The sequence below is a fragment of the Chiroxiphia lanceolata genome, chromosome 16, assembly GCF_009829145.1.
Source record: "Chiroxiphia lanceolata isolate bChiLan1 chromosome 16, bChiLan1.pri, whole genome shotgun sequence".
Taxonomy (NCBI): Eukaryota; Metazoa; Chordata; class Aves; order Passeriformes; family Pipridae; genus Chiroxiphia; species Chiroxiphia lanceolata.
In genome coordinates this window covers 8,394,959-8,535,561 of record NC_045652.1, presented here as the reverse complement: position 1 = coordinate 8,535,561, position 140,603 = coordinate 8,394,959, and the positions used below count along the sequence as shown (strand labels likewise).

Below are 140,603 nucleotides of genomic sequence, written 5' to 3'. Positions count from 1 at the left end.
AGTGGGGACAGCAGACCCCCAGAGTCCCTTTGGGCTGGCTGTGCCCAGAGCCCATCACTGTGGGGAGGGTTGGGGGGGAGCCACACTGAGAGCTGCTGCACGGTGCCGAGCTCTGCTCCGGGCTCCAGGCTCCCTCTCCCCAGTTTCTTCTCCCTGTTCCTCCTGTGTCCCCTGCTCAGAGGAGCTGGGAGCTCACCATGGCTGGGGATAGGTATGCCTCAAGCCAAACAACTGTCTTTTTTCCCTGCAAGTGGTATGAGATGTTTCAAAAGAAAGGTTAAAACCTTCCCTTGAGAAAGTGTTTGAAGACCTGGGCCCTACTGTGGCTAAAAATATTGCTAATGGGGAGCTCTATGAAAGCTGTCACCTCCAATTAATATCTTCATTTCCAGGTAAAAAGAACTGAACATGCATGACCTGAAAGTCAGGACCAAAGTTAATAGGGGCTTTGTTTTGCAACCCCCCTGTCTTTCTCCTCAGGCTCCAGGGTCCCTTCTTAAAAATCAACTATCTCTCCTTGCCAGTGTCTTCTGTTTCACAGTAATCAAATAAAATTCAGAAAACAACAGGAGTTTTCACCTCCTTAATTAAATTCTAGTGGATCTGGTGAGGTCAGGGCTTGATGGAAGCTGGGATGTGCCCTTTCCCTTGACATGGACGATCCCAGAATTTGTGTGGTTGGGAGGCACTCCAGCTCTCCAGGCTGAACTTTTTATTTTTCCATGCTCCTTGTCCCACAACCCCTCACTGCCTTGTTAGCTTGAATTTCTCCCTTCTGACTTGCTATATGGTGCAGGCAGTGGGAAGCTGGCAGCAGCAGGACTTTCCCACAACTCTCCTGCTCATCACTTGCAAGTGGTTGATTTCTGGGGGTCCTTTTATGACACTGATTTTTTTAGGAGCCAAACATCTTCTTTTGTAGTGCATGAAAGCTGGGCTAAGTGTGGACAGTGTGTGATGCAGCCTGGTAGTGAACCAAAATAGTCTCTTTGTGACAAGTGCCTTTACCCTCCTATACCCCGTTTCTGAGCTGTACAGACAATATTGTCCCCAGCCATGGCATGGCAGCAGGGAGAGATGGACCTACCTGCACCTTTGACCTTTTGATTCCTTTTATTCCTACTATGATTATTCTTTATTTTCTGAGATATGCTGCTGGATGTTGGGGTATGGGAGGTGGTTGTCACAGCTGGATGTCACCAGCAGTGATGGTGCTGCCCAGACACAGCTTGGTGAGGATTTTCCTCCTTGGTGACTATCTTGACTGCTCCGATGCCTGGCTGGGCTGAGTTGTCCTTTCCTCTATTAATTTGGTAAGATTTTTTTCTCCTGAAAATGACTGGGAGGATAAGGGCTGCACAGCTGAATCATGAGCTTTTTCTTGTGCATTTCCCTTGGGTTTAATTGCCTGAGTAGCGGCTCAGCTCCTGCCCTGCGGCCAGGATGGTGCAGAGTGGTTCCCTTTGACAGAGAACAAAAATATCTCAGGACCAAAAAACAGGCTTCCAGCAGCTCAGACAGTACATTATAGACATTTACTGGCTGCAGCAGCGAGGCTCATCATAAAAATAAGCCCCTGGGATAAATTATGTTGCCCATCTGTGTGATGGGGTTAGTGTTAAACTCCCCAGCTTTAGTGCATCCCGAATGTGCACGGCTGGGATAGATGGAGCAGTGGGGCACGGGGAAGGCATGCAGGATCTGGCTGTGTAGGTCCCAGTGGATGTTGGCTTAATTGAGATATTCCTGCTGTTCTGCAAAAGGGTTTTCCCATCCCACCTTGCACCAGCTGCTCTCTGCTGCTGCCAGGGAATGAGAGGGACACTGGGAGCCAGCAGGGACAAACCTGCTGGGAAATGTATCTCTTTCTGGGCAGCCAAAGGGCTCGGCTGAGGCAGCCATCAAGAGGCATGAGTCAAGCTGGATTTATACACCGTGGGAGCTGCTGGTGTGTGATGGCACCTTAACTAATTGCAAAAGCTCAGTGAGACTTCCAGCAGCACCAGTTCGCCTCAGAGAGGCTCACTGCTGCCAGGGGCTCCTCCAGCCTGGGGGAGCCTGGGATGGGACTGGCTCAGGAGAGAAGCTGTCCCATGTCAGGGCCCATTTTGCTGTTGATTGCTCCTTATTGGTACCCCAAAATCTCCCCCTCTTTTGTGGCCAAGGATTTACAGGCTTCCTGAGAAAACTGCCTTGGTGAGGTGTGGGCCAGTATCCCTGTCCCCCTTTGGCACAGGGCTCTGCAGAACAGCTGCCTAAAATATGGTGGTTATGTTTTTTATTAACCACTTTTGCTTTGCTGGGGCTCAGTGATTTGGCTGGAAACTTTCATTCCTGGGTGCAAATTGCCAGAGCTGCCGCTGATCAGAGGCAAAGCGCAGATCTGACAGGAGTGCAATTCCCGCTGTGGTCCCAGCTTGGAAAGCCGGTCAGCCTTGAAGGACACAGGTGACGTGAGAGAAAAAGGAACCGCAGCTGGCACCGTGCGTGTGAACCCCTGGAGTTGGCCAGGGAGGATGGGGCTGTTCTGGGCTGATGCTGAAAGAGCTGATGCTGCTCAGCAATGCCTGGCTGCTGTCCCCGAGCAAGGTCCTGGGCACTGAGCTCCTGCTGCGCTTGCAAAATGTAGCTGTATTTGGGAATCTGCAAAAAAGTCTAGTCCGGCTCTTGGGGTTACCATGGCAACTAGATATTTGCTCATTTGTATTTCTTGAAAATTATACTGGGCTGCTGATTGCCTCATTTGTGAAGCTCTTTGTCAGGAGGCCGATAGATCCCTGTTTGTCAAGGGCTGTATGGAAGCGGACGGTGCTGTTATTGAGCAGATTTCTGAATGGGAGCTTTGCTGGAGTGTGGGTGTGTTATAGCAGCATCCCTCCTGCAGACCCCCAGTAACGTACCCCCTGGCCTAGGAGGTGGGTGCTTGCTCTGCTCATCCCCTTTGACATCCATTTATACTCTGCAGTTGCTTGGGATAACAAAATCTGAGTGACTCGTCATGGGAGACCGGCTAAGGATGGGACAGGGGAAGGCTTGAGGGGAAACTCTTCTTGCATGGAGAGGACTCAAATAACATATCTGGCTGTGCTGAAGAATCTGCCATGGGGTAGGAAGGCAAGAGGTTTAGCCGGAAGTTAATTTGAGGAATTCCTGTCTCCCCATGTGTTCAGGAGAAGAGGTGAGAGCTCCATAGCTGGAGGGGCCACAGGAGCAGCACTCATTAGCCAAGACAGGAGGGCTGTGATCCTGATCACAGGGGAATAACCACCATCCTCTGCTTTGGGAAAATGACAGCTCAGATTAAATGCTTACTGGGTTTTGGTGTTGCAAAATTTGGCACTCTCTGTGGAGGACCCGGAAAGGACAGTGCTGCAGGGCTGGCTGGAACTTTCAGAGGTGGCTGTAGGAGAGGATAGGGAAGGCTTGTTTTTTTATCCTGAAGACAGAATTAATTTGATTTGAATGCTGTTTAGACTCTATGACCCACAACCCAGCAGCTGTTTAAGAGCTCAGCATTCCTTATCAAGTATTTGTTTAATGGAAAAAAGCCACTTGCCACTAACTGCTCTTGTGTCTTGTTGAAATAATTAAATTAGGAGGCAGAACATCATGGCAGGTCTGTAGGTAGAAGTTTTGTGCAGCTTTTCCCCATGAGGATGTAACACCTCCGTGGGCTCCCACTCTGCTCAGTAGTGCTGGCACAGGTGCCCGTGTGGAGCACGGGAACTGCTGGACCTCATTCCCCCCATCACAGCCAGCTGCTTCCATCCTCCCACCACCAGCCATGGGCTGCACTCAGCAGGCACCAAACATGAAGATCACAGGCAGACGTAGGGGAAGAAAACAGCAGAAGTATGGGTTAAAGCAATTAAATGTGGTATTTCATCAGTGTGGAGGGCAAGTGCTTACAAGAAAGGGCCATGGCCTTTATTAATCTCCAAAGCGTTGTATGAAGTCATGGCCCCAAATAAATGATGAATGCAAATGATGAATGTATTAAGCCAGTATGGATGGTGACCCCGGGTCACGAAAGTGATTATAATTTGGTAATAGCAATAAGATTTCTAGTGAAATCTTAAATGCCAGCTTTGTAACCTGCCCTTTTTCCTGCATTGACTCCATCAAGAAATCTGTGGTAGCTGGCTGGGGGGCTGCATGCCACTTTGCACATGATCCCTCAGGTCCCCCATGTACACCTGGCCTGACTGGGATGTCAGTGTTTGTTGTTACCCAGGGCCCCATAACCACACAGGGGAGGCAGAGTTGTTGCCCGTAACAAAAACACAAACCAACAGAGTGCCGGTTTATGCGGTGCTTTATTCGGGGCCCGGGAACCTGAGGACTAGCGTCCCAAGTCAGGATTCCAAAGACCCTCATTTTTCATACAGCTTTTATACTCTCACACAAACATGTCTACGTGCAATTTCTACATGAAAGCAGTTACACTTAGTTACAAACACAAACTCATATTTCATACTGATAACAATTGGAAATCACCTACTCTAATCATAAATCTGCTTAAGTTGTCTTACCCCTAGAAACTGTTTTACAGACTCTTACCATACCTAAGGTAACAAATCATTATATACATGCTTGGTTAAATCTTTTGATTATTGTTCCTACCTCTTCAGTACATTCCATTCTCACAAACAAGGTTGCTAACCTACTACTTTGGAGTGTTGTTTTCTAGGCCTACTCTCCTACTAAGCCTTAGCCATTCTACTACTAAATTTGAATTATTCTGCAATAGAGTGGCTCCTGCTCTGGCAGTAATGCAGTTAGGGCACCGAAAATCCTTGCTTGGATTTGACATTTTTGGGTCTATTCTATGTCTACAATAAATTCATCCGTCATTGCACATTGCCCTGGTCCCTTGAGTGCTCCCTGCTGCAGAGATGTCCCTTGCAGGGACTGAGCTCCCAAAGCATGCTGGTGTGCTGGTGGGTTTGGTCCCTTCCAGTCCTACCCCCAGGATGTGACTTTTGGGGAAGGACTGGCAAGTTTTTGGGGAAGGACTAGCAAGTTTGTGGCTTTGGGTGGAGTGATGATGAAGAATGCTGCAGTTCTTCCACTCCTGGTTTTAGCATACAGACATACAAGGCACAAAATGCCTGTCAGGGTGGGGTTTTTAACTCCAAAATGCCAGTACAGGCTCTCACTGCTCATATAGTCTGGTAGCTGCAGCCGCTGAATCCTCTCTCCCATTACTTTCTCATTTTTTCTGGTTTAAACTGAGGAAACCCAAAAAAAGCTGCTGTTTTGTTGAGAGTTCAGAGCAGTGAATGGCCCATTTTTCTTCTTGGATGAGTCACGGATCCTCCTTTGAAAGATCTCATTATTAATATGCCATTTGTGGGATATGTCTGAATTTTCCAGCAGTGTCAGTAGCCTTGTCAGTGCTCACTAAGGGAAGCTACACAATGAATGACATATGTCAAATGTCTGCACCCTGATGCAACAGATTTAGTGTCTGTGTACTTTTAAAGGACATATTGCTTTCATGCTTGACACTTTTTCCTTATTAGAAATTTGTTAAAATTCTCATAAGCAGGAGAGGGGGATCCCTCCTGAGATGGTTTGTCTCATAAAAGAGAAGTGGAAAAGGAGAAGGGAGGTATTTTTAGATATACAGATTGGTCACAGAATAGGGTTTCATGTCAGGGAGGGCAACCATCACCCTGCCTCTGGGCTGCCAGGGCAGTGCATCTCAAAGCCCTGCTCTTTGCTTTTTGCACAGACCTCACTAAACTGTTGGAGAAAAATGAACCCTGCAAAGTGACAAATGCCCCCTGCAAGGGTTGCCCCAAGGTTACTCCCTGGTCAGCCTTGCCTGGCTGGCACAGGGATCACCTGCCTGCACTGCCTGAAAGGGCAACATGAGCTCTGCTCACCCACGGGGGACAGCAGCACCCATAGGGACAGTGCACACATGCTGGCCCTTGGGCAGTGTCCAGCCCTGAGAGATGCTTGGACAACATTTTCTTGGACAAGTAAAAGGAGGGGAAAGGATGTGACTGCATGGGAGCTGCAGACACGGTGTCTGCCCCTGTGGCTTGGGGAGCACTGTAATGGAAACTCGTCAGATCTGTGGGAAATCAAGCAGAAAACACTAAACCAAGTATTCTCAGTATGTTTCCTGTTGGTCATTATTTATGGTTGGTCCAAATCCCAGATTCCTTGATTTGTAATAACTGGCTCTGGGCTTTTAGCTTGCCTTGCTCTAGGTACTTGTGCCAGAGAATGGCAGCTAGAGCAGAAGTGCCCTCACAGAGCAGAGGACAGAGAGCAGTTGGGCTTAATGAGCAGCTGGCACGAGGCAAGTTTTCCATGCTAAGGAAAATGTTTGATGCGTTTTCTTTAAACAAAGAGCCCTTAGGAAATATTTGCCATTGAAGCTGGCTCCTCTGGGTTGCCAGATGTGGTGGGTGCCCTATGGGAAGGTGTTGCCAGCTTGGGGCAGCTCTTGTAACAGGCAAGGAGGCTGTGACATGGTGGCCTTTGCAGGCAAGGTCACTTCGCTGCCCCTAATTAATGCTGTCACTAATTAACTTTTATCCCAGGTTCTTCTCCACCCAGATTTCTTGTATTGGTGGCAGGGGGCTGGTCACTGCAGAAACCCAAGCCAGAGTGTGCCCACAGAGCTCAGCAGCCACAGAATTATTGCCCTGCCCCATTTCTACCTGCCCTGGCTGCAGAATTGCATGTTGGGCTTGCCACGCCCAGAGAAATGAAGGGGTTTTTTCTCCTTAATTTGGCACAAAATTATTTCAGAGCTGGGGTAGTTTCCCTGCTGCGGGCTTTCCGGATCTGCCGGATGGGCCCCCGGGGCACTGAAAACGCTCAGCCCTGACTTCGTCCTTAATGCACTGCAGATGTGATTATCCTAACGCAGTGCAGCTCCTGGTGCGCCACAACGCCCCGTCGCCGATGGGCTTCTCGATACAAATCGGCTTCCTCTGGGTGCAGGTCCCCACGTCACACAGGGCAGGGCGGCACCGCCACCCCGAGCCTTTCCTGCGCCTGCAAATGCTGAGAGCTGCTCTGAGAGTCCCAATGTCCCCGCAGCTCTCCGCCCCTCTTAGTGGCTCCTGTTTTCAGAGGGATTAGAGAGCAGAGCTTTGCATCAGGCTTGTTGAAAGAAAACCTCAGGTTCTTCTGTTTGCAAAGCGCTGGGATTGAAGGAGGGATGGTTGCAATCCCAGGCTGTGGCAACAGCCTGGCGGGATCCCATGGGAAGTGAACCTTGGAAGGGGCTGGCAGGTTAGTGTTCAGCTGGTTCCTGAGGGTGCACCCCAAAGGGCTCAAAGAGTCAGCAAGAAATAGGGGCAGGGTAGGATAAAAAAGCAAGTGGAGGGAATCGTGTGCTGAATTTATCATCTTGGGAAAGGCAAACACCAAGACTAAGCGTTTTCTCTGAATTTCTCTGCTCTAGCTCTGATGGTGCACTTGAACAAGAAGTTGGCGTGCACTGAGGGCACTAGGAGCTGCACTGTGTGGGGGCAGGGGAAGGAAGAGTCATTCCAGATGCACAGTTTGACAAAGGATGCTGTTAACTCATTTTTTTTTTCTCCCCTAAACAACACTCCGAAGCTGAAGAACAGGTCCTTCCACTGACTCCCGGCAAACGCCTGGATGCCCACCCCAGCATCCGCTCAGGGCCGGAGGGATGACCAGGTGTGTGTGAGATGATTCCTGCCGTGTCCTCCGTGGGCAGCAATGCTCGGCGGGGACCAGCTGGTGGGGTAGCACCAGGGGGGCTGCAAGAGGCAGCAGCATCGTCCCTGCCCCACGTGGCCAGAGCTGCAGCCCCACGGCCGCGAGTCGCCGTGTGCGACAGCAGACGGGGCAGGAGGATGCCCCTCCGACGTGCTTCGCCGCTGGATTGAAACCTCTCACGTTTGCAGGGAGCGAGGGAGCTTTTCCAGCGGCACATCCGTGGGAGCGTGCTGCCATCTCTTGGCTATGCAAATCAGGAGGCACAGCCGAGTTACAGTGGGTCCCACTGCAACTCTCATTGCCTGGGAAAATGTCCCTTATGCATTACTTTTCTGTTCTGTGTGTTTTTACCACTACTCCCACTACCGTGTACTATTCCCTCTACCTTGTGAAGCGACCCTGGGTGCGAGGGGAAAGCCCTGACCGATGCTCAACACTGCCTGAGGTGTCATCATTGTGGCACCTGAGAGCCCAAGCTGAGCATCCAAGAGAGCACACCGTGTAGTGGGACACCAGCAGCCCTTTCTTCCAAACAACATAATCAATCAAGTGGTTATTTTTAGTGCTTCAACCCAACAGAGATAAAGACTTCCTGCAAATTTAAAAATTAATGACTGAAAGCAGTGGAAAGTCTCAGGCTTATGTGTTTGCTTCAGTGGCACACTGCAATATCTGGAGCCACATAATTAGCACTTTCCTGGACTTAAAAATGGAGTTTACAACCAGCAAACAAGTGAGAATTCTACTTTATGTACAGTCTTTGTCTGTGTGTGTGGCCCAGAATTGAATGGTGACTACTATGACTAGGCACAACAGGTTTCAGAAATGAACTTCAGAAAATAGAATATCTGATCCCTCTCTGGTGAGTACCATCCAGAGCTAAGCATGACTTACTCCATCCATCCATCCCCACAAAATCCACCAGTGTGATTTTTCTCAAAGCAAACAGGTTATGGTCTGACAGCTCCAGGCTACCAGCAGCTGTAGAGATTATTTGTTGGAATGGCAGCCTTTTTTTTTCATATGTGTGAGACCAAACAGCTCATCTGTAGTCCTTTGTCTTCGAAAAGGAAAAGAGAAAATAGAAGTTATTGGAAAAATATAAGTGAATGCTCATGGCTGCTGAGGCTGGATGCAGGAAATGCGATCTGACAGCTCACTTCCCACGCCAGGATGGAGTTGAGCTGCCACCTACGCTGCAGTGGTATGTTCTGAACCCCAGTGGGGTTGCTTTGTGCTGTGTGATCTCTTTTCCAGTCCAAAAGCAGCCACCACCAGCCCTTGGTTCAGCTCCACCGATTATTTGGCTGCAGCTGCATGGTGTTGGGCTGAAATACCTCCCGGGGGCTCACCCTGAGTCAAACTCTCTTTTGGGGCGAATGCTTTTGGGAGAACAGCCCTGCCACAATAGCCCTGTTAGCTGTCATGAGCATGTGCTCTATAGGTTGCCCCTGTCCTTTCTATGGTGATAAAGCCAATGTTTGAAAAAAAGAAAGAATTGCCTGGGGAGATTAGTGGGTCAAAGTGTGCCAGGTATTTTGTTGATGCAGATGTGATCCATTTGAACGTGATGTCTCTGGCAGTGATGTAAGCTGCTATCCCAATAAATCACTTTTCCAATATTGAAAAATAAATTTCAGTGATGTTGCACTGAAAGAAGGGGGAGGCAGGGACGTGACGGGGACCTGCTCTGAGCTAATAGCCCGTCGCTGAGAACATGAATGTCGAACTGGCACATTTCAGGCTGTTTTTCTTGCCTCTGCCCAAATCAACAGTGGTGAGTCATCACGGCAGACGGTATCAGCTGCCATGGTGCTCGCAGTGGTTCACAGTGCAGGCTGCCGAAACCTGCTGCTTTCCTCTGCTGCTGACAGGAGTGGGACTGATCCCAGCCACCTCAACACCAAAACAGTGATTGCTTGACGGAAATGTGGTTTCGGAAGCCAGAGACCCTACATTTTATTTTCAATACCAAGAGAAGCAGTGCCCTGCTCCCACAGTGGGGTGGGAGACTGGAAGATTTGGCAGAGTCTGCCCAAGTGGATGCTGGGAAAGAGGGGATGTGATGGGCAGCCCAATGTTCCTGCCTGGCAAATCCCACAGAGGCAGCCCCTGAAGGTCTGAGTGTCGTGGAACCGTTGTGGTAGTGTTATGGGAACTCTGAAGCAGGAAGCAAAGCAAAGGTCTGGTTTGAGCCTCCCCCCCCCCTGAACTTTTGGCCACCCCTCTGCCACCACGGCACTGCCAGAGCATCCCTGTGGATACAAGACCAGTGTTTTCCTTCCCTACCCCAGCTCAGTGAGGATCCAAGCAAAGCACAGTCAGGCCCAGCTGGGCTATGCCCAACACCTTTTTGGCTCTGCAGCTCAGTGCCTGTCTCACAGAGACCAGGACATTGGATGAGGAGAGGGGAGTGTGGCACCGCAGTGTCCTGGCCCATATGAACTCAAGATACCTCCTGGTATGTCCCCAAATCCATGGCTGGGACACCCTGCATGCACTCACTTGCACAGAGCTGGTGGAAGGTTTGTGGGGTCCAACTGCTCCCTTATGCAGAGTCCCCATCCCCCAAGGTATTATAAAGACATGTAGATGTGGCACTTTGGGATAGGATTTAGTGGTGGACTTGGCAATGCCAGGTTAACAGTTGGACTAAATAATCTTACAGGTCTTTTCCAATCTAAATGATTCTATGATTCCATGATCAGTGCCCAGAGCTCACCATAGCCCTGCAGGTAGGAGGCAGTGCTCAGCCAAATACACCACTGCTCACCCCAAAACTCCAAGCTGGTGACTGCAGGAGGGGCAGTACAGTGCTTGGCAGGGAAGAGTGGGCACCCTGAGGCAGTGCCAGGGCTGCAGGCACCGTGCAAGCACATACCTGCACATGCACACAACCAGTGACTAGGGAACACCTGGATTTCTCGAGGACATGGATGTCACAGAGCAGCTTTTGCTGAGCAGCCTGATGCAATTTAGAAAGGATGCAGAAAAACCTCAGTACTTGTCATTTTCCAGGCTTGATCAGCTTGGCTTAGCAAAAGGTCAGTCCGTGGCTGGAGCTGACTGACAGTCCTTGGGGATACAGATATGACCCATAACACCAGCAAAACCAGCAAATGATGGAACTTGCTGGCAGGACCTGGGAAGACCGAGTTCAGTTTGCTGCAGAGAGAAGTATTTTCAAGGGCAGTAGATGCCCTTTTGCCTTGGAAGTCTTTGTCACCACAGATCCTCTGCCTCTTGCTTTGGAATGCAAATGCGGTTGAAGTTAAAGGAGTAGAGCTGAAAGCTCCTGCCTCTCCCCAGCCTGGGCTGTTCCATTCGGGTTTTGGGATGTGCAGCTTCCCTGCACACACAGTAGTGGGATGGGAAAAGCGTGAGTCTGCATAATCATTGCTGTCAACGCATCAACCTGACCGATGGCATTCCCCCTCCACATCAACCTCACAGATATTAATCAACCGAGCAGATTAGACTAATTGGATTTCTGCATCTAAAACTGATGCTGATGTCCACTTATTGGAAATCACTTCAGAGCTCAGGCAGTTAAATAGGAAGGTGTTTCCCATTTGTTGGTCAAAGGAGATAAGGATACACAATAAGAGGAGGCAGAGGAGACCGTGCAACAAAGGCTGAATTAACAAGGAGTTTGGTATGCTTTTGGTCTGAGGGTTGCAACAGCCTCAGGAATTTGCTAATTAGCTGTGTCAGATCATTATCTTGCCAGCCAGTGAGGGAAATAGTAATTCAGTTTGGGCACACTTTTTTTTTTTTTTTCTGCTACTTGGAAGCATATTTGGCACCAGTATCTCCATGTGCTGTTGTGATGCTGCCCAGGCTGCAGGTCACTGATCCCTCAGGATCTGTGGGGCACAGGGGCTCAAGCACACCCAGTCCTTGGGGTGACACTGCATGTAGCCTCACTCATTGCTGCTGCAGGAAAGCAAAGCAGGCCAAAACATGGGACTTGGTTTGTTTTGGTTTGGTTTTTTTGTTTGTTTTTTTTTGGAGGGGGCTTACTTGTTTGGGTTTTTTTGAGGGGGTGTTTTTCGTTGTAGGTTTGTTTGTTTGTTTTTGGTTGGTGGGTTTTGTTTGTTGGTTTTTTTTTTATCCAGAAGGCCTCTAAACTACATCTCAAGGATGGGGCCCTTTAGAAAGGAATTCAATCTTTAACTGCTTTCACATGGAGGACCACATGTTTTGGTTAAGATTGAATCAGTGTAAGAGTACATCTTTGATTTTCTGAAGAGGAAACCGTGATAGATAAAGACTATGAGTCCCAATCTCTCTTTTTAGGTGTGGCAGGGGGATGCCCAAAGAAGGCTGTGGCCCCCTGGGGAGCCTGTGCTGGAGCAGGTTTGCTGTCAGGACTAGTGACCCTGCAGGGTACCCACACTGGAGCAGTCTGTTCCTGAAGAACTGCACCCTGTGAGGGACTCATGCTGTAGCAGTTCATGGAGAACTGCAGCCATGGGAAGGACTCACACTGGACAAGTTCCTGTGGGAGCTTCCTGTCCTGTGTGGGAGTGACCTCATGCTGGAGCAAGGGAAGAGTGTGAATAGTCCTTCCCCTCAAGAAGGAGCAGGAGGACGTGCTCCAGACACTGGAGATCCCTTCACGTCCTGTGATGCCTGGTGAGGCAGGCTATGTCCCTGCAGCCCGTGGGGACCCAGGTGGAAATTGTTGCAGACACGACTAAAGCAAGAACCTCTGGCTGCAACCAAGCTGGGAACAAGGGGAGGAGTTCAGTGTGATGTTAAACCCCATAACCTGGCCCAAAGAGACCAAGGTGGACATCCTGCATTCCTTTCCCTGACATACAGCATGGGGAGTGCTTAGCTGAAGAAGCTGAAACAATTGCTTTTGAATACATTCCAAAACTAATTTAATATACGACGTCTGCTGGGACTAGGTGAGTCAGAGAGCTGTGATGGGACTCTGAATGTGCTACAATTTATTTGTACTGAAGTTTAAATAAGATTGATGGAGCTATAAAGACGTTATTGAAGAGACTTTCTGGTGGAGCCTAGGGGGAAAATGAAGCATAGCAACAGGCTTTTGATTCTGTAGGATCCTCCCACCTCCCTGTGGGGTTCTGATGGTGGTAGGTCTTCTTCGTTGTCTGGGTTTGGGTCTGCAGGGAGCTGTGGGTGGCTGTAGGCTGTTGACAATGCCTGAGGTCTGTGAGAGTCACCACAGCTCTACAAGGAATTTTCCCAGGAGATGAGGGATGGCTTGTGGAGCTGGGTGTAGTAGAATCACAGAATCACAGAATTGTTAGTGTTGGAAGGGACCTCTGGAGATCATCTACTCCAACCCCCTGCCAAGGCAGGGTCACCTGGAGCAGGTGACACAGGAGCATGTCCAGATGGGTTTAGAATGTCTCCAAAGAGGGAGACTCCATGACCTCCCTGGGCTGCCTGTTCCAGTGCTCTGCTACCCTCAATGTGAAGAAGTTCTTCCTCATGTTGAGGGAAAACTTCTTGTATTTTGTTTTATGTCTATTGCTCCTTGTCCTGTCACTGGGCACAACCAAAAAGAGCCTGGCACCATTCTCTTGGCACCCGCCTTTGAGATACTTAGATGTATAAAGTTTAAATCAGTTAAATGTCAGACTAGATTTTCTGGTTTGATGGGACATTTTGTCAGAAACTGGCCTTGAGGAAAAAGGTTTGCAAACCTGGTGAGGTCTGAGGCCAGCACAGTGGGCATAACTTCTCGGCAGTGCCGATGCCTCTGCCCTGGAATGAACCCCAGCAGCAAACCCAGCCAGGCTGGAAACAGCAGACTGCCCATCTGCCACAAATGCTTTTGGAAGCAGAGCAAAAGAAGTTGGACGGATGGTACAATAAAACTAGAAAGGATGGTTGGCTTTGGTTTGCTTTTCAAATATTAAGAAGCTCTTTCAAGTGTCTTGGGCTTCGTTTATCACTCAGATATAGACCAGCACAGACAAGCACATTTTTGGGCCAAGATGTCTCTAAAGATCTTCCTTTATAATTCACAGCTGTGAGGTATCAAACTCTCAGCTTTTTTATGATGATTCATTCAAACTAAACCATAAAGAGGAGCAGCAAATACATGTGGAGCTATGGCAATCTGCAACCACAAGCTGGGCATCCATGGGGCCCTGGCAGATCTGCTTTGCCGGTGCTCAGCATGCTTGAGTGGCAGGGATGGCCCAGGAAGGGTAATGATGAGCCCGCTGCAAAATGTTTACAGACGTCCTATTTTGGCTAAACCCTCTCCATTCGGGTTTGTAGAAAGGTTTAGTGGCAACTGCTGCCTTGAGGTTTCCAATGCCTCACATGTGTGGCTGACACATACAGCATTTCCCGCTTGGAAATCTCTTTCCAAACACGCTGAAACCTCAGCTTCAGGGCAAGAGCAAGAAAGACCAGGGATGCATCAGGATTTCCAGCTGGCATATTTCTATCATTGCTGGATAAAAAGTGCTGAAACAGAAAGCTTTTGGGAAATTCAGAGCCTCCCTCTGCAACTGGGTGTGGGTGTGAGTCACCAATATGTTGACATGCACTCATTTTAGTAAAATCTGGTGTTTGTTTCACTGGTAGTGTTGATGCACAAAAGGCATTGAAATTAAGTGCTGCATGTTAAAGATCAATTAGGTTTTACTCCCACCGAAAAAGACATTGGTATTTGGAAGATGTGCACCTACATCCCCCTTACACTCAGTGGGAAATTTACAGCCCAGCTGCTAAGAGGCCATTTTTCTCTGCAGTGAAATTCAAACTTTGGTTTGTAGCTCTGCCCTTCCTCCACTTGAGTATGTTTTCATGTGCAGGAAGGAGAGTTCTGGAAAGAGCAAACAGGTCAGTGCCGGCTGGGAGCCACCTCTGCTCTTCAGACCTTGCTCCCTTCTCCAGGGACTTTTTCTCAGTAACCAAAGGAGCCAATTCACATCATTTGTGTGGGCTGCAGGTGGAAACTCATCACCTGCCATGAGAGCTGCACCCTGGGGTTGTTAACAACATCTTAAAGGGAGAAGGAAAAGCACCACCCCAGGCACCTTTAACACAAGTGGGACCTGCTGCAGAGGTTTGTAAGGCTGCTCTCAAGGGCTTAGTGCTGCTTTACTAGAAAAAGAGGTGAGACTGGAGAATGTGTGGTAAAAGTACTTGCCTGGGTTACCAGGAGCACTGAGTTACCCTTGTCCCAGTCCCCACAGACATCCCTATATGGGTGTCACAGGGCCTTGCTTGTTGCTGGGGTACTCCTTTGCTGGTTTGAGGCAGGGGGCTCTTGCTGATTACTTTTACTCAAGCAACTTTGTTTATCAGTTCCCTGTAACCCTGGGCCAGTGCTTTAAAAGAAAGTGGTATTTCCAGGAGTAAAACACATTTCTTTGATGCATTGTTTGAAGTCATCCTTAAATGTGGGGTGGCATCTGCCTGGACTTTCCTGTTCCTGTAGCTGGTGTTGCAAGGAGGTGAAGGAGACTGTTGCTCAATGCCTGTGACTAATCAACCCTCCCTGCTCCCAGTTTCTTGCCAGGAGCAGGCTCCCCCAGTCCCATCCCATCCCTGCTGGAACCCAGGGTGCCCAGCATGGGGCTCTGTGCGAGCAGACCTGGGCCAAAATACCCATGGGGAAACAGAGTTGGGGGGCTCTTTTCACCCTGATAATTTCTCTGATGTGGCTAAAGGGACTGGAGAGGGGCTGCAGGCATGGAGGAAGGGTGTGCTCAGGAAATATCTTGTGGCCAAAAGAGAGGAGGGGTGGACGAAGGGGAGTGATTCTTGCACTGGATCAGGTCCTGGTGGTTTGAGCTGTGCCTCCCCAAAAAAAAGGTGTAGTGGCCCAATTTGGGCAGGACTGAGCTGGTGGAGAGAGGAGGCTCTGCTCTTGAGATGAGGGCAATGTGCTGGGCCCAAACAGGTAAAATGCAGGGCTCCTTCCTCCCATTTCTCTCTCTTATGGACCTAGAAATTCAAACACTGCTGCATAAAGTATATGGGCACCTTCTCCTGTGTTTTGGTTTCTGTTCTCTGCCATCTCTGTATGAGGACAGATGCAAACTGGGTTTGGTACAGACTAGCTACAAAAGGGATTTCAGCAGCTGAGAACAACAGACTGGAGAGACAGAGGGAGGCGTATGCTCTGCCTCGTGTTTGCAGCAGAGTAGTAAATGTCATTTGTCATTTCCAATGGTGTGCATGATTTTGTCAGTTTAATCAAATTGCTCCTTTTAACACTAGATTTGCCCAGGGGCTGCTTTCCATTCCTTCCTCTGGAAAGGATTCAACACGGGCAGAGAAGGGGCCATCCTGATGTCCTTCCCCAAGGACCAGGGACATGCTGCTGGGGGCTGTGCCCAGCTTTGGGCGCAGGTTGGGGCTGGACACATGGGAGCAGTGCTGATCCCTGCCCCGATGCTGGTCCCTGGGGAGGCCTGGAGGAATTCACCTGGTCATCCACGGAGTCTGCAGGCAACGACAGGGAGGGCAGCAATAAGGAACTTGACGTCACCGGCTACGGCTGCTGGCGCTGTCTCGCCTGCCGGGGACTATTTTTAGCATTATCTCAAAAGTGCCTCCTGGCCGGGTTTAGTTGCTTAGCAGCCGCCGCGCTGGCGTGATGAGGATGGGAGCAGGCGTTGTGAATGCACACGTGCGGAGATTTCCTGGCGGGTCCCTCCCAGTCACAGCCCGCAAATCACGCAGCTCTCAGACCTGCGGGGCCGGAGGTTTCTGCCCCAGCAGCTGATGTCCCCTGCGTGCAGAGGTGACAAACCCCTTGTCCTGCGCTCACCCCTCTGGCACAGCAGAGCCTTTCCCTCTGGGTTTGCTGTGTCTGGGAACAGGCATCAGAAGAAGGGCTTGGGCTCAAAATACGCCTCTGTGGAAGTCCCCAGCACACAGCCAAGGAAACGCGGTGCACTAAACCTTGGCGGGTGCTTTGTTTACTCTTTGGTGAGCCGTTTTACTTTCAGATGATCTGTTTTCTCTGACATATACAGGATTGCATGTGTCTAAAGCTGCCTACCAGGATTGTAGGCAGCAGGATTGGTGTGTGAGAGGGGAATTATGTTTGTTGTAAAATCAGTGATACCCTCAATCATAATCAGGGCTCTCAGAAGACAAAGGGAGTTATTTTCTCAAATTCAAAAGTTTGGTACTTAAATTATATCTGCTCAAATTGATTGTTGAGCTACAGATAGCTCTGTAAATACATTAAGCTGAAAAAAGATTTCTTTTAATTTTCCATGCCCTAACAGGCTCTTTTTTAAAGCGGGAAAATCCTGAAATGAGTTACTGCAGGTAAAAACACAATAAACAGGACTTTTAGGGACTGGTTTCCAAAATGGCAGGAGCCCAAGCTGATGCACAATTGTAAGCACATCCCAGCCACTGGCAAAGTGTTATCTGCACATAAGACCACTGCAGCCTTCCAACAGACAGAGTATTGCAGCTGCTGCTACAAAGTGGTTTTTTGAGACAGCAGGGATGGTTTTGCTCACTGGTGGTGTCGGGCAGTGCCTCACTGGGATGGTCACTGTGCCAAGGGACAGCCAGTGTGGCTCAGCCAGGTGCCTGCCCTGAGGAGCCTCCACAAATGGACAGACAGAGACTATGTGGCAAAAACAGGCTTTCGTGAATGGGCAGAAAGGAACATCCACCACTTTAATGCCATCCTTGACCATGGTCTGGCCCTCAGCTCTCTGGTTTTTTGAGCTGTTTTAGAACAAGAACCTCTTCAGCAGGGCCATAGGGCCATAGCTGGGGATAGCAGCACCTCATTAGCACCTTTAATCCCTTTCACATTCCAGGGTAGTGCAAACAGTATTCATCAAGAGGGATCAAAAGCTTGATGGAGCAAAACTGGAGATGGCACTAAGTGGGAAATTGAGCATAATCTGATAAACTTGAAAAATCAGGCTGAGGCTGTGTATGCATTTTGGGAATGTCCTATTACCTGTGTGCCCAAGACCCCCCAGGACATGCTGCAGCTCCTGTTCCTGCACTCAAATCCCCTCATCCTATGTGACTAGATATGTCTGGGAGTGTGTCCAAGCTGGAGAGTGGTGATGTGGAGCCACAGGGCTCTGAGCACAGGCAAAAGAGGTGCTGGGAAGGGGAAGGCAGCAGGGGGATGTAGGGAGGGCTGTGGGACTGGGAAGGTGCTTGATTTGGGCAGCTGAGAGAGGGAGTGGAGGTCTGTGATCTCCTCGCTAACCCGTTGCCTGGTTATCAAGGAGAGACGTGTCACTGCAAGGACAGATGCTGTTTCTGGAGGATGCTGTTTGTGAGACAGAAGGTCTCTGTCAGGCACTGGGACTGGAACGCTGATGGCAGGAGAGGGTTTCTGTTGTGTGTTGGAAGCTTGCCAGGAGGAGTCCTGCAGCACCCAAACCAGGGGTCAGATCCCTACTCAAGGGAAGTGACCTCTCAATGTCACCTCATTTTGTCTGGCATAGGTTATGCTGCTGTGTGTCTTACACCGAGGATCCCATTTGGAGCATCTTTATATCCCTCCCAAGCTGTGGGGTAGGGATAAGAGATGTGAGCATTAGCTCCCAGGATGAAAGCCCTGTGTTTATACCTGCACTATTACTGATTTAGTATAAAAGGCAGAAATCAAATATGAGTTCAGCCTTATCCACCAGCTTGGTCCCCAGATCATGGATTTTTAGAAAGCCATCCTACGTCCTTCATGTAACTGAGAGTTATAGGCTACCACTCCTGGTAGATGTCAGCCAAAAATTAAGTAGGGTGTGAGAATGGGACAGTCATGCATTTCCTGCAAGTGACAGTGACACCAAGGGCCATCCCAGTGGCTGCTTGCAAGCTGGCACAGAGCTCAAACAGTCTGAGGAAAAGTAAAAGTACTACAAATTAGAGGTGTTTTGGTCTGGTTATGGTTGGCACCCTGGAATAATCTTGAATCATTTAAAGATGAAATGGCAATTTCTGGGCTACTGAAAGCTCAGCATCTCAGGAAAATTGTTCCCTTAAAGAGTGTTTGAGTGATGGAGCAGTTCCTTCTCACTTTGTCATCTTTAACTGATGTACAGGACAGGATGTGGAGCCAGTTACTAAGTTGTTTTGCCTAACAAACCCTGGGAAAGGTGGATCTGGCAGACAACAGCAGCAACGACCTGAGAGTCCTGACCAAAGCAGTGAAATGCAGGTGCGTGTTTCTGCCACGGTCCCAAAAAGGCAATGGAGAATCGAGGGCTGCTGTGTCTCTGCTCCTAGTCCTCTGCAATTACAGCCAGCTTGTTTTCTCTGTCTGGCACGTGTCCTGGCTGAATCAACCCAGCCTGCGACCGACTGTCTGCACAGGCATGCCCCGAGGTGATGCTGGAAAGGTTATTCCTTGGCTTTTTCTCCTGTTAGTCACATTAGTGCTCATGCCCATATTGATTATTTTCTGACATTGTGCAATGCTAAAGCAGGTAAAGCCCCTCCACCCTCATGAGACATTGGGAGAACAGGTTTGTGTGTTTTTCTTCAAAAGACCTAAAACTACAAACCTGTGAGTTTGCCACCACAACCCCTTGCTGGGCCTTTTGAGTGTTTAATGAAACACTTTCCACATTCAGATTCCAGATGCCTCTTGCTCTGCCACCTGCTGCCAGCTACTGATGACCTGGGCTTTGCTGCAGCTGGGTCCAGGTTTTGGGTTTTTTTCTACATAGTGAAATAAATTTGAAAGAAGAAATAATGTTTAGGTGGTTTAGGACAGAGCTTTATCGTACTACTTGTTTGCATAATGCTCTTTACTTTGGCAAGCATGTCAGGAGTGGGAAAGGAAATGAGTGTCACCATTTGTCACACAATTGGTAATGTTGCATATAGAAAGGTAAATGCCAAGTGTACGTATGCCATTTTATAAATAAATGCTTCTGGCAAGGAAAGGCGTTTTCTACCCAGTTATGTGCCCTTTTGGATGTAAATGTTATGTATGTGTGGTAATATTTGGCCATCTGCTGATGACAGTAAGAACTGCACGGGCATGGCAGGAGGGAGCCCTTCCACACCGGCTTCTGCTGAAGCTGCGGCCAGGAGGGGGGACCCGGGGGACCCCAGCACTCCGAGAGGTGCTGGGATCTGCTCCTCAAGGTGTGAGGGGGCTGACAGCCTCATCCGGACTACTTGGCATCAAAAGAAAATTAATCCAGGTTTTTCACCGTCTTGGTCCGTAATAGTATCTGTGGGTGGCGACTAGCAGCTGACCCTGCTGGCCCGTGGCAAGCTTGTTGCGTTCAGTGGCTGGAGGTGTTTGCCTGATGTCTGTAACCTACAGGGTCATGGACCGTGCCTGGGAACAAAACCGGGGTACGACAGCTGGTGGGAAAGTTGGTATTATGCTTTACAAAAAAAGGTTGCGTAAGGGGACGTGATTTTGCAGCCTGCCGGTGGAAGGCACTCGGGTGAGCTTCCCATCAGAAGGAGCTCTCAGAAGCTGTAATCCCTGGCACCCCAGCAGGTACTGAGGTGGTGTTTTAGGTGGTGAAAAAGTGGGACTTGGCTTTTAAACCCACTGAAACATAGTGAGTCAGGGAAGGTTTCTAGAAGAGAGATAAAAAAATAGCACAGCCATTTTCTTTTGTTCTTTCCTAAACATGTTTGTTACATCTCTTTCTGCTCAATTAACCCTGAATTTCCTCAGCACAGCCAGAGTTTTGCCCTGCAAGCCCACTCTCAATAGAGAGAAGCAGCTGGCATTGTTATGCCACCAGTCCCACATGTATCCACACTGAGTCTGCAATGTGGGTCGTGAGCTGGGAGGACATGTCCCACAGCAAGAGCTAGAATTGGGTAAGAAAATGCATAGCAGGGATGTTGAATCAATGGAGTTCAATAGGAGTAGGGTCCCCAGGCTGGCCAGTGCTGAAAGCCTCCAGCATGTGGAGCAGTCCTCGGGGTGTGCTTGCTGCTGGTCTGGTCTTCTTGGGGGAGAAGGAGAAATTCTCATCTGCCAAAAGTTATCATCTGAACCCCCTAGTCCCTGGTTCAGCCTTAGGGTGATTCCACTGCTGCAATGAATTTGTGTCAGGTAGGGACTCTGATTGCATCTGTAAAAAATATGTATTTTTTTTTTTTTTACTTTCAGCTGTCATCACTGAAAATCACTTCAAAAATCACTTCTATATCTGACAGGCAGCATATTGACTTGCTTCTGCTCATTTACTTTCCAACTCAGTTTTTCATTTCACATTTGTCAATGTCTCACCAGAAGCCATTCAAGTCTGTGCTCTCTCTGTGACAGGGCACATCCTCACACTTGACAACTTTGAATATGTTTTGGACAAGAGGTATCTGCTGCAAGGCTTACACCTTGGCTTTTTATACAGACCTAAGCAATTTGCACAATCTGGATCCAGCTGCTGTTTCAAACAAATGCAGCCCAGACTGTATTGCGGAGCTCAAGCTCACTGTTGATGTTTTGCTGCAGCACTATGTTTTTGTTTCAGCTTAGAGTAAAAAATAAACTTGATATATACTGAAGGAACTGCTGGAGATGTCATACAGAAGAGCAAGGTACTTGTGCTAGAGGTATGGGGACAAAGTCCTTGTTAGGGGACCATATAGGGGAGACCCTGACTTCCAGGGAGTGGATGTTCCTTTGACCAAAAACCCTATGCAATTCCATCACCCTGCTAAGTGAAAAGCTTTTTGCTCTCCCTTACCACAGTCCTTAATTGTAAGTGAAAATCTTTCCACACATGGCTGAGATCTGTCTGTGGCCTGCAATAGCAATTGTATTCCAATTTCCTCTCTTATTTGATAGTTTAATAATATCCTGAGTAGCACTTAATGCTACTGTTACACTTACCACATCTGGTACAGAATGAATATTGATCCCTTACAAAGCTGGAGGTTGGGACATTCATGAATACTTTCTTTTATGCTGAGTTTGTTGTTGATTCGTTTAGTGTTCCCCTTTCAAATCTTCTGTTGCAATTAAAGAAAAAAAATGTTGAAAAGCAAAGGTAGGAGAAAAGGCATTAGTGTTCCCAACATACACCCTCTTGTGCTGTTTACCTGTAGCTCAACTGAAGCCAACTGAGGCATAGAACCCCTGCCACTGTGTCAGGTTGGGCCATGTTCATCTTTGTGCATTGAATCCCTTCATTTCAAGGAGAATATTTGACCTCTGAAGGGCCTGAACAACCCCCGGAGCCTGGTTGGTACCGCTGCACTCCGCGTGTTCGCCGTGCGGAATCGCTGAGCTGTATTTCAGGCTGTTGCTCCCTGCTCCAGAGCTGCCTGCACTGCAGCAACAGCAAAGGACACCCCGTGCTGGTGAGCTGCGAGGCCGAACCAAAGCAGACACAGAGTCATTCTTGCCACAAGACAAATGGTATTACTCACACAACGTGAGCAAGATCTATGCCAGGACTTATGAAGACTGTCAGGTTTGCTCACATGGATAAAAGGCATTAAGGAAATCCCCTCTGTTTTTTTGATGTGTTGCCTCTTCAGGGACTGGCTCTCCCTCTGAACGCATTCTGAGCTCTCCTCAAGTGCTATGTTTTTAATTGGCTTCCCAGGCAGGCACCCTGCACACCACAGTCTGTCTTGTTGGCAGCCTCTGAGATATTTTGCCATTGTTCTTTTTCATTTGGCACACAAGTGCCTGCACACAGTGTCCAGAGTAGCCAGGTCCAAGTCACTGATGACATCATGGTCTCGGGAAGAAAAACTTCCTCAGGGAGCAGGGGCAGCATGTGCAGCTTTGGGCTAACTATGACATGAATCCACTGTTTTGTGCAGAAAATGAAAAATATGCTCAGAAAGATCAAAGGGAGTAATAACATTGACTGCTAGCAGAGAATGTGCTGGCTGAGCCCAAAGTCAGTGTGGTTGTACTTTACACTGTCCCAGCAGTTACATCTGTAGGATGAGCCCAGTTCTCAGGAAATTCATCCTTAAGCCTTGGTGGCCCTTTCCCTCTCACAGGAGCAAACTGTGGTCCAGAATGGCCTGTCAGGATTCAGCAGCAGCTGATCTAAAGGAAGAGAGGGGTCCTTAGCACACCTCCTGTCTTGGGAACCCGTCGCTTCCAGACTGGAGCCTGCCAAGCCCCAGGTACTGACTGTGGTTTCCCTTTTTCTTATTTTTCTTTACTTTTTTTTTTTTTTAAGCTGACTTCTGGCAGCGAACTGTAAAGCCCTCTCTGCTAACACTGCTGCAAGAGGATTCCTAGGCTTCTCCTAGTTTCCAGGGAATACTGCAACAAGACATGGAGAGTCAGCAGGGAGGGAGGGAGGAGGAACATGGCTATTCAATGGTCCTGGGAGATTTGCATCTGTCAGCTAATGACTAGAGTAGGATAACAATGGAACTAGTTTTAAATCACCTAAACAATCAAAGAGCAATTACTTCCTTTAATTATAAGCAAGATGAAAGAAACAATAGGATTTAATTTCAATAATACCTCTACCAACTCAGCTCTGATTTTAATTTAATACAAAAGTGACAGAACTTCCTGCATTGAGATACTCTACCTGGAAATACCCTGTTTTATCTTCATCATTGACTCGATAAACCATGGTATGGATTTTGCTTAACACTCAGCACTCAACTGAAAAATAAACCAGGGCCCTACATGTTGTTTTTAAATTATAATCCCAAGTCTATATGGCAGTATCTGTTATCAGTGCCAAAGTTCACTGGGAGAACTGAATGATGATCTGCCCTTCTGGGTGTTATTTCTAAAAATATTTTTTAGATTCCTCCCAAGTACTGTAGTTCCTTTTCAGAGCACACAGTTATCACAGGCTTTCCCTGAAGACGCTGAGGACTCAGCAAGGAAGATGTGAGGGGAGCCTTCCAGTACTCCTGGGCTGGTGGAATTTATCAAAATCTGGATAAATGGGAAAAGAAATGAGAGCAAAAGTGACAGCTGGATTAGTTGACTGCAGGCAAGCTGGTGAGTGGCACAGCTGGAGAACAGTTTTGGCTTGCTGCTTCCTGCTTTTTTGCCTTTGTAGTTGCAGATTTTCTTTTTCTTTTTTTTTTTTTTTCTCCTAGTATTTTTAGCATTATTCCAGTTTGGTAGCATTTAACCTTGTTGCTGTAATAACTGCTGCAGAAATTGTCATGAGGGAGTTTATTCTGTCTTTGTGAGTATGTTTGCACTGCATGAAATAAAGAAGGCCTGAGGCAAGCTATTGAAGAACAAGGGAAAGACAAAATATTGACTCAACAATTCAGTGAGCATCATCTGCCCAGTGTGCTGAACAAGGCAGGAGTCCTACAAGAACAATCTCCCTTGGTCAAGTTATCAAGGAATATCTCAAAAGGCAGAGAGACGGGAGGACTGGAGACAGCTGCGTGGCCTAGAGTAAGCCTGATAATTTTTGAATACTTGACTTCACAGCATATGAATATATAAACCTCATATAAGTAGGCAAAGGAACTGATATACCCAGACATATATCAGTGATAGTGTAATTCCTGGTTTAATTTATTCTTGTCTTGGTGCTTGACGCTTTTATTTAAAGCAGCCCCTTCCGACGTCCTGAGTCACTTCAGAGAGGAGGACATGAAGATCCAGCTTTAGCTCCTCCAGGCAGCTCTCTCAGTCCCATGCCTGGGTTGTTGTCAAGGAGACATATCTCTGGCATACATCTTCTCTGTGGTTTCTCTTCTTAGTATGCTTTCCCATTGCTATGGAGACTATCACAAACTCATTTAGCAACTCCCAGTGCCCCACGAGGAATGTGTATTTCGTAACTCACTGCTCAGAACAAGGAGTGTTGTTAATTTTTGGCTGCTCACCTGCATGTCCAGCCTGGTTATGCCAGGGACTGTCTGTGCTGAGCCCTTCTGAAGTGACACAGCACAGCTCTAAGGGCAGGGCTACAGAAAGGTATCTTCAATGGGCACAGTTTGGAAGCTGAGGTAAACCTTGCATGTGGGAGGTAGCCCACTGCTTGCCCTGGCTACTTGGCACAGCTCTGCAAGTCCAAAACCCTCTTATTCTCCAGGTCTTCAGCTGGCATTCTGCTGAGTTCTTATGCCAATGCTGTCTCTGATAAAGAGACCATTTCAGATCAGGGAGTAAGTGTTTGCATGCTGTAGGTGAACTGAAGCTCTGGAGACCCTAAGGATTTCCCAAGAATTTATTTTGACAATACATTATTGCAGGAAAGACTATTAAAAGAGAAGTCTCCAAACAGCAAGAAGAACTGAACTTGGTGGGTTAAGAGCAGAAGCAGCCCATGAACTGGAGCATCAGGGCAGAGAACACAGGTATGGTGGTATTTCATGGGTACTACATGACAGCTCCACAGGCTGCCAGCATCCTGATGCTGCAGATGAAGATTGCATCCCCCTCAGGGCAGCTCCTGAGTTTGTGTCAGTCACGTGGTGGCACTTTGACTCCCAGAGAGCCCTGGGGGCAGCTGCACTGGAGACAGCAGGATCCCACCAGTAGAAATGGCACCAACAACCTGAAGAAACCTGACTGAGTGCTGGCACTGTGAATTCAGACCACTCTGGCCAGCAGAAGTGTAGGCTTTACTGAGAAAACCAAGACATTAGAGAAGTTATCATTTGGGGTTTACAACAGCTGGGAAAAGGAAAGCAACCACTGCTGGGCTGAAGGGCCAGCAGCAGCGGGTCTGAGCACACCAGAGTATCTTCCTTCCGAGACAGGAGGGAGAAGAATCCTTCCAAACTGGCCCAACAGGGACTCAGTACCATGGGAAAACTCCTTTCAAAGTGGATGCAAGTGGGCAGGCAAAAATAAACAGGGCAGCCTTTAAAATAATAAAGTTCCATGTTCAAGGTGGGAATTATAGCTCTGTGTGTCATGCTAAGATGGCAGCTGAGGCTGCAGTTCCCAGCTCCCTGCCCTATTTCCCCACTCCAGTGCACAATCTGACATATTAGCATAATCCTCAGTTCCAGTTTGCATTAATATGTCGGTCTATGCCCTGCAGTAACTCAGGAGCAGCTGTACTGTCATTTGGCTACTGAGGTTAGAAGGCCACAGCAGGGCTCTGAGAGGGAGAGAGTAACTCCGTGACCTTTGCTGAGTAAGTTGGAGCCCACCCCTGCCCAGAGATCTGTAAGTAGCCAAATAGTCTGCAAATCTCCACCTTAGTGCTACACAGAGCCATAAATATTCAGCAGGTACTAGGAGCACCTGAACCCAGCTAAATGTATCTACATATATAAATAAAATGAACTAATTAATCAATTCTGTAATTTTACAAAAATGTACATCAAATTTACATATTTTACTGAGGCTCATGATTTGTAATGAGGTAGGGTTTGGGGAACCCAAAGGAATCACACATACCCTGTCACTTATGCAAATCACTTTCTATTCACTGATTTATAAAATCAGTTAGTTACACACAAAACTGCTTAAAAATGCTAATGTGCATCTCCCTGGTGTGTACTGGGCTATTTCTGGCCCAGCACAATGAAGAGCTGGGCTGGTTTAGGAGGTGTACCCCAGAATTACCTCTGCATTATGGAGCCAACAGGCTGCAGCCGATGTACTGACAGGAAGTGGAGAAGGGAAAGAGGAGGGAAATGCATTAGAAAGCTACCCTGAGCAGTTGATTTCAGCATGTCTCACCAGTGATGAGCTGCTTTGTAATTTGCCTCAGTGCAATTTTTAATCTTGTGAAATTTAAAAGTTAAAGGATATATTTCATTCGAACTTAGATTTTTTTTTTTTCAACTCAAATCCCAGATTTAAACATTATGTTATGTTGATCCAGCTAGTGTCCATAGAAATCTATGTTTGTATGCACCATACTCGGGATTGCATTTCAGAGGGTTAGCTATGCCTGAATACCAATTAGCTGTGCAGCTCTGGTTCATATTGCTACATTTCTCAGTGTCACTTTTTTGTCTCATCATGGGTTTCTTCTGGGTGTTTATAGGCTTGGCTTGTTCTTCAGCTGTGTTGGTGAAAGTGTACAGCCAGGATTTATGGATTTTTGAACATGTCATTATGGGTTTGGTGGACTGGGTCTGCATGCTTGGAGCTAAATTCCATTTATCTGGAGAGTAGGTGTTTAACTAATGGGCACATCAGACATGGAATAAATGCAGGGCAGCTTCTAGTGTCAGTGTTTTACAAAAACATCTGAATGAATGAGCTGAGAGAGCAAAACATCGACTGTTTTTATATTCAGTGAACAGAAATAACAAGAAAAAGCACCATCATGAAGCACTATCTTTGTGCATTACTGATTATTTCAAAGCTAATTTTATTCGTTCTGAACGATCGCTGTATCTGTAAGACTGAGGAACAACGAGTCCAAGGAACTTGAATTAAGTAATTGCAAATCATAGGTTGAAAACAACCTAGTTAATATCTCGAATTAGAATTTAAAGGAACTTATGTGAAAGTAAACAGTAAATTTATGTCATTTGTTGTTTTTCCAGCTGAATGAAAGGCTGATCATGGTTGTCAAAAAGCTCGTGTGCATTGGCTGCACGAGCTGTGGGTATCGAGGGTGGTGGTGCTACAGGGAACTGGGTGAGAGTGTAGTGTAAATATGGTCTACAAAAACAACCAGAAAGAGAAGGAGAGAGATGTGCTCTGTTTAAGGGCTTGTTCTGCTTCAGATGATGGTGCTCCCACTGACTTCATGTTCTTGAACTCTTCTATAGCAGAATTATTACACTTAATGTTATGCTGTGCTCCAAGATGCCAGCCAGATCAAGGTCTTACTGGGCTAAACATAAGGAAATATCTAATTTCTGCCTGGGAAGATTTACAGTATACAGTGTTCTATAGAATAATATGTTTTTATGGGAGAAATCAGAACTACTGGGGAGTAAGGAGTATCATTTCTGTGTAAATGACCAAAAAAAAAAAAAATAAGGTTAAAGAACATGTCAATAGGGCACGATGAGATCTGCTGTCATTCTTTCATTTATTTTTGATTAAATCCTTGGAGCTTCCTCTGTAAACATGCCAAAACTGAATGAAGAAAACTTTATGAGGGCTGCAAAAGCAAAACTTGCAAATGGGAGAAAAAGTCAGAATTCAGGTTGACCAGGAACAATGTATGCTTTTATTGTACAAAGCCACATGCTATTTTTTCATCCTGGCCTGGAGATGAGTCAAAGCTGTGTATTGAAGGAAGCTGTGGTTTGTAAGGCTGTTGTTAGAGAAGCTACAAATTGTAGTGATTTACACAGGGCACTACAGGAAGATGATTTGGTGGTTACAATGCACGTGTGTTATTTGGGAAATCAGATTCTCTTTTACATAATGCTAGACAGCTCTCCCACACCAAGCTTTTCACAGGCTCCAATGAATACCGAGTCTTTGCACTGAATGTATCTGGCAGTAAAAGGCAATTTACTCTCCTTTGATTCAGCTTAGATTGTGTCATTGTTCAGGCACGGACACAGCCTTTCTCACAAAAATAACATGCAATAACAACAGTGCAGGTGAGATTTCAACCAAGTAGTGCCTGGGGCCTCAATTTTCCCCTTGGAGATTTTGAACCCTTCTGGGTTTGCTCTGGATAGTGCCAGTGACTGTGGCCACAGATGCCCGTTCCCCACAGTGCCAAGCAGAAGAGCCCTGGTTGAGCTGGAGCAGAGAAGCTGCTCCTGCTGCCCGAGGTTTCCCCAGCTGTATCCACATCACAAGTCTATCCAATGTGATTTGTTTTATGCTCATGAGTGTTTTTCCACCCTGTTATCATGTTACTATGCAAACATCCAGAGGTGTGAAAGGTTTTGTCTTTTTAGCTGGTTTCTTATGGAAGCAGAGATTACATGGTCCCTTGGCCAGCTGATGAGCCGTGGGTCCTCTAGAAATGACTTTTAGTCCAATTGCCAGCTTTGTGGTCCAACACCTCTCAACTTGTGAGCTTCCACAGAAATGTCCTTCAGAAGGGCTGTGAGAAAACCTGAATGGGACTTGAGAAATCAGTGCAGAACTGACAGATGATCTGGTTGTACATCACACATAAAATTAGTCCCATGGAAGATTGTGTGTGTCAGAGCAGTGAACTCTGAGGGATAAGGACCTGCTGCATAAATCTCTCACTCTGGGCTCATGGCCCCTCTCTTTCGTGCTCTAATATTAGGGTTTTTTCTCATAAAGGCTGGTTATTGAGCTGTCACATGAAGTGTGACTCAAGTGACATCTCTACTGATCTCATCAAAGTCTTTTCCAGAGGCTTCAAGGAAAGATGGAGAGATAAGGACTTGGAAATGTTGAGATCTGGAATACATTAAAAAACAGGTAGGAAAATAAGCCTAGAAAAAGCAATTAAAATTAGAGAAGATTAAAGGATAAATACCTTGGGGGAGTTTACTGTATGTTTCACTTCTATTTGTACTACACCTCTTAGACCAATTTTTCTTTTCATTTTCATAGCACTCTACTATCAGCACTAAGCACCAAACTGAGCTAAATTAACAAGTTGGATTCATTACACCATTCAAATTTCCCTGGGCTTATTATGCCTTAAAGGCTTGGTACTTTCCTGGCAGCCTCTTTCAAATTACCCTTTCAATAAACATGACATAAACTTGGGTCTGTAGAGCATGAAAATTTATGTGCGAGAGCAGTTATTTTAACAGGTGGAAATTCTCAGGTTCACCAGAAAGGTGAAGCATCAAGCGCACTATTAATTTTTCAGAAGGACTTCACAGTATAATAATCCTGTACTGTTGGCATCCCCGGTGAAAGACAAGTGCTTCTTGCTCCAACTGTGCCTTTCTCTGCAGTGCAGTGCAGCTCACGCCAGCTCCGCTCCCGCCTTGTGCAGCGTTTCATAATGTGCAAGTGCTCGCAAGCCCCGATTCAGCTTTTCACTCTTGCAGAATGCAGCGTTTGTCATTGGGCTTCTGCCCGGGCTCTCCAGAAATAATGCAAGCAGCACCACTCTCCCCACAGCTGCCAGTCCGCACAGCCAGCTCTTGCAGCAACGTGAAGTGATCTGCAGCCGCGCTGTTTGGTGTGCAGGTAACAGAGCATCTCGGGCAGGACCTCGGGCACGGCCCTGTCTCGCCGAGCAGAGGAGAGGGAGCTGCTGCTTGTAGCGCAGATTTTAGGTGGTGTGAGTAAAAGCACACTTGATTCTCAGCCAGCGCTGTCTACACATCAGACAGTCAACTGTTCCACGAAGTTTGATTTTTAGAGATGCTGAAACATTTTTGTAAGCGAGTTGCTACGATGCTGACAATTTAACTACGTAACACACTGCATGCAGGTTGTGACTTTCCACTAAGGCAACCCATGTGGATCCCAAAACTCAGAAAAGGATTGCTGCAGTTTCCGCTCTCCTGAAACCAGCATGGAAACTACTGCTTTGGGCTATCTCTCCTTTTTTACCCTGGATGAAATTTAACAGATGCAACATAACTGATTGTATTGACAAAAAAAGAAAAAAATTACTATTCTATAATTTTTCCTTAGACTTTCAAGACCTAAATATTTAAAGGTCTGTGACTGGTTTAGGTTATGTATTTGTCAGGTCAAAGTAACTGTAACGACTACTTGTTTAGAAACCAGTCACTTAAATGAAAGTTTGTATATTATGTATGACTGTTGCTGGTAATACGCAAATGATGTCTAGGACATTTAAGGAAGCATAGAGTTAATAAACAGAAAATGAAGAAACAGTTTATACACACAAACAAGGACTAATATAGCTCACGATGTAATAAGTCGATAATGACAGGATGATGTCTGTGACAGGAACTCAAATATTTACTCACATATTGTATATAATGCTACTTACCTAGGACATGTAAAATGCCTTAAAGATGTATTAGACATAAATTCAGTGGAGCAAAGATGCAAGTTCGAAGAAGGTTAATGTTTTGTATTTGTTGCACTGTTGTAGAGGAATACTGTTCAGTAAAAGATATCCTCTAAAAGACCTTGAGGAAACAGAGCAGATGGTTGCATGTGCTATCCCACTTAAATTTCAAGTGGCTTTATAAATACTCAGAAAAAATAAATTAGTGTTTTCCGTAGTCTTTAAAGTAAAGAAAAGAAGGTAAAAGATGATTTTTATTAGTATTCAAAGCAGAATTCCAAAATATAAGATGAACTTTTTCGCGCTAAAACAATTTTCAACACAAAACTGCAGAACGGTTCAATATGCCTTGCTATTAGGACTAATTGTACGTTGAATTTCTGTATTTATACACCCCATAGGGCAAGGAAAAATTCCAGTTTGGGATGAGACAAGGTATGCCTCAATAGGGACTGCACCATTTACTGGTGATGGACAGCATCCCTGCTGGGCAGTCCAACCCCCAGAGCTCCTCGTACCTGCCGACATTTTTAATGAAGAAAACAGTGGGAGTCCTGGGGGACCTCCTGTGCACGCGCTGGCGGCTGTGCCTGCGCCGCAAGTACAACATGTTCTGGACACCCTGGGCTCCCGATGCCTGCACAGATTGGCCATGCATCACATGTGCCTCGAGTCTGCTGTGTCCAGAAAATAGTCTGTGGGGCCATTCAACTGAAAATCTGCTCAGTTATTGATAAAAATGGGATTCTGCCATCAAAACAGTAGAATTGGCAAGTATAGGGAATACTATTGTAGGAATCCTATATAATTCTTACGAGGCATCCATCTGAAGTACACAGACTACAGGATCTTGGCGACTGGTACTTCTCTGCTCTAGTTAAATACTGTTTTGCTCCTTGGCTTCTGTCCTATTTCCAGAAGAGGAAGTAGCATGTCTTTCCCTCTTATGGTTGGTGATTGTTTTTCTCTCAATCTGTAGCTTTATTATGGATCACAGGGAGCCAAGGGCCACGAGTGACTTGCAATCCTGAGCACAAGCTGGTTTCTCTAGACATACTGTTTAGTAAGGAAATAAACTAGTGAGGGGTAAAAGATGCAATATGGTGCTTACTGCCTTATTTCAGCACATTAAATATATACAATCTGCACTTGATTCCAACTAAAAATAACACTCTGATTAATACAGCTTTCTTTGATATACTAAATAAAGAAACCATTACCATGAACTACAAAGCGGGGAAAGTGTGGTTCATAGTGTCTGTCAAAACAGCATTCTGTGCTAGGATGGATGTGGACAGGTTGATGGAGTGGACTGAGCACACACCCAGGAGTGAGACAGGACACAAATCTCTGTAAGTGTCATCGACTCTGAAATTTAGGGCAGGTCTTTTAAGTCCATATATTTCTATTTTGAGAGGGTCCAGATTTAAACACTTTATTTATTTTTTAGCAAGACTCAAGAATGTAGAGCTCCAACTGATGTCTGTGCTGGCCACTCAGTATCGAAAAATGAAGTCCCAAATTTGAGGACTGAAAATTAGAAGGCAGTTCCGAAAATCCAGGCCTCAGATTCCCTGGGCTTCTTAATTTCTAGCATGATATCTGAATGCCCTTATCCATCTTTGGCTGATTGAAATCTGCCACTGAGAAAATGCTATAGGAATAATTATTGCTCTATCTCACAAATCTTGATGAGCTTTTAAACTATTATCTATAATATCATTAAAATTTCACAATATAATCATCCTTGCAGAAACAAATCTAGTATATCTTTTATTTTGGCAGCTGTATAAGATTTTACAGATTTAAGGCAGTGCACAACAGTCATTTAGAAAGCTGAACATCACTGATCCATTTTACAAATGGAGACAACTGCACTCAGAAGAGGGATCTGCATTAGACCACACAGACTGCAGCAAATTCACCACTAGAATACAGGATTTCTGATACAAAATTTACTCTACTGAACACCAAATCAGTGGCTCCTAAACTCTTGCTATAAGCAGGCAGTTGGTTATAGTAGCTAACGTGCTTTCTTGCCTCCCCTTGCCAAATTAATTTGAAATGTAGTTAAAAATACGTTGCTAGTATTACCTTGTCCCTCAAGTGATTCACATTGTTACCGCTGGGACACTACTCAGTCATGAAACAAAAAGAATCACCTGGTGTGTCACTAGGGCAGAGGATCTGCTCGGCTTAGTTGGAAAGGGTCAGCAAATTTGCAACGGGTGTTGTTGCTCTACTTACAAAAAAAAAATTTTGTGGCATATTGTGTAATTCTGGATGTCCATGTCAATTATAAAGGCTGGAAAGAAAAGATCTGACATAGCTTACGGAATTGACTGGTTTTGCAAAATTAATTCACTCGAGATACACAAACACATATCAGTTGAAATGCAGCCTCGTGGGGCACGGGGTTATTGCACCAAAATGTCACTATGTCGTGATTAAGCCTTGTGTTGGCTTTTTTTTCCCTGATATTGATTTTGAAATGTCCACGTTTTGCACACATTGCTTACGGACTGTAAGCCAACAAGACAGTGTCAGCAGGATGATGACTGCCCAGCAGAGTCCAAGGGAGGCGGCAGTATGCCATCTGTCCTAGCGAAGTCTCCAACAGAACTGTAGTGTATTAAGCACAGGAGAATTTCAAAAGTCTCCTCAGGTCTTGCAGTGGTCTTAAACCTCAGATATTGTAATTAAAAAAAGAGTTTGATCTATTCAGGTCTCTCTGCTGAATATCTGACTCAACTATTATAATTTTTCATAAATAAGGGAATATTCTGCAGTCGGGAACTGGATTTGTCAAATTAGCTAATGTCAGCTTCCAGGGCTTGCAGGAAAGAGGTCTGTGGGGAAGAAGAAACTTAAGGGGTTCGCTTAGTGTTTAGTGTGGGACCAGTGCTGAACATCAGACCTCTTCCTGGCAGTCACGCATGGGCGATGTGGTGTCCTAATGGGGAAAAACATGGGGATGAATATCCCATTCAGGGGGATACAGCTCCCCGCAGACTCCACCAAGGCTTGGGGCAGCACAGCGGGAATGGGGGAGATGTCCACATCCTCTCCACAATGGGAGAGGCCAGCAGGCAAAGGTCCTCCCTCCAGACCCGCTCAGGGCCTGGGAGCCCTGGCTCCTCTCAGGGCTCAGGGACCCCAGGGCTCCCCTCAGCACCCAGGGGGCCCAGGATCCCCTCAGGACCCGGGGTCTGGGATACTCTGGGTTCCCTCACATCTGAGGGACTGGGAGCCCCCACCGCCCACCATGCCCTGGGGACCCCAGGCTTCTCGGGGCCCGGGACACCCATATCCGCAGGATGCGAGGACAGGCTTAAGATGTGCTGAGAGGTTTAGGTTGGACATTAGGAGGAATTTCTACACAGAACGGGTGATTAGACATTGGAATGGGCTGCCCAGGGAGGTGGTGGAATCACTGCCCCTGAAGGTGTTAGAGGAAAAACTGGACGGGCACTCAGTGCTACGGTGTGGTTGACACGGACATGGTGATGTTCGGTCCCAAGTTGGACTCGACGGCCTCAGGGGTCTTTTCCAACCTCATTTATTCTGTGCTTGCGTTCCCCCTTCACGCTGCCCTCACACCCCGCACCCGAAAGATTTCCACGGGAGGGCCGCGACCCCTCTCACCACCCGGGGAGGTGCCGGCGCAGGGGACCCCCTCGGGCGGGGATCCCGCGCCAGGCCCGGCGGAGGCGGAGCCGCGGCCCCGCGGCCCGTGCCCGCCCTCCCGGCGTGCCCCGCGGAGGGGCGGCTCATGTCCGCCATCCCGGCGTGCCGCGCGCCCGGGCAGCAGCCGGAGCAGCCGCGGCGGCCGCGTCCCCTCCCTGCGCTGTGAGACAGCAGCACCGCCCGCCGAGCGCCGCCGAGGAGCCGCCGCCCGCGCCTCTCTCCCCGCGTCCACCTCGCTCCCTGCCGCTCCTCCCGCCCCTGCCCCGCGCCGCTGCCCGGCCGGCCATGCCGTCTCGGGCAAGGTAATGAGCCGCAGAGCCCCGGGGTCTCGGCTGAGCGGCACCGGCAGCAGGCAGCACTACCACCCGCGGGGCTGGAATGACTGGCAACCCAGGTGGGCAGGGCCGGGGGCGCGGGGCTCGGGGCTGGGGGAGCGGGGCGGAGCGGGCGGCTCGGCCGGGCCCCGGCGCCGGGCCTGGGGGAGCGGGGCGGCGGCGGAGCCACTTCCTGGCGGCCGGGCCTAGCGCGGGCGGGCGGGACGGGGCAGGGACGGGGCTGTCAGCGCCCGGCGCGGGGGCAGCGCGCCCGCCTCCCCCCGGGGCCCCCCGGCTCCCGCGGCCTGCGGGGCCGGCGGTGGCTGCGGGCAGCGCTGCCCCCCCTGCGGCCGCGGGGCGAGGCCGGGGGCTGCGGTGCGGGGAGCGGGGGTGGGCTCGGGGCCGCTGTTTTCAGCCTGTTTTTTTTCAGCTGGCAGTCAACCAGGGGAGAGCTGAGGCTGCGGGAGTACTCGTAATATTTCGAGGGTTAACAATATAGTGCGGGTTTATTCTATATATTTTTTTTTTTTTTTTTGTCTGGGGAGGGCAGTCGATCTGTATAAGCTCTCACCCCAGCCTTCATACAACGTGTTTTGTGAGGCTTTAGGTGTGTTTATACCTGGCAGTTTTTAGTAAGTAAAATTCGAAGTCTGTTGGCTTCTTTAGGTATGTATAGAATGTATTTCAAATCTTGTGTTCTTCTAAAGTGTCTGATGCCAGTGTATTTGCTCTACTGCTCAGCCTTGCTATTTGAAGAGTCAAAGTTGTCATGTAGAAATTGTAAGTAAATTTGGTGTTTCTTAATTTATTTTTTAGTGTGTTTTAATGAGGCTTTTGTAGTGGTTTTGGAAGTTTAACACAACATGGGATCTTACTTATAAACTTTCCAGCAGAGAACAGAGTGGCACATGCTTGGCAATGTATTGACAGATGATCGTCCCAGTCTCATGCATTTTGGGCTGGGAAAATTGAGTGGATGGGGAGGTAGATCTTAAGAAACACAGATGTAATTTCAGCATTTACTGTGAAAGAAGCTTTCCTTTTGCTTGAAGAGTGCTAGAGGCTATTCAGTTCTTAATGGTGTGTGGGGCATGGTTATTTAAATTCTAATTTATTCTGTAATTGAACTACTTGGTCAAATAACTTACTATTTTTTCCTTACTTAAAAACTTATGAACCTCGTTAGCGATGTTTTCTTAAGGCATCTAGATTTTCTGTGGGAGAATTAAGAAGTCTGGTCTCTCACATATTCCTTAACTACTACCTCGCTTCAGGTATCTGGGCTGCAGTCTGGAATTCTGGGCCCTAACTTGTGACCTTCCCACCTGGAAGAAGTTGGATGTAACTTTGCAGTGGGTGGCTTCTATAAATGCATTCTGGTTGGATATATCAATTTGTCATGAGTTCTACCTTTTAGTCTAAAAAATACATCTTACTGGGGTTAGGAAGCTGATTTCATCCAATACAGTATTGCCTGCTGTAGGTTCAGTGGTGTTAGGGGTGAAACTGAGAGCATAGCTGCAGAAATGCCTTTTTTCTGGCAATAAGGATGGTTTAAGAAGTTAGACTGTTACCCCTGTGTCAGGCTCTGGTCCTTTCCCTGTGCTGTGGTCTGGTGCCACTTTAGCTCTCAAGTATGGCTGCTGTAAACTGAGCTGCTAAAATAATTATCCACAAAGCCACAGAAACAAAACTCTGAAAGCACTGGAGAAAGTGTGGTGGCCTAAGGGAGCCTCACAGCATGGACAGGGCCTTGTTCTGTTTCCATCACACCGTGTGACCAAGAGCTCCTGCTAGGAAATAGCTGACTCCTCCACACTGGTCCTGTCACTTTTCAGAATTTAACTTTATCCTTTCCTTTAAATATTACCATTTCTTTTATTCTGCCGAGGGAGCCCAGGAATCAGAAATGTTCACACAGTCCCAAACACAGCATGTTTTCCTCTGTGTGTTATACTCCAGTTTTTTACATCTCAAAAAGATGGCTTTGGTGATGGGAAACTTCTTGTGATTCTACACTACAGACTTAAAGGGCAGTGCAGAGATTAAATCAGTCTTTGTTGATTTGATGTTAACTAATTTTTAAAAGTTACTCATAATGCCCGGTTGAAAGGAAATCTGTTACCTAAAACTGACAATGTGTGTTTCTTTGATCATTTGGAATATGCTCTTGAACAAACCCCACAAGACAAATATACAAATATTCTTTCCTTCCCCTTTCCCTTCTGGTGACTCTTAGTTTCATTTACTTCAGGTGATGTTGCTGGTAAATGCTTTCTTGCAGGGTGTAGAAGAGGGGAGGGACATGGCCAAAGTAATGAAAGCTGTAGTAATTGTAATTGTTTCAAGTTCCTAAAGGCAAAAGAAGGAACTGCTGATGCATGGGTGTTGTGTCAGATGGATTGTGTTTTCAAATGCACATTTCTGTATGTACTAGATTGATTTTCATTACTAGGTCCAGATTCCTCTCAGGTTTTAGTGATGCTAATCACCACTGGGGCTTGGGGTGAAAATGGTGTGAAACAAAGTTTGAGTGTAAATCCTTCTTTAAGGGGCAGTAGTTTTTAATTAAAATTTGATTTTTTTTTAAAATTTGTGCCTCTGTGTCAGATGCATGTGGACTGGTTTTCCAACTGTGTATTGATAGAGCTCTGTATTACAGAGGAAGAAGTTGTCCTGAGATATAGGGGCATATTAGTTTGTGAACTCTGCGTACCAGGCTCTAAATTAATAGCAACACAAAAACTTTGTAGATAAATGTTGGATGTATGTGACAGAGAACGGTGAAGTTTTTTTTGAGAAGGCTTGATAAGATCTTGTTCCCCTTTTTCTTAATCTTTACAGCTGTCTAGACCTTTACTTCTTTCTTTTTTTTGTTTGTTTGTTGTTGTTGTTGTTTTTTGTTTAGCAGTTGCATTTTGCCTATTGCAACTTCTGGGGCAAAAAATAAAATCATGTCAGTGTGCAGGCCTTGTGTGTGAGCAGAGTTAATTTGTTAGAGTACTAGAGGCTTATTATGTACTGAAACAAGCAGTACAACCCTTTGATAGGAAATGCAGGAGTGCAGGGTAGCAGGTTAGCAAGTGCACTATGACATGCTTAGGTGAAAGTGAGAGAAGGAATATAGGATTTTAATGAACAGGACTTCTCTGTCTCTCCCATCATAAATGCAGTTAGCAGGGGAACATGTGGAAAAGTGTAAACCACCATCTTTCACATCTCAGCAAAGTTCCAGAAGTGTCCCATTAGGTTCAATACTGCATTTCATTCTTGAAAATGGCCTGTGTCCTCATGCAGTGTGAGTCAGTGGTATGAGTTACTGATCTCTGTCAGCATGGTGCTTGCCACACCAAGTTACTGCCTGGGCCCAGTGGGTCTAGACACGAGACAAGACACTAAAATATGGGTCTCCTTCCAGGTAGCTTATATCCTAAGCAGGAGAGCATATTGGCTGGAGCTTTGTGACTGAGGACAAGTACCCTGTCTTTAATTAAAGACAGATTGGGAGGTATTGGCAGACAGCAGAAAAACTCATCAGAGCAAATGGCCCAGGAAAGTGATGTTTAGAGCATGCTTCTTATGTGGCTGTGAAGGGCAGAGGCATGTCTTTTACAAAAAGCAAGCACTCACTGTGGATATTGTCTGATAATGCTGGATCTGTGGAGTGAATGTCGAGCAGGTGATAGTAGTGGGTGCTGTGTATGAGGGAAGTGGAGACAGAGACTCTCTTTCTTCTGTGTTTGCATGTACAGCAAGGTACACAGAAAACGTTTGTTAGAAATAGGCTGAAACCTTAGTTTGCACAGGTGAGAGACCTGAAAGTTGGCAACACAGAGGTGTTTGAGGATGTTGCTGAAATGACCTGAGAATGGGTGTGTAGAGTCCTGTAGGTCGAAAGTTGATAAGGTTTCTGTCTCTTCAGGGGTAATTGAGAGAGAGGAGAGAGCAAAGACTGAGAGATACAGATATGTACACAGGGAGGGAGAGAGAGAGAAAAAAATAGTCAGTGATGTTGAAGGCAATTTAGAGAACAAGATGCCAGTGGAAATGTTGGGAAGAGATTCAGTGGGCTGCCTGTGGGAGATGCTGAGCTGGAATGGGTTCTTTTGCAGCCATAATTCTCTATCTCCTTTCACATCTGAGTGAATATGTTGATAAGGTTGGGAGGGTGTGAGATCAAAGATCTTTTTTTGTTTTTTGGTAAAATGGAGGACCTGAAATTTGTAACGTGGAAACCTTTGTTTTTAATGTGAAAACAGAGGAGAGTGAGATGTGAGAAAGATGAAAGAAGATGAAAGTGTGCCGGTGGAAAGTAGAATAAACTTGGAGTACAGATAGTTTTCTGTACAAGAATAGCCATACTAGATCAGACCAATGATTTAGCTAGCATAATATCCTGTACCCAAAAATGGCTATCAGAAGATATCTATGGAAAAAGAAGAGGATGTGCCTATGATACTTTTCCCTGATGTTTCCTTCTAATGTCCATCACAGTACAGAATGAAACTGGTGAGCTACTGTGTAAGGATGGAGTGATGCAGAATCAAGAGGTGATTTGAAACACTACTGTGATTGCAGGTAGATGTCCAGCAGTGGAGATTGCAGAATTGCAGTAGGAGGACAGTTAATTAGTTGTTATTTCACTAGTAGAAAACACGGCCACTCTCTTGACACAGGAATAGAAACAAAAGTAGGCTTTGGAGTGGGCTCAGCCAGATTCAAGCTTGGCAAGGTGGACCAAATCATGAGAAAAGACCATGGCAAAAGGGAGGGTGTCATGGCTCTGCCTGCCAGTGGAAGAACAATTGGAAACTTGGTGAGAAGCTGTTAATTTGAGTGGATACAGTGACTCTTAAATTTTAAATATTTTTTTGATAATTTAAGTAATGAAGAATTTATCTCTGCTATAGCAAATAAAATTGGCAAATAGAGCAAATAAACAATTAAAATTGACCGACTTGAGCAATAATAGAGCTCACACAGTAGAGTTGTCTCAAAATAAAGCCTTCATGTAGGTCCTGTACTTGGAAATAAAATCAAATAGAATAATTAAGTGATTTTTGTCTCAAAATAATATCCATATGGCAGGGTTGTTCTGAAAAAGCTACATAAAAACAGGATACACCAGATTGTTTGTAACAGGCTTCTTGGACAAAAATTCTTAAGGCTTCCATATAACTAAAGAAACACGATTTATTTTTGATTGACCTATATTTTTAAAATCTTTTTTCTGGATAAAGATTTTTTTTTTTTTTAAACCAGTTGTTTTCATCCATGCTCTCTTCAGTCAAACAAATTGGCAAGTCAAATCATACCTTTGATGGAATGAGATCTAGATAGATTTTTGAAAAGCCTATGTTTCCTTTTGTAGGCCAATGGAAAAAAGTTAAGCAGCCTTTTTGGAGAGTGAGGGGAGACACAGTAGTGGCCATTTCTGCTTATTTGGGTGGGTGAACTATTTTCTTTTTCTGATGGATAAAGGCAGGTTTAAAATCACCCTGCAGAAAACCGAATGCAATCTCTTTTGTATAAGTGATATTGATAAAACAGTGTATGCAGCCAGTTGGTGCTGGTGCTGATGGGGTAATCTTCCACCCAGAACCAGGCACAGATGAAAACTGTCATGTGAGCTCTTGAAGTGCTTTGCTTAGTCTCCAGCAGTGAGCTTTTCAGGTGGAAATAAAACAGCACATAAAGTGCCAAATAAGCTTTGGAAGCTACAATATAAGGTAGTCCTAGTCGTGTTCATCCTTGCAATTTCTCATTCTGACTTTGTGTAATACCACATATATATTTTTATTTTTCCTTGTCTGTTGCTAACATTGCACATTGTGGTTCCATTAGTATATAATGTTTGTGAGGCCTGTGACAATGTCAATATATGTAACATAAATTTGTTGTTAGAGACGTTGTTTGAGAGATGATGCTGAGCTTTAGGTCTGTCAGTAACGTGCCATCTACATGGCACAATACAATTAAAGTGGAAATGCTGCCATGTGAGCAGGAGCAGTGCCCTCCTGAAATACAGGCATGAGCTGAGGTAGCCAGGAGTACAGTTTTTCCTATCACCTGGTGGAATGGATGCAGTGCACCCTAAAGGGCTGGAGGGAGGCAGAAGAAGTGATTGTTTCTAAGACTTTGTCAAGAACTTGTCCATAGAGCACCTGCCTTTGAGTTCTAAGTGGTTGTCTTTCAAAATCATATCTACATTCCTGACATGAAAAACAGTGTCTTTCAGAAATGGATTTGGAAATTCAGTGTCTCTTCCTATGGTGAGGATGCACAGCAGTGCCCTGTGCCACCCAGGTGATGGAGCACAGGTACAGGTAACAGGAACTGGGGCTGCAGCCACAGGTCTTGATGAGCCCATGCCACAAGTTCCCAGAGTGCTGGTGCAGGAGCCTACAGTACAGATCCTGAATGTGCTTCCCACCTGAGAAACAGTGTGTGTCACTGGGCAGCTGGAAATGCACAGGCCCATCAGATGGTGGGCTCTGCTTCTGGTGTGAATCTCATTGCAAGCTCCTTCGTGTTCAAAATCCTCCTTCCAAGCAATAAGGACCACAGCAGTTGGTGGGGTCACAGAACCTCATTCTCTGGAAATGGCATCTTTCTAGAAAGTATTTTTTTCTGCCTTGTAAAGGAAGGATAGAAACTGCTGGCTACCTAAGCTACACATTTATTGTAGTGGGAACTGTTGTCTCTTAAGCTGATACATAGGAGAACAAGGTCATATTTTTTAATAAAATTGGACTCACCTTTTGGTTGGTGATAAAGTGTGAGCAGGTTAGCTTGCAAATAGCTGTTCCCAAAGCCAAAATGAAGTGTGTGGGTTTTCCCAGGGAAACAATAGGCTTACGTATTTTACCACAGTGGAAGATTATACAAAGCGTTCAAAGGCTGTACTGTGGGAAGTGGGGTTAGCTGAGAACATGGGTAGTCCTCCAGTTGATTGGGAAGTGCAGAGCAGTGTTAAAAATTGTATGTTAAATCATCTTGCCTTCAGATGTAGGGATTTCAGGCTTAATGGTTGACAATTGGAGATGATTCAGTTTTACAGCACATTGCCTTAAAAAAGCGATGCCCTTTGGGAAGGTAAACTTAAGAACCCATCAGTGCTTAAATTTATCAACTGAAAATTTGTCACCCCATTTCATTGAAAGGCTAAAGTAATTGCCTAAAGTGAGCTGGGAGTTGCTGAGGTTTTAGGGAAGGGAGAAAATCTGGGGTCTCTGTAACTGTCTGTAAAATCTGCACATGGTGTAGACACATCTGAAGTTCTTACCATTGAAGGTACAGTGCTGTGCTTTGTTGTTTGACATAGCTTAGGTTAATGATGAAGGTCCAATTGTATAAGGATTTTTACAATCCTAGTTGACTGTCATGAACAAAGACTTTCAGTAAGGCTTTGCCTCTTGAGTAGCATAGCCTATTTTATAAATAGTCCAAGCAAGTGCTCGACAAAGCAGTAGATGTGATGGCACAGTGAATACTGAATGAGGAAAAGTGTCTTACTGTCTATATCTAAAAATGAATTTGCTTATAGTGCAAAAGGGAATAATATCTGCCAATGAAACCTAGTGTCAACTTGCACTGCGAGAATAGGGCAAAAGCACAATTTTCTTCTTGTTCCAGATTGATAATAAAATGTCTTAACATTCTCCAGAGAACAAAATGTGTGTCTGTGTCTTTAATTCCAGTTGGTTTTGAAAATATCAACCCTGATGGTCTGGGTCTTCAGTTGTACTGAGGCTGAGCCTTGTTTGACAGTAGCAAGCCTTCAGGACAGCTTAAGTAACAACTGCTTTTCAGAAAGTTTACCTGTGTTTTTCCCTTTTGGCCTCGAGATGTATTTGACTTCTTTTCCTTGAATTTATTTACCAGTTTGAATCAAGTTTCTCTCGAAGAGTCAAAATGAAAGACTTTTTCTGAAGAACGTAGTGTTCATCCTTACACAAACTGTAGTTAATTTACAGAAATGACCTGTCCTGCGTTTTTTAAAAATAATCAAATGAACTGTCCAAAGCTTAAAGTGAAAATAGTAGATCTTTAGAGTTTGGTTGGGGAAAACTCGCTGTAAATAATCTATTCAACTCAAATATACTTGAGTTGAAGAAAATTCTGCTAATTTTTCTTTTGGATGGGTGTTATTTGTTCTAGTGTCAAACCCCCAGCATTGCTTGTAAGAATGCATTTAAAATAGTTGGTTGAGTTTAGATTCTGAAGTCTCATGCACACAAGTTTATTTCATTAAAGTTCCTGTATTTTTGAAAATTAAACCACTTAGTATGTCCAGTGAGAGAGTTGGTTTCATCATTTAATCTTTTTCCTTCAAAATTTATTCTGGGCTATAAATCAGTTTTCTGATATGAGAGTGGTTTAAACTTAATGTGGATTTTAACTCACCTTTTATCTGCAAACATTTACTCTAAAGGATAACAGGTTTTAATTTACCTTTTTTCTCCAGTAAAGCCTCTTTCCTTGTTTTGCAGTTTTTATGTTGTAAAAACCCAACATGTGATTTCTGTGTTGATTATCAGTTACACACTAGCAACTCTTCCATCTAATAAGAGGGTTTGTAGCTCAGTAAGGCCCATGGCATATTATGTAAACGTTCATGTGTGGATTAGTGATGACTTTCACAGATGGTAGGCACTCTGTCATCTACTTGTGGTACATACCTGTACCTAGTTGTATTTTATTTGTCACCTCTGGGAAGTGATTTTTCCTTATATAGGCATCCAGCTGAAAAGAGGCTTGAGAATGTCCTGAGAAAAGGCACTGGCACACTAGGATGCATTTCCTTTGCATGTTGTTGTGATAATTAGTGAATTCTCATCCCAGTGTGAATGTAAGGTCACATTTTAAGAAGCAGGTCAGATGTACAACTTTTTTACATAGGAAAATACGTTTGGGATTGTCATTTAAATATGTTATATTTGTAAGTGAATGTGAATCCCACTCCTGTTATACCCCTACATAAAAAAAAATATTTTTCTCTTTGTAGAACTGACAGTGCATCAGCTGACCAGGACAATTTAAAATACTCTTCATCCAGAGATCGGGGCAGTTCTGCCTCCTATGGATTACAACCCTCAAATTCAGCTGTGGTGTCTCGGCAAAGACACGATGATATCAGAGTCCACACTGACATACAGAATGAAGAAAAAGGTATACAGTTGCTGTTTCATGTATGAATTGTGAGGGGACAATCAGGGAAAGGCAGTAAACTGGAAATGGTGGAGAATTTTTTGGTTTGTTGGTTTTTTGTTTTTTTTTTTTTTTCCCCTCCAAAAAAGGCAGAGAAGTGATTTGACTCATTGTCACAGTATCACTGTTTTGAGAGATTTGTCAGGGATAGAAGAAATGTTGTGGTTGATATGAATGCTGACAAAAATATGCAGTTGCATTAGGAGAGGAATGCAAGAGAAGACTTGATGTATTAAGAGAATAAGCACTTTTTTCTGAAGAATAGTATTCTGGATATATTTGGTCTACAGGCTGATTTCTTCCTGAATACTCTCTAGTGCTTCTGGTATTGGATTAAACAGGCTGCTAGTCTGATATATTGCCTATTGCAGCTTTACTGCACCAAACTAGAATCTTTGTTTGGTAATCAGATCTATATTTTATCGTTTATGGCAGTTTCTACTTCCATGTGCCTCGATCTGACTTCATATAAATCACGTGATGTGTGATTCACACATTTTTACTGGGTGTTTTTTATTATTTTTAGGATGGGAATACTATCTCTAAAAAATAACATTCAGAATCATATATGAAAAAGAAATCTATATTCTGATTTTTTTCTTTTTAATTGCCAAATACAGGTATCAAATAGGATTTCTTACTTGCAGAATCACTTCTTAGACTATATAAATCTTCAGGCAGGCCAGACTCAAAAAAATCTCCCAGGATTAGTAGTGTGGGAGTTTTTGTTCAGGAACCTAAAAAGTATTGGTACTCCTCCTACTTCTCTGCCCTGTAACTGTCTGTAAATAATTGCTGTATCTTAGGGGAAGTTACAGCTGGGTGCAAATTTATTTTTTTACAAGTAATAGGTACTGTTAGTAGGTGGCAGAAGCCTGTTTATCTGCATAGCTTGAGAACCTTAAGGTTGTTTAACTTTAATAGGGAAACTGCTTAGGGAGTATTTTCAGCGTGTCAGCTAACGTGGAACGTTGTACTGTGTTTAACACTGACACAGGAGGTTATTCTTATAAATTGAAGTGTGCTAGCATTTAAAGAATGTACTGGCAGTGTACTGAACTAGTAAGTTTTAGACAAATTCAGAAAGGTAGTTTGTGAAGTTACTGGGAAAGTGCCATTTGAAAAGAAAAATGCACCGACCTCTCCCTCCAGTGCTCTGTCTTGCAGGGCATGTCTCTGCTAGCTCAGCACTTTGGGCTATTTTGTTCAGGTGTGACTTGAAAAGAGATGATTAGGATATTCTTTACTATAAAACCAAATTCCAAGTATGTCTAGTTCATTTTTATTTTTGGAGAAATTTGTTAGCTTACAGATGCAGAGTAGTTTCTTTGTTAATAAGATTTTTCGATTCATGTGTTGGTGTCTGCTGGCATGGAATTTTCTTTTGAGATTTTCTGTCCTGGATTTCACACCCCCCCCTACCCACCTTACCCCAGCTTCTGGTGTTGATGACAAAAGTTAATTCCAAATTGATAGTTTCTGTGAGCTTTTCAGGTTTGAAAACCTCTAAGGATGGGAGGTTGTGCAGCCTCACTTAAGAGCCTGCTTAGTGCTTTACCACTCATTTTTTTTCTGATATTCAGATTTCCCTTTCTGCAACTTAGGACTGTTGACTCCTGTCCTTTTGCTCTGCATCTGTAAGATTAGTCTGGCTGTTGGTTTTTTTGTTATAAATAACCCTTGACATTAACTTTTCTCCTTTACCTTATAAAACAAGACAGGGTAGTTGGAAGATGTGAGTTTTTAAACTAAATAGAATGCTCTTGGGTATTTACTTACAGATGAGATGTTCTCCCTTGCTGCAACACTTTCTTCCCTTTTGATTTGTAACTATGATGTCCTCTAGTCCTTACTGTTAAAAAGATTTCCTATGTCTTGGTATCTGCATATTTGTGCTCAAATTAATAGCGGGGACATAACTGATCATATTCTTATTTGGCCTGAGATTTAACATATAAATATAGAATTAGTATATATTAGGATTTTTAAAAGCTTTTCAGACCAGAAGATAAGGGAAGAGTTAGAATATAGTATTCACAGCCTTATTGGCAAAAAACCTGATTGTCCTGCTGTTTTTTAATTAAATAAATTGTGATTTAGAGCAATATTATTACTAAAGATGTACCATTTACATGTTAAGTGGGAGAATATAGGTTTGTGTTTAATTCAGCTAAGGTGATGTCAAATGTGCTGTAGCAAATACTGCATACCTCTGCAGACAACCAGAAGAGCTTGGATTATTTTATATGCTAGAGGAAAAATGTGAAATAACTTTTAAGAACTCCAGTAGTATATGGTAGTTTCTCTGTTTTTGGTAGTTGATGTTTGTGGCCTGAATGCATGATCATCTGACATCTTAGATTAAACTCATTTCTTTGTTGATTTGAATTTTAGTGATACACTTCTGTTTAATGTTGAATGTATTAATTGCTGTTAGAAGTAATTTCCTTCATAGAACAGTATTGGTTTATTCTGACAACATAATGTTAAGGGGGCACATCTGGTAGTTTGTTTAAAAACTGAGTTGTAAAATTTAATGTTGTAAATCCAAATATACACAAACTATCTTTCCCATAATTGTAATTAATTAATTACAAGTGAGACTTTGCACAGGATTTTCTGTAATGGTAGGGTAGTCCTGTCTGTATAGAAATGCACAAATGTCTGCCAGTAGTTAACATCTGCTTTTTATCAAAAACTTTGCCTTCAAGAGATGTTCTTCACGACTGCTGAGGTCCAGATTCACCTTGATCTTTGAACTTATTTTTTATCCAACCTTTAGTCTCAGTGGGCTGCCTCTTTTTATGGGGAGCCATCTCTCCTTTTCCCCAGACTTTCTTTTATACATTGAAGCAGGTGGACTTGAGGAAATACCTTTCCTGAAAGGAAATCTTGCATATCTTTTGTTGTTCTGGGTTTAATATTATTAGTTCATTCTTCCCTGTCTCAGGTAGGGGCAAGGCACTTTAGAAAGCTGCCTTGGAAATGAGCTCTAATACACTGAGTGAAGTATTGGGAGGCTCAGGGGACAATTTCACTTCAACCTGCCCCTCAAAGTGGTGTGGTAGACTGGAAGAATTTTCAGTCTCAGCAGTTGAGTATGTATATTCTTGTAAGGGGTAAGAGTAGTTGAATTATTCAAAATGGCATTTTTAATTTTATGTTGTTACCAAAGATGTATGTCAAGTGGGAGAATGTAGGATTGACTTTAATTAAGGATAATGGCAGTATTAGTGTGTGAAAATATTGACCTTTGTATGTTGAGAGAGTTGTTCAGTCTGTACATGCAAATAATATTTGGCTTTTCAAAAGCTTTCTCATTTTTTGGACCGTTTTACTGAGCCTGTGTGGTGGGTTTATAGCAAAAACAGAATGGAGATTTGATGTGCATAATGAAGGAGCAAGTAAGTGAATGTATCTAGCCACATGTACTAGGAGTTTGACATGAAACTCTTTGTAAAATACAAGCTCAAAGTAATAATAAGAAAACATTAAATACAACAAAATTGGTGTTCAACTTCATTGCAGTAGAGGTTTTCTCATGGGCTTCAAAAAAAGACCGAGATTCTAAATATGTTGACCTGGAAACTTATAGGATGTAACAAAACACTGGTGCATGTGAAAGTGAAAAGGGAACCTAAAGAAGGTGGTAGAGGATAGGGCTGCTAATTTGTGTATGAATTGAATAGCTCATAACTCACTACCCTACTAAATATATGGTCTGAGAGCCTGTTCTAATGTCAGGTTGGTTTCTCCACAGGTGGCTACAGTGTCAATGGAGGATCTGGGGAAAATACTTATGGTCGGAAGTCGTTGGGGCAAGAGCTGAGAGTTAACAATGTGACCAATCCTGATTTTACCAGTGTTCCGCATGGGAATCGTGCTTTAGCCACAAAAGACATGAGGAAATCACAGGGTAAGGATATCACATATTTTCAGGAAGAGAGTATCTCTTTTGGCAACGTTTCTTGCGTTCAGAATATGAAAAGAAGTTCACTGTGATCAGGCACTCTATATGAAATTTATTTTTTTTGATTTATGATTAGATGATGTTGATGGAAACTGGCATCTGGTGTTTACTGTTCCCTGCATTGAGACTTCTTCCATAGGTTGGGCAGATCCCTCAACTATATGGCTCAGGCTCTCAATCTTTCAATTTCCTTTAAATGGCTTTTGAACCCTTATTTAGGTCAGCAAATCTGGCAGAGAGATCAAGAACTCTTAAGAAGGAGAACTTGCTCTTGGATTTGTTCAAAATTGGTGCCTGAGTAAAAAGTTGTTAATCAGTGAGTTGTTAATCAGTGTGGGAAGAGCAGCACTGGTGAGCTCAGCCATTACCTGTTGCCACTGGCCTGCAGGTCAGCGAGTCATCACATCACAGTACCAGCTGATTATTCAGGCCATGGGGACTCCTGAGCCTGCCACAGCTCCTGCTGCCTCTTGCTCAGCCCGGGGTTGGAGGCGGGGACGAACTGCAGGCATCAAAGGAATGTGGGCAAGGTCTTGGGAGATGCAGCGAGAACAAATTTGGAGTTGCAAGAGGGTGCAAGAATGCTGGGCTTGTGTTTGTGAGGAAGAAGGCTTGACTCTTCCCACTATCTGAGGTTTGAGTCATAATTTGAAAAAAAAAAAAATGAAGAAAGTTTTTCCAAGGACTTCCGAATGAAAATAGAAACTTAGTTATGAGTAAGCACTGTCACTGCATCACTTAGTATAAGTAGTAGTTAGGCCACTACTAAAAGCTGTAACTGCTTTATGCCAGGCACGTTATAAACATATATGCTGTTTCTTCCCAGGGATTTGTATTTCAGAAGAAAAAAAGGCAATAGTGTTCAGTGTGCTTTGCAGGTGGAAGAACGGAGGAGCAAGTGGTGATATGACTGTTTCAAAAACCTGATCTTTGGAATGGGTTAAACTCAGACTTTATGATCCCATTCTGATGTCTTGATATAGAAATTACTTAGTCTTTTTAGTGTCTTTTTATGTCCATGTAGAGGAAATAGAGAACTCTTTAAATAAACTTTTGGTGGTGGGCTCATGCATGAATTTTCTGCTAGTACTAAATAATAGTAAATTCAGACTTTTCTCCTAGGTACATGAGCACCTCTTTAATCCTTAAAAGGTTAAAATAGATAATTTTGGATGGCTGAAGTTACTACCTGGGTTTTGTAAATTCTCTGTCCTCTAGATGTCAGATTTCAAGAGTTTCTCCTTTTGAACTTGTCTGTCTTTATGATTGTTGTAGGTTTCAGCAAGTCACTTTGATTTTTCATAGCTTGTTTAAAATACAGTGGGATTATTTTTTAAATTCTTTGATATTTTCTTGTTTGTTAGCCTGTGGCTGAGACCTTGCTGATTTTTCACAAAGTGTAAAACACAGGCATTTGTTCAGTAGTGCTTTGGTTAGTGTAGCTTCAGTCATGCTCTTGGTTAGTGTTTTTTGTTTTGTGTTTTTTTTTTTTTTTAAATTGTGACTTAACAAATAGCTGATACTTATTCTCTTGGGGAGTAATGCCAATGTTCACTAGATATTAACTGAATAAAACCAAAACTGCTTTCTTAGAAAGTTTTGAACAGTGTGTCTTGTTCTAGTGGAGGTTAAATGTGTGTCTCGTACCAGTAATCTTGGTGGTGGTAGTTTCATTTATACAGTTCTGGTTTTCTGGGCAGGCAGCAGTCTTCCTGGTAGTCCTTTTCTTTCTTCTCTAGGGCTGTTCAAATTTTTTGGGTGGATAACTGCACTAGGTCCATCCTTCTGAAGTTTGGCTGTGTACTGACCATTGGCAGGCAAGCCTTGGACTGCAGCTGCTGGCTCAGCTCTGGGCAGAATACAAGGAGATGTTCCAATGTAAATGACCATCTAGCTGGGATTGTAGGTATTGCTCTGGCACCAGCACTCAGGAAGACCTCAGATACAGCTTCAGAAGGTGTCTTTGTTGATCATGATTCCTTGTATGTTTCTCACCAGAAACGCAGCTTTTTGTCATTACTGAAACCTGTGGTTTCTAGGTTAAGCAAGGGAAAAGAACCTTGAATTCTTTCTAAATGGCTGTGTATGCTTTAGTCTTCTGTGAAATCACTAACTTCTCAAAAGAAGTGCTCTTCATGCCTGTCAGATAACATCTCTGCATGTCTTGTGTAGTTGTGTTAGGTAGGAACAAAATGTAGATTTGATCCTTCAGACTCTTACTGCTATTTTAATGTTTGCTAAGCCTGCCTAATCCTTCAGAATGTCAGGTGTCTTCAAAATTAATTGCTTAAACTGATGCCTGGCAAGAAACAGATTATCAAAGCCTGTTTTGTTCATACTTTTATTTTTAAATTCAAAAAATAGAGACATGAAAATAAGGCTGAGAATATTTTTTGTGAGTATAAGACAGAAGCCATGCTCTCCTGTAGATGATGGCACAACCTGTAGGAGTTACTGGCCTGTGGGTGGGTTTATAGGACCTGTAATACACAAGGACACCAGTAGCTACTAACTACTACAGTAGTTACTACTGGTTTTCACCTGGAACAGCCAGTAGATGCTGCTGCTTTTTATTTTCTCAGATCAGTTTGCTTTCCCAGTTTGCTGTTGTTTTTCCAACTGGAGCTGCCAATACCTGTTGCCAATTCCTGCTTTCCCAGGATGTTCTCCACCATTACAGTCTGTTCTTCACCTTTGCAGACAACAAATTTGTTGTTGCAGTTTCTTGGTTTTGTGCTTATCGGGGATAGCTTGAGATGTCTTGTTCTTAGGTACCCAGCTGCCCTAGAAGGATGTTCCAGGTTCCCAGGCTGGCAGATGACCTCTTCTGTCAGTATTTTCCCATTATAACCTTCCCATTTTAACCAGGTTGCCTTTATGGCTGCTCCCATCAGATGACTGATACCTGATGACTGTAACATACCAGAGCAAAAAGCTGTCTGTAGCTGTCGTGGATTTTCTCATTAGTCATGTTGACTAAGAAAACCTCATCATGTTCCATGAATCCTCTGATTTTAACCACCATGAAACATCTAATGTTAAACATCTTGAAAGAAACTTTGTTTCCTTTTTGCAAAAGAGGGAAATGAATTATTTGTATGAATTCATAGGTAATCGGTACTAAATCAGGTAAGCTGTCACCTCACGTGGTATTGGGTGCTGTTGATCAACTTTAATGAAATGTTTTCTTAGGAAGATGTTAACTCTCCTACATTATGGTCTGCTTAAGCAAATAGCCCCTGCACCTCTGCACACTGTGGGCTTTTGTGCCTCAATAAAGGAAGAGTAGATCTATTTTCCTTTCCAAAGCAGAACCTTGCTACCCATCATCAAGCTACTCATAACCTGTCTTCTTGTACCAAAATAGTAGAGAAAATCTTGTTTCTTTGTAGTTATTGAACTTAACTCTGGTTCTTTGCTTCAAGAAGCAGCTTGTTTTATCCACAAGGTTCTCTTTAAATAGTATTTGTTGAATTGTTTTTGTTTATCTATTCAGTCAGATTTAACCTTGCCACACCCTTTTTTTTTTTTTTTTTTTAGTTCCATTTATGTAGAAGGGAACTAAATCCAGGTTTTTGTGTAGAAGTAAAACAGTTCTGCTTGGTTCTGCATGAGTTTCATGCGGGTATTGGGCTGTCCATGGGAAGAAATGAAATATTTTGGCAGCTTAGTTAGATTTTACATCTAATTTTCTTCTCAGTAAGTTAAAAATAAATCATGATTTATCTTTTTTTTCTCTAATTACTATTAATTGCTTACTAAGTTCAAAAGTACACATTTTGGACAATACAGGGTGTTATTGAAAAAAAAAAAATTGCTTTTTTCAGAGCGATCGTTGTCTTATTCTGACGAGTCTCGACTGTCAAATCTTCTTCGGAGGATTACTCGGGAAGACGACAGAGACCGAAGACTGGCTACTGTAAAGCAACTGAAAGAATTCATTCAGCAACCAGAAAACAAACTGGTCAGTAATTCCTCCTTTTCCATAGCACTGGAATTTCCGTGCACTCTTTCTGTAAAACTGTCTTTTTAAAAATCAGACTGTTGGGATATGTCTGCGAGGAATATCTTGGATACAAGGAATTTCATTCCACGAGAAAGGAGAGTGTATTCCTGGGTTGTCTTGTCTCGTTTCCTTAATTCAGGAAGTTTTTTTTGTTGCTTGATTACTTATGACGTGTTGCCTTAAACCAAACTCCTTGAATGTATGAACTGTAGGAGTAAACACAGCATGTGTGTGTGGTTTTTTGACCTGTCTTAGCAATGCCCTTTGGATCCCTCACCAAGGAAACTGAGGGAAAAGGAAGTAGAACGTGGTGTTGCCTTGTTTAAAAACTGCTTCTGTATTTTAAATTAAAAATATACAGGTATTTAGTCTTGTGAATAGCTTCATCTTAGTTACTCAGCTTTCTAACTAAACATCTTTGTATGTGGATTCCCTTTTATGGGAAGAGAACTAAATGTCTTTGTTTTCCTTACATCTTTAGGATTTTTAATGGTTCGTTGAAGTCTCTAATGTTCTCAAGGGTTTCCTAAGGATTTGGGGATGGGGGAGGGAAGTATCCCTCAGTGGCTATGCATTTTTAATATTACTTATTTTGAAATGAAGTGTTAAAGAGTATTTTGTCTGACACATCTCACCCGCTGTTTTGGAGAGCTTAGTACTTTCAAGTACTGAAAAAACAGGAAGTGATGGTTTAATACCCTACCATTCATTTACGGGCAGTGCTGTGATATTTCTTTTGTGGCATGTGTCTATTCATATTTATAAGAAATTGGTTCATTCTCTCATTATATATTAATTAACCACTCATGATTGTACTCTTTTCCAAAAGGCTTGATACTTAAATATATGAGACTATTCTAGCCTGTGCAACTAGGTGTAAGCAGCCCTTGTTCAAGCCAAACTAGTACTTCAGCTTTCCTCTGAAACAAAATCCTTGTCATTACAAGGATTTAGGGAGTAAATGCTTTCCACAGTTATTCTGTGGTTGGGTTTTATTAATTACTTCCATTCTCTGTGCATTTTTCCCCAGGTTTCTTTCTCATTTTGTAACTGCATTTTATTTTAGTATCTCAGAACATACTGGAATTGCCATTCTAATGTCTAACTCAGTGGTGACAAACTCTGTTAGTGGTCAGAATGTTAAAAGTTTGTCACCAAAAAACTTGTGTTTAAACTTCTCTGAGTTCACTAATGAAGATATGATCAGATGCCAAGCGATGTCCGTGATGTCAAATCTAAAACTTGTTAATGGACAGTGTTTAATCTAGAAGTAACTCCTGCAGTTCCTGACACTATTAAATGTGGTTTAACAGAGTTCTTTTCATTCTCAGAGTTGAAATGTCTGTTCAACAAAGTAGTATGTCAGTAGTCAGTTGTCATCTAATGGCATTGTGCTCCAGCTTCTAAATGATACTGATGCCTTCACTTGTCTCTTTTGCAGCCCCTTTTGCAGATACCAGACACATTTTTAGTATGTTGTTCTGAGAGGCCAAACATGTGGACCTCTCTCTGTTCCCCCATGCTCAAAAGCGTGGTGGTGTTCAAATCTTAAAAAAAAACCCCTGGATAACATCTACAATGTTAAAGATGAATGTCGTTAAGAAAAGAGAACAAACCTTTTTATTAACTTGTCGAGGAAACTTCTTGTTAATCTTACACAGTTGCACCTAATGTATGATTTTGCAATCAGCTAAGTGATGTGGTGTGGGTTTAGTGCACATTAGGAAAACAAGTATTTCTTGTTATGTTTACTGAGAAGCACTGGTTCATCAATCATGTTTCATCCCCAAAATAGTATTCCATTTCACTGAAATTCAGGATTGCCTAAGTGGAAACTTCAGATTATAGTATCTGTTCCATTAAACTTTCTGGTGATACAACTGATCATTAGTATAAGAGATTTGGTCTTCAGTACACACTATTCATGAGCTGTATGGTGAGTCTTACATTTGTTATGAAATGTTATCAGCAAGAACTAAACTTAGAACAAACCTTGATAGCAGGCTGCCAGTTTATTTTCATGGCTACTGTAAATAAATATTAAATATAACATCTAGGATAATATTACAGTATTGCTTAATATAGTTCATACTAGTCTGCAGTGGCCTTGGAAAGCATAATAGCATTCTATTGGCAAGCAGAATTGGCAGTGATGTGTTTAATGTGGGTGTAAACAGGACCTATTGTGGAGACAGTATTGGACCATTATTATGCTTATGCCTTTTATGTATCTTATATTATAGGTACTAGTTAAACAACTGGATAATATCCTGACTGCCATTCATGATGTACTCAATGAAAGGTAAGCTGGGAAAACTAAACAATATGAAGGCTTTAAAGAGGAAAAGTGACACCATTAGGTTTGGATTTCAGTATAGAAGTGGAATGGAGAAAGGGAAAGGTTGAAAGGAATTAATTCACTAATTTTGCATGGATGTGATATTGCAGGAACAGGTTGAAATTGGGGGACAGTTAAGACTCTCAGGCATATCAACAATACTGTTAGACTGTCTAGGGTACACTTCCCATGGAGAGAATGTGAATGCACCAGTGTGACTTTGATGTTATAGGTAAGGTGAAGTCTGTCTCAACTGTGTTTGATCAGCTGGGTGTAGCACTGCACTGCTGTAATTGTGTAGCTGCAAATTGAACTTCAGGTTTTTTACAAGCTGATTCATTTACATCCAGTGAAGAGCATATGTAGAGGGTGTGTGTGGGCTTTTTGGTGCTTAGGTCAGTGTTGTTACCCAGGGTCAGCTTCATGTTAAGAATTTTTTTCCTTGGATAGTGTGTTGCAAGTAGACCAGCACATTTGTTGCATACTTTTATTAAGTTGACTTATTCTGTTGAAATAATATTTAACAGAATTTTATTTTGACTTCATCACTGATGCTATTAAGTTGGAGAGAAGCAGCTTCATTCATGTATATATTTTTTTGCTTTAGAAAATTGCCTTAATTTGTTCGTGGTTTGTTCTTTTCTGCTGTTGTGTCTGGAGACCCCAAGTTTCTTTCCTTTTTTTTATTTCCCAAAAATACAGTAGCAAATTGCTTCAAGAACTGAGACAGGAAGGAGCTTGCTGTCTTGGCCTTCTTTGTGCTTCTCTGAGCTACGAGGCTGAGAAGATCTTTAAATGGATTTTTAGCAAATTCAGTTCATCCACAAAAGATGAAGTTAAACTTCTTTATTTGTGTGCAACCTACAAAGCACTAGAGACTGTAGGAGAAAAGAAAGCCTTTTCATCTTTAATGCAGGTAAAACACAAGTTAAAACAGGATTTTTAATGATTTTTCCAGTGCAATACTTGAATGAACTTTTTAAACTGGAAGGAACAATAAGTAGTGCTATATTGACATAATAAGTAAATGTAATTACGACTGGGAGGGAACTTTGACTGAATGGGATTATTTTGATTCTGATTACATTAGAAAGCACTTTGTAGGATGATATATACTTTGATGGAACTTTTTAATGTTTATAGCAGATCCAAGTAGAAGAATCCTGTTGAGACCAAAAATAGAACTCAAGTGGAATGGTACACAAAATGCAACCTTTTTATTGCTTTGTGTTACTTCCTATTTACAATTTCTGACTTGAATTGTGAATAGACCTTAAAGGGAGTAGGATATGTGCAGACAGAATGTGGTCCCTTCATTCAAGTTTTAGGGTCTGTTATTTTGGGTGTAGAACAGCTATGTCCAGGTCTGTGCTCTGATTTAATATTTACTTTACAGAGCAAAAAAGCTTCAGCAGGAGAGATAGGAACTTAAATCAATTAGTTGTTCTGTGGCTAAAGAAGTGAAGAAAACCGTGTCCCCAAGCTTTTGACCTGGGTCTGCCATATTTCAGGCAAATGCCCACTTGAAAGTGATTATTTCCATGCAGAATATGTGATGCTTTTCACATTTTGACTTCCTGCAGAAAGAGTATTGAGTTGTTTGTTGTTTGAATCAAAGTAGTTTGCTGTGTGTTCAACACTTGAGTAGATCTCACATACTGTTTTAATGAAGTGAAATGTCTAATGGCTTTGCTTTACTTTTTAGCTTGTAATGACCAGCCTACAGTCCATCCTAGAAAATGTTGATACTCCAGAGTTACTGTGCAAGTGTGTCAAGTGCATCCTGTTGGTGTCTCGATGCTACCCGCACATTTTCAGCACCAATTTTAGGGTAAGCCTACTTTGTGCTCTGTATTTTCTTTCATGAACAGAAATGTTGGTGCAGCAAATGGGCTAATTCATCTGTTTTCACAATTGCTTTCCAGGACACAGTGGACATACTGGTTGGGTGGCACATTGATCACACTCAGAAACCTTCACTGACGCAGCAGGTGTCTGGTGAGTTTGGCCAGAGTCGCTCATGTAGTTTGCTCTGGCTTGCAAATGGTGTGGGTTTCCTTACACAGGGCTGGTTCCACTAACATGGAATTTGACATAAAATCAAATTGAGTTTCTGGCTACGTAATGAGAGACTTTGTTCCTAGCTTTTTAGTAAATTTGCATTTACCGTTTTATGCTAAATCTGGAAAAATGGAATGCTTTAATCAGGGTCCATTTAAACATCAATAGTTTTGTGCAACTTGATGACAATTTTTAATGAATTTATAGGTCTTAATATATTCTCTGTGAAAGGTTATATTTTCTTCTAAGTATTTCTAGAAAATCTTTGTGGTAAAGACTGTACTGGCATTAAAAAATGGGGAAACTTTTCTATAGCAGTTGTCTTGGAAGTTATTCCTAGCAAGTCTGTTATGTTTCTTGTGCCATGGTCCTGGATTCTGTCTGTAACATTTAACTGCTATGGGGCAGGACTGAACCATAAAATTAATTTTTCAGAAGGACAAAAGAGGGAAATACCATTTATATTTATTTTAAAAACAAACTATGTTAAAATTTTCATGCAGATAACCTTCTTTTACCTGAGCAACTTTTCCCTCAGCAATATGCAACTAAAATTTAATGTTCCCCTGTATTAATTGGCCTGGTGTTTTTATACAGGATGGCTGCAGAGCTTGGAGCCCTTTTGGGTGGCTGATCTTACTTTTTCTACCACACTGTTGGGTCAGTTTTTGGAAGATATGGAAGCTTATGCTGAGGTAAACAGGACTTTGTGATACATATCAGAGTTAACTGTTAAGATTTTCCACAGCTGTGGTTCTTGTGGTGGTATTACTTTTGTAGAAAATAAAATTACATGGTTTTCCTGGGGAAAAGAGGACCAAATTATGGAGCATACTAAATGCATGTACAAAGACCATTCTGCACAAATCCTCCTGAGTTACTTAAGTGGTATCGTAGCCAGACTTTCAGCCGTTGTTGATTGAGAATCATGTTGTAATAAAAATAAAAACAATTGACCAAACAGGAGTGTCTTCATATTTAAAGAGCTGCAGTGAAGACATGGTCTTTCCTTGGTGTTTTCTTTAATTGTCCAACTTCAGAGTTTTTTCAGATGTAGTAACTCTTGGGGGGAGAGAGGGAATCTTAATGTTTCTGTAGACTAATGATATAAACCTGTCTTTTTTAAAATAAAGTAACAGATTATATTGTGCAGGAAATAATGTAGCAGGAACTGATGGAAAACTGAATTATATCCATTTAACGTTCCTTGTTTTAAGTTTGTAACCTTTACTTAGTTAACAGGGCATAGATTTTATCTGACGATGTCATTAAAGGAGGAGTTTTGGGTTTTGGGGGGAATGTTGCCTGTTAAGGTGTATGTGTTCCTATGTGTGTATGCCTGTAGCTAGATTATACTCTATTGTATATGTCAACATGCAGATTCCATAGGTAAAATTGTACTTTGAGCAGAATCCAAGCAGAATCAGTAATTTGATCAGTGTACTTACATGTACCCCAGGGCTTCTGATGGTGCAGCTTCGCAGGTCAGGATTCACAGACCAGTGCAGGAAGTCGCTGCTTATCAACTTGTCTGCTGTGAACTGGTCAATGTGTGTATTCTTAGTCACGGAAGAGTTTTAAGATAACATGTGTTAACTTGAGTCATGGGGGAGGTGGTTCCAGCTAGTGTGTCTTTATCTCACAGTGGGATAGACCAGGCTACATCTATACTAATGAGATCAGCACTTCTGGGAATGTTCCCAGGCACTGGTGCCAGCTGGCATGAAGTAGTCTGTTAGTAAACTCTTAGTCTCCAGATCAAGTCACTGCACGTAAACAGTGTGATGGGAATGGCCAGTCAAACATCAACTCCACTTTGTGGATGGGAATTTTTTGGAAGAGTGGTAAAAGTGCACAGACAACCGTTGTAACAGTGCAGCAATTTGGATGATCATGTTCCAGGGACCAGGAACTCCATGAGCCTCTGGTTTAATTCACAAGATGTAGTCAGAGTACTCTGTTTCAGTGGCTAAGGTAATGAGCAGCATCTCACTACTGCTCTGTGACTTGATGGTCATTGTGTGCTTATATCTCAGCTGTGTACATATGTGTAGTTGAGATATTGGAGAAATACATCCATAATCAGATAGCACAGTTTAATGTCTGGAAAATAGATGATGAAGTATTTTCAATCTCATGTTTCGATCTTTTATCCATGTGTAACAGTTAGTGATGTGCACTGATCCATGAAACTTGTGTGCTGTAGGACCTCAGCCATGTGGCTTCTGGGGAATCAGTAGATGAGGATATTCCTCCTCCCTCAGTGTCACTGCCCAAACTGGCTGCACTTCTTCGGGTGTTCAGTACCGTGGTGAGGAGCATTGGGGAGCGCTTCAGCCCCATTAGAGGACCACCAATTACAGAAGCTTATGTAACTGATGTAAGAACTCAAGTTTTTCTTTGTATTTCTTTGTTGCTGGCATGATTTATCACCATATAATGATGCTATTCATTGTTGGGTTTATTTAGGTTTTATGGATTTTACATGAATATGCATATTCTCAGCTTTGAGTAAATCTGTTTTCTCAAATATGCTACAATAATTTTATTAAATATTAAAGTATAGATTGTGATAGTGGCACATGGGAATCACATAGCAGAAATGAACTTTTTTAGGCTTTTTAACTTCATATGGCTAGGTTCATGCTTGTTATCTGTCTTTGAAACCATGTTGCCATTTATTCAGATAACTGTGCTGTAAAAACTTGAATTCAAGTTGTGAGTTTGATTTTATAAAATGTGAGGGTTTTATTCATACTGAAATTGTATCTCTCAATTCTGAGCAAACTCCTCTTGTTCTACAGTACAGGATGGTGTGAACTCATAATAAATATTATATAATATGCTAAGTAACTGCTATAGTTCTGTAACAGGGAGGAGGAGATAGATAAAAATACCTGTAGTCAAAATCTTGTTGTTGCTGTGTGAGCTTCACAGCTGGAATTTATGCCCTTGCAGAATTTTGTGAGGGACACAACTTCTTGGATAAATAAGTGTATGGATTTCCCAGTTAAAGACAAAACAGTTATGTAACTTCTGTCTTAATCTGTAGAGGATTCTTGTGACGAAACTAGTCTGTCTCAAGAAAATTCAAACTAGTCTAATTCTGTTGGAACTGAGCAGAATTGTGAATAATGAATTTAGGTCTCCTAGGTCTTCAGCTGAATTGGAAACCAAGCAATTGAAAGTTTGTTTTTTCTTACACTTCTGAAGTGTAATGCTGTCATGTGCATTATTCAGAATAGAATTGACCAAGCTGCAGAGTAGGTGGTGGGACAGGATATCAAAAGGATGTGAATACAATTAAATAGCATCTCTTTTTAATGGAGTTTAATTCAGTTATGGTTTTAATTTTCCAGGTTCTGTACAGAGTAATGAGATGTGTGACTGCAGCAAACCAAGTATTCTTTTCTGAAGCAGTACTTACAGCTGCCAATGAGTGTGTTGGGGTTTTACTTGGCAGCCTGGATCCAAGTATGACCATACACTGTGACATGGTCATCACATATGGATTAGATCAAATGGAAAATTGTCAGACTTGTGGCACTGATTATGTCATTTCAGTCCTGAATCTGTTGACACTGGTTTGTACATATTTTTATTATCGTGGGGGGTTTGCATTGAAAAACATTGTCTTCTAAGCTACCTTCCTTTTCTTTGGGTGTGTATTAGATAAATATTTTCAACTCCTCCTGATCATAAGCAAGAAGTTCCTGTTATAAATGCTGTTTTTCTGTATAGCTTGTGCTGCTGAGTTGTTTAGGCATTTGGCTTGTTGATGAAGTGGCATTTAGTCTTAGCCTGAGTATTCATGTTTTCTGGTGGGGTTGTTTTTTTGCTGTTGTTTTGGATGGTTTTTCTCTTGTTTTTCTTCTCATGTCTGGCTTGACTGTTGGACAATGCAGTTCTCTGGCCTTTGCAGTTGTTACCACCACCTGAATGATTTCAGAATCTTAGTGCTTAATATGTTCTGTTTATCTAATTATGCCATGACTTGGAAAGTCAGACTTCTTCAAAACAGCACTTAATGTGTAGGCTGCAAACTCTTAAATCTTACATTGATGTAAATTAATCACACACATCTCTCAACTGTGCTGTTAAAACCTGAAAATAACTGCAAATTTCCTGCTGGGAAACTTTTTTCTAGATATAGTGTATACAAACTAGAAAAACAGTATTTTAATGAATCTTTACCTAATTTTTTTTTTGTATTATCGAAGATATTTATGATTTTGTTTTTATCCCCAGATTGTTGAACAAATAAATACAAAACTACCATCATCATTTGTAGAGAAATTATTTATACCAGAGTCTAAACTACTTGTTCTTCGTTATCATAAAGAGAAAGAGGTAAGAGGAAGTGACTTCTGCAGGTGTATTACAACGGCCTTCATGAATTTCTGAGAATATGTTAAGCCGTAAAACTTTGTTCATCCTAAGTATATTTTTTAATCTAACTGTGTATCTGTGAAACTTCTGAAAAGACACATATAGCTAGTTCTTGGTTTTAGCTTTTAGATTTGATAAGGAATGGGTAAGTTTGCCATCATTCCTGATAGAGAAGTCTTTAGCTGTCCTGGCTTTGATACTCAGTGTGTTAGGTGGATGATCAAGAAAGTAATTAATAGATGCTCTAAGCAAGAGGTACTTAATTACAGAAAACTGAAAATAGGTGTGTGCACCAGACCAGGCTATTAAAGAAGAGCAATTTTAAATTCTGTGTTGCTGATCAGTATATTTTATGATTTTGTTCTAATTGTATTCCCAAGGTTGTTGCAGCAGCCCTTGCTGTATACCAAGCTGTATTGAGCCTGAAGAACATTCCTGTTTTGGAGACTGCTTACAGGTTGATTCTAGGAGAAATGACCTGTGCTCTAAATAGTCTTCTTCATAGTTTACACCTTCCCGAGGCCTGTTCTGAAATCCAGCATGACTCTTTCAAGAAGCTTATATCCAATGTGGATAATGCCAAGTTTGTTGTTATATTTGACCTCAGTGCTCTAAGTACTATTGGAAATGCTAAAAACTCATTAATTGGGGTGAGTAAAAACTCTACAGACAGTTGAGCGATAAGTGTAAAAAGTACTTTATTACTCAAAATATACCCTATTGTATTACACCAGTAGGGCACATGCAAATAATTAAAATGATCATATTTGTCTTCTAATTTGTTATAGAAAAACTTCCAATATTAGAACTTAAGTGAACCATACTCAGTGGATTGTATCTCTAGTTGGTGAATAAGAGAAAGCAGTTTCTAGGGAAGAGCATCTTACAAGGTTATTAATGGATCGATTCTAAGATTATCATAGTAATTGCTTTTGAAAATCAAGACAGATAAAAGCAGGTTGTGTGTCCTTTGGTAGTATATTGGCCATGTGAAAACACTTTTTCCAGATCTTTCCAAATAAAAACACGAACTGCTTTTAACAGACTGTTTAAAAAGGGGAAAGAAAATAGGTACAATTAAGGTCAGAAAATAATAGAGTTAAATTATTTCCCATGGGAAAAAGCAAAACTTTATTAATGGTATGGAAACTGCACTTAAAAATAGCTCCTATTTATTATGTTTCTTTGCTTATGTTGCAATTGTTTTCTAGATGTGGGCCCTTTCACCGACTGTGTTTGCACTGCTGAGTAAAAATCTGATGATTGTTCATGGGGACATAGCAGTTCACTTCCCTGCTGTCCAGTATGCAGTGCTCTATACATTGTATTCCCACTGTTCCAGGTATGAAGTTTAATGATTCATCAGTATTTTAAGAGCACTAGGATGGACTGATCTGAAAAGAATATGTTGTTGAAGGGACAAATTAAAATAAACTTCAATTACAATCAAACTATTACCCAGACTTCCCTGATCAGTTTGTACTTTCATTAATTGCAGGGAAGCTGTGTCTCAGCCAGGAAAGCATTCCATGGCTTAAAGTTGGCCTTTGAATAAAAGACAGATTGGAAATCTTGTGTTTGAATAGAGATAACTGAGGGAGAACTCTTCTGAAAGTAAATAAGGAAGTAATATTTATTTATGATTTTCCTTACTGAGAGATCCAGGATAGTTAATAAGATATAAACAGCAGATGTAAATATGTTTCAGACCTTATTAGTACAAAATGTTATCTAAGTAGTGGAATATACTAGTTTAACTGTTATTCTGTACATGACTTGGTATTGATGATTTTTCACCAAGCATTGGATACCAGACACTTGAAAACAGGTTACTGGGCTGCATGGACTGATGTAAAATTGTAGCTTTGTTCTTTTAGGCTAGGGATCAAAACACTTGGGTTTTGACATATAGTGTGGTTACTGTGAGGGTGTAAATTGAAATTCTGCTGTTTGCTGTTGTTGTTTTTCCTCCCTCCTGTAAACTTCAAGGAAGTATCCCTAATCTTGGGGTGGTTTTACATATTTTGCTTTTTCTTGCCTTTTCAGACATGACCATTTCATATCCAGTAGCCTCAGTTCTTCCTCTCCCTCTCTGTTTGACGGAGCAGTTATTAGTACTGTAACCACAGCAACAAAAAAACATTTCTCAATCATACTAAACCTTTTGGGGCTACTGCTTAAGAAGGATAACCTTACTCAAGATACCAGGTAACTTAACATTTTCTTATGAATCAGGAGGTACTTTTTTATTTCCCAGCAGAATGCCTTAATTCAGAAACCAGGATAATTATCTGTAAAACTTGGGTTAAATTTAAGCAGTCAAATATTTAGGGTTTTTAAAACTTTAATAATTAAATACCCATGGAAAAAGTAGCTGCTTGTTTTTATACTTCAAAGCTAGAAGAGTTAAAAGCATCCTAAGGTCTATACAGTAAAAGCAGAGCTATGAAACGTTATTGAAAGAAAGGGTTTGCTCACTGAAAGTGTCCTTTCACAATAGTTCCCACTCTCTGTTACCAAAATGCTTTGAAAGCTGGGGACATGTTTCAAGTTATGAAACATCTTGTTTAAAGAATGAATTACGTTATAATACTGATCTGTAACATGAAGTAGTTTGAAGTTGTATTGGAAAGTACCTTTCTGTAACTGTGTAGAGCGAATAATACTCTTGTTTTTTGAAGGAAACTACTTACAACGTGGGCTTTGGAAGTGGCTCTTCTGATGAAAAAATCAGAAACATATGCACCGTTATTTTCTCTCCCATCCTTCCATAAGTTTTGTAAAGGACTTTTAGCAAACAGTAAGATACTGCATATTTCTACTTAACTGGCTTTTACATTTCAAAAATTAAGTACATGGGTGGCCTTATCCTGCTGATAGCAGCAACTGTACTTGATTCATTTACTTTGGAGATGCTCCAAGTTTGTGTTGTGCAAAAACTTACACTCTCTCTTTATGATTTTTATCAAGTGGATCTCTGCCTATGACTTACGTAACCGTTAATTTTCTTACAAGTAAGGTTTGATACATCAGCGACATTTTTGGTAGATCAGTTTCCCAATCAAAAATTATCACATTATCAAAAGCACTAGAACTGTTCCATAATGTCACATGGTGGTTTAGATTTCAAAACCTGTAAACAAAAATATGGGAACAAATGCTTTTAGTAGCATAATGCTAGCAGTAATTTCCCAAGGCCAGGAGTTACTAACTTTACCTTAATGTATTTTAATGAGGAAAGAAAATATCTGGAATGCCAATGTGCAGAGATCATAGAAGGATTTATCTGTCAGCAGTTAAAACAGGCCCATAAGTTGTTACTGAAACTGGTAGCACAAGTGATTTTTTTTTCTTACTAAGCACCTACTTGTTAATAGTAAAACCAGTAAATGATATGAAAACTATTGCTTAAAGCCTATGTCTCCTTTTACTGGCTGTGCTGAAGAAATGTCATTAGATGCTGTGCCACAACCAGAGTAATGCAGGAGTTATCTAATTCCAGCAAGAATAACTTTTTTTTTTTCTTTCAACTCCTTAATTCAGCACTTCTGGAAGATGTAAACATTTGTCTTCAAGCATGTAGTAGCCTCCATGCCCTGTCTTCCTCCCTTCCAGATGACCTTTTACAAAGGTACTTGCACAGAGTTCTGTATGTTATTTGAATTATGCTGTCAGTGGAGATCTTACCACCTTCTTCCTCCTTGCTGTTGCAGGTGTGTTGATGTGTGTCGTGTTCAGCTCGTCCATAGCGGTGCTCGTGTAAGACAAGCTTTTGGAAAACTTCTGAAGTCAATTCCTTTAGATGTTGTGTTGAGGTAGGTTTTTGAAATGAGCTTCAATATAAAGAATTGTTTAGTTTCTTTCTTCAGTGACACTTATCTGAAAGATAATGCCAGTGCAATGTCATCATACTCTCTTAACTTAAAATCAAAAAGTTTTAAGTGTCTTGCTATCTCTTACTTTTTTAGAGGTTTAAGAAGAGTAGATAGTAGCAAAGTAATTAGCAAATTTTATAACCTATCTATCACTTCTTGAAGCAAATATGAATGCTTGTAAGGTCCATGTTATTCAGAGCTTCAACAATGCTATGTCCTACAGTTTGACTTGAAGACCTGAACTCTGAAGGCACCTTGCCTTAATACCAAAGCATATTCTTATTTCCAGTCATTGCATATATGTGTGTCTGTGTAACTTTTGCACAGTTTTTTTGGTTTATTCAAGTACATTATAGCATGGGTTCTATACTCTTCCTGCAGTAACCGTACCCACACAGAAATACAAGAAATTTCTTTGGCTATAAGAAGTCATATGAGCAAAGCTCCGAGTAATACATTCCACCCACAGGATTTCTCTGATGTCATTAGTTTTATTTTGTATGGAAACCTCCACCGAACTGGGTAAGAACTTCTTGTAGAACTGGAATCCATGAATGTTGAATTTATAGTAAACAGTTCTGAGTTATGTTTAGTTTAGAATTTGTAATTATCTTTACAAATTACATTGCTTTACTTTCAACCTTTTTTGGGTATTTATAAATATCTTAAATACACACCTTTTGGCATATTTGCCTGTGTACATTGTTGATTTAAAATAATTTTCTGAGAGATTTGAGAGCAATAGGGTGATGAAGTGTGTGCGGTATAAACTTGTTACCACATGAACGCGTGTTAATGTAGTGATGTTTTCTTTCAGGAAGGATAACTGGTTAGAAAGGTTGTTCTATAGCTGTCAAAGACTAGATAAGAGAGATCAGCCAACCATCCCTCGGAACCTGCTGAAGACTGATGCTGTGCTCTGGCAATGGGCTGTTTGGGAAGCAGCTCAGTTCACTGTTCTTTCGAAGTTACGAACTCCTCTGGGTAGAGCCCAAGATACATTTCAAACAATTGAAGGTAAAGTGAAAAAACCCAGATTATTTTAATGGGATTTTTATAGGGTTGTGAAGCTAAGGTCTTCATGTTCAAGGCAAGAAGCACAATGGCTTTCTTTATTTTTTGGTGATTACAGATTTTAAAGATGTTGCATAATTACCGTTAATTTTGATAGATTAGATTAATTTAGGTAGATACTGTTTTCACAGATTTTGAGAACTAGCATTTCTGTCCTTTGACATGTTTAAATACAATACTGTCTGGTAACTTTTTTCCCCCCATGTTTTGGTAAAATGTGTAGGTATTATTAGGAACCTTGCAGCCCATACGTTAAACCCTGATCAAGATGTCAACCAGTGGACTACTGCAGACAATGACGAAGGACACAGCAGCAACCAGCTTAGGCTTGTTCTCCTTCTGCAGTATTTGGAGAACTTAGAAAAATTGATGTACAATGCATATGAAGGATGTGCCAATGCCCTGACCTCCCCACCCAAGGTATGTCTGTTTACAGTGCTGATGTTACTCAGAACAGTCCACTGAGTGAACAGTGTTTTCAGGGTTGTTCAGTTCTTAACTGTTAAATTTCAGAAGAACTTCTCAAACAAAGTTTGAGACTCTTAAAAAAGTCTGCCTTTGACTTGGGCTTATTCCTGGAGAACAGGTTAAACCAGGCTATATTTCTGGAGTACCAGTTTGTATAGTGGTACAAATCAATCAAGTCTGTAGTACCTCTGATTTGTAGCAGTCTCCTATTTGTAGATTGTCAGCAGTTTTGTTATAAAGTAACACAGTTATTTGGGGCTTTAAATTGCTTTCTGAGGAATGTAGTAATTATTTATAAGCAACATAGCCCTTTGTGTAGTTCTAACTGCAAAACACTCTTCCCTGTTGAAATAAGCTGTTTAATTACCAGACTTTGACATGACAGTAATACATAATTTATAGCCAGTTCATCTAAAGACTTTTAGCTTGCCAGTGTGCCTGGCCAGTTGGATGCTACACATGATTCCAGACCATCTGTGTTAATAAAATGAAAGATGCAGAATTCTACCCATTTCTTCATCTCAGGTGGAGAAAGGAAACCTTCCTGCCTTTGATTATTATGAAGTACTTAATGTAACTATTTTGGATTTGTACAGAAGAATGGTGATTTGAAACTTTTCTTCTGTCTTTAAAGGTTATCAGGACGTTCTTCTATACTAATCGTCAGACGTGCCAGGATTGGCTGACACGGATTAGACTTTCCATCATGAGAGTTGGATTGCTGGCTGGCCAACCTGCTGTGACAGTCAGGCATGGATTTGATTTACTCACAGAAATGAAAACTAATAATAGTATCTCTCAGGTACTCTCTTTTCAAACTCTGTAGATACTGCAACAATATTCTCGTTGTATTGTAAAAGAACTAAGCTAAGGCAATCAGTTGTTGTTAAACCAACTGGTATGTAAAGGAATGTGTTATTTAACATTTTTAACTCTTAATTCTGTATTGACAGACTTCTATGGTTGTAAGTAGATACAGTAGGTTGGTTGAAGATTGGGATGTACTGTACATGTGTGGTCAAATACTACACAGAAATGAGTGCTATAGTTAATTCACAGATTGAATGGAGCCCTTTTTTAAGGAGAAGGTCCTGTTAAACCTTATGAAACTGGTGCTGCATTAGTATGAGGCCTTCCCAAGCTTATGATAGTGTAATGTCTTTGCTTATCTGTGGGTATGAGGAGGAAAGGGATTGTATCATGAGGGTATCCTTCCTCTATAAGTAACTAGCAGGTTAAGTGCAGGGATGGGATAAGTGGATAAAGTGGTTAAAGCCTTCTTGAAAAGGATGAATAGTTTCTTCAGTATGTGACTTGATTTGCTTAAATATTTTATCAAAGAAGGATTGATAGATACTTGTTTCATTCATGCTGCTTTATGAATTCTCACATAGGTATAAACCATCACATAGTAATTGCTAACTGTTGGCATTCAGGCTGTGGTTTCACAGCCCATATTGTCACCTTAGCTTTCCTGCTTTTCCAAAAGCAGTGCAGTGAATGGATATGAGGAGCACTTGTATGAGGAGATGCTTGTAATGAACTACTACTTCACCATTTTCAAGTATTTACCCACGTGTGTACATAGCTCTTAATTTATATGGGTCTTGTTAAATAATGCTTTTGGTTTCCTTTTAGGGAAATGAATTGGAAGTGACAATTATGATGCTGGTAGAAGCATTATGTGAGCTTCACTGTCCTGAAGCTATTCAGGGTATTGCTGTCTGGTCTTCTGCTGTAGTTGGGAAGAGTCTCTCCTGGATCAATTCTGTAGCTCAACAAGCAGAAGGGCGGTAAGTTTTCTTAAATAACTGGATGCTACAAACTGGGACGTTTTTCCTTCTCATGGGTAGTTCTATTTCTGAGTCTTTTAAATTGTGGGATGAGTCAAGACTGCTGATCTAATTTCCATGTCAATTAAAGTCAGTGTGTCTTTTCAAGAGATACCTAATGCATCCAGCACTTTAGGTATTTAAACTGTTAGTTTTAAATAAATTACCAGGGTCTGAATATAAATTGCATTCCTAAATTGTTTTCTTAGTTTTTCATACACAGCAATGCTGTATTCATACTGTATTTAATTTTCCATTGCAAAAGGGTATTAATTTAAATATTTTCTAGTGAAATTTCTGACCAGTGTGTTATCTAAATACCTACCTCAGTTTGCCAAGAGAGGGACATGCTTTGCAGTTTTACTTCAACTTTGAAAAGGTGGCTTCTGTGTCTATTGCAGTAGAATCTTTGGATGCAGATACAAATAAGTGGGTCATTGTTCCAGATAGGATGTGCCTTCATTTTGGTGTTTTCATCTCCTTAACGGAATGCATCACTTCTTCTGTATGAAATGAAAGAGACACCTGTCATCTACCTTCCATGTGAAAATCCCCAAACAAACCCAAAGATTTTAAATTTATAACTATCTTTTTCCCTTTTTTGTAAGATTCCTTAAAATCACATGCAGTTTTGTAATAGGTGGGAAGTTTCTCAGAAATGTCAAGTTTAAGGTGTGAATTGTTGCCCTAGAGCCAGTTCTACAGTCCTCTAGTAAATGATATGTATTTAGTCAGTATTCAGTTCTACTCATTCAGGTAAAAAGAATGACAGTCAAATATAAAATAAATTTATTTCCTTCTGCCTGTCCTTGGCTTGAGGTTGACTTTAAAACTTCAATGGACAAGCTTTTATCTTATGCTGTAACCGGAAAATTCAACCAGTAAGCTTGTATCCTATGTTAATCCCTGTCTTTTGCTGAAGGTGACATGTGAACTTTTTGAGTATTGGGATAAAGAAATGCTTAAAATATCGTCTATTTACAAAAAAATCCCCTACCCTGGTTCTTGAAAATGCTGACGAAAATATTAAACTGTTTAAGGTTTGAAAAAGCAACTGCGGAATACCAGGAACACCTGTGCTCCATGACGGGAGTGGATTGCTGTATAACAGGCTTTGACAAGACTGTTCTGAAGTTGGCCAATTCAAACAGTGTGAATAATGCCAGCCCAAAGCATTCCTTGAATGGTCAGTATTTATTGTTTGCTTTTCAAGAGAAATGCAGTTTGTAAATGTATGTACAGGAAATGAGAACGTTCAATGATAGAGCCGTGGTAATGTCTGACTGAAATCTGAAAACGTGGTTCTGTCTGCAGTTGAACTGAACCACTTAATGCCATTGAAACCAATATTGTGTGTAGATAGGAGGGTTTGCAGTGCTGAGGTCTAGCTCAATGAAACTAAAAATAATAGGTAAAATACTTTGTAACTTCCTAATTTAATTCTAATGTATTTTAGATCATCATAACTTAAACCTTAGTATTTATGACATAATTGTATCATAAATACACTAGTTACTCAGAGGTTTTTAACTAAGACTTGGTTACAGTATTCCGTTTCATCTTTGAGAAAGAACCTTCTTTGTTCCTAATTTAGTTGTTCTGTTTTTCTGTTTTGATGTTTCTTTACAGATCTGGATTAAAATTTTCCAAAACCTCCTTTTGAAAAGGTTCTCTTTTTTTCCCCTTAGAAAGAGTGTCAGTGGAAGAATACTGTAACCATTTGTATAACTATTTGATTTTTTTTAAAAAATTGTTTTTCTTGACCAAAGACGTAGAAATTACATTTGAGTAATAGAATTGCTATTTTAAAATGTAAATTTAGGTGTGTCTATATATATTTTTTTTCATTTCACAGGAGAAACTAGAAAAACTGTCCTGACTAAGCCAAGTGACTCTTCACCTGAAGTTATAAACTACTTGGGTAACAAGGCATGTGAATGTTACATTTCCATTGCGGACTGGGCTGCTGTTCAGGAGTGGCAAAACATGGTCCACGAGTTGAAGAAAAGCAATAGTAATACCTCAATCAATCTGAAAGCAGATTTTAACTACATAAAGTAAGGATATAATTAGTTTATTCAACAGTACCTTGGAGTTCATTAATTTAAAACTGAAACATTAACGTGTACATGGATTTTAGAAAATGTCAGTTTCTAAACAGAGGCATGCAAATAAGAAAGTTGTGTTCTGGGGGGTGTGAAAACTTGGCTATGATATTTACAGATGAGTGAAGAGGTAATACCATTCTAAATAATTACTATGCCTTTCTGGCTGCTAAGGCTTCTTAGTGTTCAAGAAAAACATCTTTCATTGAAGGAAAAATATACCAAATCTCTTCTACTTCTCTTAGCAGAATATGCATCCTTTTGCACAACTTAAATAATAGCAGGAAGTAAAATGCCTTTCAGTGGTACAGTTCTTAAATATTTTAATTCATTAATTTAATGTAAAAAATATAGGAAGGAGCAGTCTTGGCTGCTTTAATGTTTGTTGTTTTGTTTCTTTTTTTAATGGAATTTAGAATTGTAGTTTGTGCGTTTATTTCCTGACCCTTGATATTTGTCTGGTTCATGAAAAAATTGGACATTGAATAGTCCTTCAAGGTTTAAGGGTCCTTTTTTTGACAACTTGATTACTTTCCATCTCTGTACTATTGTGGTAAACATTGTAAAATCCTTCTGGCTGAAATTTCTTGGCTTGGAAATAAAAGCATAGAAGGAAGCAGTGAAATAAAATCTTGTGGTTCTGACAAGGTGCTTCTGTCAGAGAAAGAGGTGATCCTTTTTCTTATTGCAGTTGTGCAGTTAATTCATTAGGAGGGTGAGTGCTTGTTATGGATGTGAAAATGTGTCATTTCTGAGCATTTGTGTTTTTCTAAACTAAACCCACTGTACTTGTGGTACCATTGCAGAGGTCTCATCATTTAGTTTTCATTCAGATAATTACTGGAAGTCAGGTACTATCTAATGAGAAAAATCCTGTAGAGAACTCCTGAGGATGAACAGCACTTTGACTCTTCTGACCCTGAACAGGCTAAGAGACACTGCAGTAATGATGATCAAAATAACTCAGCAGAAAGGGGCGATTTCACATGCTGAATTTTTGTTTCTTTTCTAGTCCAGGCAGTTCCTCCTTCAGTGGATAGTAACAAGAATATCAAACACTGGAATATTCTGTATTCTGATACATCAAACCTCTTAACTTTTCGGTGCTATTTTTTGTGTAGTTCTGTAAAATCTGTAATGCCCAAATTATTTTCCAATGTAGGACAGTGCGGGGGGGAAACATTAAATTTGCTGCTTCAGACTGTTAAGCAATATAAACCAATAAGCAATATAAATTTATGACCTGCAAGTACTCCAGTATTTCTGCAGTCTTGGTTTCATGTAAACTGGGGAGTTGAAACCATGGCCTCATGAAATTCTGCCATGAAACTTTTCTGTGCATAGACGGGGGAAAAAGTTTTGGGTTTCCTTTGACTTCCAGACTGTGGTAGAAGAGTATTACATGGTAATAGGAAAAGCTTCACAGCTGGAGAGCTGTTCTTCCCTGTCACTTCAATACTGAATTTATCCATTTGGTGCAGTACTAGTGCCTTTTATTGGTCTGTGTGAAAATTGGGATTTTTTTGCTTAGAATTCATTGTAAGCGCTCTAGAATTGAAGTTAGTCTTGAGTGTTTGTTGTATAATATACTTAGCAACTGGAGTAAAGTAAAAAATGTGAAAATAAAACTATAAACATTGAATTGCAGATCTTTGAGCAGCTTTGAGTCTGGACAACTTACTGAATGCACTGAACAACTAGAATTATTACCAGGAGAAAATATCAACCTGCTTGCAGGCGGATCCAAAGAAAAAATAGGTATAAATGCATAAATTAATATTACTTCAAATACAAAAGTAAATATTTCTTCATATATCTGTTTCTATAAATGACAGGCTGAAACTTCTGAATGCAGTTTGCTGTGTTCAGTGGACTAACCATAACCTTTATGAATCAGGCTTCAAAATAATTGGCAGTAGTCATCCTAAATGTTCATGCAGGTGTGTTTTCTGGGGTTAATGTGACTGTTTAGAAGTAATCTGTCATGGATTTCTAACATGAATATATATAATATATATTTTTAAAAGTTTTTTTTCCCAAACTTCCTTACTGTCAAAAATGCATTCTCAGATAGTGGAATTTGATAAAATTTGGCAGTTCTAGTTGGTTTCAATTGTTTAATCTCCATGTAGACATGAAGAAGCTCCTTCCTAATATGCTAAGTCCTGATCCAAGAGAACTTCAAAAAGCAGTTGAAGTACAGCTTTTGAGAAGTTCAGTGTGTCTGGCAACAGCTGTAAACCACATAGAACAGGAGCAAAAGTGGCAGTCAATATCTGAGTAAGTTGAAATGTGCTATGAATGAATGTAATACACTGTGAAAACCTTTTCTAGCTTGTTAAACATAACTTTGTGTAAAGCTTCAGCACCTATAGTAGTTTGCTGCCAGTTTTAGTTGTTGTGAGTTATAAGCTTACTGAGGAAAAACAAGATGATGTTTAGCTTGGAGTTTATGTAATTGATAAAGTCCTTTGAGCTGATAAAGTAATTCTGCTTGTCAGTTTATTAATAAAGTATTGTAACGTGTGTGTAAGAGTGCAAGATTATCTTATCATTTTTTTAAAGATGTTGAATTTGGTTTTTCTTCAGTAATTTTGATATCACTATTTAACTCTTAAAGTCTAGTTAACCAAAATGACTGCTCTGATCCTTTTATTTCAGAAATCTTATTAAGTACTTAAAGCAAACATCTCGTATTGCTATTGGGCCCTTGAGACTTTCTACACTCACTGTGTCTCAGTCTTTACCAGTGTTGAGCACTCTTCAGTTGTATTGTTCTTCTGCTTTGGAAAACACTGTGTGCAACAGGCTGACATCCGAGGTATATCTGTGTGTTTAAACGCTAAACTGGGGTCATGTCTTTCTCCATGTCATGTTGTGGAGTGTTGAATAGAAAACAATTAATTGTTCTGACAGTTATTAATTATACTTTAAAAAGTATAATGTGCCTTGACCCAAGTTTTTTTTAAGTTTACATGTCAATTGGACTTTTTTATAGTTATAAATATATGACAGCTCTTTCAGTTACACTTACAGTATTTTTGAAGTTTTATTGGTAGTTGCCTTTTAGAGAAGTGTTGGTATTTCTTCTCTAGGTACATTGTAACACTTAGTCGTGCAAAACATGTAATTTACTTTAAAGCAACTTGAAAATATTTTAATTAAAAAAATTACTTCAGCAATTAAAAACTGTCAGACTCCAACCCGTATGAATGATCTAGTTCTAATTACTAATCACAGTGTTCAGAAAAGAATTCAACTTGATTTTGAGCAAATTCTTGGTGTTGTCCTTTCCAAATCTAGCATAAAACATATTTAGGTTTTATTGGTTAATGACAAAGTGTGGCTACTAATACAAATAAAAATGTTTCCTTTGCACTAAAATGGTCTTTGCTTTTAATAAGTGAAAATACATTGTAGTAAAGTTGTGTCTTATGACAACTATGAAACTTCTGTGCCTCTTCAGGACTGTCTTGTACCTCTCTTCAATGATGCTTTGAGGTCATGCAAACAGCATGATGTGAGGCCATGGATGCATGCACTGAGGTACACAGTGTACCAGAATCAATTGATGGAAAAACTTAAAGGTATGTAAGCTCTCATATCAGTGTTGTGAAAAGTAAATGCAGAATTTGAACTTGAATTGTCTGCTGAAAGCAGCAGCTATGTCTTTTTCTGTTATTTAGATGGATTACTTTTTAAAAGCCAGGTTTTGTCCTTTGGGTATCTTGCTTTACAACTCATGGTCTCAATTACTGTGTTTTCTGAAGTGTTTAGCAGTTCTGTACTCTCCTAATAACACCTTGCTTGCTCAACTCTTTGCACTTCAGATGCTTTCACTTTTGAACACTTCAACAGTATGAATAATGGGTCTTTAAAAACAGTCACAAAAGCCATTTAAATGTGTGGTATAATAAGAGGTAATGGGAGGAAAGTTCTATCAGGGGACAAGTAGGTTTATTAGCTAAGAAGAATGATTATGGTGGAAAAAATCTCTTTTGCCCAGCAGATAATCTATGGATATATTTTTTGTTTCAGAGGGGATGTGTGAATATTCTAGGCTAAGTTAAATCATCTCAATTTCTGAAGGAAATATAAAAAATGAGAGAGCTGAGAAATTTTTCACTGATGGCCATGTACAGAATACATTGGGCAGAAATTATCTGTCTGTGTCAGATAATCATTTAATAATTTTGTTGGCAATGTCTTGCTTCCTTCTGCAGAACCAACAGTCCCAATTAAAAGCCATCTGATGGAACTGGGTTTAACAGCAGCGAAATTTGCTCGGAAGCGAGGAAATATTGCCCTGGCCACCCGACTGCTCGCCCAGTGCAGCGAGGTTCAGCTGGGAAAAACCACCACTGCTCAGGACTTAGTCCAGCACTTTAAAAAGTTGTCTGCTCCGGGTCAGATAGATGAAAAATGGGGCCCTGAACTCGATATTGAGAAAACAAAATTGTTATACACAGCAGGTGAGTGTTTGCTATTTGTGTTATAGTGGCTGGAGGTGCTTGTCTTTATAACCAGGCTGATTCCCCTGATCTTGAAGAAATCATAATAGGACAGTATCATTAGGAACTGATTTCATACTATTAACTGTTGTCTCAGTCTGAAAGTCTTTTCTTGTAATTTTTAACTTCAAAAGAGAATTTTCTGTGTAAAAATACATTGCTACAAGCTGTATCTGAATACATTGAATTTCAGAAGTGTTTTGAATAGTGTTAAAAGTACTGAAGATTTGCTTTTCATGACATGCAGGTCAGTCAACACATGCCATGGAAATGCTGAGTTCTTGTGCCATATCTTTCTGCAAATCTGCCAAAGCCGAATATGCAGTTGCTAAATCTATTCTCACACTGGCTAAATGGATTCAAGCAGAATGGAAAGAGATTTCAGGACAGTTGAAACAAGTGTATAGAGCTCGACAGCAGCAGAATCACAGTGGTCTGTCTACCTTGTCTAAAAACATATATAATTTGATTGATCTCCCAGCTGTTAATACGCTAGAAGAAGAATATCCTAGGATTGAAAGTGAATCTACAGGTACATTTCTCCTCCTTCTTCTTGTTTTTTAAATTAGTTACTGGTGATTCCACTGAGGGATAGCACCAGTTATATTGATAAGGACTAAGTGCTTCATCACTCGTATTTGTTTTCGTAATACAGATATAAACAGTTTGTGTTCTCTGCAATAGGTAACTGTATACAGTTAAAAAACCCAAACACCTTAAAATTTCTGTCATATTTCTATAACGTTTTTCTCATTGAAATGATGATGGCCTTAAGAAGAAACTGGTATGCACTTACTTATTTTGTATGAGGATATAAATTTTTGTCCCATATATGTTTGTTTTCATCTTATTTGTATGCTAAAGATTGAATGAGATCTCTTAGATTAAGCTTGGATAGGATTTATGTTTTGAAGGCCCTGATAAGTGTGAAAAGTACTTTGGTTTTCTCATGCTTTTTAATCTGTGCTTAATCTGAGCACTTCTGCTGTTGCTGCAAATGTACTCTCATTCCCATTTTTCAGCAGACTTTTTTCTTAAATGTTAAGATAAACTCTTGTCTTTCTTTAAGCATGGATTTCATAAATAACTTAGATATATACAAATAAACACAACTGCACTGCCCTGGGTACTTCATAGAATTCTACTTGCTCTCTGAAGTGTTATGTTCTTTTGGAGATCATGAGTTTCTTGCCTCATTTCCATCTTCCTGTAAAAAAGGAAGCTATTGTAGAGTATAAGCAATGGTGGCTAACAAATGAAGACTGCTTCATTTAGCAGCAGTGTCTGAACTGAAAAATAATTTCATTTTGTAAGATTTTACACCCTTGGATACTAATTGTACTGAAAAAAATATTATGTGCTCATGATGTGTTGATGTTATTTTCTGTGTTAAGGGAATTAGAAGTAGGTTTTACACCATAACATACATTGCTCTATTTCTCCTATCACAGTAAACATTGGAGTTGGAGAACCAGACTTCATCTTGGGCCAGCTGTATCACTTGTCTTCAGTACAGGCACCTGAAGTAGCCAAGTCTTGGGCAGCCCTGGCTAGCTGGGCTTACAGATGGGGCCGGAAAGTAGTTGATAATGCCAGGTAAATTCATCCTAATGCTTAAATTTATGCAGCACAATTAGTTTTCTTAAGATAAACCCGAGCTTTGTATTTATGATTACTGTTGTTTGTGGCCTGAAGTTGCATTTGAGCAGAGAAATGACTATTCTCTTGATTACTTGCCCTCTGTAAAAAGAAGCTCTTAATTCTGAGATAAAGATGATTCTTCCTTCAAGGAGTTTTATATATATAGTCTTAATGGTTTCAGTATCTCTACAAATAGCCATGTAACAGGGATCAGTAACTCATTAAATGTTACAGTCAGGGAGAAGGTGTTCGTCTGCTGCCCCGGGAAAAATCTGAGGTTCAGAACTTGCTTCCAGACAACATTGCAGAGGAAGATAAAGAGAAAATCTATGGGATTCTTGGGCAGGCAGTGTGTCGTCCAGCTGGAATTCAAGTGAGTGTAAATTTACTTGCTTAAAAAATGTTCAGCTTCAGTGTAAACCTTATTTTTCTTTATTTTTGTGGTTCATGTGAACTCTTCTAAGTGTCTAAAAGTTAAAATTCAGAGAGTACAAGAAACTATCTGTTAGGTAAGTGGTAACACATCTGTTGCATGAACTATGGTAATGTGATCAACTAATGCAGTTCCATGAGCTGCATAGACAAAAACTGGATTTGGAACTAACATTGCTTGTAGAAATTGTTGGATGACTTAGTCAAATCTGTTTTCTCTTTATTTGCATTTAGGATGAAGACATGACTCTACAAATCACTGAAAATGAGGACAATGAGGAAGATGATATGGTGGATGTGATATGGCGTCAGTTATTAACAAGTTGTCCCTGGCTTTCAGATCTAGATGAAAACGCAACAGAAGGATTAATTAAAGTGTGGAGGAAAGTTGTAGACAGAATCTTCAGTCTCTATAAGCTCTCCTGCAGTGCATATTTTACTTTCCTCAAGCTCAATGCTGGTCAGGTTAGTGTTCGTGCTGATAAGGAAATCCAGTTACAAACTTTGCTAAATCCTGGTATGAGCTATATACTTAACTTAGAGAGTATTTCTTTGTTTCAAGGTTCCACTTGATGAAGAAGATCCCAGACTGCACTTAAGAAACACCTCTGAGCAAAGCACTGATGATGTTATTGTAATGGCAACCCTAAGACTGTTACGGTTGCTTGTGAAACATGCTGGGGAACTTAGACAGTATCTAGAGCATGGGCTAGAAACAACACCTACTGCTCCTTGGAGAGGTAAATAGATGGTGTCTAGTTGTTAAAATTTATTTTGATGCATTTTCTTTAAATGTAGAAAGCTGTTTGTTGCACTTTGATAAAATTTTTATGTAAGCATCATAGACAGAGAGCCTGTCTTTTACTAAATAATGTAGTAAAGATATTCAGGTCTGCCATACATTCTGATCTTAGAGTAGTTAAGTAGCACAGATTCTGATCCCCTCCTTTCCCTATCTGAAGACCTGAGAAGGAAAAAGGAGATGTAGTTTATGAACTATTACATTGTGTTACCACCTTAAACAAATGGGGTGGGTTTTTTTCTAGCTACAGTTGAGAAAGATGTGTGACTAAAGCCAGATGTCTCAAAAGTAGTTGTTTGTTACTACGCTGCTGGTTCTGGTTGTTCAGGGACTTTCCCTCAAAAGGTTATGGACTTAGTGTGGAAGGCAGCAGGAGAGGAGGCCAACTATTGTAAAATTGCACTTTCTTTTGGAAATTTGTACTTTATTTTTTTCTCACAATTCAGAAGAAGGCATGCTTTTAAAACTGAAATAAAATTCTGCCTCATTTGTCAGCACACTTTCCTTTCCTCCTCGTGCAGGTATTATACCCCAGCTTTTCTCCCGCCTGAATCACCCAGAAGTGTACGTTCGTCAAAGTATTTGCAACTTACTGTGTCGAGTGGCTCAAGATTCTCCTCATCTCATACTCTATCCTGCAATAGTGGGAACCATTTCACTTAGCAGTGAATCCCAGACTTCAGGTATGGAGATAAAAATAAGCATTTGAATAAACTTGAGCTAATACATTTTTATTTACTGGATAAAATGATACTGAGAGTTTGTTTGTTTTTTTTTCCCTCAGTAGCTCTGGTACTTTGTATCTTAAGAATATTTTTATTATAGAACCTCACTGATACCTTTTATCCAGTTTACCAGCATGACAAATAAGACTTTCAATTTTGCATATTTTTCATATACTTCACCAGTACTTCATGTGTAATATGGGGACCTGATGCTAAATGAAGTATGGAGTGATATATTTTAGTTTAGGTAATACTTTTAACATCTGTTTTTAATTTAGGGAACAAGCTGCCTTCTGCCATCCCTACTTTGCTTGGTAATATTCAAGGAGAAGAACTGTTGGGTGGTGAATGTGATGGAGGGAGCACCCCAGCTTCCCAAGAAAGTAGTAAAGACGATACAAAAACTGGATTAAATGAAGATCAAGCAATGATGCAAGATTGCTACAGCAAAATTGTGGAGAAACTCTCTGCTGCAAATCCAACGATGGTATTGCAGGTAAATAATCCAAATGAACACTACTTGAGCACTTGAACAACAAAATATGGAATTTGTATATCTTGGGGGTTGGGCTACTGAAAGTTTGGTGTTTCTTTGCTTTAGGCTGTCATCTTTTTTCAACTCGTTCATCTACGAAAATAATTCTGAATACTACCTCTTTTAAAATAAGAGAATCTTGCTTTATGCAGGTTCAGATGCTGGTGGCTGAGCTGCGCAGAGTTACAGTTCTTTGGGATGAACTTTGGTTGGGAGTTTTACTGCAGCAGCACATGTATGTCCTCAGACGGATTCAGCAACTGGAAGATGAAGTCAAGAGGGTCCAAAACAACAACACTCTCCGGAAGTATGTCTTTGTCAGTAATTCAGATGACAGCATAACAACTGTTTGTTTTTGGGAAGCATACAGTCCAACCAACCAGCAGTGGTATTGCTCCTGAGTTCATACTTTCCCAGCTGCTGCTTTGTAAGCTTGCAGCCTTATTTCACAACATTTTGATGTTACAGCTTGTACTCTAATCCAATGAGAAACAGCAACAGTCTACCTGTAAATCCATGTTGGGATTTCTTTAGTAATAATGTGTTAAACCTAATGCTTATGAAGCTGGGGATTATGAGATCCTGTAGTTCTTGATTTCCAAGTCAGATGAAATGAGGACAAGCGTGTTGAAGGGTATAATCTATTTAGAGGTTACTGTAAATACAGATGTTCGGAGTAAACAGAATGTTTTATTCTGCTTTTAGTTTTCAGTGTTGAGCAAGTATTTTTTTCTCCCTCACCTGGGTTCTCCTGTGAATGGATTAGTGGAAGAGGTGATCTATTCACTGGGCAGCCTGGCTAAGGTTAAGAATGCCTCTTGAACCCTTTTGTCAGGTCTAACATGAAGTGGGAGAACAAAATGATCTAAATCTCTCTTCCCCTTCTTTTATAGTGTGGTACATTCTCAAGAAGTAGTAGTAAAGAACTCTTTTCTTAAAGGCAATCAGTTGTTTAGAGTGGTTTCTGCTCAGAGCTTCTCATCAGCGTTTCCAATGATGAACTCAGATCAAATGTTTCGTTTAAAAAAAAATGGAAAAAAAGAAAAGAAAAAAAAATGTGGTTCAGAGGAGCACTGCATTCAATGTGGAATGAAATACTCTTAATATGATCATCCTTGAAGACTTATTTTAGAGATGTAATGATTTTCGTGAATTCTTCAATATCTCATTTGTCGTTATTTTAATGCTGTGATGATGAGGTAACTTGGTTTTATGGCATTAAGAAGAAATTTTGGTGTGGGTTTTTTTATAACAGAGAGGAGAAAATCGCCATCATGCGTGAGAAGCACACAGCTCTAATGAAGCCCATCGTGTTTGCTTTGGAGCACGTGCGGAGCATCACTGCAGCTCCTGCAGAAACTCCTCATGAGAAGTGGTTTCAGGACAACTATGGAGATGCAATTGAAAATGCACTAGAGAAACTTAAGAATCCTTTGAATCCTGCTAAACCTGGAAGCAGCTGGCTCCCATTTAAAGAGGTATTATATGCACAGATGAAGAGCACAATGTAGAGGCTTTCTGCTCTTGCTGCACCTTTTGCTTGACCCTCTCCTTCTCCTCTTCTCTTGCCATATCAGAATTTGCAACCTGAAACTTTGTCTTCTCAGCATAGGCACCCTGGACACTAAAGCACAGTAATTTTTACTTCAACAGAAGTCCTGTTGACTGTCTGTTATTGCATTTCTATCCAGTGAAATAATTTTGTTTTTCAAATCTTTCATCTTCTGCTGTCTGAGATTCTGTTAGTTCTGGGAGCAGAGGGCTTTTTTTTTTTAATACCATTTTTCTGAAAGTGTGCCATTTGAGTTTAGTGGATTTAAATTTTAACAAGTTAGTTCTCTGGTTATCTAAGCATATTCCTCCAGTTATGCAGCAACTTTCATATGATCAACCCTTCCCGGGGTACTTTGTCAGTTATGTGATCTTTTCTTAGTTTTTTGTGGGTCTGAAGAGAAACAAAATATTCACTCAGCTATGCAGAACCAGTCTGGTGGCTTTTAAAAGTCTTGCTAGACTTTTCCCTGTACTTCCCCTTCTGCTTTGCAGAACAAACAATGTGCAGATACATCAACAGGAGGTTGCTGAATGCTGCTGTCTTTAACCACGGCTCAAATATTTGTAATGCAGAAGCAAACCTCTAGAGGAGCATGATTTGTTGTGATTTCAGTCCTTATTACTACACAGGGTATATTTACTGTATAAAGGATGTCTTTTAGTTTTTGTCATCTTCATTCTAAACTGTATCTGGATCAATAGAGTGGAAAGGGTGGAGGGGAATCTAAGAAAAATCTCTCTGCTTTCTGGAAATGACCACCATTAAGTCTGGTTTGCTGGTGTTTTTGTTTTTTAATGCTGTTGAGGTGAACCTCTACCTAAAAGAATAAACTTTATTTGGAATAGGTTATGCTAAGTTTGCAACAGAGAGCACAGAAACGGGCCAGTTACCTCTTACGGCTTGAAGAAATCAGTCCTTGGTTGGCTGCCATGATGAACACTGAAATAGCACTTCCTGGAGAAGTATCTACCAGGGACACAGTCACAATTCACAGTGTGGGCAGCACCATCACAATCCTGCCTACCAAAACGAAACCTAAAAAGCTGCTTTTCCTGGGTTCAGATGGGAAGAACTATCCCTACCTGTTCAAAGGTAAGTAACTGCGTTTTTCTCATACAAGGCACTGTCTCTTGTTATAAATTAGACTGTCTTAAAGGCAGGAAGATTGCATGGTGCAACTTCTGTTTTATCTGCCTGAATGATATGGAGAAAGAGGAGTTTGAAGCATTTGCTCTCTCTCTCTTCTCTACCTCCTATTTCACCAAACATTTTCAAGGAATTTTGCCTTGTGAAGCTGTAAGTCTGGAGTGTTTCAAATCCCTTCTTTATAAGACCTTCATCAGAAACAGTGTCCTGCTTGCATGTTGACTGGATTAGCTGGATGCAATTTTTCAGAAGCTTAAGGTAGCACCTAAAAGAGAACTTTAGAGACTTTTTACCTTCCCTGAAAGGGAAAGATCTGTTTGTTATGTTAGTAACTATTGTGTGTACCTCTGACAGAGTGGGCTGGCATAAACTGGTGATTCTAGTAGGTAAATGCCATGTAAATATTTAGATTTAGGCTTAACAACTCATGCTTAATCTACATAATTCATAAAGAGATTCATAGTCTGAAATAAAGTAGCTTAAAAAATGCTGAATTTTGGGCTCTAGGAGAAGATTTTTTTTTTTTTCCTCTGGAAGAAACTAAACTTTAAACAAATTTGTTGCAGGCTTGGAAGACTTGCATCTAGATGAAAGAATCATGCAGTTCTTATCAATTGTGAACACCATGTTTGCTACTATTAACCGCCAAGAGACACCAAGGTTCCACGCAAGGCACTACTCTGTGACACCTCTGGGAACGAGGTCAGGCCTGATCCAGTGGGTGGATGGAGCTACACCTTTGTTTGGTCTCTACAAGCGCTGGCAACAGCGAGAAGCTGCTTTGCAAGCACAAAAGGTAGCTACTGTGTTTTTATGATAACTAGAACAAGTCAGAAGGGGGAACATCTGTTTTGATTGCTTTGCAGTTCTAAATCGTGTAGTCTTAAAAGGATTGTGTTTTGTTCATCATAATGCAGAATGGTTCTGTGTGTTCATATCTCTTGAGATTTCACCAGAAGTCAATGAAATTGCATATATGTCTTTATGTATAATTACAGTGTGTAACATGAATATGCTGTTATGGCATAGTAATTTAAAGAGAATTGGTCCCTACGAATAGAATTATCCTTGGTTAAAATTATTTTAGTTCCATATCTGGTTTTCTCCTCCTCATTTCATTTTAAATACAGAATTTACAGTTATATTTTTGGGATTTACTCTGGTAAGAGTAGAGTTAGGCCAAAACAATGTGTTTTGATTTTATAAAGACTTTAACTATTGAATTTTGAAAGAATTCTCTTGAGCTGTATAAATCATCCTCAGTAGAGACGTTGATTTCATATTTCATTCTTGCCAAAACTGAATTTGGGATACTTTTGTGTGATCATGAGTTGCAATACATAAATTACTCTTATTACCTCTTCTAGGCTCAGGACTCTTACCAGAGTCCTCAGAATCCTGGAATAGTGCCTAGACCCAGTGAACTTTACTACAGTAAAATTGGACCTGCTTTAAAGGCAGTCGGGCTTAGTCTTGACGTGTCACGTCGTGACTGGCCCTTGAATGTCATGAGGGCTGTTCTGGAAGAACTGATGGAAGCAACTCCCCCAAATCTCCTTGCTAAGGAGCTCTGGTCATCATGTACCACACCAGATGAATGGTGGAGAGTTACACAGGTGAGTTATGACAACTGTATTTTACCTTTGAGAGGCTGTGGTTTTAATGGGATGAGGGGCAACAAATGACCAAGATGTGTGCAAGCAGTGATACTTGTGAGTTTGGAGAGCTAGCACTGCTGATGTTGGATGTAACAGGAATGTTGGCAATTGTACCATCTGGAATTAAAAAGTGGGTATAGACCTAATTAACTCTACATTATTGTACTAGAATTATCAACCTAAGCCATGAAAACTCTTGTAAGATATCATCAAACAACAAATAGAAAACTGCTTGGAATAAGTTGGGTTTGATTTGTCTTACACTTACACTTAAAATACTGTTTTAAGATGGTAGTCAGTCCAATGTGTTGGCAGAGGATTCCCACAAATAATTTTTTCCTGAAACTCTCTTTAAAGTCGTATGCAAGATCCACTGCAGTTATGTCCATGGTTGGCTACATCATTGGTCTTGGAGACAGACATCTGGATAATGTTCTTATAGATATGACTACAGGAGAAGTTGTCCACATAGATTATAATGTTTGCTTTGAAAAAGGTAATTTAAAAAATGCTCTATGTTATTCAAATAAAAGGTTTCCCTTCTTGCTCATTAAAAGAAACAACTTAAATTTTTATCTTAAAGGGAAGAGCCTTCGGGTTCCGGAGAAGGTTCCGTTCCGGATGACGCACAATATTGAAACAGCACTTGGAGTTACAGGAGTAGAAGGGGTTTTCAGGCTTTCTTGTGAACAGGTACGTTAGGAAACTTGAAAACTAAGGGCTACCACTTGCCAAATACTGTGTTAAAACTTTTCTAATAAACATTCTGCTGCTGGTTTATAAAGCCTTCACCTTTTCTGCTGTGATTTTTATTGGACTTATTTTAGATATATCCTATGATAGGTATTTAAGAAACATGAGAATGTCAGATACTTGCATGTCACAAGCGGAAACTTCTAGCTCTAGATATAAAATGTTATATTTTTCCTGCATCTTTTCTTTGTGATGTTTTGCTTACCCTCTTTGAGACTCATCCTTTATAATGAGATATATTTTGAAAAAGAAAAATGCTCTGAATAAGGGAGAGTTTTCTTCTTCAAGTGTCTGTAGCTGATGTATAGAGTTTGTGTGGAAGGTTAGAATGCAATCTTGAGTTTTGGTGACATTCCTACAGGCTTAGCTGCATTTGTGCATGCTGTGGTGTTCTTCCTGTCTCTGTAGTGGTTAAGGATATGTTACAGATTTCTGTACCTACTCAAGTACAGTATTTTGCATCTAAATTTCCACTGTTCTATGAGGATAATTGCAGAATCAGAGTGAGTCTGTTTAAATGTGACGCAGGTCCTTCATATCATGCGCCGTGGGAGAGAGACTTTGCTCACATTGCTTGAAGCTTTTGTTTATGATCCACTGGTGGACTGGACAGCTGGAGGTGAAGCAGGATTTGCTGGAGCTGTCTATGGTGGTGGTGGCCAGCAGGCTGAAAACAAACAGAGCAAAAGGGAAATGGAAAGAGATATTACACGCAGTCTCTTCTCTTCAAGGGTGGCGGAGATAAAGGTGCATTTACTACACTAATTTTCTGTTTTAAAACCAAACTAGGCCTGTGCTTTAATTTCATTTACTTGCATTTGGGGGATGGTGGGAGATATTTATTAGATTAGATTAATTTATTAGAAATAGTTCACAAATTTTATTGAGCTAAATTGAGTTTCCATTAAGGGAAGTGCTTATATTAAACTTGCAAGTATTTAATTTTCAATTTCAACATGCTTAATAGTAAAACATGTTTTGATGTTTTGGCTGCATCTGGGCTAGAGGAATAAAAACAGAGGTTTAGAGAGCAGTCTAAATAAAGAATGTCTGTGAAGATTTAGCATTTGGAGCACTGGAAGCAGTCCTAGATGAACAGCATTCGCAGAAGGATTAAGTTCTGCCATATCTTACTTTCTCTTACCTGCTTGATTTAAGTGCAGTTCTGTAACATCTGTGTTTTGTTTACAGGTTAACTGGTTTAAGAATAGGGATGAAATGCTTGCTGTGCTGCCAAAATTGGACAGTAGCTTAGAAGAGTATCTGAACCTGCAAGAGCAGTTGACAGATGTAGAAAAGTTGCAAGGAAAACTACTGGAAGAAATAGAATTTCTGGAAGGTGCAGAAGGAGTGGATCATCCCTCCCACACACTTCAGCACAGGTACAGAGGAGCCAGGAATTCTGGCAGGAGTCTCACAGTTCAATGCAGTTGGTGTTTTAGTAATGTACTTATGGGTTACATGTTAGAAATGTGTATATATGAGAAAGGTGAATAGCTGGGTAAAAGCTGTTCTGTGCAAGGAGTGACCTGCTTATTGTGAGAAGAACTAGTGAAACCATTTTCCTTCTCAATAATCTCATGTGTGTCCTGCACCTCATACTCCATCAATATAACCTGTGCTAGTCCAAGCTGACCCTCAAGGCAAGAGAAAGAATGTGCTGAATGTGGTGTTCTATCAGAATAATCCACATAAGGCAGCTACTGCAATAGCACAAACATCTTTTCATCTAAGTTGTTTTTGAAGGCTATTTGAAATTGATGAAGGATTCCAGAATTGCATGAATACGCACATGCATTAATTATATTGTAGGGAAACAGTTATTAATGTAACATTACTTTTATGTAATTGGTGAGAATATATTCATTTTCTGGTCAACCCAGTAGTTGTATTGTTTGATATGGTTATGTTTTCTATAGCATTAAGTGTTTTTTTTCTTGTAGTAATTACTTGATTCTGTGGCTTCAATAATTTCAGGTATTCTGAGCACACACAGTTGCAGTCTCAACAAAGAGCTGTCCAGGAAGCAATCCAAGTGAAGCTGAATGAGTTTGAGCAGTGGATAACACATTACCAAACTGCTTTCAGTAACTTAGAGGCAACCCAACTTGCAAGTCTCCTTCAAGAAATTAGCACACAAATGGATCTAGGTATAAAACCGTATTTGTGAGCGTGTTTTTAATGGTTTGAAAACAACTAGAGTTCAAGTCCCTAGTCTGAAGGAACTTGTCTGTCTTTGCTGGTCTTCACTCTGGGCATGAGATGATTCTCTTACCTTGTGCTCAAAATTCTCAGTATGAATTCTCCATGCTTCCTTTATCACAAGTAAAAGAATATTTTTGAAAAGGTGTTAGAGCTCAGTGTTTGTATGCTATAAAATGTGTGTGCTCCAGAGATGCATCTTAATTTATAACCATCTTTCTTAAAAGGTCCTCCAAGTTATGTCCCAGCAACAGCATTTCTGCAAAATGCAGGCCAGGCACATCTAATCAGTCAGTGTGAACAACTGGAAGGAGAAGTCGGTGCTCTTCTCCAGCAGAGAAGATCCGTGTTACGTGGGTGTCTGGAACAATTGCACAACTATGCAACAGTTGCTCTGCAGTATCCAAAAGCTGTGTTTCAGAAGCACCGAATAGAGCAGTGGAAAACCTGGATGGAAGAACTCATTTGTAACATGACAATAGAGCGTTGTCAGGATATCTTTAGGAAGTAAGTTGACAGAACAGTGCGTTGTTCAAAAAACTTTTCAAGCTATTATCCTAATTTTCTAATTAAAATAAATACTTTTGCAAGGAGAGTATTTTTCTTAACACAGAGTATTTTTCCCATCTACAGAGGAAGAATGCAGTTAGCTAGTACTTGAGAAAAGAAAATTTTGTCATTTTACTTTGGCTTTGCAGGTATGAAATGCAGTATGCTCCCCAACCCCCTCCGAGCATGTGCCAGTTCATAACTGCCACGGAAATGACCCTGCAGCGCTATGCAGCTGATATCAACAACAGGCTGATCCGGCAGGTGGAGCGTTTGAAGCAGGAGGCAGTCACTGTGCCTGTTTGTGAAGAGCAGCTCAAAGAAATCGAACGGTGCATCAAAGTTTTCCTTCACGAAAACGGAGAGGAGGGCTCGCTGAGCCTGGCCAGCGTTATCATCTCCGCTCTGTGTGCGCTCACAAGGTGAGTTCCCTCTTGTGAAACCTGGTGAGCTTGTGTGAGACAAGGAATATTCAGGTGATGTAATTATGTGAAGAATGCAACAGCAGGCACGTTGTCTAGTGTCGTGATTCATCTAGGCGAAATCTGATGATGGAGGTGCAGCATCGAGTGCTGGAGAGCAGCTGGTTGATTTGACTTCAAGAGACGGAGCCTGGTTCTTGGAGGAGCTTTGCAGCATGAGTGGGAATGTTACATGCCTTGTGCAGTTGCTGAAGCAGTGTCATCTTGTACCTCAGGACTTGGACATTCCAAACCCCATTGAAGCATCAGAAGCTGTTCACTTGGCAAATGGAGTCTATATCTCACTTCAGGTGATACTTTTATGTTATCTTTTCCCCCAACATTCAAGACTTCAGCTAAGGCATTTTTAATAGATTCTTCCTTAAAGGGCTAAATGTTTATGATGCTGCTGAGTTTTTTTTTTCTTAAATCTTACTCTTGATTGCTGTATTTGGCTGAGCTGAACAGGCATTTGCTTCTGCTGTTTACATTTTTATTTGTTTGAAAGAAACTGTTTTGATCTATACATGATATATTGTAAAAACTGCTGTCAAAGAAGTAACCATGAGGAAGCAGTTGGTATCAGATTTATAGACACACTAGCTTCATGTCATGCTTTCATTCTTTTGCTCTGTTGCTGGCAGTCCAGAACAACTCCCAAACTGTTCAAATGGCGTTTTTTTCTGTTTTCTGCTCCTGTTAAACCTACTGTAACCCTGAGATTAGCTCAGTTGATTAGAGCGTGGTGCTAATAACACCAGGGTTGTGGGTTTGAACCCTGTATGGGCCTTTCACTTAAGAGTTGGACTTGGTGATCCTTGTGGGTCCCTTCCAACTCAGAATATTTATGATTATTTTCGCCTGAAACAAGTAGTTTCAAACAAATTCTGAAAACCTGTTGTACAGCCCCCTATCGCCAAGATTGGGAAGGAGAAAAAGGCATTTTTAATTTTGTGTTTAGCAATGTTTCCATGTTAATGAAACAAACAAAAAAAAACCATCACGGCAGCTTGAGTAAAATATCTGCTGAAGATTGATGTGACTTATAAACTGTGGCTGATGTAAATAGCTTTTTAAGGCTTTTGGTTCCACTGTGTTGTATTTGAAAAGTATTCTCCTACCAAGCTGTGTAAGTGCATTGGGATTTTCATCACTTTGTTCCTTCTGTCTTCGAAGTAGTGACATTTCAGAACTGTTTCAGAAACGTGCATGGCAGTTTCACTGCATTGCAGTGGAGATCTTTCACCCACACATGCTGTCCCTCATCTGAGCTCTATCTAAGGTGCAGCTCCCTGAGCAGTCAAGATAACCAGTTGTTGTATTTGTCTCATTTTGGAGGCAGAGCGTGTTGGTTCTTTCTCTATCTGCTTTTATCCCTCTGGTCCATTGTACTTGGGGAAATTGCTCTATGTCATGTTGAAGTACTGTTTTCCTTCCCTGCATTGATTCCTGTGGTGTTAGTAGGACCCCAGCAAAATTATCACTACCTGGCAAACTTCTGATTCTTTTCCCTTGCCTACTCCAATGAGTTTAGCAAATCATAAATTCAGTAAATAATTTAATTCACTCATAGTTATGTAATGAAAAGAAAAGCTGCATAGTTTGCTGAAATTGATTTACAAAATGATCTATGTGCCACCAAGCTTCTGCTGAGGATTGCTGTAAGGTACTGCAAGCTGGTGCTGTGGAGATAGTTGTTGCTACATTGCTACAAATGTCAAGCCTTTGGGTTTGTACAGGGTCTAATGTATTCCTGTTTTCTTTAAAGTTAAAAAGCAGACTTCTGACTCTTGGCGGACCAGGATCATGTGATATTTAGATAATGCCTGCTGCAGGGTGCTGTAATACTAAAATGACAAAAATGTTGCATATGATACTTCTGAGGGAGGAAAATTTCTTATGTTTTCATATTTATTCCCCAACAGGAACTGAACTCAAACTTCCGACAGATCATTTTTCCTGAAGCACTCAGGTGCCTAATGAAAGGAGAGTATACTTTAGAAAGTATGCTCCATGAATTGGATAATCTTATAGAGCAAACAACTGATGGAGTCCCTTTGCAAACACTGGTTGAAATCTCTTCAAGCCTACTTACGAAATGCTGCTATGGGTCTAGAGGAAGAAACACATACTCATTACATTGATGTTGCAAGGTAAATCACCTTTTTTTTTTTTTTTTTTAGTTCAGGTGTGAGAGAATGAAGACTGAAGAACATTAGGTTGTGTAAATTTATTATTTGATATATAGGTTTTTTTTCCCAAGAACCAGTAAGCAAAGTGCAGTGTCTGAAGTGCACTGTTTTCCTCTGAGTTGTGTGTTTATCACATGGATCACAGAACAGGGAGCTATGGCAATTTACACTTAAAGCTGACTTATGGTAGTCACCTTGTTCCAAAATATGTTGCTGTGATTTTATATTTAAGGTTAAAGGATGCTAAAATAGGAGCTGGTTCTTAGTTTGTGGAGGAACCTGTGGAAGGAAGAGCTTGTAACCATGGCACTCCTCTCGTCAGGAGGTTTGATGAGCAGCTTTGCATAAGGAGTCGGTGGACTTGATTAAAAAAACAAAATGCAAACAAACCAAACCCCAGCCAACAAAAGACTTGTGCATCTTGTAATGTGGGACAGTGCCTTTCCAGGGAAGTGCTTGGTACACAACTGAGCCAATTCCAAAGCTTCCTTGAGCCAGTTGTGGTGGCTCCATCAGCAGTACAGCCAAGGCTGTACCCACTGAAAAACACTTACCTTGTTTCTCTTAGATTAGTTTTCTTCCTGGTTTACTAATTGGCAAGCCTGCTCAGCCTGTTAGTTGAGGGTCAAAAGTGACAGAAGGGAAGGAGGGGATGAGACCACCCTTTAGGAGCACCCAGCTGTGAAACTGTCTCAGCCATATCCCTGAGACCTCACCTCCACCTTTTACCCCACACTCCAGTCAGTTATATATGTGCATGTTATAAAAACAGTGCTTGGTTTACAAGGAAGGAAAGGTGATATGTGCCTCTCTAGCTATTCATAACTTTAACATGCTCATTGGAAATACAGTCTGTATCTTCTACCTGTATTTTATAGCTATTATTATAGCTTTGTAGGTGGTCCTCTAATATGGTCTTGTCTTATATGGTATCCTTAGCTGTTCTTGAGACCAGCATTGGGATTCATGTGGAAACAGGGCAGGGAGGGTGGGAAAAGCCTGCAAAAATTTCACCTTGTGCAGATGCATCTTAATTCCAGTCTGTTTGATCTGTGGGATCAATCATCTTTAAAAAAAAATCCTGTTTATTGGGGACTAAGCAAAGCCATGTAAACTTTCTTTTTATTTTTTTTTTCTTTTAAGAGTACTTCATGCTCAGTATGGTGAACTGATTCAGCCGAGAAATGGTTCAGTTGATGAAACTCCCAAAATGTCAGCTGGTCAGATGCTTTTGGTAGCTTTTGATGGAATGTTTGCTCAAGTGGAAACTGCATTTGGTTTATTGATTGAAAAGGTATGGATCTGTTCTTTTTAGAGTACTCCTTGAGTCAAAATAGGAACCTTTTGTAAAAGCAAACCTAATTTATTTCCTTTCTATTGCTCAGCTAAACAAGATGGAGATACCTCTTGCTTGGCGTAAGATTGACATAATTAGGGAAGCCCGCAGCACCCAAGTGAACTTCTTTGATGATGACAACAATCGGCAAGTTCTAGAGGAAATTTTCTTCCTGAAGAGACTGCAAACAATTAAGGAATTTTTCAGGCTCTGTGGTACCTTTTCTAAAACACTGTCAGGTAAATAAATGTTACCAGATATTCAGTATGGCTTTATCCACTTCTCATCCTGTTCAGAAGAACATAAAATGGGCACTTTTACTGTAACTTAACCCTTCATATATGTCAAGGATGCAGAAATTCAAAATAATTCCTGTAACCTGTGTTTATAAGTGAGTAATATTTTTCTAGGTGCTTCAAATATTTTTTATAACAAAAATACTATTTCTTTCCTTTAAAAGGAATCAGTTCGCTTGAAGACCAGAATGCAGTAAATGGACCTGTTCAAATTGTCAATGTGAAAGCCCTTTACAGGAACTCTTGTTTTAGTGAAGATCAAATGGCCAAACCAATTAAGGCTTTTACAGCAGACTTTGTGAGGCAGCTTTTAATTGGCCTTCCAAATCAAGCTTTGGGACTGACTTTGTGCAGTTTCATCAGCGCTTTGGGTGTCGATATCATTGCTCAGGTAGAGGCTAAAGACTTTGGAGCAGAAAGCAAAGTTTCTGTGGATGACCTGTGCAAGAAAGCTGTGGAGCACAATATCCAGGTTGGGAAGTTCTCCCAGTTGGTGATGAACAGGGCGACAGTGCTGGCGAGTTCATACGACACCGCGTGGAAGAAGCACGACCTGGTGCGAAGACTTGAGACCAGTATTTCTTCTTGCAAGACCAGTCTGCAGAGAGTGCAGCTGCACATTGCCATGTTCCAGGTAAGGTCACGGCGCAGGGCTGTTTGTTTCTGAATTGTGTCTGTGGAAAGTGAGCGTGAGTTAGGGTGTCTGAGCTCAACAAAACCTTATATTTTGCTGCATAAGTTCTAGAGTATTTTAATGGCCTCTATTTTGGTTTTAAATTATGCTGTAAATATACATGGAAAAAAAGTGCTAGAGCTACCTCCTTTTGAAGACTAACTGCTTTGTAAGAAGCAAATCTGGCAATGTATAAATTATTTTGAGTCAATATGTGTAATTTTTTTTTCAATAGCTATTAAGTCACTTCTTAAAAATAGGTCATTCACTGGTTTCTTACTAGCAATGCTGTCCCATTCTCCCTCTGTTTTCCAAACAGATTATGACTTTAGGGGAGGAGACTGCTTAAAACAGCATGCATTGCTGAATGTCATCTTGTATCTTTCCTTCAAAGTTTAATGCATTAGCTGTGTCCTTGCTCCACTGTTTGCCTCATCAAAAAATATAAATAGCATTATCAATCGGAAAAATGCTCTTCTGAGGCCTTAGATAAATGCCGTTGTGTACCTTGAACTGTCCACTGGGTATCCAGTTGTACTGTAGTGTCAGTGATCTTGATTTTATAGTGATTTGTAGGTTAAGGGACAAGGCTTTCTCCGTTGTCGTTAATAAACCATTCCATAGACTGGTGTGCAAAGTTGTATTGATTTTAATGCATCACAAATGAATTGTTTCTGAATATTGATGGCTTTTCCTTCAGATCAAAAAAATGTGCATAAATCACTATTAGTAAGTGAGTGACTGTTTAATGGACGAACGTCCAAGCCAGCAAAACGTAATTTACAACTACTTGTATAATTTTAACGCTCTCTAATGACTTAGAACTTTGAAGCCCTGCTGGTATCATCTGACATGCAGCCCTTTTAAAATGCCCTTCACTCATAACACGTACCAGAGCACTAGAATTGTCGCTTATGAAGCAGAGTATTTTGTGCTGAGCAGTACTGATAACGGAGTGTTACTGTTACCTTCTTAAAGTGGCAGCATGAAGATCTCCTCATCAGTCGCCCACAAGCAATTTCTGTCACTCCTCCACCTCGTTCTGCAATTTTAGCCAGCATGAAAAAGAAACTTCACACGCTCAGTCAGATTGAAGCTTCGATTGCAACAGTGCAGGTACGACTGTTTTGGGGAGGTTTGTTCACCAGGATATTGAAATGTGATTCTAACACAAACTTCAAAATCATCTGCCACTTTCAACTATGTTATCTGTCTTGCTGTTGGGCACAAATGTCGGGTGTTTAATAGATCTCTTTCATTATGGTCTGATATATCTGTCACAGTGTTTGATTTTGCTGTCTCATTGAAAACATTTTCTCTGGAATATCAGTAACATCTCTTTGAGGAAAAATAGAAATCTGTTAAGGTACCTTTCTTTCTGAAGGGTGTTCACGGTCCTATTCTTTGTCTGCCTTAGAATTTACTACAATGATAGTAAATAATTTACTAGCTAAGTGTCAGAAGCTTCTTTGTAGATCTGGGCAAAATTGTTCTGTGTGTTAAGGTTTGTGTACTGTGGCTTGGCTCAGCTTTTTAGCTTTTCTTGGTGTCAGTATTATAGAATGTTTGATTGTTTAAAATAAATAATGCTTAGCTTCCTGAATTTTAATTTCCCTTTTTAGTTATAAAGCTACTATTTGTAATAATTTTTTTAATTATTCGGAAAATAATTGAGGACTCCATGATTTTATATAATTTTTAGCCTAAAAATGTGCTTACTTTGCTTTTTTTTTTTTTAATGGCAAGTTGAGATCTAGACTGGTTACTTTCCATAACAATCAAACTCAATTGTGATGTGTACTGAAAATAAACCTTTAACAGCATAAATTAACATCTATCAATCATGAATATCACAGTATTTTACATATATGGTCATAAAAATGTGTTATATACATTTTTTTTCTTTTAAGCTAGACTTGGAATGATATATATCAGTATGGATTGTATATATGTATATATAAGTGGGGTTGGATTTCTTTTCCTTCCCTGATGCAGGAGAAACTAGCAGCACTTGAAGCAAGTATTGAGCAGCGTTTAAAATGGGCAGGAGGGTGCTAATCCTGCACTGGCACCAGTCTTGCAAGATTTTGATGCCACTATTGCTGAAAGAAGAACCTTGTACTTAAGAAAGTCAAGAGCAAGTCAGGTATTGTAGATAAGTACAGTACTCTTGATTCTAAGTGTATTCACTCTTCATTTCCTACTGAGATTTATGTAGAAGATACTTTTCTGCTCTGCATCTAAAGGCCAAACATAGATAACCAAATACTTCTTGGAATCCCTCTTGAAAAGCAATATGAATAATCTCTGTGAGAATTGCTGCAGGTTGGATGACCCTGAGATGATACAGCTACTGTACCAGAGCAGTATCTGTGTGTTGGCAATTCTCACTTCTAAGGATGTGAAAAAAATGCAGCTTGTATAATAGGCAGTTGAATTGGAATAATTTATCTCACTCTTGCTTTGATTTTTCAGGTCACTTTCCTTTGCAGTAATATCATTCATTTTGAAAGTTTACGTACTAGAACAGCAGAAGCCTTAATCTTGATGCTGCTTATTTGAACTTCTCAAACCTGTCAACAATGTGCTCCTTTGCATCACAGTTCAACAGCTCAGTGTCTGACCTGGAGCTTCGCCTGCTCCAGAGAGTGGTAAGCAAAGGTCCAAAGCAAAACTTAAACATTATAGAATCCCTGTAAGGAGTTCTCAGTTTTGTGTTCCATTCTAAGTCAGTGTTATGTGTCTCTTCAAATGGGGTGTGGATCACAGGGTTTGTGCTGTCAGCTGATAACACTTTGCAAGTGGCATCTACACAGTAATTGAATTTATCTCTGGATACAGATAAAATGTTTCTGTTATTTTTAGGGCCTGGTCTTGAAACATCCTATTGGCAGCTCTGAATGGCTTCACTCAGCTCACAAGCAGTTGACCCAGGAAGCTCTACCCAGAGAACAGTACAAACAGAAAGAGAACAGCAAATAGAAACAGTTTGTGAAACAATTCAGAATCTGGTGGATAGTATTAAAACTGTGCTTACGGGTCATAACAGACAACTGGAGATGTCAAACATCTACTGAAAGCTATGGCAAAGGTTGCCTGAACATCCTTAAATTTATTCCTCAACCCATGCCATTACAGTTAAGAAAGATAACACTTGCAGCTATGTGCTTTTTAAAGTATCTGAAACAGTGAAATGTGTTCATGCATATGGAGTTCAGACATAGAGTTAATTTTATCTCTGAGAATTCATAAAACTTTTAACATTAGGCTAAGCGGCTTTGGTTGAATTAAACCTTTCTCTCTGTTGGCAGTTGAAAACTTGTTTATAATTCTCTTGTTTTTAAGCATCAGTAAAACATTTTACCATTTTTAAATTTACCTTCTTGAAATGTAACTACTGACCATTATGGTTATTAGTAGTCAAATGACAAACTGAGGGGCTGAAAGGGCTAAGAGATGGCTCAACTTTATTCTCTTAGCCAAAATATAGCAGTTAACCTTTTGCACATCTTTGTTACAGGATGAAAGAAGCAGCTTTGGCAGATGGTGAAGATGTTCCCTATGAGAACAGTGTTAGGCAGTTCTTGGGCGAATATAAATCGTGGCAAGATATATTCAGACAGTTCTGTTTACATTAGTTCAGGTTATGGGTCAAGTCCGCAGTCAGGAACACGTTGAAATGCTGCAGGAAATAACTCCCACCTTGAAAGAACTAAAAACACAGAGCCAAAGGTAAGGAAGTCACCTTGTCTGAAGTGAGGAAAAGGCATTTTGCTTGTCTGCTTTCATGTAGCAGGAACATATCACGAGGCACCTACTTGATGGTTGTCTTAGAAAGCAGAAATCTTTTTGCAAAATTTGACTTAATTTTCTCTTTGAGTTTTCAATAAGTAGTTGCACGGATATTTATCAATTTCATTATGTTTTCTAGTGTCTACAATAATCTGGTGGGTTTTGCATCACCTTAGTCCGGATACATCAAATGAATGCTCAAGCCCAACTTCTGCTCCTACATATCAGCCACCTTTGCTGCAGGTAATACCTGAACAAGTGCAAACATGAAACCACCAGGAATTGATATTAGAGAGGGGATCATAGCTCTTACTAAATTTTGAAATACGGACAACTGCTATAAGATTATAAAACCCCATAAATTTAAGTAATTCATCATACAATACTGAATGACTGCTTGATCATAGCCTTTGAGATCTGGTTTCACCCCACCACACCCTAGAACACATGAAAGCACTGTCATCTGTATCAGCTAAACTGTAGTTTCTGTTAAATTAGTATTAAAATATATGATAACTTTTGGAATTAATTTGGAAACCCTACAAAACATTCATGTCTGCCAAATTTTATTACAGTAAAAACATGAATAGCATTTCTCATGAGAAATCCTTTCTATTTAAAGAATTACTCTACTGTCAATATTGGGACTAAGTGCAGGTTATAACTTCTATCAAGAAAAAGGATTGCATTTTTATAACTGCCCTACAAATGATAGACGTGAGAGCCCATGAAATTTGCTTAATGTAAACAAATGTTTTGCAGTGGAATAAAACTTCTTGTTTGTGAAGTGAAAGAAATTAGAAAATGCTAAGATTGAAAACTGGCACAGAGTTTAAAATGCAAATTTAAAATGCATTTGTTCTGAAGAAGTGATAACTGCATTTGATACCACATTTAATTGTGCTTTTTCTTGCCTCTCGAAATATACTATTATTTGAAGACTTTAAGCGCTTTTAACTTTCTTTCCAGCTGTACGTAGCAATACAGGGCGAAAACTCAGCCAGAGGTGATGTCACAGATGCAAGAAAGCTAATTCAGAAAAACCTTGCAACATCAGCAGATACTCCTCCAAGCACAGTCCCAGGAACTGGCAAAAGTGTTGCTTGTAGTCCCAAAAAGACAGCCAGGGACCCTAAAACAGGAAAAGGTAAATACAGGCCTCAAAAAAAATAAACAGAAGAAAACTAACAAAAAAATGCCACCACTGACAGCAACAAAAAAAACCTAAAATGCCTTGGTGGTTTTCTGTGCAGGAATGTAAAATTGGATTAACTTTATTTTTGTGCCTTTAGCTGTGCAGGAAAGAATTCATACGCAGTTAGCGTGTGGAAGCGGGTCAAAGCCAAGTTAGAGGCCGAGATGGTGGGATCCCAACAGGAGAATGTCTGTGGCTGAACAGGTGAGTGGAAAATAATAGAATTCCAGTGCTGGTCCTTGATTAAAATGTGGTAGTAAGGATGTGTGTGTGTGTGTGTGTGCTGAAGTGTACTTTCAAGTTCCTTTTGGGGTGTGGGACATATCCAGTGCAAATCAGGTTTGCTGCTGCCTTGTATTGTTGCATTCATTTTTTTTTTCCTGTCATAGGCCTTTGTTTCTATATGGAGGTTATGTAAAGTCATGAATTGGATAAAACTGCCTTTTGTTCTTTCAGTAAGCTAACATTTGTCCACAGCTGTTGATAGGCAAGGAGAACACGAGATCTGTACAGCTGTCCAAGGACAGAACTTGTCTGTGTTTGCTGGATAACACAGCACGCTCCTGTCTCTGAAGTGGAGTCAGGGGACCCAGTTGTCCATATCAATTTAAGAATGTTATGGCTATTTTCCAGACAGGGGCTATGATTGAGATTGTATGACCTTTTTTTGCCCCTGCAGTGCAAATTCCTGTTTCTTATGCGGACTGTGCAAAGTTATGTTTACAGTTACAGTAGTGTTTTCTTCCACTGAAACATTTGCAGGTGACATTCAACGGTAAATTCTAAGATCACTTAACACCTTTAAAATTTTATGCTTATTTTTAATTACTTGTTTGACCTTTTTAATAGGTTGACTTTGTGATTAAGGAAGCAACTAATCTAGATAACTTGGCTCAGCTGTATGAAGGTTGGACTGCTGGGTATGAGTAGGGAGACAGCAGATCGTCTGGTTCAGCGAGGTCAGACATCCACCAGAATCAACTCGGCCTCAGGCATCCGTAGCCGCACCACAGTCGGTGGTGATGCATACTGGGGCTTAATCTGAGGAAACCTAGGAAATCTCGGTGCACTGGGAAGTGAATCCTGCAGGATAGCTGCACTCAGGGATACGCTAAACACAATGGTCTGCAACCCCCACGGTCAAGGGTGAAAGCTCACCGCTTGAGCAACACGGTTTGTCTTTCTGCTACGGAAGAACTGCAACGTGTCTGGGGGTCAGCTGCAGAAAGAAATCAGGATGCTACAAACCGCAGAGTGATTTGGAACTCAATTCCATCTGACCCTGTGAACAATTCGAAACACCGAACCCTGTTCAAGAAAAACAAGAAAAATGGGGCCATGAAGAAATCACAGCAAGGGCAGATTTGATGCATTCAGATTCTTGTTACTCTTGTTACGTGGCAGCAGTGCTGGTTGAGTCGACCAGTTAGTACGGGGAAAAGGCTACAAAATGTAAACTTCAGAAATGGACTGAAAGCAAAGAGCTGTACATCAAGATATACGCTGCATTGGAAGAAACTTCTGAGATAGAAGAAAAAGCCTTTGTTCTCTTCTCCCTTTCCTCTTTCCTTTCTCTCCTCCCTTCCAGCCTCTCCTTGCATACACCCCTCTTGGCTTATTCTTGTAGGTTAGGTGTACTTCCAATATACTTTATTTCAATCCTTCTACTTCACAGTTTAGTCAAATTAACAACTTGAATTTTGTTTGGTAAACAATTTTTCCAAAAGCACTGAAAATATAGAACATCAATGATTACTTATGAGTGGATGGTCAAGTGCAAAATGTATTTTGATTATTTAAAGTCATTTTTGTGATTCTATTATGTACAGTTTCTCAAAATTGTCACTGTGCATTTAAAAGTAATGAATCCTACAGGCATTTGATTAATGTGCACTTCCCTCTGCTTGCACTGTACACTTTTTTGTAATTCAAATTGTCCCTCCAATCTCATTCTACTGTGATTGCTGTAGTTTCTTTCGTACGACGTAGCTAAACCAATGTAATCTTTACCTTTTTAAAAACAGGATAGAGTATCTAGTTAGAGTTTTACATTGTTGATGACAGATAACAATAAAGTGATGTTCTGATGGAGGTAGAGTGATATGCTTTTTACTCTTCACTTTCCTAATTCTTTTAGTTTACACTTGTAAATTCTATTGCTTCACGTCACAGGGGTATACGTATAATCCAAGAAATGAAGGACTCTCCAATTTTTTTTCAGCTAGATCTGTAAAGATTTCTGCAAAGTAGTTTTCCTTTGCCATATTACTTCTATAGATGGTTGTTCAGTAATGCATCCGTAGGGAATCTTCCACCAAGGTTTTTTTTAATCAGTTTTCAAAGTGTGATTATGGTCAGAAAAGTCTCTCTAAAAATGGCATCATCTTACTTGGATCAAGGTCCTGCTTGTCTGCTGGTTGTCTAAAAGACTTCTTGCTTCTTTTTTTAAGTGGGACACCTTTAGGAAAAGGCAACTTCCTTTTCTTAGAGCAAATAAACCCCACAGAATTCAATTACAACTACAGAATCATACTGGTGCTGATATCTAAAGCAGAAATGCACACTGCATTCTCAACCCAGATAATTGGTGTAGTTATGTATTAAAAATTCTTTTTTGTAAACTTCATCATCAGTTCATTATGCACAGTTCCTGCAAAATGGGGAAGATCCTTTATGCCATTTTAGTCACTTTTCAGAGTAAAAACACACTTTAAATACAGCATTTTTCTGTTAAAATCCAAGTACTAAAGGATTTGAGCCAAGCCCACTACTGGTATAAAATTAATTTAATTGAATGGGTTTGCAGCAGTTCATCTGAGTAGGAAGCTTGGCTGGTAATTTTCGGATAACATAATGAATGCCAGGCAAACTTGTGTTCCTTTCAGTATTTGCACTATGCTAACTGCTCTGCCTCCGCAGTAGGTCTTAGAATTCACTTTCTCCTCTGTTGCCAATTTTTCGTGGACATGCACTTTGAAGTGTAAGAGTTTTCAACAGTCACATGGCCTTCCTTGCACTCTGATTGCCTGATTACCTCTAGGGAAGTCACAGGCTTTGCATCTAACAGCACCCGTGCAAATGCATTCCACTGCCGCTGCTTCCTGCCCCTCTGCGCCGTCGCATCGCAAGGAAAGGTGTTGGAATGTTGCAGTGAAGAACATTCATGTGCAGAACAAGACACTTGACACTGTTGGTCCTTTTCATTTTTCTCCAGTTTAAAAATAACCTTACGAACAATCTGTTGGAGAACCATAGAAACAGGAGTGTGTTGTACCTGCTGTTTTGTTTCTTGGAAGCTGGGGGGAAGGGAGGGGTAATGCACTCACCTGTGCTCATGTATTATACCTCTGCAATCCAGAAATGAAACACTTGTGTGGAGATGGGTTCTTACTGCGTAATTTAATAAAGTTTAAACAAACAAACAAAAAAGAATATGTGTTTTTAAATTTCCTTTTATTGCAAAACTACGTGTGGTTGTGAAAATTACAGGGAAGAGTGAAGTGCCTGATACAAACAAATACAACCAAACCCCAAATTAAGGCAGGATTCTCCAGAGATTTAATTGCATAGCTAATGTAAAGGAGACAGCTCAATGTGCAGTGGGTCTATTTAAACAGTAATATTTTATCTAATTTTTCAAGTATCTGTAAAAGACTCCAAACTCATATAAATTGGACATCAATCAGAGGCAGGGAGCTAGTTTTCCAGGAAGAGTGAATGAGGATCTATAAAAGCATTGGTGGACACTTTAGTGCTGTCCATAAACAGCACTGGTAAACTCATCAAACTGCTTGGGGATATCTGAATGAGAAGCACCATATAAAAGTATTCCTTCAGAAATACGAGGGAGGATGTGGAGAAGTTAAAGCTCTTGTTTTTCTGAATGCTGTAGTCTTGAAGGTTAATTTGCGTCAATTATTCATCAGTGTGTTCTGTGCCTGGTACATTAGACATGCTGTTTTAGTACACTCAAATACTTCAAAGGTTTCTTTGCTTTCTTTTTTCCCTTTCCTTTTTTTTTTTTTTTTTTTGGCAACCTTTTCCTAAGATTAGCAGACACCTACACGTATTACACTTTCTGCATTAAAGAATTGGACTAGGAAAAAAGTTTAAGATGACACCTGCCACCTATGTTTCTTAACATGTCTCAAATTATAACATGCTACTTTTTCCTTAGTGGAAAATGGTTACGAGTAGACATTTTAGTTAAAGAATTTTATTGAAAATACAGATATTGTACAACTACTGCATAAACTTAATGCATAGCTGATTAGAGCAATGTTGCCATTCATCAGGCTAATTTTTTATTAATAGCATAATAAAATGCATATTAGAATATGATGAAGGGTGGAGGCTGGACATGCAAACTTTGTGTCTCTGTTCTAAGTGCACAGAGCATTACACTGCTCCTCTTAAAGGTACTTTGGAGTTCTTGGCATTTAATGTTTTGTGCATCTGCTGAGAGAATTTCAGTACAGGAAGACTGATCCCATTGCAGCAACAAACAATCGGCTTGCTGTAGCTCAGGTGAGGTATGGGAGGTGGGACTGAGCTACTGCTATTGCCACCCTCCACCTTGGCACCAGGCTCAGATTTTAACAACCAATTTATAAATATATACATGTTATGTACACCACACCATTGTTTTCTGATTTTACACACGGTGCTTCACAAGGCCTGGCTGCCCAGCAAGGAGGGTGTGAGCAGGTGGCTTGGCCCAGGGCACGCGCTGTCCTTTCTGTGCAGTGTGGTGGCCCATCTCTGGTATTTCTGGGTGGGAGGGCACCCAGCAACACTCACCTTTCCCTCTGCCCTCCAAGTTACGGAGGCAACACTTAACATGAGGGAATGGCACCTCTGCAGGCCCTATGGGAATGTGAGAAAAGCTGCCAGGGCAGCCTGATTTGGGAGCTGGCATTGGAAGACTGGCTGGAAGATGATGAATGTGATGGGTTGAGATGATGGAAATGCCTGCTTTTCTATGGTAAGTGCTTTTGTTTTTTGTGGTGAGAACTGTACGTGGAAGAAGCGGGGGCTGGCTCATTGTATCAGACACATCTGGTGTGCCAGAGCAGTGCTGCTGCAGGACACTGCAAATAGTCCTAAGAACTGCAATGCATCATAAAATCGTAGAATACTGGGAGTTGGAATCATTTAGTCCCAGCCTCCCTGCCATGGGCACTTCCCATTAGACCAGATTGCTCAAGGCCTTATCCCACCTGGCTCTGAACATTGCCATGGTTGGGGGCACCCACAACCTTATTGGGTAACCTGTTCCAGAGTCTCACCACCCTCACAGTGAAAAATTTCTTTCTATATCTAACCTAAGTTTCCCCTCTTTCAGTTTGTACCCATTACTCTTGTCCTATCACTACAGTTCCAGCTTCCCTGTAGGCCCCCTTCAGATACTGGAAGGTTGCTTGAGGTCATGCTTCTATGTGACTCCTTATTCTTAAAAGACTAATAATATTACTGCTGGTATCACTTACTTATGAAATTAGTGTTTGTTTGAGGTTTGCTGTGGTAAAATTAGATTTTGAGAGGGACTCCATCATTTATAAGTGTAAATGATACACAATGTTACCTTTTCACAGCATGTGAAGGCATTTTAAAGTTGTTCATAAGGGAATCTGTTCTTTACGTACATTCTTGAGTGAGTGGGAAAAGCACTCTGTGAAAGATCAAACCATTCAGGACTGACATGTGTTTGCTTTTACAGTGTCCTCCTTGGCCCTTCTCTTTTTCTCTCCACCAAGCTGGTGCCAGAGCAGTTTTGGTGCCCGAGATGTTTTCTTTGCTCTCATTTTAGCCTTGCATTGCACCCTGGGCAACGTGATTAAGTTCATTAATGCACGGCCTAAAGCATTTAGAGCATTGAGTCAGAAACAGTATTTATATCCAGTGCCTTTCTCCTGTCTGCTCCTGTGCTTGCCACAGGTTGAGCTTTGATGTTACTGACAGCATTGGTGAGGCCACACCTCAAGTGCTGTGTCCAGTTCTGGGCCCCTCACTTCAAGAAAGACACTGAGGGGCTGGAGCATGTCCAGAGAAGGGCAACGGGCTGGGGAAGGGGTCTGGAGCACAAGTCCTGTGAGGAGCGGCTGAGGGAGCTGGGGGTGTTCAGCCTGGAGAGGAGGAAGCTCAGGGGGGACCTTATCGCTCTACAACCAGCTGACAGGAGGTGTAGCCAGGGCCAGTCCGGCTCTGCTCCCAGGCACCCAGTGACAGGGCAAAAGGACAGAGCCTCAAGCTGCACCAGGGGAGGTTTAGATTGACTTCAGGAAGAATTTCTTCACAGAAAAAATTAGATTGGAATGGGCTGCACAGGGAGGTGATAGAGTCACCGTCCCTGAAGTGTCCAAGGAAAAGACTGGACGTGGCACTGAGTGCCATGGTATGGTTGACGTGGTGGTGGTGGTCGGTCAAAGGTTAGACTCGGTGATCTTAGAGGATTTTTCCAACCTAACGGATTCTGTGATGTTTTTTTTTTTAATTATTGGGTTACCACCACTTTGAACCCTCCGTTAACGCTCCAGCCGGCCGCCCGGCCCGGCCCCGCCTCAGCCGCACTGCGACGCGGAGGGGGGCGGTCGCGCGCACGCCTCGCGCCGTTCGAATCGCTCCAGCCAACCGGCGGCCGTCGGGGCGCGGGGCTGGCCAATCAGGGAGCCGAGGGGCATACGGAGGCTATAAAAGGCGGCGGCGCGGCGCGACGCGGGAGGGCGTGGCCGGCGGGCGGCGGTGCGGGAGGTGCGCAAGATGGCGGAGGGCGGACAAACAACAGCGTTTACCAGCTGGTGAGGGCGGGCGGGCGCGGGGACAGGGCGCTGCCCCAGGGGGGCTGCAGAGGGGCTGGCGGGGTCCGGGCCCGCGCTGCCCTGCCTTGCCCGCGCGGTGTGAGGCGGTTCGGTGCGTGATCGGCGCGGGGCCCGGCGGGGCCGCGGGCGGGGCGGCTGCTCCGTGTACCGGCCTGGGGAGCGGCGTCCGGCGGTTGTGCCGGAGCCCGCACCAGCACCCGGCATTACCTGACCGATGGGGCTTGCCCAGAATGTCTGTGCGTGTGTCCGATTGTCTGCGGCCTCTGTGACTGTCAGCAGCCTCCCGCTGCGGGACCGAGCGCCGCAGCGGTGCCGGAGAGCGGCGGGAGCCCTGTGATGAGCTTAGCTAATGTGCGAAGGGGGGCTCGAATGCTTAAATACGGGGATTGCATATTTATTTCTGTAGGGGTAAGCGGTTGCGCTAGGAAATGGTAAAATCGCTGTAAAGTGAAGGAGGAGAGGCTGGAAGCGCTCGAGCCCTGCGATGTTTGCCCACAGGGCTGGGGACAGGGAGCAGCTTGCCAAGAGCGCAGGGCTGGGAGGGAGGTCGGGAGCCTGCAGAATGAGTGCACGGAACTGTATTCCCAAAAATACGTGCCTTGTTTCGGGAGGGATGCCCTTTCAGAGCAGGAGTTCTCAGTTCTGGAAGCTTTGTTGTTTGATTCACGAGAAACACTTCTGACCGGTGGCTCGGGGGTGAGGATGATGCTGGTAAAAGCTGTCTCAAGTCTTCCCTACCTGGCCCAGTAGGATAACAACTTACAGTAGTGTCCTCTAGGCTGATAGAGGCAGGCTGGTGTTAGTACACTGTTATATTCCAGTCTGCTTCCCATTAAATTTTGTCTTGGTTGTAATGTTAAATGCAGATAGCCAGAAGTAATAAACCAAAACAGTTTGTCATAAAACGTCTTCTGGAGAAACACAGCTTTTTTGTTCATCTCCATGTGACAAGGTTGTGTTTATGACAGGAAATAAGTATAACTGGAAGGTGTTCAGCAGCATGCCAGGTAGTTTCTACACTTTATATTTGTAGTTTTCAAGTAGTTTCCGGTGTATCACACAAGAAAACTGCTTTACCCTGATAGCTGCACTCAGCTGTTTGTGCTATTTGGTGGTGGAGTTAAATGTAACACATAGTTGAGAGTCAGACCTGCTCTGCTACCTGTGCACAGCAGACGTGCAGGTCTTGGTGACTTTTCAGCTTTTTCTACTTGGGCAGCATTAGGTTCTGTTCATGGTTACCTGAGTTTTGTAATCTCTAAGATGCCTGTCTCCCACTGAGGGGAGACTGTTAAGCTCTGTTAAATGTGGACACCTCAGGTGAACTGCTTAGCAGGCTGATACCAGTGCAGGAGATGTGTAGGGAGTAATGTAGGAATCATATTGGAGGTGGAGTTTAAAGGCTGTCTGATCACCAGGCAATCTGTGGGAAAGCTTTCTTTGCAGTCCAAATGTGATCAATTGGGTAACTCTTCTGTACTGTGGATTCTGAGTTTGTATCCATCTTCTGCATAATAAGAAATTGGTGTTGGACAGGAGCTAGAAAGCTTCATTTTAATGTGGTAGAGTTGTCTTTGAAAATACACTTATTTTAAATAGTTCTCACACTGCAGTGTTTCACATGTTGAAAAACTTGAGAGGTTTTAGCTAGACTTTAAAACTTGACTTTCTGCTAATCTGGGAGGAGGGAGTATGGTAAATGGGAGATTGGGGAAAACGCCTTGGCAAAATCTGGGAGGAGGTATTAATTGGTCTAATAAGATATTGCACTAGGATCTTTGTGGTAGGCTCTTGATTATTTAAAGTATCACTGCTACAATGTCGTATCTTAGTACAAACTCACAAGATTATTAGTAATTTAATTACTCAGAAAGGTTTGTGACTGGGATCTTCAATTATTGCACCGGGTTTTTTTTTAGTTGCTTCTGTGTGGGAATTAATTTGATATTCTGGTTAATAAAGGATTTTTCCCTCTTTTTTGTGTAGGCTTCTGAAACTGCTGCCTTGGAAGAGCAGTTGCAAGGATGGGGAGAAGTGATTTTGTTGACGGACAAAGTCCTTCGCTGGGAGCGAGCCTGGTTTCCCCTGGCACTGATGAGTGTTGTTTCCTTTGCTTTCCTGTAAGTACCTTCTGGAGGGAGCCTGCAACACCAGTGCACCCCCGTGGTGGGTAGCAAACCTATTAAGAAAATTAGGAAGATATCTTCAGAAATCCAGCAGGAAGGCTTTTACTCCAGGTTCTGCTTCTTAAAGTGTGTGAACTTTGTTAGAAAAACCGGCAGTATTGAAAACAGGAAGTAACACGAGTCACGTCCTGTTTGGTGGAGAGACAGAGCTTTCTGCAGAAGCTGTTTCCCAGCAGTGGTTGCTGGAGTTTTTACTGTGCTCAGCTGAATATTCTTCAGTGGTGTGTCCATGTTCTGCCCTCATCCTTTGTATCCTGCTTCTTAGTCAAATCTGATCTCCTTTTGCTTTTTTCCCCCAAACTAACAGCAGTATCATTATGGAAAACTTTTTTCCATAGGGCAAAATTTCCTATTCTGCATCTTTGCTGTGGTGTTTAGGATGAGTTCAGTTGGTTTTACATTCTCTGTCATCTCCTTGGAGAAAGGAGGAAAGGAAAGACTGCAGGTAACTTCCAGTCAACAGAGTGGGAGGATGTTACCTGTCTGGATTGGAGGTGCTGGAGGCACTTGTACGTGCCTTTGTGTAACATGGTAATAGTCAAGATGACCTGACCTGCCTTGTGCAGGCAGGTGTTACACCAGCTGGGCACTTTGCTAGTTGCATCTTTTCTTGCAGTAAGGAGAGAGGGGTTACAAAATTGAATATTGACCCAGGTGAGGCAGGATAATCACTCTTCTGGCTAATATAAATTTGTGGTCTTCAGGGGAGGTGAGGAGGATGGAAATCAAATGAAACTGAAAAGTGGATTTTGAAAGAAGTAATTGCATGAACTTTAGGATACTCTGCTATAAATTGTTGATTATAACGGGAAAGATCTTGAGTTGAATAATACTTTGAGGAAATGCAGAACTACTTCAGATTCTGAATTGGTACTTCATCAAAAATGAACTGGAACTTCAGCTCAGCATTGTGCAGATGTACAGAATGCATGACCGTGCCATGGACTGGGTCATTTCCAGTGTTCAGGAAGTTCTGTGAAGTGCAATTAAGTAGCACAGGGCACAGCTGGGTGTTAGCAGACACTTAGGAGATGAGCTGGTTTTTGTCCAGTCTCCTTTCTGCCATGTTTGAGTGATGGCACATTGAATATGGACAATGCAGCTCTGTCCAAGTGGAGATTTATGGCTCCTTGTCTGGAACAGGTTTGTCTGGCTCTCAGAGATGAGGCAGAGCAAATGACAACCTGCAGTAGATCTGAATTTGTGACTTATGAACCAGCAAAATTAGAGCTTTCACTCTACCTGGTTATTTCATGTGTTTACTCATCCTCATCCCTCAGTCAGTGTTAAGTTCACTTATGCTTGTGGCATTTCTTATCCAGTAGATTAAGAAAAAAATTATTTTTTCACCTTTATTTCTCTGTTTTAGTGTTGAAGTACTTGGACCTCTCTTTATTAGTAATATGAGCAAATTTGTATTTTTTTTTTTTTTTTGAGGTTGGGCAAGTGGATAAGTCTACTATTTGAAGTTCTGAGCCAGTCTGAAGAGGTGACCAAGTATGTCTACTATTTAGCAGTTTGAGGATGCAGAAATAATTTATCTTCTCTCTGCAGGATGATCTACTACTTGGACCCATCAGTTCTTTCAGGCGTCTCCTGTTTCGTTATGTTCCTCTGTTTGGCTGATTACCTTGTTCCTGCTCTTGCACCTCGAATCTTTGGCTCTAATAAATGGTGAGGAAAGCTCGAATTAAAACAGTTTCTTGAGTGTTAATACATTATGAACTTTATCAAAATGGATATCTGATTTGCAGACACCAAATTATAACTGTAGACTCGTAGTGAGAAATCAGCAATCTCCATTCCATATGAAGTGAGGACAGTAGTAAGATGTTCTTCATTCTTCTTTTTCTGGAAGATAATTACTACACAGACCTTTATTGTTCCTTTACTTCTGGAAAAATAAGATTTTTTTTCAAAGGAATAGGCACATTCTTTGCTCTCCATTAAGGATGCTAGTTAGTTCTGCTAAACTAGTTTTTAGTAATTAATGGATAATCATACTGAGAACTATAATTATTTAGAAGAGTACTGATTGTATAGAGGCAGTATTAAATATGATGAAGGAAGAGAATAGTGCAGTGAGTATGGATGTGATTGAACAGTCAGCTGGAGAAGGACCCAATTTAAACTAAATTTTGAGTGAAAGTAAATTTTAGTGTATCTGCTTTAAGATGACTGGTGGATAAAAGTTCTTGTGTAGTACTAACATAAAAGCCAAAGTAACAGACACTGATCTCAGGTGTGTGTTACTTGTGTGTATCACACTGGTATCAGGTTAAGATCAGTGGTCTTCTGATTTGAACGTGGTTGCTCTTTAGGAGTTTAGGAGAGTCAGCATAGAGGAAAATTACATGTACAATTGCATTACAGTGCTCAGTAAATAAGAGGTATAAAACTAAGCAAAGCAAATGCCAGGATAAGCACTGGATGTATTTTTACTGCTGGAAAAAGGCCATGGGGGATTTCTATAAATTTCAGATTAAATCTTGAATTCATATTTCTGGCTTTTTTTTTTTTTTTGGTTTGTTTTTTTTTTTTCTTTAATAAAAGGACTACGGAACAGCAGCAAAGATTTCATGAGATTTGCAGCAATTTGGTAAAATCTCGTCGCCGGATTGTTGGCTGGTGGAAACGCCTCTTTGCTCTGAAGGAAGAAAAGCCTAAAATGGTACTGAGTCCTAGGAGTTAATCTCTGTTGTCTTTAAGATTTGTTTTGGTTTAGCTTTGTCTAAAGTATTTATCAAGGCACGTGCCTGAACAAACTGCTATTTTGAACCAAGAAATGATAGTTCTGGCTGTGACATGACACTGGTCACACATTTGGGCAAGATACAGGACTTCAAAACTTGCAGTTCAGTGCATTTAGGAGCATATCCTTGATAATAAGATAAAGCCAGACTGGATTTCTCTGGATAGGTAAATTTTGGAAACAAGCTGTTTGCTGTGTACACAAGCAGTCCAAAATACTAGATCTTAGTAGTGTGTCAGCTGGTACATGAACTACTGAGCTACTGTCCCAAAAACAGCCTTGGGTGTGGTGTGAGGCTGAGATGGTGTCAGTGGGGATGGCAGGGATATCTGGGCAGAAAAGAACTGCAGTCCTGTAAAGCTGATGGTCTGAAAATAGATAAGAACATACAACTGCAGATGCTGTAATCTCAATTTTAACACCTGTGCATAGGTATTGCATGTGGAAGAGCTAGAAAACTTCCAGTTAGTTTTAAATGTTGACGTGTTGCCAAATACTGGAGGGAAGGGGGAGAATCCCCAACAGGGTCTGTGGTAACTCTTCCCTTTTCACTCTTTAGTACTTCATGACCATGCTCTTTACTCTTGCCGTGGTTGCCTGGATTGGACAGCAAGTTCACAATCTTTTCCTGACTTATCTTATCGGTAAGTGTGAACATGCAAAACACAAGGGGTCTTTTTGTTAGCTCTCTGAGAAGGGGTGAGACTGGTAGAAGTAATTTTTCATGATGTAAGTGTGGTGGGGTATCTTTGTTGTGGAGTTCTGTTTTTTCTCTTTTTAAGCAGTTAATGGGCTTAAGGGAAGCAAGGAATTGCAAAGTGACAGAAGTTTGTTAAGAGAGTGTTAAGGGAGTATTAATTCTTTTTTTTTTTTTCTTCCCCTCTATAGTAAGTTTCTTTTGCTGTTTCCTGGACTAAACCAGCATGGGATCATCACAAAGTATATTGGAATGGCAAAAAAGGGAGATAAACAAACTTCTCAAGCACAAGGAAAAGAAAAATGAATGAAGACTTTACTGCTGTTCACTCTAGTTAAAGGTTTCCTTGGGATCAGTTTTGAGAATTAACATATAATTAAGACAATAGAAGTTACATTGCTCACTGGCTTTTTTTTGTTTTTAATTGGCTCCCTGATGAAGTGAAAATGTCACTGCAGCAACTGCTGTGGGTTTATCTCTCTTGCTGTGCTGAGTAGGGTTCTGCAGCCTGCAGCTGATCCTGTCTGAGAGATCCTCTCCTTTGGTGTGTGGAACTTGTTAAGTGTCTTCATCAAATTAAGAGCCCTGTCAATAAACACCCCAACAGCAGAGCTGTAACGCCTGGTAGTAGTTCTGTAGCTGTGTTAGTTCACTGATCATTAGTTGTGGCTGCAGCAGGTATGAAAGGCAGTTCTGAAGGCCTTGGAGGCTTGTTACTACTGATCCTTGTGGCAGGAGAACAATTAGCTGAATGAGAAGGGCCATAGCTGAGGGTGCACACCCAAAATGGGGGCAGAAGGTATTTCCATTGTCTCACTGAATCTGTTTGTATACCAGATTATCTGTTGAGTAGGGGTCTGGAATACATAAAGCTGTAGTTCATTTATTTAGCTGTAGTGTAAACTCATTGCACTGAGATGTAGAAAATGAGTGAAGGTGTGTGTTACCTGAACAGCTGATTGTTCTGGAAACTGCTGTTGTCATGGAGCCATGTAGCACGTTTGGTTTTATGAATGTTGTTGTCTGTATACAAAATCACTCTGAATATGCTGGGTTTGTCTCTGTAAATAAGCCTGAATTGTTTGTGCTTTTCTATGACCTTTCCCTCCTTTTTTAAAACTGAACTTTTTTTCTTTAAAAAGCTAAAACCTGTGTTAATGTGTGAAAAGTTTACTGTTTGAAAATGAACTCTCTTCAGTGTCTATTGTAACTGTTGAATAGGTAAATACAGACTAAAGAGAAACTTGTTTAAGACTTGCTCTTTGTGAATGGACAGAAAACGGTATAAATGCATTTTTCAGTAAAGAAGAGAAGCTGGGAATGGTTTAGAAAGTGTTCTACTGGCACAGCCTGTGGTGGGGAGAGATCTGGATGTGAAGGGGAATGGTTTAGAAGTGCTCTGGTTAATTGGTCTGGCTTGTCACCGGATCCTGAGAGATCCTGGACGTGGGGGGAATGGTTTAGGAAGTGATGCACTTAACTGGCACAGTCCGTTGCTGGAAAAGATGTGAAAAGCCAAGCGGTGACACTGCCCCTTGTCCCGGGGCTGTTCCCAGGAGCTCTGGTGCCTCCCCTCCGCCCCTGCACTGACACGGCTGAGGTGCTGCACATCTGCCACAGCACCGAGCGCCGGCTTCCCCTTGGACGTTCAAACAGTAGAAACACAGCCCATCCTCCTGGTGTGGCTTTGCTCTCCGCAGCCCCTCGGTTTGCCCGTGCGAGCCCTCACGGTGTCCCTGGGGAGGACACTTGGGGCACACGGAGGGCTTTTCTGGCGCTCGGCGCTGCCCGCCCTGCGCTCTGCCCGTACGCGCGCGGTGTTTTGTCCCTCGCGCCCCGGCGTACCCGCCCGTTCGAAGCGTCCCCGTTGCCATGGGAACGTCGCTCCGGAAGCGCGGCGCGCGCCTCCAGCCAATGGGGGTGAGCGAGGCCCGGCGCGCCGAGTCTCGCGATATCTCGTGGCGGCCGGCGGCGCTCCCATGGTCCCGCGCGGCCGCGGCCCTTCCTTTTCCGCCATCGCGCCGCCGGTGAGTGGGACTGGGCCGGGCCCCGCCGCATCCGCCCGCCCGCGCCGCCATCCGCGCCCCGCGCCCGCCCCGCCCGCGCCGCCGCGCACACCGCCCCCCACCCGACCCGCACAGCCCGCTTGGGGCCGCCCGCGCCGCCCCCCGGCGCCGCGCGGAGCCCGCCGAGTGCCGGGCGGGCGGCGGCGCGTCCCGCCCGTGGCCGCACAGCGATGGGCGGCGGGAACCGCGGCGGCGGCCTGGCCGGAGCTTTAGGGAGCGGGGCTGCGCTGGGCAGGGTGCGGGCGAGCCGCACCGCTGAGCCGGGGCACTTGGGGCGTGCGGAGGAGGAGGGAGCGGAGCTGGGGGCGGGCAGGGCCCCGCACTGGGGGCAGCCCCGGCGCGGGGAGTCGCGGGCAGGAATTGGGCAGGGCTGGTCCTCTGATTTCCCCTAGAAAGTGGTGAAAGCTTTCGTGTGCCGCAGGACCTGCCTCGGTGACCCTGATCGGCAGCACCCGGGCTCTGTCAGGGACGGGGTGGCCGTGCCGAGTCATCCCCACCCTCCCAGGGTGCTCCCGGGCTCTTGCCACTATCACTGGAGCTGATGCTGGGTTTCCTTCCCGCAGCTCTGTGTTGTCTGTGGATTCTGCAGGGGTTTTGCAGCTCAGTGACCCGAGCACCATCTGTTGATTTAACACCACGTAGGACCTAGTTATTGTACAGGGCTGATACTGCATAACTGAGTTTTAAAGCCAAACTGATGTGCCTGGGGAAGGTGTCACTCTGCTGACATGGTGGGTTTGAAACCTTCCTGTGTGTGCTTTGATACAAAGTTTAAGTGAGTGTCAGATATCCTGACTTGTCCTGGAACTCTTGTCATGGATCACTCTTCTTGATCACCCCTGAGTACGTGACTTGATTCGCTTGTTTACCCTGAGAGTGCTTTTTAGGGTTTAATGTGACTTTCTGCCAGTCTTGGACCTTTTAGGCCTGAAATTAGCGTTAAAAAGCAGCGCTGCTCAGGGTTTCTGTGCTGAGGAGCTGGTACACATAACTCATAACCCCTCCCTGCAGGCACCATGGTGCGCATGAACGTCCTGGCAGATGCTCTCAAGAGCATCAACAACGCAGAGAAACGTGGGAAGCGCCAGGTCCTCATCCGGCCGTGCTCCAAGGTGATCGTCCGCTTCCTCACCGTGATGATGAAGCACGGTGAGTCCTGGCCCTGCTCACCCCTGGGGGCTGGGGGTGCTCTTGAGTAAAACTAAATCAAGTGTTATGTGAGATAGTAAATGAGCTGTGTTGTTGTAGCTAAATGTTATACATATATTTAAGTATATAGAGAGAGAGTAGCTAAGTGTTGCATGTTTGATTGTTTGCTCGTCTCTCCTGCAGGTTACATCGGTGAATTTGAGATAATTGATGACCACAGAGCTGGGAAGATTGTTGTCAACCTCACAGGCAGACTCAACAAGGTAGGGTTTGTCTTCCCGATTTCAGTTTTCTAGGAATGTGTTTAAATGACACTTTTGTTATTATTTTGACTTTATCTGCTTGGTTTCTGAAAGAATTGCTTGTAAAGAAGGTGGTATTTGTTGAATCCATGTAAATGAGAGCAGTATGGATATTACCAGTTAACAGGCTGGTTAATTTGTTGAGATTCATAATAGTATGGGTCATTAATTGCATTTCTTTTGAATTCTGAATGTGCAAGACACGTTTTCAGGGAAGTCTGCTTGCAAGTGCTGTGTATTTTCTTTTTCTTCAGAGGCTTTGTGGCTACCTAGTGGTTCCTCAGTTTCTTTGATGTTTAAACTATCTGGAAGACTTGTCTTAAGCGATAGGAGCGAAGTTGTTTTCCAGTTGATGTTTGATGCCTATAGATGTGGAGAAGACAAACCTTTCTCCTGCTGCCAGGGGGCTTTTCTTGAGTTGATGGAAAGTTGAATGTTACGTTATTGGTGCTTGTTAAGTTCCTGGGGCATTTGAGTCAGTCATGTGTGTTTTGAAAGTTTTTTAACTGCTTTTGTCTCAAAATACTGAGCTGTCTGGTTCTGTGGTGACTTGCTGTGCATCCTTGTTCCAGTTACGCTCTTCAAGTGAGAGGTGCTCTTCAGTAAAGAACTAAAAAAATTGTTTGGTCAAAACATGTTGGGGGTATCTCCATGATGAATACATATTGCAGCTGAAAATTGCTTGAGTGTACAAGGCAGAGAATTCTGACACTCCCAAATGACCAGTGTTATTTGTCTGTAATGATGTTTGAGTGTAGTGTTCCTATAACTCTTTCGGGGTGCAGCTGGATGTAAAGCATCTCTCAATCATTGCAGTAAGGGAACAGTTGTTTGGTTTAGAAGAGTGTGCACAGTGCAGGAAGGTGTGCTTCTGGTTTGGTCTTGGATAGTTATTGATGTATTTGGAGCCAGTGAGGTAACTGGAGGTGTTAGTGGTGGTCATGGTCAGTAATATGATTAACCTGAAAACTTCAGTAATTTCTGTGCACTTTCATTTCTTCCTGATTAAAATCTACATGTATTTTTTGCTAACGGTGTACGATGGTTAGAGGTAATCTATGGTTAGAGTAATCACAGGATTTTTGCTGCTATTACAGTGTGCTTTTCTGTCTCCCAGGTCTGGGCACTACTTGGTTAGTGTAGCTTCAGCAGCATTGCAGGTTTGTCTGTTGAGGAGGAGGGTATGAGGCTGAGGAAATAACTGCTGGGTAGTTACTGTGTGAGGGTCTCAGGTGGGAGGAATTGCTGCTCATACTGCGGGTAAAGGAGTGTGTGTAACTGCAGTTGTTAAACTCCTTCAGCCACTGAATTGGGATGACAAATGTGCAAATCCAGTCTATAAAGTTCTTCAGTTTGTAATGGAATTCTCTTTTACAGTGTGGTGTAATCAGTCCCAGATTTGATGTTCAGCTGAAGGATTTGGAAAAGTGGCAGAACAACCTGCTGCCTTCACGTCAGTTTGGGTAAGTGTGAGGAAGAATTAAATGCTTGTGTGTGAAAATGTGGGGGTTTGTTACACGTGCAAACTGCCCGAGTTAGCCTCACCTGACACCTTTCCTCTGATCAGTCTGGAGGGAAATACCAGTCTAAAAATCCATCTTCCTTATAAATGCTCTTTTTAACCAGTTTTAAAGGGGCACTGCTAAGCAAGGACCTGTTTCTGTTTGACTTTGGTAAATCCTCATTTCACCATTTCTACAGTTTACCAGAAAACAGGACTTTTCTCATACTTCTTTTAGTTTTATTAATGGCCATTTGTAAATGGGGAGGAGTCATGTAAGTTCCCAGGTCAATGGAAGTAGGTTATATTACTGAAATTCAAATGTCCTGATTTTGTGTGAACTGATCAGATATTAAGTGATGAAAGACTCATAGCCTCTGTTTAACAAACGTGCACAACACAAAAAATCTTACAATTGTGCAGTATTTCCCAAAATAAACTGAGTCAAGAGCAGTAAATGCCAGTGCACCAGGATGGCAGAGCTAGAAGAGTCTCCAGGGCCTCAGCCAGTCTGGAAGGATTAACAGTTCCATGTAATTTCTGTTCTTAAAGCTCCAGCAGTAACTCCTTCAGCTGTCCCTGAATACCTCCTATGTGTGTTGTCATTGGGATTTTTAAGAGTATTTGTAGAGTGGTGAGACAAGATGTTCTCAGACACACAGCTGTGTGGGTGAGGGGTGCTGGCAGTCCAGGTGCTGGCACAGCTCAGTGACAGTGGCTGCTGCAGTTGTCAGTCAGATGCAGAGCCTCACCTGCCTCAGGCAGTGTTGGGCACCGAGGCAGAGCCCAAAGCTATGGAGCTGCCTGGCACCAAGGCAGCTCTGCCTGTGCTGGATAACAGCACCCCTGGAAGATGGAAGAGTGGACTTTGTCTAGAAACCTTTGAGGTGCTGCTGCTGCAGCAGCTGAATGGGCACTGCCCAGTGGAATGCACAAGGAGACAGGCAAATATTTGGGGAACAGAAGGCTGTGGATGTCCTGTGTGTGCTGCAGGGCTGTGAGAGGAGCTGCCTTGTCACTGTCTGGTAACTTGATCTCTCTGTGTTAGGCCCTTTCTTACAGGCACAGGTCTTGCTGTTGTAACAGAGAGATGCAGTTGGTGCTGTCAGCTCTGCACCAGCCTGGAACACAGTGATAGACTGAACATTTGTTCTCTCTTGGCAGGTACATTGTACTGACAACCTCAGCTGGCATCATGGACCATGAGGAGGCGAGGCGAAAACACACAGGAGGCAAAATCCTGGGGTTCTTTTTCTAAAACTTGTAAAAAAAGAGGATACTAATAAATTGTTCAAATGGACTCTGGTGTTTCCAATAGGTATTTTAATGTTTTTGAACACTGTCTGTGACAGTGCTTGTAACAGACAGCTCTTCCAAAGTGCTCAAGTTCCAGCTTCACTTCAAATGGTGTTTGGGTTCCACACCATCCCCGGTCACAATTTTATTTCTGTTAATTATATAACATACTTTAAATACTTCCCACTGGACTGACAGTTTGGGATGACTGCACAGGAGAGCCTCAGCAGTGGAGCTGTGATGCTGAACTAATGCTAAAACCCAGCTGTCCTGCATGGGGTCACCTCACAGGTGTTCAGTACATGTGTGACTCTAGGCTTTCACCTCTTGACCTAATAATAGAAGATGCCTTGCCAGAAAGTATTTCCTGTTTATTGTTAAAAAACTTAACAGTGTGTGGAATTGTGGAATAATTAAGATGGTCAAGGTTTGATTTTGGATCACAAACTTGTCCCACATCATATGCTGTAAGGAGTAACTGAGGTAGAGAGGTAAATAATTTTTTTTTTCCTTCAAATTTTTACTTTGAAAGTCTTTTGAAACACACAGAATTTTGGGTAGGGTTGTTGCTGTGCAACTGCTTTACATGTTGCCACAAAGATATAACTGTATGGGATTTCTTAAAATTTTTAGAGCAAGGAAATAAGGCTGAACCTATGGATAGTGAATATTGAGTATTGAATGAGTTGGTGTTTGTTTCAGGCATCTGATGCATGACAGCACATTGTACTTGATACAGAGAAATCAAATTATTTCAAGGCAGTACAGGGAGCAGGTGACAACTTCAGTTGTTAGAGGATGGACAGCAAGCTGGGCTGATTGCATTGTCCTCTGACAGCTGCTGGAAATCCCTTGCCTTATTTTGCTTTGTTTGGAGTCTTATCAGGAAGGAGCCTATTGAACTGTAGCAAGCCTGTTCCAACACAGTAAAACAGCTGTTCAGTTTGTGGTTCTGATACAAACACCTTTGGAAAAAGTTTTTTGGCTTGGTGATACATCCCAATGATTGGTATTTTGCCTGAGCTGGAAGTGTGCCTTGAAGGTGATACTTCATCACAAAGCTTTGGGATGGAAGGGACTGTCTTCAGGCACAAATTCTGAACTCTATAACTAACCTGTCTCAGTTTTGTCTGTCACTTTTTATGGAGAAAAGGTCAAGCTGCTCAGCAAACAGGTCTTAACTCTGGACAGACAGCACAGTCTCACCTGATGTGGCTTTTCTCAGGAACATGAAATACCAACAGGGCTCTGGAAGTGCTTGTGGGAAGTGGAGTGTGCACCAGCATACTGACTTGAGCTTGGCTGAGAAGAGCAGGGGAATAATAAAAAAGGCTGGTTTACCTGCTTTGTCTCAGTCATGTGATGGTTAATGTCACAAAGTATAGATTGGAGATGGCATCAAAACATTCAGTGGATCAGTGTGGTTCTGTTTGACTGGAAACAAATCTGCTTAGCTGAAAATAAAGATCTGTACACTGAATTAGAGTAGTTACAAAGTGAAAAGAATCTGTTCTAACCCCTTTTTTGTTGTTGAATCAAGATATTTTGTTACAGGTGTTTTTTTCATATCCATAATGGAGATCATCCTGCAGTACCAGGCGCTGACACGCCCGAGATTTGGAACTTTTTGCTCAGAGTAATCCTGAAGATTGTATCAAGATTCCAGCATTCCTTTTTATAAAATCTTGACTTTCATCAAGTCTAGAATAGAACACGTTCCTGATAGCTGATGCAGGAAGGTCAGTGACACTTTAGGGCTTCCTTTAGATGAATTTACTCCACAAGTTCCCTGCTAGTTTGTGTTTTAAACCAGTTTTATGCAGGATATACGCATAAGTTTTTCTGACCCAGCTTAGCTGTGTATGTCCTTTACTACCACAGAGACTCCTGAGGTAACAGAATTTCTGATGTTCTCAGCTGACAGAGAAGTTGGGAATGGACTGTAAATGTATTTCACAAGCCAGGCCAACAAAACTGATAGAATTACTAAATGGAAATTAGAGCTCTGATGTAACAAGGATGACTTGGAGGGAAAGATGCAGCAGCAGATACTCCTTTTCCACCATATATCTACGAGTGTAACTGCACATGGACTCACCACATGTGGAAGCTGATGCGGCTGATCCGAGCTCACGAGATGATCTCTGAGCTTGCACCTCAGTTGTGAGAGCTTTACTCCTCAGCTGCTGGCTGAGATTCAAGGACTTAGGAAGGTGGGCTCGGGAGCTGACACATGGGATTATGACACGCCGTGCAACACGACAGCTTTAAATGGGTTTGCAGAAATTCTTGCTCTTGGACATGGTAAAATCTGAAAATGGTATTTTTTTTAAACCTCAGGGGTGTTTTGTGAGCTGAGGGCTTATGTATGCCTTGGGCAAGCAGTTAGTGGGTAAAAGCATTTTGGTAAGAAAAGGGTTAATGGGTTGAAAGGGAAAGTGGCACAAAGCTGAAAGTGCAGCATGGGTTGCAACAGGCAATCAAGGCCAAGTGTTAGAGAAGGTGTTTGGTACCTGTGGGGCAGAGGGAACATCAGTGATGAGTCCCCTGTGGGACAGGGACAGCTGACCCTCATGTGGGGACAACTGGGAAGGTGGGGGACTGAGGAAACCCCTGAGTCACCAAGCTTTGCTCCTGGTGCTGTCCTGGATACCCTGTGGTCCATCACTGAGTCTGGAGGTGATGGTGTCACCTCCATACCCTGCACACCAAAGCTGAGCAGCCCCTCATTACCGTGTGGAGAGCAGGTGGTGGTGCCACACTGCCTGCAGTCCCTTATGACCTGCTTCCAAGCAGGTGTGAGCATCAGCACCCAGTCACAGGTAGTAGAATGGGATCAGAACTTAATTTGAATTGTGAGAATTAGTAAATTGGAAGTAGTTGGGAGAGGCTGGTGACCCTCTTGCGAGTACAGCCCCATCTCACTTCTGCAGTCAGATGTGTGATCAGTATTACGGGAGGTCAGTTGCAATTGTTCCTTATGCCATAGGAGCAAGATAAAGCATGTTCAAATCGCCTGCCATGCATCCAGAGAAATACCTATTTATTGCTGCAATGGGAAGGCGTCAGCAGATGGCAGCATCCAACCTGGAATCGCTGGAGACTTGAGCGTAATCAGTGTGAGAGGAGTTGGAGAGGGGTTTGGTTTGTTTTCCTGCTCCTGCAGAATGAATATCCTGACTTCTGTGCTCCGGTCTTTGATGCACTTGAGCCTGATTTAAGGTAACATGAGAGGTGAGAATAACTATCTTCAAAATACAGCAACAGGGTAAGAAGCCTGGTGTGTGACAGTGGCTTCACCAGAAATGCACCTTTTCTCCCTCATCCCATGCTATTTAGATAATTTGGATTTAAGATGAGTATATATTGTTCAGTGCCTTACTGCCAGTTAATGTAAATATCCATCTCTCAGTAAATACTCAGATGGATTTAACCACAATTCAGTCCAGAGAACTATCCTAGTGGAGTCTAGGAGTTTCAGAAGCTGGTGGCATTCTTGCTCATGCCTCTGATGCCTTCTCTGCTCAAGTGCTGCCATTTTATTCATGCAGTTCATGGGCTGTAATTGTCCTGATCCAGTCTTGTGATGGAGTTGAGAATAGTGATGCTGTTGATACATTTGTGTTAGTGGGTGGCCATGGGACTTTGTTCTGGGATTAAAAGGGCACGATTCAAGTTCCAAGTCTAGTTTAGTTACAGTTTATTGAGGGTTTTATCTGCTGGTGCTGCACTTAATCATTGTGTATGCATGTCTGTTTTTGACAGGGTGCCTTAGCAGGCTATGTGACCCACTCCAAACTTTCTAACTGCCAAGGAGGTGCTTTTTTCACATTTTGGTGCTAGTGTTGTGTGAGGGCCATGGAAATGGAGAACATTCCTGCTTACTCTATAATCCATTGCTATTATAAATTTATTATTTACAACCAGGAGTTGATTTGTTTCATATTTCATTCATTTGATTTATTGTTCCCACTCTCTAAACACACCATACTACCTGTTCTACAGAAACCTGTTTTTCCAAAAGCTTGCAATTCCCTGCCTGTCAGCTCTAGATGTCTCTCTTGCGCTAATACAAGAAAATATGGAAAAGGCAGGAGTAACAAAATACTTGGTATGTGATCTTGGATAGAAACATGTATGTGCAACACTCCTCTGTCTTCACCTCCAGAGCTAAATTAGGGTGGGATTTACCCCCTCTGTTGTGGTGAAGAAACATGGCATAACCATTCTTGTTGTCTTCTTCTCCTAATGCAAGTTAATGCAAGTGCCTTCAGTTGGACCAGGCTGTAAGATGGACAGAGCAAGGATTGCAACTGGGAGCAGGAGGAGAAAAGTAGATGAAGAGTGAGGTTAAGAGAAAAGCTGCTGCTGTAGCCCATCTCTGGGTACTTTCCCAGTCTCATTAGCTCCATGGATGGAGACTAATTGGTGTTTGGTCCACTGTTCCATGCCCTTTTAAAAAGCAAAGTCTGGGAGCATCAATGAGAACTTTAGGTTTTCAGTATCTTTACAAATCAGGCCTTTAACTGTAAAAATGAAAAAAAGGGGGGAAATGAAAGGATTTTTTTCCCCTTTTCTTCCTACACCTCTGCAATTCACATGGATGCTTGTCTCCTCACTTGCAATAACATGCCCAGCTGTATTCTTGCATAACAGGATCCTCGACACATAATCCACAAGTCTGTGTGGGCTGGTAATTAGCCCTGGCCCTTGTTCAGTCCTTGGGATTCATTCCTTAGGGCAGCAACATTAGCCCCTCAGTTAAGCATCTGCACTCCTCAAGTTTGAAACCATTTTTACCTCGCTGGGGCAGGCTGTGGGTCTTGGGGCTGACTGCACACCTCGCTGTGTTTGTGCAGGGACCTGTGTTTGCTCTGCCAATGATGGGCAGGTGGATCTGTCCTTGGACAGAAGTCAAAGCCTTTTTTTGTTTTCCATGACTGGTGGTGGATTTCTGACTCGGTTCTATTTTCAGTTTAATATGAAAAATAGTTCTAGTTCAGCCCAGGTAGGAGGACTTTAGTGTGAAGCCTTGCTTATTGTGTTTGTGTTTCGTCAGGTGAAAGATGAGCTGTGTGTTGTAGGACCACAAAATTCATCTGCCACCTACCAGGCAGGCGTTTGCTCTGGGAGGGAAGCAAAAATCAGGAGACTATTTTTAGCTCTGAAATACTTTTCTTGAATGACATTCAGTCCTCGCCAGCCTTTGATGAGCAGAGAAATAATCCCTCAAGGGAGCAACTGAAGGTGCCTGGATCTGTGCTCGGCTGCTGGCAGCTCCTGGTGTGGCTGTGGGAGTGCTGGGGCAGCTGCTGGCACTGCAGACAGCACCTAATGGCAGGCACTGGGTGAGACTGAAGAGCCCTGGAGTACAGGAATGTATCTGATCTTGAACAAAAAGGACTTTGAGCCCATTATTCTGAGAGAGACCGGTCCTATGGAGCAGGACGAGGGTCTGAAAGCCACAAGACCATTGCACATCAGGAGTCAGCCCTGTTCCCAGCCCAGGCTGGAGAACCCATCTGCAAATATGTGAATTACAAACCCAGTGCTGGTAGGTGGTGGCTCCAGAAATAGATGCAGTGATAGCACATAACGCTCCCTGATAGCTGAAATAAAAAGAATTAAACTGTACAAAAGTGTGCTTTAATTGCTAACTCTCTCCTGTCTGCTTAAATCACTAGAAATAAAGGTCTCCTCTTTAGTGATGAGCAGTTCCAGGCAGCACAGGCGTGATGGGGGAAACATGTTTGGAATAAATACTGATGTGAATGACACTTATTAACTACAGTGTGGCATATTTATTTCTCTGTAGTTAGCATAATAGCACAGCTTGAAATGAGAAGGGTTCTTTCCTCCTGTCTGTGTGTGCGTGCATAAAAATAACAATGGGTTGTTGTGGGCAGAATGCAGATGATTCTCCTGTCCCTGCAATAAGCTCCAGCGTTTGGATGGTGTCAGTTGCTGTGGGAAGTGAGTGAGTGGCCCAAGCACGGCTGTGATTTGAGAAAACCTTCCCTTCCTTGTGTCAGGCAGGAGACAAGTGAGACAGCAGCATGAGAGGGCCCAGCTGGCTCTTCTCCCCCATCTCTGTGCTTGACAGCTGCCTGTCCGCAGTGGCTTTGCTCTCCTTTTGGGTGCTGCAGAGCTCCTGTGAGGGCAAAACACCCCTTGCCAATCAATCCCCCCTGGGACTCCTGGCCACAGCCAACAGCCTTAACTGGAGCTGTGGCTGGAGTGGGAGGAGAGTGGAAACATTCTGATAATCTCACAGCAATTCAATCCCAGACATGAAGGTGATGGCATGAAAGCTTTATTGTCTCCTGAGGAGGTGGGTGGAGATAAGGCTGGCTGCTGGAATGTGCAGGTTACCTGCCCTTCTGTTGATGGGAACCTGCTCATCTTAGTCTTGTCTTGCTTTTCTGTGCCAGGTGCTTTCAGGTGTTCAGTGCCTGCACTCAGAGCAGAGAGTGGTGCTGGGGCTCTGCAGGGAGGTGCTTGGTGCCTGCCCAGAGCCTGCTGGGTCGTGCTGGCTGTGCCAGGCTCTGCCCTGCCCCTTCTCCTTCCATGGGGTTTGGGATTTCTCACCCTTAGGGAGCGAGGGCCTGCAGTAATTTTAAAAGCATTGAGCAGTTCAGTGAGGGCTTGCCATTTCATCCCCAAGATCCTGGAGCAAGGAGGGAGGGAAAGCTTTCCTTAGGGTCCATGTGTGGGGCAGACACTGGCTGCCAGCCAGTGTGGGAGAAGGGTCCCCTTGCAACAGCTTCCAGACAAATCTCTTGGCACTTAAGTGGTTCACTAGGCATCATCTTTGAGTTGTTGCTTTGAAACAGCAATTTCTCATCTCTTCTGCCTACATTTTAATGTAAGAACATGTGGAAATGGACAAACTTGGACTTTTACTTTCCCACTTAAACTTTGAGTGAAGGTGTCTGGGGGGTTGCAGAGCTGCTTGGGGAAGGGAAGATAACAAAGTGAACAGACAAAGGGACTATCAGAGCTCTCTTTCCTTAAGAAAAGTCATGAGGCGTTTCAAATGAGGAGCTGAGAGGTTCTCAGGTGGGCTGTGAATGCTGAGTACTGTCACAGGAGCCATCTCATGAGCCTTTTTGTTGAGGGGAATAATTAAACTGTGGCAAAAGTATTTACTTGCCAAGTATTTGCCTGCCTTATTTGTACCATATTCTTCCACTGCTGAAACATAAGATGAAAAACCTGGGAGTAACAAACTTTCTGTTCTAAGTCTGCTTGATTGAGTGCTTGGTTCAGAAATACCATAAAAGTGCCAGGCCAGAGCTTGAAATATCTCATTACCAGGTGTCAGGCTGCTTATAACTTCCACTCTGGGATTGTTGAGGTTTTTTTTTTCCTGTTGGTCTTTTAATGAAAATGCCAAAGGGGGAAAAACTATTACAAAAAATAAAAAATGCTGCTTTGATTGAAAATAAAAATGCTGAGCCAGCAGCAGCTTTCAGTAGTGCTTGCTCCATTGCATTGCCCTGACTATATATTATTTCACAAGCCTGTGGGATGTTGTACAGTCTGAGGGTCTGGTATGGGCACAGACCTGCTGGCTCTTGGTGTGCTGGGAGGTATTGCAGAGCTGAGAGATGAGCAGGTAGTGAATGTCAACTGAGGGATCTGACAAGTTGTCAGGGAGGGCAAAACTCAGAAGCTGAGATTACAGCACTGGCTTGGCTGAAGTCAGACAAGTGTTCTCTGCAAGGCATGGCCAGCACGGCCAGCTGAGGGTACAAGGACCTTGCTGGATCTTTTGTGGCTGCTGGTGACCTGTGACAATGTGGGGACACTATTTTGATGCTCTTGCCTTCTCTTGCAGGGCTGTCTGCTCTCCTGTCTTCGGGTGCTGGCACAGTGAGGGAGCAGATGGCACTGCCAGGCTCTGTGTAATGTGTGTGTAGGAGCAGCAAGGCCACTGTGGACCTGTGGAAGGGCACTGAGGAAGCAGCCAAGAACTGGTGGTCTGAAGCATGAGCAGGCAACAACGGTGCTGGGAAGGAAATGTGGGGAAGGCTAACGCAGAGCGCCGCTGGAGAGGCTGGGGAGGGCATATCTCCTCTGCCTGAAAGGAGGAGGAAGGTGCATCTCTGGAGACCTTAGTCATAGTTTGGGATTCATGTGGCCCCTCGATAAGCCGCCTGTCATGGAGGAGATGATGTTCCAGAAGGACAGGCTTGGCCAGGTCCAGCTTGTACCAACTTTGGGTGGCATCAGTGCCTTTAGTGCTGGACTTCAGCAATGCTTCCCTGCTGCCTGGGCATCTACCAGTGGTTGGAGGATCTCCATTTCATGCTGGAGAAGGTGCTGGCAAGGATGGAGGTGTCACAGCTTGTATGCCAGCACTGGTACGCGCTGGCTGCTGGGAAGGCTGTGATCCCCTTGCTGTCAGTGAGCTGTGCCTGGGACATGCAGACAGAGGTGCCCGAAGACACTGAGATACCACTGGGGGAGGTCACAGTGCCCCAGAGCAGCCTGCATTTGTGGGGGGTTTCTCTGGTCCTCTGCAGGGGCTGCAGTCCCCTCCGTATAGGAATGCTGGCACCTTCCACAGCAGGCAAAAGGAAACTTGGAGACGTGGCAAACAATTTGCAACACTTAAAGCTGCACAAAAAGCATCTGGCATGGAAAATCAGACAGAGCAGGAGAAGCAGCATTTAGCATCAATATAATGCAGCTGAAATATCTTTCTTAGAGATAATCATCTCTGACTCCAGCAGTAAAAATAAAGGACAAAAACTGGAAGAAGCCAGAAAACACGGTCGTGGGAGTGAATCTTGGTGAAATGAAAATTAAAAACACAATGAAAAGCATAGAATTGCCTTAAGTAAAAACAGCCGCCTGCCTAGAACAACAACTGAGATTATATGGGAAGCACATGGGGGTGTGGGGAACTGGGCTGAGCGTGGGGCTGCAGCAGGGCTGGTGCCGTGCCAGTGCTCAGCTCTGAGGGAAGGGGGTGAAGAGCCCTTGCCCAGACTTGAAAAAGACTGAGATTTCAGGTTTCCCTCACAGTCTAGGGGACATTCATGTCCTTGCCTTTACCACCCAATCTGAAGGATAAGGCAATTTATGGTCTGTCTGAGGGATAAGGGCTGATCCCGGCTCCTGCCTGGTGAAGCTCATCCCCAAACTGCTGACCTTTAATGGACAGCATGTGCTGAACTGGCCTTCCTCAGCACATCTCCCTGAGCCTCACGTTTAAAGGTCTGTGCAAGCCAGTCCTCATCCAAAGCTCGAACAATTGAAGGGAAGATTTCCACTGGCACAGATCCAACCCCCACCAGGCTCTGATGGCTCAGAGAGGCAGCACTGCCAGCTGGACTGATTTGAGAGCAGCCCATGGAGGTTGTTATTGTCCCTGCAGTGTGGGGGCACAGACTTATGCAAATCAGAGCCACAAGACTGGGCTCTTAATGCTGTTTCCCCCTTCATTTAAAAACAAGTATCACTTTTTAAGTGCTATGGGAGATGCATGGCCTTTTATTAAAGGATGTCAATGTGTGGTGTGAATACCTATGTCTTTTGACTACTTCAGGCTGACCTTGATGGTTTTGTTACGCTAAGTGTCATAAAAATCAAACTGCTAAATTAACTGTCTGCTATTTCCCACAACACCAAGGAAGCACCTGGGGCCCTTTTGCTCCCAGTAGACAATGGCTCACAGAGGCTTATGCAACTCCTGCTCTGCTGGTGGCTGCTCTCTTCCAGAGCTGGCACGGTATTTTTAGATGCAAAGGAGAAGTGTCTCCTAACTATATGCTAATCACATTTTCAAAGCTTCAGCTGATATTAAATGATTCAGCCGTGTCCTGAATTCACATACTTTTATTTGTTGCCTTTTGTATGCTCTGTGTAGCTTTTCATATGACTGTGCCTATTTTCAACCAAAATCATGGTTTGTGAGCAGCCGTATGACAAAGGATGTTTTTATCCTTTTTTGAAGATCTTTTGAGTTATCCTTAGCCCCAGCTATCTGAAATACAGACTCATGCATATATATTCTCTCTGCAGGCAAAGAACAGAGGCGGGAATAGACTTTACAGCTGTGATTCTCAAATTTTATAAAGGGCTGCCTGACCTTCAAGTGGAAAAGAAAGTATTTGGGAACCATCATATCTGATGCTACCACCCTGATGTTCATTTATGGCCAAATAACTTCTTGATAGGATTTTTTTTTATTAGTTTTGCTTGCCCTTTTGTTTAACCTCTTGCCTGATGTGAATGTGCTCAATAAATGTCTGTCTCTGTCTGGTGCCTCCCACAGTCCCCTCAGGCCCACGCTGAAGGCAGGTCTGTAGGTCGGCAGGTCTGCAGCCCTCGTGGCCTCTGCCCCTTGGTCTGATGTGATGTTTGCTAAGCTGAGCAAAACAGTCAGTTCTCTTCAGTTGGTCTGCTGAAACTAGTCCTTTTCTTAGCAAAAAGGTGCTGCCTACTCACTCAGACATTCATTGCCTGGTTCTGAAGAAGTATTCTCTTAACTCAGTCCAGGGCAGAAAAAATTCACCATGTACTAATACAACCAGGGAACACAACAAAAGATTGCTGCAGCTTTTCCTAGTGAGGACCCCAGCTCGGAGCAGCATCCTTGCTGGTGGGGCCATTGGGAATGAAGGAGTTGAGCTGGGAAGACCCAGCTGGGCTTTGCTGGTGTTCCCAGATGCAGCTCATGGAGCAGAGGAGGGCTGTCAGCTGTGCAGGGGGAGCAGCTCTCTGCAGAGGGAGGTGGTATTTTGGGATCCCCATGCAGGATGGTGCTTCCAAAGCCAGGTCTTCCTGTGGCCAGGCACTGCCCGGGTTTGCTGTTCCCCAGGGCCACAAGGGCTCTGCCCTCCTGGGCCACCTCTGGCTACGGCAGAGGGACCAGGTTTAGAGGGCACTGCGCCCCTTCCCCAGCGATTTTGGGATCTCTGCCCTTGCCACGCTGCTCTCCTGATGTCCTGTCCAGCCTGTAGGCTCAGACGGGCCAGGCACGGGTGGGGTACCGAGCCCTTTAAGGGGCTGCCCCGTGGCTGCCAGGAGCCCCCAGCCCTGCCCGGCTGGATCGGCCCCTCCCCGGGGCAGGAGGAGCTGGAGCCCAGCTCCCGCAGTCCCGCTGTCCCGCTCCCGCATTCCCGCTGTCCCAGCTCCTGCTGCTCTGCAGCCAGCGAGCCCCTGTGGCTTTCAGCCGCCCCCTCCTGCCCAGCATCCCTGGAGCGAGAGAACCGCTCGGAACTGCATCAAGGTGAGACACAGGTGTCATTCTGAGAGAAATTCATCCCATGTAATTGAAGCCCCCGAGGGAGCGACTGGTGCTGGTGGAGGATTTGTGTTGTACCCCCTCTCTTCTTACCCTCCCCCTCTTTAATCCCCATCTTGCTTGAATTCAGCTTTTTATCCTGAATCTTCAGGGATGGCTCAAAACAGCTTCCACAGCTCAGGAAGCTGCCCAGATGTGCATTTAGCATATTTAAATATTTAACATATTTAGGGTTGGATTAAAGCAAAGGGAGACCAAATTGGGAACAGACCGAAGACTAAGTGTGAGTGTGTGTGTATGAAGGAATAAAGGCCATACATGCAGATACACAGGGAAAATAAAACATGGGAAAGAAGACAGAGAGAGCCTGGTTCCTCTCTTGTTGTCCTATCAAGCCCACTGTGACTAATGGTGATAATTTCCCTCCCCATCCCCAGTACCATAATAGAAGAAAAAACCTAATGTCATCTGCCACCCACTGTTTGTAAAGCAGCTTCTCTTAAATAGTTCTTATGTATTGAGTTCAGCTGTCAAAAGGAGCTGCTTTTTTCATGGTCTGCAAAATGCATTTCAGTAGGAGCACAGCTCGGTGCAAAGGTCACCCCATCAAAAATGTTTCCCTCAGTAGTGAGTATAATGGCAAAACCCAGCATTTTGCAGTCTATTCTCACCATTTTATTTGATATTTCTTAAATGGTAGACAGCTGGAGATTGAATTCCTTTTGATGGGCAGAATTTGAGGGAGAATGTTCTGTAGTATACTTTGGGTTTCCCCCTCCTCTCTGCCATGCTGTGGTATGGGCTTTTTAATAGCTACTTATGACAGGTAGTATGAGCCATAAAAAGAGCAGGAGACAGAGGAGAATTGCCTATTGTTTTTTAGATTGGCTATCGTTCCTTAGGATATTAGCATGTGTTCCTGTGCGTGCTAGTGTTTTAAGGGTAGTTTGGTTTCTGAATGCTTAAATTACTCTCTCTCTCAGTGTTTCCATTTACTTGACACATTCCGAAATGAAAGACTTTGGGAGCCAGCCTGCAGTGTGAGGGAGACCACAACGACTGTAAATATCACTGCAGACAGTATGCAGGGGTCACATAGCAGAGAGAGGGAGGGCTCCCCCTAGGATTTCCACAGGAGTTGGGGTAAAGAAGTTTGAAGTTATTATTACAGGTGTGTTTGTGCAGGGGTGCCTGCTCTGTGTGTGTGCTCTCAGACCTGCTTGTAACATAACCTGGTGAGGGGAAAAAAAAATCAGACTGTCTTCTCCCAGGCATTTGAAAGTGGGTTGTTACATCTTCAGGGATATAACTTGCATGTTTCACCTACAGTTTTACAAAAACTTTGCTAAGTTATTGAGTTGTGGAGGGGAAGTTTGGAGAAGGCTTTATTTGCCCCTAGAGGAAATGGTTTCTGCTGTTGTGCTGCCAGGATTAACCCGCAGTGACCTTTGCCCAAAGGACTGTGTGCAGACAATGAAAACAGTGGCTCTGCATCAGCTCTTACCAAATACTTGTCAAGTAATGGCAAAGGGAAGCTCAGGGTAGTTGAGAATGTAACCCCAGCTGTTCCCTTTCCCCTAGAAGGAGGAACCTGGTTTTCAAAGACATTTCTTATAATTTCATCTCTAGTTGGATTTTGTGCACTGATTGAGGCTTCACTCTGCTTAAAGACACAAAGATATTAAAGAGAAAAAAAAAAGACAAGTACAAATGGTGCTAAACCTGCCATTAAAGGCAGTCCTCAGGAGAAGTTTGTATTGCAACAGTGGTTGATCTTCCAGATCAAGTTGCCCTGGAAGACTCAGCAGTGGTGGTAGGTCACCCTCAAGAGACAAGAGGTTGTACTGGCTTGAGAAGATGAGTGTGTCAGTCTGCAGGGAGAGCCAGGCATTGCCTTGATGAAGGTAATGTAGTGTCACAGTAGTGTCCTGATGTGATGACATAGGCAGATCAGGGAATAACACCAGTTTGGAGACCTTAAATGTCAGCCTTCAGCAGGGGCCCTCGATGCAGATTGAACCTGGAGCATCTGAATCATTAAGCCCAGGCTGTACTCTTTGATCTGTTAGTGAGTAGCAGTAATGGATGGAAATTTTGCTGGTCCAGCTTCTGAGACAGCAGGGGTAGCTGGGATAATGCCAACCACACCTTACCTACAGGAGGTATTACCCAGTACATCTGAACAAATTTTCTGGTGGTATGTGTGTCGCTTTTTCTCATCCACTCATCAGGACAGAAAACTTCAAGTCTCTCCAGGCCTTATTCATCTCTTAACTGTTAGATTTCCCTATTTTAAAGGGCAGTTGTACCACATGTAAAAGATTTGAGTTGCAAGTGTGCTCTGAATGCAGCAGGACCTGCTTTGTTCTGTTGTCTTGACAGGGACAGGGGTCAGAGCCCCAGGCTGAATTAACTGGCCTGGAATTAGGCAGAGGATGTTTTGCAAGGATGTTCCAGCTGGGTCTGGTCTCTTCTTGCTTCTCTGCTGCTGTGCAGTCCAGAGAGCTCCTTTAAGTTGTGTTGTTCATGGTGGAGTGGCAGGAGTGAAGGAGTCCTTACTTTGTCTCTGGGCTCCTCTGCAGGTGACAGTGCCACGAGGTGGCACTGGCCACCAAATAATGTCTGGCCAAAAGCACAAGGTCCAGGCAGTGCATTTGTCCAGCTCCTTGCTCTCTGATTTAAGGCTGGGAGCACAGTCCAGACCCTAAATGTCAGCCAAAGCACTACTCTAGCTTATAGTTGTCCTTTGACTTTCAAGTAGACCCAAATTCCCATTTCTCTGTTCTCATGTTGTTTGAGCACCTCAGCAAAGTCAGTCAGGATGAGAGACCAAACTCTTGGTGACCTGTGCATTGCTTTACTGCTTGCACACTTCCAGACCCTTACTGACCCTGGAGGGCTCGCTCTTGTTCAGGATGCACATTCATTCTCTGCAGGACTATCCTGGGTGTATAGTGTAGTGGTGCTTCTCTCTGTTTTCCAAGATACTCCATTTTTGGCTACCATTTTGCTCTTCTATGCCAGGGCTACCTGGTATGGACAGTGGCAACTGCAGTGTGAATAAAAGCTGAATCACTTGATTGATGGTGGCTGCAGTGCCTTCTCACAGGTCTCTGTGTCTGAAGGGGCAGAGTTTTCCTGCAGTTTGGTGGGACAGACTTTTAGAATAATAGAACCATTTAGGTTGGAAAGGACCTTTAAGATCATCATATTCCCTACAGCTCTTTTGATTAGCTCCAGGGATGGTGACTCCACCACTTTTGTGAGCATTCTATTCCAACTCTTGACAGCCCTTTCAGTGAAGAGATTTTTCCTGATGTCCAACCTAAACCTCCCCTGGTGTAACCTGATAGACAGAGATGTCTTTACCATGCATTTTTTTGCTGTCTTTGGTGTAACCAGTGTAAGGCAAGAGCCAGCCTCTCTAAGGAGAATGGCTGGGAAAGACTGGAAAGTCTTTCTGCAGTCAGGTTACTAAATAATTTGAGGGCAGACCAGGAGGATGGAAAGAAGAAAGGAATTGCCTCTATTCTATTTTTCTGCTGATAAGTCAAGCATGACGACACAAAACTTAAGAAAACACTGTGACATTTTAGGTAGGGTGTTGCACATGGGTGAAATGAGTTGTCTGCCTGTGATGGGAAGCCTCACTTTCCAATGAGGGACTCCACTGCTGTCACGTCATTGGGGCTGGTAGATACCATGTGCCATGGATTTCTGTAGGCAAACCTCCCATTTCAGGTTCCTGTCTGTAAAATGGATTTTGCTTCACCCAGCAGGGGTGATGTGAGGATATGTTTGTTGATATTCTTGGGGTCCTCATCTGTTTTTGGGAGGGCGCTGTGAAAGGCTTGAATTGCAAATTCTTTCTGTCAAAGCATACCCATAATTAAACTGCTCTGTTTATCCATGAGTTCAGACAGGCTTATTATGGTTTTTTCTAACCTTGATCTAACAAGTTGTGCCATGTGGTGTGCCACACATCTGCTGCTCCGTGCCTGCTGGGGAGGGTGGACACCTGGTGTCAGAGGCAGAGTAGTGGAGTGGAAACAGTGGCCTCACTGGGAATTTCCTTTGAAGGTAAAAATCCTGCCTGGCTATTGGTGAAACGCTGCTGTTGAAGCTTGGGTAGGTTTGTTGTCAAGCAGGAGACACTGTAAAAGCAAATAACTGCAAGTTGGCAGGTACTTAATGAAGATCCATGAGTTATGACAGGTGAAGTCGTCTGGCAGCAGCCCTGGCTGCATTGCTGTGTCACACCGGGGGGGGCTGCTCGTGAGAGGAACATTTGTACAGTGAACCTGGTGCACGTGTTGCTGCTCCTCGGTGCAAGACGGGCTGTTTCCGTCAGGTGTTCTTGTGGGCCAGATAGAAAATTGACACCCGTGGTCATGTGCAAGGACCATGACTGGTTCTGCTCTCCTGAACCGGAGGGGAGAAAAGGGAATGTCCCCTTGTGGACAGAGTTTGGTAGGAAGGGGAAGCAACTGGTCGGAGAGGGGTGGATGCCTGAGCGCTGCATCTGCCAGCGTGGACACTTGAGCCTTTGCAATATATAAATCATGGAAAATGTGTGTGCCTTTCTCGTTGTGTCAGAGTCAGAAAGTCCTGACCCAGCTGGAGGAAAATAACAATTTAAACAGAGAAGTCATCAAGCAAGATGTTCCAGCTCGTTAGAAAACAACTTACTGTATGCTTGAAAGGCGCCTGCAACGCATAAAAAGAAATGGCTGTGGAAAATCTAAAGCAGAATAGGCAGATATGACCTCATCTCTTCATGCTGGAAAATTACTGCCTCTTAACTTGATGTTCTTGCCGTCTTAAAGTGGTTACCGGGAAGTCAGTGATTTAGGAGCAAGTGTAGCTGTGGCTCTATTGCTTATCTAGAGACTTGGAGCAAAGTCTCTTGGTTGGAAGTATGTATAATGAATGGAAAAACAATTGAACCAGCAATATTGTCCCTCTTTTGACTGGCCTCTTCTAGGTATCTGGAAGGCTTGGGAGGGAAGAATTTGAAGTGAACTGTGTTGCTTGACCCTTGCATTGATGAACAACTATGGTCATGCCATTCAGAGCACAGGCTCCTGCTCTGGTTCCCCACAGTTCATCTGGGAAGCACGGTCCCAGTGACAGACACTGCCAGAGTGTTTAGGAAAATGAGCCGGTTTCATGATGCAGACACAGTGTACCTTTGGGGCATGATCTGAGTGATCAACAGATGGTTATATCTGCCTGTCCTCCCCTTATGTCAGTGTAGAGTACTGGGCTTTTGCTGTGACTGCAGAGCTGGGGCAGACTTGCAGGTGAGGTCTGCCCATGGGCTGCATGCTGCTGGCAGGGGCCATCACCTCTCTGTGGTGGGCTGCCATGGTAGAGGTCTTTTGACTAGAGTATGGCCTTTGGGAGATGACTTTTATGACCAAAGACAGCTAGGCCCAGCATCTCTGGCACCACAGCCGTTTCCAGAGAGTGCATCTAAGGAGAGAGAAGTTCCTAAGGAAACAAGAGAGTGGTGGCAGTGGCTGGAGGGACCTGCAATCTGTATGACTGGCTGTCATGTGCTTCACTTTGCAGTGCTTGAATATACCTTTTTCTTCAGCAAATTCCATAGTTCTGAAAATACAAACAGGATCTGTCTCTGCAGTATAAGAGCTCAGAAGCTCTGAGCATGGTCTGGAGGTCCCCAGGTTTCTGTAGGCTCTGCCAGATGAGTGAGAGCCAAGCCCTGGCTAGGGAAGATGCTCCTTGGCTTCAGGCTGTTGTTTCACAGCAGGACACATGTAAGGCAAAGGCCCTCAGCTGTGAGACAGGCCATGTGGCATGGGACCACTATAATATGTCTGTTTGGCACGCTTGGATGTGTAGGGATAGATGAAGCAGACTAAAGTATATCACCCAGCAGTGATACACGTCCCAGTGGGGAAGTCTGCCACCTCCCCAGGGAAGCTACTCCAGTGGCTTAATTACTCTCAGTGCTGGGAAACAAGCTTTTATTTCAAAGCTGGATTTCTTTCTGCCCATCAGGTCCTATTTCATGATGCTCACCCTTGGCTATCTCTTCCCTTCACAAGTACCTGTGAGTATCAGTTGAATCGTCCCTTTGTTTTATTCAGACACATTGAATTCCTTATGTCTGCCTCTGCAGGAATTCTCCAGGCCCTGGTTTCCTTTCAGCTCTCATTTAAACTCATTCCCATTTCTTCCTATTCCCTGAAAGCTGACTCTCTGGTCTGGCCACAGTTCTCAGGACTTAGGTCTATGTATGATGTTTTCATGCTCCCTGACTCCTTGCCCTGCAAGAAAGGCATCAGTACTGCAGAGACCATTACTTTCTTCTCTGAACCCTTGTTTTCTGTCTTGTAAACACAACATTGCCTTTTGGATGCCACATCTACAACCTTACATGTATTCTGCAGCACAGCAAGTCTGACTGGGAGCTGGGGCTATGTGGCTCCTGTGGGTATTGGCACAGTCTGCCAGGGTGCTGTTTGCTACCAGGTCTGTTGCCTGTGTGTCACTGGCACTCATAGAAATGGGAATGTTCTCCATATGACCTCTGTTTCACAACAATTTGCTTTGCAACTTAATTGGTGTTTGTCAACATCAGAAAATTTCCAGCTAGAAAATGTATTCAGCCTTGGCTGGGTTTCAGCAAAGTGGGGAAACAGGAACTGCTCTCACTCCTTTTGTTGGGGTTTTGCTGCCTGTCAAGGGAAAGGTGGGGATGGGAAAGTGGAGGGGAAGCTGGGTCTGATACCCACCATGAAGGCATGAGGGTACTGCTGGGGTGGCTTGTTTTAGGTGTAAGAGCTTTTAGAGGCAGTTGCAGAGAAGAGCTACTGAATGTGGTTTAAAGAAACCATCTGCTGTGGGCAGCCTGTGCTGTGGTCCAGGAGAGCCACCTCTGTTCTTGATGAATATTTTCCTTTACTGTGAACTCTTTTGCACTTGGCCACTTACCGCAAGAATTGGTTAACCTCTTGAAAACTCTGAGAAAGTGGGTAACAATGCCAAGAGTTGATGCTTAATTAAAGGTTAAATTGATGTGTCAACTCCCCACTGCAGTGTAATCCACGTGAGAAAAATCTAGGAGGACTGGAGAATGCCAGATATTGCCTGCAAGACCCAGTTTGCAGATTGGAATAGTAAATGTCTGAAGTAATGAAACAGTGCTAGGATGAAATGTAGGTCTTGTTCTTCCCACCTGTTCTACATCTCTACCGTCTGCAGTGTCTGAGTCTCACTAAAGCTGCTGGGATTTCAGTGCAATGCTTGGGCATGTGCTTAGTTTCTAATTTCTCAGATTTAGGAGGGACTCAAATGTGAGATCTTTTAGCAGAAAAAAGAAAAGTACAAAAACGCAGATTAAAGGACAGGGTATCTTTTGTTTTACAGAGTTTATGTTTTCCTGTTTAAATGCAAATATTTGGCCATGACACCCTTCTTGAGGACAAATAAAGTGATTGCTCCTCGTGGCTATGCTGATTTTCTCATTTGAGTCTGCTGCTATAATGGCAGTCAGATTAAAAAAACAAAAAAGTTAAAAAAATGGCAGATGACTGGGAAGAGATGGGATGTTAAATGTTGTGGAGAGCATGGAAACCCTGTGTCAGCCCAGAGCTTGTAAAGGGAAAACCATCACTTGGCAGAGACAGCTTAATAGGCTTGTAAAGTCTGGCACCATCAAAACCACGATTTGGGTTTTATCAAAGCATGGCAGTGGAGCCTTGCGAAATGACAGCTGTATTATCTGTCTTGAGATCATTCTGAGAGCAACATCAGGAACAGGCTGGAAACAGTTCAGGAAATAATTTTATATTGAGGGTTTGCTGGGGGCAGAAATGTGTAGGGAAATTGAAATGAAAGAATTAATAACAGTATCAATAACCTTCCTACAGCAGCTATCAGGCGTGACATGAAAATGACTTGAAAGTTGTCATCTACTGTGTATTTTATTCCCATCAGGAAGGTTTGAGGGATGAGAGGAGAATCCAAACAAGGCAATTAGAAAACTGGAGCTTGTTGTGGAAAGAGGGAATGACTGGTGTGTAGAACCTTTCAATGCAATTTTCCCTACCAGACACGGGGCCCGGGCCAATTTCTGATATAGTGGAGCAGATATTGGAGCAAGCAGATTTACGGAGTGACAGCAGTGACTGCAGTGTCAGCTACTGTGCACAAGGGTGGTCTGTGCAAGATGCTGAGGGTTGCAGCAAAAGACATAGTGCACCTCCTCCTGCAAGTAGATCCTAGAGGCTGAAGATTCTAGCTAGGGTTTCTCACTCACCACCGAAATTATATAAATTCATCACCGAAGTCATTGCCAAGTTTTTCAGTACTTTTTCTGGGCTGTGGATCAATCTTGCTTAGTGCAGTCCAGTTTGTGTGGGTGTAGGGGATGGCAAAATGTCCTACTTTTTTTCTATCACTGTATGTTGACTCTGAGCCATTTGTGCTCAGTTCTTTTGCTCCAGGATGACTTGACTCACAGCCAGGAGTTCACTGTACTTGTCTCGAGTTTTGGGACTCTGGACCCAAACTGGAACTCTCCATAGCTACTGGAAAAGAGAGCCCAGCACGTAGGTTAAACCACTTATAAATGATGGCATGACTGAGGCAGCCAAGCTCTATTTCTGCAAGTGACATAGTCACCTAAGAAATGAAACCGCACTGGAAATGCTCCCCTTCCTGCGGTCCAAATGCTTTTCAGACATTACCTAAGCCACGAGGCTGTGATGGGACAGACTACTGTGATCCCATTTGCCAGTTCCAGGTCATTAATGTGCAGAGGAGAAGGGACTCAATTTTCAGATTTTCCCAGAGACAGCAAGTTTCTATTGCAGTTTATGTTCAAACCTGCAAATCATCCAGAACTGACATTGGGGGTTTGACCTATATTTAGGTACATTTTTGCCATGTGAGTGGGCAAACTTGCAGTGTTACCAAGGGAAAAGGGAAGAAGTGAAGCTTGCTGTCTCCATTTTCTGAATTAGCAATTGTATGTCTGAGAGAAGCTAGTGAAGAGGAGAAACCACTTGCATGACTGCATGGTGAATGCCGAGGTGCAGACTCAGTTGCACAGCACTGACAATACAATAGTCTTTTTATACAGAGGAGAAAAATGATATGAGATGAGCAAGCTGGTCATTACTTTCTCTTTTGCTCCCAGAGCAGTCTCTCCAAAATTAATTGGTTACTCCTTTGTAGTGGAGATAGATATAAGTAAAGAGGTTTATGCTCTCAGATGGAGCACAGGCATCGAGCTGAAGAGCAGGTACTGTCTCTGCTGCCAAGCAGCTGGAAGTTGCTGGGAAGCAGGGAAGCAGTTTGGCAGCTGGAGGAAGGCTGGCTGCCCGTCTGCAGCTCAGTCCCATTCTGCACTGGTGACAGCACCGTGTGCTGTTCAGCTCCAGCCTTGGTCCAAGTGTGGAAGCCTCTGACGTGCTGGTGCTCAGGATCTGATGCACACAGGCCACAATCCCTGAAGCCAGAGGATATTTGTGCTGCTGGGAAGCTGAAGTTGCTCATAGGGCGAATGTGCTGTTCTAAAGCAGCATAGGGCCTTCTCCATGTCTATTTCTGTAAGCTTGGCACAGAGGAAAAGATACCTTTTCAAGGGAAAGAAGTCAGTGTATTCACTGGTCAGTGTTTGGTGGGTTTATTTACCAAAATAACCTATGCATGCCCAGAGTAAGAAAAGACTGCCATGGCAAAGAGTCTGTGATTCCAGGTCCTTTCTCCCTTTGAACAATTGCTTTTCTTCTGCAATCTGTAGTTGGTTGAGATTTATTCAAAGATAAAAGACAGATCCAGTCTTTATAGCATTCATGCCTCTGCCATTCAGCTTATGCAGATATTAATGAGGTGTGTTTTATATGGCCTGACATTCATGTCTTTCTGTTCACCCTAACGAGATTGTTCTGCTGTCCCTCTTGTTTTAATAAGCAACAGAGTCTCCAAGATCAAGTTCTAAAAAGATATTTTTCCACTTTAGGATTATCAGGAGCAAAACTAGGAATGATAATTTTAACAGGCATAAAACACCAGGATCTTGTCTCTGATGCCTTCAAAGCAGTGCATTCTCCTCTGCTTCGCCTACTCTGTAGTATCACAGGTTTCAGGGTAACACATACATTTCTTGCCCTTTTATCTCCCTAATTGTTTTCACAAGTTCATTAATGATTTTGCAAAAGCTGTAGTGAAACTAAATGACATGCTCATAAACCTTTAAAGGAGAATATACCCGGCTGGTGATGGGAAGAGTCTCATTAGTCTTTTGAAATCACTCCCAGCAGGTTTTTCTGCAGATTCAAACTTGTTAGGTGCATAAATATGCTTCTCTAATTCAATCAGCTGTGCTGATTGTGTGACAACTAAAGTTTGCTCTGCTTTTAAGTAGCCACTAAAATCACCTTTCTAAAGCAGATGTTCTGAGAGCCAGAATCATGCTGAATTCTGAGAGGTTTTTTTAAAAATCTGTGGAAGTTCTTGGGCTCCTGATGTCACCTATGCTTTGTTTCCAAGAAAACCCTGTGCTAGCTCTTTGGAAGGACACTGGATTTCTCTCTGAGATGGGAATATTGAAGTGATGATGATATATAGCATCTGCAATACATCTTCAGTCCAGGGTTTAAGATGGTGTGTGATTTTTGCTGGGACAAGGACTAAATTATGTGGGATTAATCGCAAAGTGATAAGTGAGCTCCTTCATGGTCTCTGCAGATGATTTGTTCTGACACGTGTGCAGGGCGGAGAGGAGAGCTGGGTACAGAGGAAGGCAGCTGCAGCATCTCCCTGCAGAAGGGAAATGTGCAGTGTGTCCCATGGGGGATAGTCCAAACCTCAGTGGTCTGGGCCAAGGCCATGCCTGGCCCCACCAAGGAGGTTAAAGAAATGGGTCTTTCTCAGCTGTGTTCTTCAGCAGGGCTTTGGGCATGAAGCAGTGGTGGGAGGGGGAGCCTCACACAACAGCGTTTCGGCTCAACAGGACGTGGAGGGCTGGCCTCAGCTGAGGAGGAGGAGGGCTGGAGGCAGAGCAGGGCAGGTGTCTGGGTGTGGATGAACAAGGGGGAACTGAGGCCAGAAGGCTCAGTGCTCCTGCAAAGCGCTGGGGACATCCTGACCTGCTGGAGCAGCACGTTTCCAGCCTCCCTCAACACAAATCTGTTCCTTCTATGCTGAGATAAAGAATGAAAATGATTTTCAAGTCTTGAGAGTGCTTTCCTTTGAGCTCATTTAGATGGGGATATTTCTACCACGCAAACCTTAATTGAAATATTTGATTTCACTTTTGTATGTGGAGTTAATTTATGTGACACGATTAAAATACATGTTATTTATACAATAGGAACTTAGAACTGGAGTAGATGATTAAAACAACAGAACAGCAGCCTCTTCTGAAATACTAACTCTGCTAAAAGCATAATAATCCTTTGACAGGATATTCTAGTTGAGCATTTTTGAAAGTTAAGTTAAATATCAGGATGCATTTTAGATAAGTACATTACCATGCAAGCTCTATTTTATGCCTGACACTAGAGATCTTAAAAAAAATTTGATTGGTTTGGGCAGAGGATTCTAATATAAGTTTTGGGCCTTATTGTTCAGAGTTGCCTGAATGAAGTTGAACTGTCTGGTAGTGTTACTTGAAAGGGGTGAAAACCCCCTCTGGCTGTGTCCCTTGTCTGCTGTGTTGTCACCTCTCCATGTAAAGCTACTCAGCACCACACTGGCATTCTCACATTAGAAAGTGAGCAGACCTTGGCGACGGAGGAGAACAAACCTCTTTTCCCAAGGAAGCAAAGTGAGCACATCCAAACTCAAATCTAGAAACCAAACTGCACTGAGCTGGGTTTGCTTCACTACCAGGGACCAACAGCTCTCAGCATACAGCTGAGACAGCCCTGTTGAGTAACAGTGAGCACAGCTGTTACTGTACACAGCCTGTCTTGTACAGGCTTCTCTCAGAAAGGGGGTTCAGCTGTAGCTCTGTTTTTAAGGACTCACTTTGTCTTGGTCTTTGCTGTAGTTGTAAAGGGCTATTTTTGGTGGTTGTAAGTGACAGCTGCCACAACCTGCACTCTGGCACAGCACTGTGTGGATCACAGTAAAGTGCAGCCATCAGCCCTGGCTAGCCCAGGAAAAGAGACACATCTGCTGATGTTTAACCTCGACTGTAGTGAAAAAAGCAAAGCCCTTCCCGGGGTTAATTGCTCAGCCGAAATGTCTCGGGCCGGGTGCTGTCTGTGCAGGACTGTCCTGGGCAGGTGGGGCTGTAGGTGTCCTGCACACCTGACCGTGGTCTCAGCATCTCCTGGTGGATGGTGGGCATGGAAAGCTGGGCTGGCTGCTCCCTGAACACAGCTGGGATTCTCCTGCTCTGCAGGGCCCACTGTGCCCTTTCACCAGCTGTGCTGCTCCCCGTGGCTGCCCTGAGAGCGACAGAGAGCTGTGGCTGTCCAGCCTTGCACATCCCGTGCCAGTTTTACCAGCTGGATGGTCTCCAGTTGTTTTACAGTTTCTCTGGGATCAGAGATTAAACACTCAGTGTTTTTCAGAAAGGGAGATTACAGGGAAGTACTGGTTTCTGCAAGTCTCCCAAACTGGATTTTGCTGGGGACTGTCTGAAGCTGCAGAAACAAGATTCTAAGTTTTCATTTTAAAATACGTTTGGCAAATCTGCTTGATTCTACAATAAAGCATTCAGGATAAGTGATGACACTCTTCAGAGCTTGTTGGTGTTGCTGTTTGTGAAAATGTTGGAAATCTTGACCTGACTTCTTGGGATTAACTGAGGAAGAGCAAATATATTTTTTCTTTTTTTTCCCCCCTCCACCCCCTTCCCCCTGGACAGGAAACATTTCCCATAAAAGTCTTTTGACCCCTCATTATCTGAAAGCCACAATTTCCAGTCACTCATTATGTTGGGTATTTTAGTGACTTTATAATGCCTAGCTTTGGTTCGATTTTTTTCAGTTTCTATAATAGACCAAATTTCTCCTTTCTGACAGTGTAGCTGTCGTGCCGCATTGCTGTGTGCAAAGTGTTCTGAAACCTTCACATAGGAGGTACAGCTCAGTGGAAAGTCCTTCTGTTATACATGAGAAATTAATTTGCAGTTAATTAAGTTGTTGGATGAATTCCTCCTTTGTTCTGTCTGAAAATGGCCTGTGAGCAGATTGCTAAATTCTCAAAAAATTCATTGCAGCAAATTGGGAGTTTCTTCCCTGAAAAATTCCTGGTCTGACCAGAACAAACAGTTCACAATGTCCAAGTGGAATTCATAATTTCTTAGTTTCTTGAGTGGCTAATGTATGGAATGAGGTTCCCCCAGTCAGTGTGAACTTCAGGTAGCACAGGATATGACTCAAAACTTACTTTTAATCTGTCCTTATTACTGAGATGTTGGGTTGTGACCTGAGTTTTCATTATCTTGGGGGACTGAGCCCAAAGAACAGGGGAGTTGAGGGGGGGTAAACCTTGCCCTCAGATGGATATTTGCAGAGGGCAGGTGGTTGTCTGCAAGGAAGTGCCATGTACTGGGATTTTAGGAGGGTAGGATTAGTCCCTGTAAATAGTCAATTTAAAAACATACAAATATGACTGGAAGGAAAAAAAAATGTGGACAGTTCTTTGATGGAGGACGGAGAAAAGAGCAAATGAGAAGTGCTGTGTGACTGGGATCTGAGGTATGAGGCAACCTAAGGACGAGGAGCTGGATGGGAAATGGGAAACCAGGACAGACTGGCCACATAGCTCATGTCTAGTAGTGCTGGTAGAGGTTGTGTGGCAGAGCACTTGATTGCCAAGTCATCACCCAGCCTGTCCAGCTAGCAAATAGTACAGGAGCTGAAAAAACGAATGGGAGCATAGCAGAAAATGTCACCAACTGTGCCAGCAGCTGAAAAGGGCTGGACTCAACAGTGTGACACTGGCAGTGTCACTGCTGCAGCCACAGCTCCTCCGTGCTCCTTGGAGGCAGCTGTCAGATAGCTCCATCTGCATTCCTTCACTCTTGGTATTTGGAAACACCACGGGATGTAAAAAAGAGACGCCAGTGTTTGCTTTATTGCATTGTGTTTTTCTCTGCCTGTGGTAGTTTTGTTGCCTGACTTGGTATGAAGACTGGCAAGAACATTTTCTCTGCTGTACTCTGAATCTTGTTTTCACAGCATTCTTCTTCTTCTTACAAAGAGTTGCATGTGGCCCGGCTAAATTCTGCCTGTGCTGGCTCATGCTTGGCCGTTCACACAAAAGTGAGCACTGCTAATGAAGATGGAAGTGCTGTCGTTCAGACTATTGCTGCTTTGCTAGTCTCTGGTCTCAATATCTCTGCCCCCCATTA

At 42.6% G+C, this 140,603-nt stretch overlaps 3 protein-coding genes across 3 annotated transcripts; all 3 read left to right on the top strand.

Moving 5' to 3' along the window:
- The first annotated feature begins 34,369 nt into the window (after nt 1–34,369).
- Nucleotides 34,370–99,322, top strand: SMG1 (SMG1 nonsense mediated mRNA decay associated PI3K related kinase). Its single transcript, XM_032703839.1, is given in 69 exon segments — nt 34,370–34,533; nt 43,461–43,624; nt 47,424–47,579; nt 51,461–51,597; nt 53,883–53,941; nt 54,680–54,893; nt 55,683–55,808; nt 55,903–55,975; nt 56,636–56,733; nt 58,245–58,418; nt 59,398–59,622; nt 60,287–60,388; nt 60,808–61,077; nt 61,639–61,769; nt 62,474–62,635; nt 63,109–63,227; nt 63,971–64,058; nt 64,141–64,242; nt 64,684–64,824; nt 65,120–65,319; nt 65,600–65,796; nt 66,479–66,646; nt 67,483–67,637; nt 68,717–68,862; nt 69,532–69,733; nt 71,430–71,539; nt 71,914–72,061; nt 72,443–72,602; nt 73,248–73,368; nt 74,005–74,253; nt 74,540–74,824; nt 75,744–75,888; nt 76,168–76,306; nt 76,600–76,830; nt 76,928–77,105; nt 77,689–77,850; nt 78,171–78,388; nt 78,580–78,734; nt 79,683–79,905; nt 80,828–81,074; nt 81,695–81,924; nt 82,496–82,744; nt 83,144–83,282; nt 83,370–83,479; nt 84,068–84,286; nt 84,731–84,921; nt 85,517–85,689; nt 85,969–86,248; nt 86,440–86,712; nt 86,829–86,842; nt 86,845–87,062; nt 88,677–88,826; nt 88,828–88,904; nt 90,087–90,237; nt 90,329–90,518; nt 90,740–91,209; nt 92,227–92,364; nt 93,244–93,297; nt 93,299–93,394; nt 93,724–93,781; nt 93,784–93,899; nt 94,114–94,183; nt 94,186–94,299; nt 94,302–94,339; nt 94,769–94,980; nt 95,180–95,283; nt 96,010–96,187; nt 96,333–96,439; nt 97,085–99,322. Coding segments are annotated over 65 exon segments (10,317 nt in total). The 5' UTR covers nt 34,370–34,444; the 3' UTR covers nt 94,799–94,980; nt 95,180–95,283; nt 96,010–96,187; nt 96,333–96,439; nt 97,085–99,322.
- A 3,973-nt stretch (nt 99,323–103,295) lies between these two features.
- ARL6IP1 (ADP ribosylation factor like GTPase 6 interacting protein 1) lies at nt 103,296–109,935 on the top strand. The gene is given in 7 exon segments (XM_032704050.1): nt 103,296–103,404; nt 105,040–105,173; nt 106,794–106,913; nt 107,793–107,910; nt 108,551–108,639; nt 108,880–108,946; nt 108,948–109,935. Coding segments are annotated over 7 exon segments (594 nt in total). The 5' UTR covers nt 103,296–103,389; the 3' UTR covers nt 108,999–109,935.
- Nucleotides 109,936–110,601: 666 nt separating this feature from the next.
- RPS15A (ribosomal protein S15a) lies at nt 110,602–115,007 on the top strand. The gene is made up of 5 exons (XM_032704407.1): nt 110,602–110,715; nt 111,766–111,903; nt 112,087–112,166; nt 113,583–113,668; nt 114,871–115,007. Exons 2-5 carry the CDS (start codon nt 111,771–111,773, stop codon nt 114,962–114,964), a joined length of 393 nt encoding a protein of 130 aa, XP_032560298.1. The 5' UTR covers nt 110,602–110,715; nt 111,766–111,770; the 3' UTR covers nt 114,965–115,007.
- The last annotated feature ends 25,596 nt before the right edge of the window (nt 115,008–140,603 follow it).

What these genes read in the sequence shown, in the direction of transcription:
- RPS15A (XM_032704407.1), top strand. Translation starts at nt 111,771, where the DNA reads ATGGTGCGCATGAACGTCCTGGCAGATGCTCTCAAGAGCATCAACAAC. An exon ending in TCACAGGCAGACTCAACAAG is followed by an intron (nt 112,167 to 113,582) that starts GTAGGGTTTGTC and finishes TCTCTTTTACAG; the next exon opens with TGTGGTGTAATCAGTCCCAG. An exon ending in CTGCCTTCACGTCAGTTTGG is followed by an intron (nt 113,669 to 114,870) that starts GTAAGTGTGAGG and finishes CTCTCTTGGCAG; the next exon opens with GTACATTGTACTGACAACCT.